This window comes from Myotis myotis, unplaced genomic scaffold (genome assembly GCF_014108235.1).
Source record: "Myotis myotis isolate mMyoMyo1 unplaced genomic scaffold, mMyoMyo1.p scaffold_m19_p_4, whole genome shotgun sequence".
Classification (NCBI taxonomy): domain Eukaryota; kingdom Metazoa; phylum Chordata; class Mammalia; order Chiroptera; family Vespertilionidae; genus Myotis; species Myotis myotis.
In genome coordinates, this window is record NW_023416346.1 from 15,002,990 (window position 1) to 15,147,168 (window position 144,179).

At 40.1% G+C, this 144,179-nt stretch overlaps 1 protein-coding gene and 1 pseudogene across 10 annotated transcripts; both read right to left on the minus strand.

The window, feature by feature from the left end:
- Nucleotides 1–3,499: 3,499 nt before the first annotated feature.
- MTM1 (myotubularin 1) lies at nt 3,500–107,069 on the minus strand. Of its 10 annotated transcripts, none has more exons than XM_036304719.1 (17): nt 107,008–107,028; nt 105,323–105,393; nt 83,062–83,133; nt 80,073–80,145; nt 78,254–78,348; nt 74,819–74,860; nt 63,934–64,044; nt 59,487–59,588; nt 37,486–37,569; nt 35,163–35,312; nt 30,576–30,764; nt 22,965–23,150; nt 21,048–21,254; nt 19,920–20,012; nt 19,225–19,338; nt 13,564–13,740; nt 3,500–5,213 (listed from the first exon to the last, which is right to left on the minus strand). In XM_036304719.1, the coding sequence occupies exons 2-17, from the start codon at nt 105,326–105,328 to the stop codon at nt 5,049–5,051; spliced, it is 1,866 nt and encodes a 621-aa protein (XP_036160612.1). In that variant the 5' UTR covers nt 105,329–105,393; nt 107,008–107,028; the 3' UTR covers nt 3,500–5,048. The 10 variants fall into 10 exon arrangements, with proteins under 10 accessions (XP_036160612.1, XP_036160611.1, XP_036160613.1 ...); XM_036304718.1 differs by having other exon boundaries at nt 3,500–5,216; nt 107,008–107,026; XM_036304724.1 differs by lacking the exon at nt 3,500–5,213 and adding an exon at nt 13,150–13,355.
- On the minus strand, nt 43,812–47,592 carry LOC118653863 (annotated as a pseudogene).
- Nucleotides 107,070–144,179: the final 37,110 nt, after the last annotated feature.

Sequence of the window (144,179 nt, forward strand, 5' to 3'; positions counted from 1 at the left end):
TCATTCATGCATTTCAGTAAATACCTATTATATTCCATGCACCCTGTTGGGCACTACAGCTAAGAATAAGACAGAAATGGTCCCTGCTTTCACACAGCTTATAGTGTAATGCGAAAGAAAAACATTCAACATGTAATTTCAACAAATTATGGCAAATGGAATGATAGGGGACATATAGAGTGCCAGGGGAGCTTAGGACAGTGGAACCAAAGACGGTATTGAGGGCAGGGCCATGGGGGAAGACTTCCATAATTGAGTGACATTTAGGCTGATAGAGTTCTATAGATATTTGTTGAATGAATGACAGCAAGAGGTGGGGCTATTCCTCCTTAGTTTCCTTTTCTCTCTTCATTGTAACATGGCCCCTTATCCTGGGATTTGGAACAAGCCATAGCACTTTCTTTCTCCTTAGTGGTGCTAGCTAAGGTCGGTGTCAAAGTCAGTTTCTCAAAACTGAGCTTGTGTGCCCAGCTGGTGTGGCTCAGTGGTTGAGCATTGACCCATGAACCAGGAGGTCACAGTTCCATTCCCAGTCAAGGGCACATGCCCGGGTTTCAGGCTTGATCACTAGTAGAGGGAGTGCAGGAGGCAGCCGATCAATGATTCTCTCTCATCATTGATGTTTCTATCTTTCTTTCTACCTTCCTCTCTGAAATCAATAAAAAATATATATGTTTAAAAAAAACCTGAATTTGTGCTTCCTTGTAGCTGTCTGAGCTAGAGTCCAGGCCAGTGACTTTTTTTGGGGGGGGTGGGGGGGTGGGGGTGGGGCTTTTAACATACTGTTTTTGGCTTCTGCCCCATGAAATAGCTCTCATATATGTCCCCGAGGGATCTCCTACTGTTCAAATTAAACAGACATTTTTCACTAGCTCTCTCAGGCTAAGCACTTGCTCACTCTTTCTATTACCTCTCATAGTACAACTGTTTGCTTCTACATTTCTTGGACCTTCCTTCTTCTTCTCATTCCAGGTCTCCTTTTCCTCAATCTGCCCCTTAAAATCTGGAGTTGGGGCTCGTCACGTTTCTTCACTCATTTGCATGGGCACTATCATCCACTCCATGGTTTTATACCCAAATTTGTTTTTATCCCTGACTTACTTTGTGAGCTTCAGGTGTTTATCCTCAACCACATCTTGGATGCCTGCACTCTTACATTCAGTATGTCCCAAACTGTCTTCAGCACTGCCCCCATTTGCTCCTCCATTGATATCCCATTTCTGGAAATGATACCACTTGCCAACCAATTACCTTAACCAAAACCTCCTTATCATCTTTGACTTCTTTCTCACCTCTTCCTTCCAACCACTCACCAACTCCTAATTACTATTTTTCAATCTACATCTTTATTCATCTGTACTCCAGGCTGTCTTCCACATCTAGTCATCTAGTCTGGTCTTGAACTGGCCTGTCCCATTTTATCACCCTGCTATGCACCCTCCCGAATGGCTGCCAGAGTGACTCTTATTTTTTCCTATCCCTCATGCCCACAACCCTCCAATGGCTCCTAGGGTACAGAGAAGAAAATATAAGTTCTTTAACATGGCCCCTCTGGAGCTCCATGACTGGTTCCTGCCTACCTCTCAGTCATGTTTCGACCTCCAGAACTGTAGAATACTAAATGTGTTTTAATAAATCACCACTAAGTTTGTGATGATTTCTTACAGCAGAAACAGAAAACTAATATACAAAGCAAATGCCATCTTGTGCCATAAATATTGTATGTGCATACGTGATTAAAATGCATTTCTGAGGTTTGTTTTTGGGGTGTAAGAACCTTCCAGAATGTGCAGCCCATACCCTTGCTGAATAGGTGGACACTGAGGCCCCTCCCAGGCCTCACACTTTCCATCCAAGAAGTAGTTCAGAGCCCAGACAGGAATCTAGGTCTCCACACGTCTCAACCAGGGCTCCTTCTAATGCATTTAAAACTCTTGAAATGAGGTGAACAACTTTCTTTTATAATTTATGTGGAATGCACTGTGAAAAACAATTTTAGAAGCACATACGTATTAAACACTGTAAATGAATAAGTCATGTTCTTGAGAGCTACTAGAAAAATTAACTGTTAGGCCTTCACAGTCATGTGAACCTTCAGCTATCCTACGTGAATACATTATTGCCTTTGCTTTTAAAGGACAAATAATTGAAAATAAGGAATAAACCATATCCAAATCTAAGCCTCATAAGGAAATGAGAATACTTTGTTTTGCTGAGTATACCAATAGATGTTGGTATTTCAGCATCGTGCATTTAGTGATTTTGTGAACCTAAAAAATTCAACTGCAATCTACAACCATGTAAGTTTTTTCTGCAAGTGTGCTAATCCATGTTCTTGTTGGTGGACTGCATGCTGTATACAGTAATTTCCTTTGGGTATCCTCTGCTTTTGCTTTATGGTCACCAATAGCTATGTTCATGAAATTTCAGTCATAGGTATGTAGACTCTAATAAAATTCCTGTATTTTAAGAATGTTCACTTTATATAGTCCTGTTTTTGCCTAATGCCCCAAATGCCACAAGAGCTGTCTGGATGACTAATACCACAAACATGCATTCTGTAGAGAGGGCTGCAGGTAATGAGATACTAGTCAGCTTATTATGAAACTTCTGAGTATTATTCCTTCCAGAAAAGCATAAGGTTAAACTTTGTTTTATCAAAAATAGACCAAAAACTGCTTTGACTATATTAAGAAGAAACTGTTATATTATCAAAAGTATATATGGTTCCAAATTATTTGGAGGGCTGTCCCAAAAAGAGAGATTGTTCTATTTCATTCCAGAAGGCAGAACTAAGGTAGTGGGAAGTTGAGAGAGGGAGAATTCAGTTTAATCCATGTATACATTTTTTTGATGCTGTGGGACTTCTGGCATGTCAGTAACCCCTGGAGAAATGGCCTTCTCAGCTGATAAATAGGGATAATAGAATACCATGTAGTGCATGAGGTTGTAGTGAGGATTAAACATAGCAATGTTCAAGGAAGAACTTCATAAAACATTTCAAATACTCATAGTTTTAAAAAATACTTAATCTTTTAAGAGTCCTATTCAGATTTTAAAATAATGGTTAATTTTAGTTTCCTGCTATAATTATTTAGCATTCTTCAGATGCATATAGATAAACAATGTAATTTCCAATTGGCAGCACAGTTTGAAGAATTTTAAAAATTCTCACCTAAAGAGACATCTGGTATGTCTTATTTCAATCAATGCTATACTCTCCCTTAATATCAATGGCTTTTTTCTCCATCCTGGGTTCTGAAGTCTTGTGGTATGAACTCCACCACGTTTGTGGAAACTGTCCTTGCTTTAAAAAAGACAATTGTGACTAATAAAATCTTCATTGTTAATGCACTTAATGTCCAGTATTGTTGGGATTTGGGGAGAGCCCTACAAGGTTGCTAGTAAGACAAAGAGCATGTGAAGTCGAGCCAGGAAAAGAAGATGACACATGCACACTTAAGACAAATATACAGTTACATCCCAGAAAACAGAATGCTATGTTGAGTTAATATATTTATTACAGCAGGTCTGTAGTCATCATTGCCATGAAAAATGTTTCATGAAATTTCACAAAATCCTTTAAGCTATTAGTATTTAGCTTTTTTTTTCTTTTTATGGAGTGACACTGTTAATTTATGAAATATTTACAGCGTTTACAAAAAGCAAGAGAATGTCTAATAAAATTTCTTATACATACAAAATTTATACATTATACTACTGTTTTTGAGATGTCTTATTTGATAGATCAATTAAACTATGACATAAAATAATTTACAAAGATATATTTAATCTCTCTTATTCATTGAAAACATAACCATATTAGCTATAAATAGTCCTTTACAGATCATTGTAAAACACATTAATTGCTTTCACTCTAGCTTTAACTTTTACAAATATACTTACTAAATGAATTAGTTCAGATATCAAATAGAACTGCATTTGAAATTTCACTTAATACTACAGAAAAAAAACAAACACAAAAACCTGAAAAAGCAAACTGCCAGGTATTCAAGTAAAAATTTGTAGAATCAGTTTTTATGCACGCTTGAGAGGAGGGGCACCCAACATCATTTGAATAGAAATCAATAAACACAATACTTTCAAGAATACGCTCAACAAATGTACATCTGCAGCTTTTATTTTTTTAAAAAAATGATGCTTTAGCAATAGCTCAAACATCCAAGATGGTCAACCCTACGCTTTGGCAGATAAGCTGGTTTGACTAGAGCAACATTTGCGAAAACATTCACCTCAGCAGCATATGACACCCGACATCCTTGCACAGTGCTATCTAAGTGGTTTCCCACAACCTGAAAAGGGGTCAGAATTTTAGGCAAGCTCAAGGAAAAACTTAGAAAATAGAACTGGCAAAGTTTAAAAAAATCAAATCATATTAAACTGGGCCCCATCAGTTTTTTTTAAATATAAAAATATGCTTCTCTTGAAAATTAGGGGAAAACACCTCATATTCCAAAATTTAATCTACACAGCTAGTTCTCCTTAAGTCACCACTTATGATGGTATAAAATTTGGCAATTATTGAAATACCTTGCTTTTGGATAATGCCTCAGAAGCTGAGCTCAATTTGGTTTTGGCAGTAACACACCTTTCACATCTGCATTCGTTTTAGATAATATGAAGCAATGCTTTTAAGCAACCTGAGGAAAATCCATTTCACAAAACGTTTATCCCCTTTAGTTTAAAATAATGTTGTTGCAATTAAGCCCATAAATTACATATTGTATACACAGCACTTCTAAAGAGGCAAATTAAATTTAAGCTTTATTGTTTTCAAAAACTTTTTTTGAAAGGTATCAGAATTTTTCCAAAACCCCATCTGGGCTCCTTTCTTCTGACTGCCGTGTAGACACTGTAGTTTTCTTGTAATATGTAATCTAGAAGGCACATATTCAAGAGTAAAATTATGTTAGTTCAAGTTCTACATGGAGGCAAATATTTTAATCTACTTTGTACAGAGGCCCCAAATGAAAGTCAACTATTTCCTTTATTCAGAGCTCAAACTCAGCATTGGGCAAGGCTCCCTCTCAGAAGTGCGTTTGCACGTGGGGCAGCATCTGTGAAGGGCTGGAAGGTGAAGTCGAGGGATCAGAAAGCTTGGCAGAGTTGGCGAGCTGCAACTCCTCCAGCCGCTTTATGTATTCGTCGCGCAATGCCAGGAGCTCCATGTAACGCTGCTCCACTGGATTTGGCTGCTGGAGAGAAGCACGAGCCTGAGTTACTGCTTTGTGCCCACCACGTCACAAAATTTCACCTGCTCCACACACATCTGCTATAGGTCCTGCTTTTTGAATAAGCCTCTGAGGTTCAACATTTATGCATACTTTCCTTCCATACGGCTTAATTTAAAAATACAGAAAAGTATCAAGAATAATAAAATGCCACCAAGAAATAACTATGTACACATTTCCTCCCACACGCGTCACCATCTTTTTGAAGTTTTCAACCAAGACATAGCTCCTATGTCCTGTGCTGTCCGTCCCCAGGCCTTTTTGCTCCCAGAGGCAACAACTCTTGTCAAGTTGGTAGGTAGAGAATTGTGACACATTTCCTACAAGTGAGTATCCAGAAACAAAATACACTATTCTTTTCTATTTTTTTTGAAAATTCACAACAAAGGTGGTATTCTGTAGTTAGTTATCAATTGACATTTTGACCTGACATTGTATTTCTGAATTGATCCTTGCATTCCACTGAATGAATGAACTAGTTTATCTATCCATTCCCACATGAATGGGTAGCTGGCAATTTTCAGTGCTCCCCACTACTACATGCAATGCTCTACTATCCTTGGACACATCTCTTTGTGCACATGTGCAAATGTTTCTTGAAGGAATTTAACCAGGTATGGAACTGCTGGAGAGGATGGAAGGTATGGTCTCTCTAACTTCACTAGATGCTGCCAAATTGTTCTCTGAGGTGATGATACAAACTTAGGCGCCGCTAGTGAGTTTGGTAGTTCCTGTTGCTCCATATCCTCACTAGAACTTGGGAATAGAAGAGTGTTTGTTTGTCAATTTGAAGAGAGTAACATGGTAGTTTTCTATTGCATTGCTCTGCTCTATTACATTTTTTCACGTGCTATTGCTTATAGTAATAAACGAACGACTGAGAGCAGCAGCTCTGACACCCACTGGCCTTGCTGTGAATCTTGGGTCTACCTCTTACCAGCTGTGTGACTTAACCTTCTGGGATCCTCCACTTCCCATCTGTCAAGAGGGAATAAAAACGACATGGACCTCACAGGGTTGTTGTGAGAGTGAAGGCAGTCAATATAGTCTGCTTTGCTACAACACCAAAAACTTTGATTGATAAACAGTGCATTGCCCTAACCGGTGTGGCTCAGTGGATAGAGCATCGGCCTGTGGGCTGAAGGGTCCCGGGTTCAATTCCGGTCAAGGGCATGTACCTTGGTTGTGGGCACATCCCCAGTGGGAGGTGTGCAGGAGGCAGCTGATCGATGTTTCTCTCTCATCGATGTTTCTAACTCTATCCCTCTCCCTTCCTCTCTGTAAAAAATAAAATATATATTTAAAAAAAAACAGTGCATTGATGTCTGTATAAAGTGCTGGAACAGGATGATTCTCTCCTGCACGTTAATTTTTAAAACTTTTTAACTAAGATATAAATTACACATTAATGTGCACAAATCTTAAAATGTTCAGCTCAACGAATGTTTACATATGTTGGCAATAATATAATCACCACTCAGGCCAACGTATACAATAGAACAGCCCTCAGAAGACACCCTTGCCATAACATTAATGTTTTGAAGTGACCCAGGGCAAGCTTCTGGAAAGCTGAACAATATATGAAGACATTAAGAACAGTGCTGACAGTCTACAGACGTGCCTTCCTTTAGTACTAATGGATTCCAGAGCTGTCCTGCTTTTCAATGATATCTACCAAAGCTATCTGCCAACAAGGAAGCCATGAAGATGAGACACTAATAAAGAAAGGCTACACCTTGGATTAGACTGTCAATGCTGAGGGAAATGGTGTGGATTAGAAGCAGATGCCCTCCAGGACCTGCATCTCAGAGGAGGGAGCATGAAGCCTAGGGTTTAAGATCATGTATTTATTAGTTTCCTGTGGTTGCTGTAACAAATTAACACAAACTTGGTGGCTTAAAGCAGAAACTTATTTTCTCACAGTTCTGCAGAGCAGAAACCTGAAATCAGGGTGTGTTCCCTCTGGAGGATCTAGGGGACAATCCTTCCTTGCCTTTTCCAGTTCTGGTGGTTCTAGGCTTCCTTGGCTTATAGCAGCATCATTCTAATCACTCCTGTTTTCACATGGTGTTCTCCTGTACAGTGGGGCCTTGACTTATGAGTTTCCCAACTAACGAGATTTTCGAAATACGAGCCGTCTCTCAGCCGATTTTTTGCTTTGAGTTGTGAGCTAAAATTCGGGTTAGGAGCCAGCTTCAGATACCCCACCGCTAGTTGGTGCAGCGAACGACACAGTGAATGCCACAACATCAGCCCAGCATCACGTGTCTCACTCGTTCACTTTAAGATTTGACATACGAGTAATTTGAGTTATGAGCTCCGTCACGGAACGAATTAAACTCCTAAGTCAAGGCCCCACTGTATATACATCTATGGCTCAAATCTTTCTCTGCTCTCCCTTCTAAGGATACCTGTCATTGTATGTAGGGCCTACTCTAAATTCATGAGGATCTCATCTTGAGATCCTTAACTCAATTAAACCTGTAAAGACCCTTTGTCCAAATAAGGTCATATTCCCAGGTTCTGAGTGGACATATGTTTTGGGGGTCACTATTCACCCCACTAGAGACTGCCAAGGAGTGATCAATGGAAGCCAAGTGCAAATGCAGCAGACATGTAACTGTGCCCACATTTCTAATGCAATTGTTGCTTTCATTAGAGCTTTGGTTATAAAAGTCCATGGATTTGGACCTAATCCTATTCTTCTTTTAAGCCGTGTTCTTTTTCCTGTGACTGCAGAATGTGAGATTTCTCAGAAATGCATATATGATATTAGAATAGAAATTAGAGGCCCAGTGCATGAATTTGTGCACCAGTTGGGTCCCTCGGCCTGGCCTGCAGGATTGGGCTGAAACCGGCTCTCTGACAACCCCCGAGGGGTCCCGGATTGCAAGAGGGCACAGGCCAGGCTGAAGGATCCCACCGGTGCATGATTGGAACTGGGGTCGGACGCAGGAAGTTGGCCAGCCAGGAAGGGACTGCAGGAGGGCTCCAGGGCATGTCTGGCCTGTCTTGATCAGCAGAACCCCAGCAGCAAGCTAACCTACCAGTCAGAGTGTCTGCCTCCTGGTGGTCAGTGCATTTCATAGCAACTAGTTGACGGGTTGACTGTCTGCTCCCTGGTGGTCAGTGTACATCATAACCGAGCAGTTGAGCAACCTTAGCATATCATCAGCATATTATGCTTTGATTGATTGAACAGATGACCGGACACTTAGCATATTAGGCCTTTATTATATAGGATGTTTGGTAGAGTAAGGGCTGTGCAGTGCCTGTTAATATCCTTTTTTTCTCTTTATTCATTACACCGAGGTCCAGACACTGTTCTAGATGCTCAGGATACATTTGTTTTTTATGATGTTTCTCTCCCAGCAGAGGGAGACAGATAAACAACAAATAACAATGATCCTGTGACTTACATAGAACATCCAAAGGTGATGAATACTGTGGGAAAGAAGTAGGGCAGGGTAAGAGGGATGGAGAACAGGGGGATGCCAGGTACCCTATAGACAGTGTGGTCTGGGGAACTTCACTGAAGTGGCTCCTGGGGGGGAGGGTTAAGGGAGAACAGGGAAGGATGTAGATGGATATGGGAGGACAAGCAAGGAGCCCAGTTTGGCTGAAGCAGAGTGTGTGAGAGTTGTTGGTGAGGAGGTGAGGGGGTTCGAGAAGGAAGGGGTAAGGCAGGGGTCATATAAGGCCTCAGAGGTCACCATAAGGATGTTAGCTTTGACTTGGGGTGAGATAAGCAGCTACCTGGATGGTTTTGAGTAGAAAGGTGGTGGGACCTGGTGTATATTTTACAAGGACCACTTTGGCTGCTGCATTGAGAACAGAATAGAAGCAAGCAAGGGTAGAAATCAGGGAGTCCTGGCCAAGGGCATGGTAGGAACTGGTGAGAAGTGCTCAGAGGCCATACAGATTTTGAAGGCTGGGCCCAGCAGGCTCTCCTGACAGACTGGATGTGGAGTATGAGAGAGAAAGGTATCAAAATGACTAAGGTCTCCGGCCAGAGTGACTAGGATGGAGTTGCTGAGAACTGAAAGGGGAAGATGGAAAAAGGAGCATGTTTGGGGGAACATTAGGAGTTCTGGTTTAGACATATTAAGTGTGATTTGCTAGGGCAGCACCATTTACCATCCAGTCCATTTTTTTCCCTATGCATTATGATACTACCTTCTTACCCTATCAAGTCTCCATTTCCATGTGTTCTGTTTCTGGTTGCTATTCTGTTTCAAATAAGTCTGATACATAGCAGGATAAGCTCTTCCTTGATAATCTCCTTCAAAATTACCTTGGCTATTTTTAAAACTTCCCTGTTTCATATGACTATTATGACTATCAGTTTGTTATTGTACCAGTAAGGACAGTTAGACAAGAAAAAGAAATCAGAGTAAAAAAAATCATTTTTGCTGATGACAAGGTTGTGTAATTACAAAACTTGAGAGAGCAGATGGAAAAAACTATTAGAAATAAAAAGATAATTCAGTTTTATAATTGGAACAAAATATATAGAAGTCATTAGCCTACAGGCAAACACAAATCATTTAGAAGATATAAATAGAAGTGTCCAATTGTGATAGCATACCAAAAGACAAAATAATGAAAAATGAAATTTAAACTCAAGTGACTTTAAATACTACATCTCAACTTTTTACTTGGGAAATGAATTATGAAGTAAAGAGTGTGCCAGCTCAGCATAGAAGAGAAGATAGGCAATCAGCTAGGCATGGAAGTATTTTAGGCTTCAAATGATGTTTATATTAATATTCCTTTTCACTTTTCTATCAGAAATGACTTACACACCCCACAGGTCAGCCTATTAATATCTGGCTGTTCTTGTTCTCATCCTTGAGTTACCACATGCAAAATGTGAACTTGCCCAGTGCAATCCTAGTAGATAGCTACATGAGGTGCAGTGGTTCCCCAAATATAATATGAGGTTTACCAGCAGCTGAAGGATCCCATTTAGGTTTATAATGTGACTAATTTATACTTCTGCTTTCGACATGAGTAATTTCCTTATATTAAATAAAAGTACCAAATTTGCTTATTGATATCTTGTCAAATGTAAGCACTAGTTTTTCCATCAACTCTGCTGAGTTTTTATGTGGTAGCAAGGGTTGGTGGCTTTTGCTTTTAAAAGCACACTAACCCTGCCTTCTTCTAGGCCAGTGGTCGGCAAACTCATTAGTCAACAGAGTCAAATATCAACAGTACAATGATTGAAATTTCTTTTGAGAGCCAAATTTTTTAAACTTAAACTATATAGGTAGGTACACTGTTATTAACTTAATTAGGGTACTCCTAAGGCTTAGGAAGAGCCACACTCAAGGGGCCAAAGAGCCGCATGTGGCTCGCGAACCAAACAGTTCATTATAGGGAGGAGCTATATATGTTTTTGGTTCTGAAAGTACTGAGAGCATACTGTAGTGCTGTGAACACTATAGGTACCCAGGAATCATTTTATTTTTATTTTTTAAATATATTTTTATTGATTTCAGAGAGGAAGGGAGATAGAGAGACAGAAACATCAATGATGAGAGAGAATCATTGATCAGCTGCCTTCTGCATGCCTCACACTAGGGATCAAGTCTGCAACCTGGCATGTGCCCTGACCAGGAATCAAACCATGACTTCCTGGTTCATAGGTTGACACTCAACCACTGAGCTGTGATGACTGGGCCAGGAATCATTTTATACCAACTGGGCCACACTACTGAATAACAAATTAACTTTTAAATGGTGAAGTATATTCTTTTAGGTTTATATTATACTAGAGGCCTATATAGGGGGGAGGTCCCTCAACCTGGCCTGCACCCTCTCCCAATCCGGGACCTCTCAGGGGATGTCTGACAGTTGGACATGCCTCTTGCAATATGGGAACACTGGCTCTTAACCGCTCGCCTGCCTGATCACCCCAATTACTCACCTGCCTGCCTGATTACCCCTAACCACTCTGCCTGACTGCATGATCGCCCCTAATTGCTCACCTGCCTGCCTGATCACCCCTAACCGCCTCTGCCTCGGCCCCCGCTGCCGCGGCTTCATCCAGAAGGACGTCCAGAATGATGTCCAGCAGGTCGTTTGGATGTCTGGTCTAATTAGCATATTATGCTTTTTTTTATGCTTTTATTATTATAGATAATTTTAAAAGTCCTATATGATCAAATTTTAATCTGTTTCTGTATGATATAATGTTCTACATAAAATCATTGGCTTATGTTCCTGGGTGCTCCCACCAGCCTGGGAGCTCCTTGTGTACTTGTATGAAACCACCTCTTCTTACTCTCTGTGTCCCCCCGTGTGCTTGATGCATGGGAACACTCAATATTTGGGGGATGAAAATACAAAGTGTCAAAGCACAGAAAGATATGTGTGGAAAAATCTATATTGAAAGGATAAGTTATTTTCTTTTTTGAGTAAATTTCACAGATTATAATATAGTCCAATTACTGTCTCAGAACAAAACAAAACCTCTACCAAGGAATGCTCAGTGCTATCTAGCCCAGTTCTATTTTGCTAAGCTCTTTGAGAACAAGGGAATAGATACATTACAGCAAGTTATTCGACTGATGCCCCTTCCAACTTCCCTTGTCACACTATTATTATTACCATTACATATTCAGAAATGAATTGCTCGAAATTCCTTGAATTTCAAGAATTTATTTAAGTACAAATGGGTGAGGGAAGATTATATAATCTATACAGAAATTGCCAACATTTTCTAATTACCATTGGTTGAAAAAAAAAGCCACAATAAACACAGAAAAGGCTTAATGTATAGGACAAACAGTGCTCATCTATATAATCTTTTTTAATTAGAAAAGGGACATGTCCTCTGTAACAGCAATTAAAATCCTGGAAAAAGTCCCATTTCCTCTTTACTTGATATTCCACTCAATAGAGCTACTGCTAAATACATGTCCTAAACATGCTTCTCAAATCCCAAACTAAACAAGTGAATGTTCTCCAGCCCTGGAATCTGTCACTTTCCAAAAGATTACACATTTCAACCATTACTAAATTGCAAGAGCCTTTCATGCATGCAGCAGAGACCTTGCAATGAGAGTGCCTGCTTGAACCAGGCATTTCCCCAATGAGGAGAGAGAGCACAGAATGGCGTGCAGCCAGCTGCCTGAGTGGAATAAACAATCTCAGAGACAGACTGCAGCACTGGGTCCCTGCTGTTGCCCAACGATTTCTAGCAGGATTAAAGCTGGCACTTACGCAAGACTGGCCTGTGAGAACAGGTAGTCAACCATCCAAACCGCAGGAAAATGTGCAAACCTTTACAAAGAGCAATCACAAATACTGAATATTTATAGCACTTAGAACAAATCACTAAATGGTGGTACTTCTGAGCTTTTACAAACAGGCTGTATTTTCCTTCTGATTTCTGTTGAAGTCGGGGTGGGAAAATGGAAAGCCTGAGTGTGTCTTTAATAAAATGTGGCATGTTTTCCATTAAAAACCATTGTTTTCACTTTTGAATGATAAATGGCCAATTGAGTGTACTATCCATTGACAGAGCAATTATCTTTATTTTAGAAATAAAGACCCTCAGGAAAAAGCACTCTGATGTTAGTTGACCTAGTACATACTCCTGAACCAGAGAGTAGGAAATGTTTTCTTTCCTATGATGTATAAAAATTTCCAGTGATTAAAGGAAATCTTTGACTATCAAAACTCAGAAAATTTTGCCCTGGCTGGGTAGGTCAGTGGATTAGAGTATTGTCCCGATATGCCAAGGTTGCAGGATTGATCCCTGGTCAAGGCACATACAAGAATCAACCAGTTAATGCATAAATAAGTGGAACAACAAATTGATATTTCTTTCTCTCTCTCTCTCTCTCTCTCTCTCTCTCTCTCTCTCTCTCTCTCTCTCTCCCCCAATAAAAAATAAAATTTAAAAAACCTCAGAAATTTTCCAGAGCTTTAAATCAGTTTACATTTCAGTGAAAAAAATTATTCCCATTGACAAAAGAATGTAAGTTTAACCCCAGTCCAAATAAATGGTTTAGTAAGGAACGGATCCTTCCCTAAATTCTCCAGAGAAAGTGTGGCCCAGTGATACCGATTTCAGATTTCTGGCCTCCAGAACTAGAAGAGAATAAATGTGTTGTTTTAAGCCAAAAAATAAAATAAAAATAAAAACAATTTTTAATAAAAGTTGTGTTTAAAAGCAAGTGTGACTTATTAACCTGATAATTTCTCCTCATAATATTAAAAACAAACACAAAGTAACATTATCAAAGTCCAGAAGTAATCAATTGACATAACTATCTTTTAACAATGTCGGTTCATTTACCTGTTGTTTGATTCTGGGGTTCCATCTAATGTAGTAATTCACCCAAAGTTCCAAATGACGCATACTGGCAACTGGATATAAAACTCGATTGATTTCTTTAGTATAGAAGGGATTTTTGAATGTGTCTTTATTACTGTTTATCAGCGACCATAAAGAAACTGTTCTTTCTGTAACTTTCTATAGAAAAAGAGAAAGTAGAAAGCCTAAGTAAAACACACACAAGCACACAAAACATTTTACAGCCTGTGGCAATACAGCTGAGCACCAACTAGAATCACACATTTACATTATCCCCATAATAGCTCAAAAAGCCTCATGGGCCAGTGAGTGCTCCAAAGCCACTTACTGATATTTGCATAGATAATGGCCTAGCTTGAGAGCAACTATTTCTGCCAGAAGATAAAGGTGCAGGATGCTATCATATTAAATGCAATTCACTGACCTAAGAAGACTATTACTGGCTAGGTAAAACATTTATGAACAGATGGGCAGTATGCTTTTTTTTTTTTTTAATTAAACAGAAAGAAAAATACTCTAAGAACCCACTGACTTTTTTCATTTCTGTATTTGTTAGAACTATGAAATCTTAACCTGTATCCACTTGACAGTAGGCATCTAGATATAAAGTTATTTTAATCAATGACACAAATGTTTAGTTTACATCATGCTAACATTAGGATATTTGGAAAAAACCTGGGTAACTGACTTCACTGAATCTTCACTTTTTAGTCTGGTGTCCATCATCTCATACAGATATTCACATTTTCATTGTATTTTTATTATAGATTTTGACCATAAACCAACGAAAAACCAAAGCTTGGGAAAAATGCAAGCATTAAAATTACCGAAGGCAGAATTTAAAACTCTTACTATTAATCATTCAATAAGAAAGAACCAATAAGCTACAACTGGAAGCTAAAAAGAACAGCTTGAAATAAGAGACTGAAGAAATTTCTTTAACATACATACTAAATTAATGTGAATGATAATAATGCAGTGTAATTTGGCCTTCATTGGAATCCACCTAAAACTTTATCTGTACGTTTCTGATAACACATGCATGTTGCATTGTATTTATTTGCATGCTTGTTTTTGTTTTTAGACATGCACATACATAGCTTAAAAAGCCAAATCATTCAACAAGTTTTGTTATGAAAACACAAAAAAGTAGCCTATTGCCCCTCTTCCTAGAAGCAACAGAGTTTGATTTTTAAAATCAATTGATTTAATTATTTGGTATTTACCTCCAAATCTCTAAATATCATGCTTTTCTTGCTACCTATTGGCTATCCAGTTATAGGCATTAATTATAATACTGACACACTGAGAATGTCTCCCCTCTATATTTCCACATGCATATACTTTACATCCTGCCTCATACTCCCAATATATAGCCAGCTTTGATCACATTGATGTTTAGTGTTTAGATTCCTATGACAAAGCAAGTGCTGTTGCTAAGTAAGCCACATAGTCACTTATTCTGTGATTTCTTTTCCTGCCATTTTTTTTTGTTTTCCCTCTATTTAACAACTGTCTATTCTGTTTGTTTACTTTTCTTGGCAGTCATCATTAATTCAACCCCAAGTTTTTCCTCCAGTCTCAAACTTCTGCCAAGACGCTGCACACCTGGAGCCTCATTTCATCTTCAGAGGAAAGCGGCACTGGGTGCCCCTACACCTTGTATCCAACTGTCATCTTGGATCTCTTCTGTTTTGCCCTGAGGGTCCTTTCTTGACTCTGTCTGTACTAGAGCTCCTGCTTCCTGAATTCCATGCAGTCTTCTTTCTTATTTGCATGGAGCACATATCCCAGTAACTTCCAGATAAAGGGTGTAGTACAGAAGGTAAATCTTTCTTGTTGCCATGCATTTCTAGGAATATCTTTGGTCTACTTTCAGATTTGGTTAACAGTTTGCTGGCTACAGAATTCTAGGTTGAAACCATTCTCTCTTAAATTTCTGAAAGCTGCCCTGGCCAGTGTGGCTCAGTTGGTTGGACATCCTACCGTGCACCAAAAGGTTGCTGGTTTGATTCCTGGTTGGGGCACATGCCTGGGTTGTGGGCTCAATCTCCAGTATGGGGCATGCAGGAGGCAGCCAATCAATGTTCCACTCTCTCATCAATGTTTCTCTTTTTCCCTCTCCCTTTAAAAATCAATAAAAATATTAAAACAAACAAAAAACATTCTGAAGGCAATGCGCCACAGACTGCTAGCTTCTAATACTGCTGTTGAAGAATTCAGTCTTCCTGATTTCTGTTTGTTTTGCAAATAACCTATTTTTTTTTCTCTTTGGAAGCTTATCCTTTCTTTTCTTTAGTCCCCGGTGTTCTGAAACTTCATAAAGATGTGCCTTATTTCAGGTCTATTTTTGTCCACTCTGCTTGGGCACTTAGCAAGCTTCTCAATGTGGAAGCCCATGTATTTCAATTCTGGGAAATATTTTCAAGTTATTTCAGTAATTTCCTGCTCTCTGCTTTCGATATTTTCTCTTTGTAGAAGTCCTATTATTTGGATATTGGAACTCCAGGACTGATCTTCTAGTTTTCTTGTGTCCATTTTCTACCTTTCTCTGCATTCTATTTTCTGGGAGATTTCAACTTAATCTTCCAACTCTTCTGAGTTTTTAATTTCTGTTGATAGTATGTTTTTATTTCAAGTTCTTTTCTGATGTCTAAATGTCCTTTTCCAAATAATATAATATCCTGTTATTATTTCATGGAGATATATATATATATATATATATATATATATATCCCAGTGCACGAAATTTGTGCACTGGGGAGGGAGTGTCCCTCAGCCCAGCCTGAACCCTATCCAATCCAGGACCCCTTGGATTGATGCTTAACTGCTCCCCTGCCAGCCCGAATGCCCCCAACTGCCTTCCTCTGCGGCCCGATCGACCCCAACTGCTCTCCCCTGAAGGCCTGGTTGCCCAAACTGCCCTCCCCTGCCAGCCCAGTGGCCCCTAACTGCCCTCCCTTGCAGGCCTGGTCCCCCCCAACTGCCCTCCCCTGTAGGCCTGGTCGCCCTCAACTGCCCTCCCCTGGCGGCCATCTTGTGATGAAGTGGGGGGCAGCCATCTCATGGTGGCCATCTTATGATGACGTGGGGACAGCCATCTTGTGATGCGAGGGCATTAGGGTCAATTTGCATATTACCTCTTTAATATATATATATATATAACATATATATCTATATACGTTTTTTTTCTTTTTCTCGGGATAGTAAATGCTAGCTTCCTGTCTATGTTTCCCCTTTCCTTACATTGTAGGTAGCTATTTTCTCCACGCTGCTTTCTCTCTGTCTCTTGGTTGTCTGCTATTATGTAAGAGTAGAGGAAAGAAGAGTTGACTAGAATCTCTGAGATCATGAGGCTCGTTAACTTGAGCTTCAATGTGAGGAACCCTAGGTGTTGTTATCTCTTCATGGGCTAGTCAAGTTTCCACAGAGATTCTTTTTTAAAAAAATATATTTCTTTATTGATTTCAGAGAGGAAGAGAGAAGGAGAGAGATAGAAATATCATCAATGATAAGAGAGAATCATTGATCGACTGCCTCCTGCACAACCCCCCACTGAGGATCGAGCTGCAACCTGGGCGTGTGCCCTTGGCCAGAATCGAATCTGGGACCCTTCAGTCTGCAGGCTGACGCTCTATCCACTGAGCCAAGCCAGCTAGGGCAGATCTTTTTTTTTTTTTTAAATTGAGGTGGAGTTCACATACCATAAAAGTCACCATTTGAAAGTTAACAAATGAGTGGCTTTTAGTACATTCACAATGTTGTGCAAACATCACTTCTATCAAGTTCCAAGGTATTTTCATCATCCTAAATGGAAACTCTATACCAGGGGTCCTCAAACTATGGCCCGTGGGACACATGCAAATACAAATATTGTATTTGTTCCCGTTTTGTTTTTTTACTTCAAAATAAGATATATGCAGTGTGCATAGGAATTTGTTCATAGTTTTTTTTAAACTATAGTCCGGCCCTCCAACGGTCTGAGGGACAGTGAACTGGCCCCCTGTTTAAAAAGTTTGAAGACCCCTGCTCTATACCCATTAACCAGTCATTTCCCCCATTCTCCCCTCCCTCCAGCCCCTATCAACTACAGATGTACTTTCTGTCTCTATGAATGTATTATTCTGGATATTTCATATAAACAGAATCATATAACATGTGGCCTTTTTATGTCTGGCTTCTTTAACTCGGCATAACGTTGTCAAGGTTCATCCATGTTGTAGCATGGATCCAAATTTCATTCCCATTTTGGGCTTAATAAGATTCCATTGTGCCCTAGCTGGTATGGCTCAGTGGATAGAGCGCCAGCCTGAGGACTGAAGGGTCCCAGGTTCGATTCCAGTCAAGGGCACATGCCTGGGTTGCGGGCTCAATCCCCAGTAGGGGGTGTGTAGGAGGCAACCAATCAATGATTCTCTCTCATCATTGATGTTTCTATCTCTCTCTCCCTTTCCCTTCCTCTCTGAAATCAATAAAAATGTATTAAAAAAATTCCATTGTGGACATGGACAACAGGGGGATGGGAGCATGAGTGTGCGGGGCAGGGATGGGGGGTGGGGGGGGAGGTTGGGGGTTAATGGGGGGGATGAGGACACATTTGTAATACCTTAATAATAAAAAAAATTCCATTGTGTGTTTATTTATTCATTAGCTGATGGATATTAGGGTTGTTGCCACCTTTTAGCTATTATTAGTTGTGCTACTATGAACATTTGTGTACAAGTTTTTGTTTCAACCCCTATTTTCATTTCTCTTAGGTATATACCTAGGAATGGAATTGCTAGGTCATATGCAAATTCTATATTTAGTTTTCTGAGGGCCCACCAGACTGTTTTCCACAGTTGCTGCACCATTTTATACCTCCACCAGCAATGTCAATCTTTCCAACAGAGAAACTTCTTTCATGCTCCCACCTGGAAAATAAGGATCTGCTGCCATAATGCTGGGAGTCAGTAGCAGAAGTGAGCTGGGGCTCTCACAAGTCAGCTCATCTCCATTCACATCACTGATGACTCTAGTCCTGGCCCAGAGACTCACTCATACCCTCTCACAAAGAAATCTCAGAGCCCTTAGCTCCACAGAGTGGTAGAGGGACCTGGGGAAGCTAACTGTTTATTCTAAACAGATCTTCAGGTTATCTTATTCTTCCTCCTGCAACCTACACACCTGGTACACCTTTGCCCCAGAACCCCTGAGTCATCTGGAGTTCCTGCAATGTAAAATGGGCAGTTCTTGACTTCCCTGATGTTGGTTTGAGATATGGTATTTTCAAACTAAGTTATTTACCACTTATCTAATAGCTTTTCAGCTTCCAAAAGTTTGCTACTATGTATCCTTTCTCATTTTTCTTGCTCTTGTGGGTTTATGCCTTTAAAAAAATTCCCTTTACTGATATTTTCATGGCTTTTTGGTAAGGAGACCTTGCATATCTATAAAGTTATTCCACTCCCTGAGGGCAAAGTCAATGTCTTACCCCTGTAGTAAATACCACATACTCAACAAACCCTGGTTGAACTGAAAACATCCAAGCTTGAGGTAAAAAATAAGAAACTTTGCACTTACTATAAACTAAGTTACCAAATTCTTTGTATTTCATGGCACACTAGACACATGTAACTACAAAGATTAGCATTTTTCACTCACCTGTCTTTCTCTAGCAGATTCACAGTTGTATAAGAAAGTACCAAACCGGCAACTATACAGATGATCCAAAATTGTCATCAAAAATCGTTCATTGAATTCAAAAGCTGTAGGGAACTAGACAAAAACAAGCAAGTAAACAAAGCATGAAAACTCGGATTGACCTTTTATAAAACTGAAAAGAGATTCATAAATTTTACTACACTTTGCTTTCCAGGAAGGGCAGCAGAGGCTGCAATCCGCATATGCCCATTCTCATTTATTGGTGATTTGCAGAGGACTGAAGAGTTTAAATAAGGGTCAAGTAAAGGAATAAAAAGGAAAACAAGCTGATTTTCTGGGTTCTCCTGAGTGTACAGAATATATCGGATGGTTTAATTATTTAAGGTATTATAAGTTATCAGATGGACGGAAAAGATAAATTGGTATTGTCAATTCCATTGTTCCTTCATTAGTAGAGTTAATACAATCAAATATTGAATTTTAAAACTTTATTATGAAAAATCCCAGACATATGAACAGTAGTGAGAATAAAAAAGGGAAATTCATGTATCTATTACCCAGCTTTAACAATTATTCGCACATAGCCAAACTGGTTGCAGCTCTTATTTCTGCTCTGTTTTATTTGGATGCAAATCCCATATATCAAAATATTTAAACATTAAATTGAATGTATTTTTATCCTATATATCCCTTACCTGTTTTGACATTTGCCATACACAATCAATAAACTGGAGAAAAATAGGAGATCGGTCAGCATCCGCGTGATTTTTATCACCATGACCTATTCTCTGAAATAAATTGGTGAAGATGATTTGATGAAGATTAATTTATAGGTACAAAACCAAGAAAGCACATAACTCACAAAATATGGCAATACAACTCAGCGATCTGCTTTCCAAATGCCAAGTCTCTCAGAGAGTTAATAGTATATTTTCCTTGGGAATATAGAAAATAGTATAAGATTTTGAGATAATGAAAATTAAGTATACAAACTTTCATAAAATAGCAATACAAATTGGCAAAGTATCATCATATGTGTTACAACTCTTTCATCCAATTGGAATTTTGTCCAAGTCCTGGGCAGCTGCAGGTAGACTGGATTGGATTATCCTGCAGAATATGTTACCTGTTGCTAAGGGGCCAGTCCTAAAATTTCAGGACTTAAAACCATACACAAAAGGGTGTGATTATTATAATTAAAAGTTAAGTTCTTTCTCTCTTAAAAGCAAGACAAAAACCTAACCATTTACTCATTTTCTAAACAATGATTCTTTTTACTTAAAAATGTTATTCACACTACTTATGAAATTTGGGTGAAAGATAAAAGGTTACATAGCAGTGTTTCTGAATATCATTTGGGGAGCTTGTTGAAAAATGCTTATTCAAAGGGTGTCTAGAAACAAGACCTGGTAATAGGAATTTTAATACCTTCTCTCGGTTTTAAAAATCGAGAGAAAAATAATGACAAAAGCCTTAACTGAAAGTGTAGTATTTCTATAAAATATATTTGACTCTAATAGCTATAATATTAGTTGAAAAAGAATTGTCATCCTATCTTCTTTCTTTTCTGCAATTTCAATTTAAACATTTCCATGCAGACTCTTTCTATTACTTTCAATTGAAACTTAATAGTGCAAATGGATAAACATGTCTCCTAAAGAGACTTTCTAGCCCAAGGCATCACCCATTTTCGAACCTGTAAATATTATTTATTACACTCCTCAGATTTTCTTTTTAAGAGTGAAGATATGATTTAACAACTAGTTTTTAAATGCCAAATGGCAGTGACCTGACATTAAAAAACAGCTTTATTGTTTACTTACAGATGCAAATTTATGTCCAAAACTTATCCATTCTTTTTGTACCAATATTTCAAACCCTTCGATGCTCCGATAGAAGCTGTCCAACATCAGCATGGCCAGGGACGTCAGCTGGGCAGTCCTGTCCCATCCATCACTACAGTGCACAAGCACAGAGCTCCTCCCTGAAGAAACTTTGTCTGCTACTTGAATGGCTCCTGTCAAAATAAGCTGGCAAAGAAACACATGCAAGTCAGTAGGTAGCTGCAAAGTATAGCTTCAATTTGAAATGATAGTTTTAACCCTAGAAAAAGTCCTGTTTTAAAATATTATTAATGTCTAGAAAGAGTCCTAAAAAATAGAAAATGAGGACTATGGGATCTGTGTTCTTCTTCTACAGAAACTGCATTCAAATGCAATTTGGTATTAAAACAAACAAACACACACAAATAGCCAAACTGCATTTCAAACTCCTAATCATATACGCAACTGTATTAGTTGGCTGGGACTGTCATAACAAAGTACCATGAACCGGGGGCTTAAACAACAGACATTATTATCTCCCAGAGGCTGGAATCTAAGATCAAGCTGTTGGCAGGGCCGTGTTCCCTCTGAAGGTTCCAGGGATAAGCTGTTCCAGGCCTGTCTCCTAGCTTCTGTTAGCTCCTTGGCTTGTGGCAGTTTAATTCCAATCTTCAGATGGTGTTCTCCCTGTGCATGTGTCTGTCCAAATCTCTGCTTTTCACAGGAACTTTGGTCTTACTGGATTCGGGGTCCATGCTAATCAATTATAACCACATCTTATCTAATCATATCTGCAATGACCCGAGTTCCAAATAAGGTCACACTCTAAGGTACTAGAGGTCAGGACTTCAACATATGAATTTTGGGGGGAACACAATTAAACTGATAACAATGATCATAGTAGAAAAATCAATGGCCTAATAGGTACAGTCTACACCTTAAAGGCCTGATGCAATGAAAGTCGCCTTTTAACATGTTAATAAACTTATTAACTTATTTTTTAATAAAGTCCATACTTTATTCAAATTTTCTTACTTTTTACCTAATGTCATTTTTGTAATCCAGGATGCCTCATTGCATTTAGCTATCACAAGTAATATTTTTGCAATTTATTTTTGAGGTTGATAAATTAAGAAAAAATGAAAGACAGGTGAGATAAAAATGCAATTCCTATTGAGTTGGAAAATAAAATTTCACTAGAAAACAATCTATCTTAATAATTCACCTAAAGTAGGCATGCAGGGTCAAATTTTTGTGATGTTTTGTATACCTGTGGACTTTGGTGACATAAATAATGTGTGAAGCAAGGTTTTACGATCAAGGAATCTAATTGATTGAATTTTATTATTGAAAGTTGAAACTTAACATGTATGAACAAAATCAATTAAAATATACTCTTTTCATGGAAAAAATTAAGTAGGCTTTTTGCTTGTTTATAATTAGAACTAAATGGCAGCTTCTAAAAGTGTTAGCTCCCTTAGATAGCTTCAAGTATTTTTACTTTTAAAAGAATGGAGGTTTTTGAAGTCTTTATGCAGAGAAAAGATTGAATATAATAAAGCACAAAGTTTATTCTTTAAAATTAGTCAATTTGATATTGGTTTCAATACAAACAATCTCTCTGTAGGCCCAAGGGTCATACTAAGTAGTGGTTAGATAATAAACTGGCTATTTTTAAATAAACCTAAGTGAAAGGCTCAACTACTTATTATTGATGAGATGGAAAATGACATCTCTAAAGATGCTAAAAATATTGGGGAGGTGATGTTGTGAAATCTTTACTTTAGGTAAGCAAATGATAAGGAAATACAAAACTGTCAAATGCAGAACTTCTTTCACTGTTCAATTCTTTTAAATATAAGGATTAAAAATTCTTGTTTCACTAAAAAATCACTAATTTTTTACAAATATACTTGCCTTGATATGTTCTAACCAATGAGTTGACTCCAAACTGGACAACCAGTGAGATTCTTCCACATTGGGATAAACAATGTCTTTGACTTTTTTTAAAGATTCCCGCATAACATGAATGTTATGAATGTCTAAGAAGAAAAGCTCGGTGTTATGATATGCATCATCACTTTCATATCCTCCTCCTGTTGCCTAAGAAACAAGACATACACATAGTCAGTTGTGTTTTCTATTTCTTTTTTTCTAATTTATTTTTTCAATTACAGTTTATATTCAATAATGTTTTATATTAGTTTCAAGTGAACAGCACAATGGTTAGATAATCATATACTTTACAAAGTGTTTCCTTCGATATTTCTAGTACCCACCTGGCACCATACATACTTATTACAATATTATTAACTATACTAGAGGCCCGGTGCACAAAAATTTGTGCACTTGGGGGGGAGGGGAGTCCCTCAGCCCGGCCTGTGCCCTCTCGCAGTCTGGGACCCCTCGGGAGATAATGACCTGCTGGCTTAGGCCTGCTCCAGGCTGGCCTAATCCCTAGGTGCAGCCCCTGGTCGGGCTCAGAGCACGGCCGATTGGGGAATTGGGGCGCCGCCCCCTGTCATGCACAGAGCAGGGCAGATTGGGAGGTTGCGATGCCACCCTCAGTCACGCTCAGAGTAGGGCTGATTGGGGGGTTGGGGCACCATCCCCTGTCACACTCAAGGCAGGGTCGATGGGGAGGTTGCGGCGCCACACCCTGTCACGCACAGAGCAGGGCCAATCAGGGGGTTGGGGCACTGCCCCCTGTCACTCACAGAGCAGGGCCCATCAGGGGGGTTGGGGCTCTGTACCCTGTCACGCACACAGCAGGGCCAATCAGGGGGTTGGGGCGCTGCCACGTGTCACGCACAGAGCAGGGCCCATCAGGGGGTTGGGGCACCACCACTCTCACACTCAGGGCAGGGCCGATGGGGAGGTTATGGCTCTACCCCGTCACACACAGAGCAGGGCCCGTGGGGGGTGGGGTTGGGGCACCGCACCCTGTCACACACAGAGCAGGGCTGATCAGGGGGTTGGGGCACTGCACTCTGTCACACACAGAGCCGCAGGGCGATCAGGGGGTTGGGGAGCTCCCCCCTATCAGGCACAGAGCAGGGCTAATCAGGGGGTTGGGGCACCTTCCCCTGTCACGAACAGAGCAGGGTGGATAGAGAGGTTGTGGCCCCGCCCCCTGTCACACACAGAGCCGCAGGGCAATCAGGGGGTTTGGGCGCTGCCCCCTGTCATGCTGATCCTGGTGCCAGGAGGCCTCTCGGCTCCACTGATCCCGGTGCTGGGAGGCATATTACCCTTTTACTATATAGGATAGAGGCCTGGTGCACGTGTGGGGGCCGGCTGGTTTGCCCTGAAGGGTGTCCTGGATCAGGGTGGGGGTCCCCACTGGGGATGCCTGGCCAGCCTGGGTGAGGGGATTGAAAGGGTGAGACCTCAACCTAGAGGCCCTGATGCCCAGCGCTCCCTGCGGTCGGTCCCGGCGTTCCCCGCGGCGGGCTCCCGCCAGCCCATCCTCGCCCGTCTCCCGGCACCGGTGCTGGGTTGGCCGCCCCCGGTCTAGTTTCCTGCCCGGGAAGGCTGACGGGCCGCGGAGAGGGGGCAGGCCCAGGGCTCTGGGGGAGCAGGGGTGGCCCGAGCCCCCTCCAGCAGGGGAACGGCAACCCCGGGCTCCTGGGTGCTGGGGAGCAGCCTGCGGCCTTCGGGGAAGGACGCCTATCAAGGGGCGAGGAGGCAGGCTGTCGGAGCCGGAGTTGCGGTGCGGGGCCAGGGAGCTCGGGAGGGAGGGAACAGGACAGTTCGCCGGAGGGCTGGTGCGCTTGGCTCCCACCCGCACTTGAGCTAGGAGGCCCTGCATGGCCCTGCGGACGGGGGGACGGTGGGGACCGCCCAGGCTGCAGCCGCCCAGAGCCGCTGGCCCATCCCGGGACGGCCTCCTTTCCCACACGAGCGGAGACCTGCAGACGCACAGCCCCCGCCCTTCCCCGCGTTCTCAATGGAGGGGCGAGGACTGTGCCCTCCATCTTGCCCTGGGTCCTCCATTTTTGGGCAGAACCATGTGCTCGGTGGGGCTTCTTCCCGGAGGCCCAGGCCTCTGCTGGCCACGCCCAGGATTTCTCTGGACTAACCAATGATAATCAAGGGAAGTGCACGCCATCAATATGACTACATCCTGTGTAATGAGACACCGACTCGTGTCTGGCCAATCGGCAGGGCCCACAGTCCCCTCTCTTGCCCTTACTCCACCCCCCTATAAAACCCCTCATCCCATCAGGCTTCACTCTCTCGGCCACTTGGCTTGCCGTTGTGTCGGTGAGTGTGGTGGATGGGGAGCTCGAGCTAGCTTGAAATAAAGGACTCTTTTCTTTTGCATCGGACTGGCTGGCTCCCTGGTGGGCTCTTGGGAACCTTGAAATCTGGGCATAACAGGGATGATCGCTGTTTGCAGCTGGTCACACACCCTTCAGGGTGGGGGTCCCCACTGGGGTGCTTGGCCAGTCTGGGTGAGGGGCTGAGGGCTGTTTTCAGGCTGGGGGTGACTGAAGCTCCCAACCGCTCCTTTTTTTCTTTTTTTTTTTTTATTCTGGGCCAGCTTTAGCTTTGAGGCTTGGCTCCAGCTCTTAGGCCTCCGCTGCTGAAAGTAGGTTTCTGGCCTTTGCTTACAATGTTATGATCCTGCTGGCTGAAGCCCGGTGGACTTTTGTTTAGCTTCTATCTTTGTTACATAGTTGCTTAGAGTTACAGCTCAGAGGCCTGCAGCGGCAGGCGGGGCGGGGAACGTTGGAGTCCTCCATCACCGAAGCAAGCAAGCCTCATGTTAGTTTCAAGCTGCCTGGCTGCCGGCCGCCATCTTGGCTGGCAGTTAATTTGCATATTGCTCTGATTAGCCAATGGGAAGGGTAGCGGTTGTACGCTAATTACCATGTTTCTCTTTTATTAGATAGGAGGATTCCCTACATTATACTTTACATCCCTGTGACTCTATTGTAACTATCAATTTGTGCTTCTTAATCCCTTCACCTTTTTCACACAATCCCTACACCCTCTCTTCCCTCTGGCAACCATCAGTTTGTCCTCTGTGTCTATTAGTCTGTTTCAATTTTGTTTATTTTGTTCTTTAGATTCCACATATAAGTGAAATCATATTATATCTGTCTTTCTCTGACTGACTTACATCAGTTAGCATAATACTCTCTCTATGCCCATCCATGCTGTCGCCAATGGTAAAATTTCATTCTATTTTTATGGCCGAGTAATATTCCACTGTATATATGTACCACAATATTTTTATCCACTCATCTATTGATGGGCAGTTGGGTTACTTCCATATCTTAGTGATTGTAAACAATGCTCAATGAACACTGGAGTGCACATATTCTTTCAAATTAATGTTTTGGGTTTCTTCAGATATATATCCAGAAGTACAATCACTGGGTCATGAGGCAGTTCCATTTTTAATATTTTGGGGACCCTCCATACCGCTTTCCACAGTGTCTGCATTCTCACCAACAGTGCATGAGGGTTCCCTTTTTTCCACATCCTTGCCAACACTTGTTTGTTAATTTATTGATGATAACCATGTTGACAGGTGTGAGGTGACATCACATTGTGATTTTAATTTGCATTTCTCTGATGATTAGTGATGTTGAGCATTTTTTCATGTCTATTGGCCTCTTTGGAGAAGTGTCTATTTAGGTCCTCTGCCCATTTTAAAATAGGATTGTTTTTTTGGTGTTGAGTTGTATGAGTTTTTAAAAAAATAAATTTTGGATATTAATTCCTTATCAGAGTATATCTTTGGCAAATATCTTCTCCCATTCAGTGAGTTGTCTTTTTGTTTTGTTGATGGTTTCATTTGCTGTGCAAACCTTTTTAGTTTCATGTAGTCTCATTTGTTTATTTTTTCTATTGTTTCCCTTTCCCAAGGAGATACATCAGAAAAAATATTGCTACAAGAAATGTCAGCGATTTTGTGTTTTCTATTTCATCAGTAACTCACACAAATATTTGAAAAGTTACCGAGCCTCCAAATCTCAACTGTAAACCTTGCAAGTTACATAAATGACTGACGGGACTCGCCTTCCTATCCAACACTGAGCTCCAACAACATTAGTCACACTTTGAGCTAGAAAAGAGATGGCAGGCTGGCAATTTTGGGAAGACGTGTATTTGTGAGAAAAAAATCACTTTCAAAATCTTCTAGAATTACTAGCTCTTCTTCCAGAACCAGAAAGGCAAGAACAGTTTCTAAATGGCCCTTGTTCTCCATCAGTTTTATAAAAGTACTTTTCAGGGTGAGGCACTGACTTTGTAGTACCACTCACATGAGACACACGGGCTGGGCTGAAGGAAAACAACAGGCTTTGGAGTCAGACAGAACCAGATTGATAGCTCAGCTTCAGCCCTTTCTTGCTGTGTGATCTAGGGAAAGGACCTTAACCTCTCTGAGCCTTCATGTCCTTTCCTGTAGAATACAGGATAATACAACTTAGGTCTCACAGGATTAAAAGAAGCCATACTCAATAACAGCTAACACCAGCCAGTGTTTAATGAGCCCCTATGATGTCCCAGATACTGTGATTCTTGGTTTGCATGATTTTATTTAACTCTTATAGCAATGCTACAAGATAGGTATTACCATTCCCATTTTGCAAATCAGAAGAAATGCTATTTAACTATCCCCAAAGTCACACAGGTAATCAGACTTTAAGTTGTCCGACTTCAATACTTGAACCCTTTCTAGTGCACCATGACTGTCTGTCTGCTATGCAAACACCAAAGACAGAGCACTGCACATAGTGGGCCGTCAGAGCCCAAAAGGTGTCAAGAGGAGTGTTACTATCTACTGCAGCACCTATAAGTATAAACTGCTCGGGCAGTCACTGGTTCACCTTCACAGCATGGTGAAGATGCCCATTTTCCACATGGACGAGAAGAAATGCTATAATTCTGTTTAGAAACTGGGCTGCATTCTCCTTAATGTTTTTAAATGCCATGGAACACGTGGCCTCTGGCTCTTTAAGAAAAAGTTAAATAATTTAGAGACTTGTTGAGAAAACAACGTTCTATAAGCTGAAATGAAAGGATGCTAATTAACACTGTAAAAACATCTGAATGTGTGAACTCACCAGAAAAAAAAAATATTATCGTCAAAGCAACATTATACTAATTTCAGAGTGCCTGTAGGAAGAGGACTGGGAAACGTGCTTGGAAATGAAGAGCAAAAATGAAGGCACCAGAAAAATGTGCCATTGCTACTTCATGTCCCTTTCCTTTTTATTTATAACAACAGAAGGAATTTAAACTTGTAGCCCCGAATAGAAAGGCCAACACATCCTGGATTTCTTCTAGGGTTAGTTAGAGAGACATTCTCCTGCAATAGAAATAAGGCTACTACTTGAACTTCAAACCTGGAGACCTATGTATAAGCTTGATGCCTCGGTCTCCACAGACTCTAGGTAAGAAAGTATATTTTATTTTGACATTAATGTTTGTTTGTTCTTTGCCGAGCCCCCACACGCATAAAAAATATATATACTTCTTACTCATTGCCAAATTTTCTGGCAAAAACAGACATTAATACAGTTCCACTATAATTCACAGTGTGTTGCCGAAAAATTAAAGCAGCTTGACGCTTGATCTTATTCACCCTGGGTTTTGTTTGTTTGCTTGTTTAATTTAAAATGGTGTGATGTTGCTTGTTACATCTGGGGTTGTGAATATCTAAATATCCACAAGAGAGGAATGATTAGGTCCAAATAGAACAGAAGTCAGAAGGGTAAAATCAATTAGTCAGGCACAGATTAAGTTCTTAAAAGTGCAAATTCTCCATCTCTGGTTAGTTTTGAAATATTCTTTTCAGTGTTCTTTTTTTCAACACAAAAAAACAACAACCCAGACTGCCTAGTATGCTGACATACAGGTCCAAGGGCCTGTTGCTATGGATATAGATGACTAGGCGAGAAACACAGCCAAGAGAGGAGGGGGACCTGAGTGTGTTTTTTAAAGAATGATGCAGAGATCTTTAAAGCCTAGGTATTTTTCCTTAAGATTTTCCTTCCTTTCATTCCTAAGGGGGCTAGAAACACAGGCATATTTCCCGAGTGTTAAAAAGGCATTCAATAATTCTACTTCTATAACAATGAGCTTTATATGTATGCGTTTTATACATTTTAATATTTTAAAATATTATTTCTAAATACCTCATTTTAATGCTATATCTGTTTCAGGCTAAATGTATATATTGCATTTTCTACATTTATTCAAGTCTGAATTCCAGGAAAAGAAATATATAAAGTTAAGGATAATATAAGAAGACATTTGTATTTAGACTTTATTTCTGAAATACTTTACTTTTATAATTCATAATTTACTTAATGATTACACTTCCTGATTAGTTTACATATAATTTCAAGATTATATTAATTCCCCAAACAAATACCACCTGTGGTAACGAACAGCTGGTCAAAGAGCATGCAAGGGGCAGAGAGGCCCCCCGGGAGTCAGTGTATAAGATGCACAACCATGTAAGTGGAGCCCCACACACATGCCTTCTCACAGATGCGTGTGCAGACAGATGCCAAAGGCCCACTAAGGAAGCTGCTGCAACTGTCTGAGCTGCTCAGGGACTTGTTTTGCTTTCAGGTTCTTGTTTTGTGCTCTGAATAATTGAAGATGTCAGATAGATGACCTTAGGATAAGCAAATTATTCAAGATGATGAAATTGAAGCCTACAGCTGATGAGAAACAAGAAATCTCAAAGATGGAATGGGGATGAGCAATGCAGGGCAGGCCCACAATGAGCACTTGTGATGGCTCGCAGTAATGGGAGAAGAAAAACAACAAAACAGAAAAGAAAAATCAAATGTAAAAAGCATAGCACAATCTGGGGCCATTTAGTGTCAGGGCAAACAGCCTTACACCTTGCAGCAGCCTCCTGAGAGCTCCGGAAGGCAACACTATGTAGTCACTGATGTTGACAGTGACAATCCCAATCAACTTCAGGGGCACTCGGAATTTTCTGCTTAAGAATGCTATGAAGACAATTGAGACAGATTTCTTTGAAAATAATAACATTGTGTGAGATTATAAACTTCACATACATATATCTACTCATTTCTTGAATTATTTTACATAAATGAGAATATACACTGATGAATATAATGAAGAGACTGTTTTGATAAAGCTACAAATTTAGGATTTTACAATTACAGCTTCCCACAACTCCTCACAGATGCCTCAGCAGCATAGATATTGGGAATAACCATCAACAGCCTAAACAGCTCCAAAGAGATTCTAACTTTTGCCTAAGATTCTGATCAAAACCCAAGTTCATTACAGTTCCAGATTTGCCTAATATACCTAAAGAATGTTTTCATTTGATTGTAATATATTCAACTTTTAAGATACATTTTGTGATTAAAACTTTCTAGCTCAGTGAACTAGTTTTCTTATTTAAACTAAGTTTAACTATTAATTTAATCCCACATGTTGTCGTGATATGGCAAAAACATTCATGTGAAACACCATACACTGTATATAAGATGTTTCTATCATGTCATTAAATGTACTCACCTTATTGGCCACTGCATTGACATTGGGTCTTGCATCATAAATCGTGAGTTTAGAAATTTGTCTGTTAGTCTCCCTGATGACGTCAAGATATTTTTCATCATCTTTATTTCGTTTACCACTCATACCGACGAGAGGCTGACTGCAACGCACAATGACTGTCTTGTTTTCTGGATGAATCCATGACAGCACCTATAGTTAGTACAGAAATTTTGAGCTATTAAAACAAATCTCAAAACAATTAAAACTATAAAAATAAAGCACTAACAATCATGATTAAGTGAATCTGCTTTTGATGAAATGGGATATTTATTCACCTATGATTTCACTGTGTGTGCCCAGAAACACACATTTAACAATGTCTCTATTAAGAGACAATTAGAATAACCAATTACCTTACTAGTCCTTTCTTTTTTTATATATATAAATTTTATTGATTTTTTACAGAGAGGAAGGGAGAGGGACAGAGAGCCAGAAACATCGATGAGAGAGAAACATCGATCAGCTGCCTCCTGCACATCTACTACTGGGGATGTCCCCGCAACCAAGGTACATGCCCTTGACCGGAATCGAACCTGGGACCTTTAAGTCCCCAGGCTGACACTCTACCCACTGAGCCAAACCGGTTACGGCACTAGTCCTTTCTTAATTAGCACCACAGCTAATAGAAGTTACATGCTTGACTAAAAAATGTTAAATCACATAAAGGAAGTAGAAAACTTCTGATATTATTTCAGTTCTGTAGCTTGCACTGAATTTATCATCACAAAGAAACAACTTTAGCAAAAAGTGAGAGGTAAAGGAAATCACCTCTGATATAACATGTTTCCATAATAACAACTCACATCTGCAGGCCATTTTCCCAACAGTCTCAATTCTAGAATAATATGAGGGGTGGAGATAACCCAAGGGAAGCAAAAAAGGTGTCAGGACAGCCAAAAGAGCTTCCGGAGTCTCTACAATGAAGCATGGATACCCAGCTCCTAGGAGAGCTCTTCCAGCCTTCACTCACACTCAGTCTTCTCTAATTTTATACACACACCTAGCACATTTGATACCTGGTTTCCCAGGTCATAGCATAGAACCAAAAGTAACTGCAAAAGGTAGCTAATAATGTAATACACCAAAAGCTATAAAACTGTCCACTTTTAATGGATAAATTGTTTGGTGTATGCCTCAACAAAGCTGTTTAAAAAAACACAAAGGGAGCCAGGAGGTGAGAGTGTTGGGTAACAGCATGGGCACTGGGGGTGGCTCTAACCTGCATACAGAGCTCATAGCCTCTGCTGCTTCCCTTTCCTCATTCATCAAATGGGGAGTAATCTTATCCCATGGTGCTGCTGGGAGGACGAAGAAAGAATGACTGCAGGTAAAGTACTCAGTGCAGTTCAGGGGGCTGCCTGGCTTGAGTTAGCATCTAGAGGCAGGCCAGCAGCCAGTAAAGTCAGATATGGAAAACTATGAAAAGCAGACACAAGAACTAAAGAAACAACAATTTGAGCTCACTTAATACATGGCCAAATACACTGTTATCTTTTGAAGTCACTCACTCCAGGAAAGCAAATGACAAGCATTGATATTCATAAAAACTGATGTGCATAATAATGACAATGGGCTGGTGAGAATGATTATATAATAACATGCATACTCATTCATTGATTTTGTGCCATGCCAGAGACCAGTTAAAAACATCACTGTGGTCCCTTACAGTACAAAGGCTCAGAACTGTGAAGCCCTGGGAAAAAGCACTGGCCTTTACTCAAACTCCATTTTGAAATCTACAACGTAGAGAGGAGACCTACTTCACCTACTTCCTATAGCCTTTTCTTCAAGAGAGATAAAAGACATGAGATCACTTTTATGTATTTATTTATAATTGAATTGAATTTTCAGGTTAATAGAAATATAATTGACATATAATATTGTGTAATGTGTTGATTTGATTTGAGATCACTTTTAAACAGCAAATCACTACAGACACAAGAGATTTATTATTTGAAAATGACCCTCTTCAAGTTTTAAATTTAAATGAGGTCAAATGCAAGAAACTGTTCTGTACCACCAATGCCCTCCTCTCTTTCACCCTTCTCCCTGCTTGGGAGATTTAAGATTAGAATCACCATGCTATGTTAAGAAATGCTACTCTGATGAATTGTTTCACCTCTCACTTTCTTTTTCTTTTGGGATCTCAACTAACTTTAAAAAGGATGCTTGCTATATCCTGGTACAAATAATGCTAATTTTACAATATCAACTACTATGAGTACTTTTAAAGTATATGGTACCATATTGGATTATTCTTCTTAAACTATCTAATAGCCATAAATAATTAAGGATATACTCAAAGATTTAGCCACCAAAAGATGTTTATCATGGCACTGTTTATAATAGCAAAAGATTAATAATTAAGAACCTTGATGACTCATAATAGAAAACCGATTAAATGCATTGTGTTATATCTACATACTAGCTTATGAGTAGATATTTATCAGTGTGGAAACTTATTTCCAGGATAATGTTAGGTAGAAAAAAGTGATTAAGACAAAGATTACAGAATTATTTTATTTTTTTCTAATAAAAATATGCATACATAGAAGGAAGGCTGGAAGGACATATACCAAAATGTTATCTGTGATTCTTATAAGGCATAAGACTCCTTTTTGCTTATCAGTATTTTCTAAAATGTCTAAAATAACATATGTATTACTTATGTTAAAGACTTTCATAACATTAAGATAAACATGTTTGAGGACAAAGGAGTATGTATCCATTAATGGGAACATTAACACATGTGGATTATTTTATTAATCAGTGATATTTTATGTTTTTTTCTAATTTCACTTAAAACAACAAAACTGCTTTCTCATCTATTCTTTTTATATTTTTATATGGGCTTAAAAACTAAATATCAAGTATTAATGACTTCTCATTGAAAGCAAATATGTTTTCTGGGTTACAGTCAAGAGTCAGGGGTTAGAAAGTACATCAGAAAGAGTACATTACCTACGATTAGATATTATTAAGCCTGGTAATCTATAAAGATATAGGGATAATGGACAGCTTAGCCTCAGTTTTGTTAGGAAAAATAAATGCCAATTGGTGGCCATCACAAAGTAAGAAGGACCCATAAAATGGTTCAATAAGCAAAAAGTTAAGCATTCTATTTGCTCTACAGTGGGCTCTCATTCACATAGAATAGTGGAAACTACTGGATTAAGATGGTAGCCTGAGCATAAGGAACTGGGCACAGTTAGTTCATTTCCTTTCCTGCTCCAAATCCCATGAAACATGCACACACACACACACACACACACACACACACACACACACACACACCTTTGTTATAGTAGATGCTCAATAAACATTAACTGAATAAAGGAGTGAATAAAAGCGATTCATGCTACCTTAATCCAGTTCTCCTGTGGACAAGGCACATATTAGCAAGACAGATTGCCAGGGTAAATGTGTAGTTTGTGGCTATGGCACAGAAAAATATGTCCAAATAGAGAACAAGAGTAGTGAACTTGTAACTAACTTCCTTAGCACCGTGTTCTAACAAAATAAGCTAAAAACATACTTTCAAGTACAATATATATCATGAAGATATGAACAGACACTCATAATTAGAGAACCAAGTGAATTTTAAAAGTTGCAATTACGTTGACAGTATACAAACATTTCACACAAATGTCCTTTTAAGGATAAAAATATCTAGACTTGGGATTTAAAGGCAAGGTGACATTAAATCTTAATTTCTTCAACCCTCGTTTTTAAACCAAAACAAAACAATGTACTTATTATGACATGGCCTGAAAATTAACAGAGGGGAAAACATTCTCTAAATTTTTAGTCAATAAAATTTATGTACACAGAATACAGTAAGACTTGTACATACATATTTAAGAAGCAGGGGTGAGGGCATGTGCTGAGGGATGGGAGTGGCCAATGAGGAAAAAAGTAGACATATGTAATACTATATGTAATACTTTAAACAATAAAGAATTAAAATTTATATTTAAGAAGCAAAGGAAACTTTGGGAACTAGGTCCCATGATACCATAAGTATATAGTTTGGGGTAATCTGTACTTGGCTCCAGTTTGCAAATGGTATTAAGGCAACTTGCAAATATGATGAGGATAAGCACGTCCTAATAAAGCTGAGTATACATAAAAGCCTATACTTACATGCTCTATAACATAAGATAGTACCTTGTTTCCAGCATGACTCAGCTGACATTTATCAATACCTTTCATATATCAGGTATTATGCTACTAAGATGAAAACCACAAAGACCCTGTCCTACCGTTTTTTCCGTCCATCTAGCCCTTGGTTTACATATGATAGCAGTATTTGTACCCTCATTTGAATAAGAATTACTTGTGTTCATTCCCCATCCTTTATTGTGAGCTCTTGGAAGGCAGGTGTTGTCTTTCTTATTTTCCCAATTAGCCTGGTGTTCTGCACTCAAAAGGCACTTGACAATTACTTGTTGGACTGAAATCCTAGAGTGTTTCTCTGAGTTACTTAACTATTGTTCTTATGGAATAAAAGGCACTCTGAAAAAACAACATCATTAATTGCATACTCACTGGAATTCGATTTCGGGATCTGAAAGTTGCAACTCTCTTGAGATCTTCATCTGTGGCACGAAATGGAACCACCAAGAGAGGGGGGTAAGTGTCACACAGTTCATAGCACTTATTAATAAAAGTTATTCTCCAGTGGTGATTGGGCAAGCCCTGCAGGAAAAAAGGAAGTCCAAGTAAGTACTGCATGACTTCATCTCTGCATTAGCCTTGGGTTTCCTTTCTTCATTCTAGCAGAATTTGCAAATGCATCTTTGACCACAGTGTAGTGACGGTCTACTGATTTATAATAAGGGAGCCAAATCAATAATCCAGACAACATAAGAACACAAGACAAACACTGGTGGTTTCCATAGTTCTAAACTGTCATTGGTAAATAAAGATTCTCTTGAATTTGAGATCTTCCTTTATTTCATGTCAAACTATTCTTTACTACTAGTACAATAAAGATAAATGCAAGGTCATTCCCCACCCATGTATCCCCCCCCAACCTAGAAAAACTATATCATGTACTCTTACTATGTGTCTAATTGAGGATAGAAAAGAGATCAGGCAACTCCCTCTCCCTACTCAAAACAGAGTAAATGTTTCAGTCTGCTCCAAAGTAGAAAAGAGGCTAAGTATATGAAGAAAGTTGCAGAGGGGAAGGAAATGAAAACCCCTCTTGGGGAGGCTCATTTCGCCACCTCCTAAGAGTTTTTTCAATCAAGTTGTTTGAGATTGGTGATTGCCATATAGGTTGTGTGAGAAATAGAGTAATTTGCAGTCTAAACAGTCTGCACAGAGAGATATGGAAGACACTTCCCACCCTATCATCTACCCATAAAATTTTATCTAGTGTGGACAAGAGCCAGAGGTGGTGGAATATTCTCTCCCCATACTCACAAATACACAAATACACACACAAAAGTAAGCTATGTGGGTGCTTGGTTTGGGGACAGACATTGTACCTTTTCTTTAAGTCTGGTCCTATTGACCACGGACCAAACAGATGAGTCTGATGCTGAGTCCAATTAGAAAGTTATAAGTCCCATCAGAAAGTTATAAGAAAAAAAGATGGAATGAAATGGCAGTCTAGAACAAAATACCTTCAACAGTTCATATACTAGTATGCATGCAATCTTAAAAACAGGAACTGTTTTGTTTCGATCTAGAAGCTTTGACCTTAAAATGTCTTAATATTGTCAATAACACTCTTAAAATAAGACACAAATATTTTAATACATAATGCTACAGAGATCTCCAAACCATGCAAAATGTTTGAATGGTCCTTCTGCCTGAATAACTGCCCCAGAACAAAGGTCATTAAAATGAGAGGTATACACAGACTTTGAAAACAATAGTCTAAAGCTGATTTCTAGAAGCTAGAGCACATACTTCCTCATACATGTGTTCTAGAGATAAACTCCTACACCACCGTTCTTGAGCATTGGATCTGCTTATGACTACACACCACTGATCAAGACTAAATGGAAATCAACCCAGGTCCTTAGTAGTGGAGGTGGTGGCTAGACGGTTCTTCTCAAGTCTAGGGTTCTGCATTTTACTTTACCTTCACTGACTTTGCATATAACACAACTGGGCTTGAATTGATTCTCAAAGGTAATTCAGCAAAATTTCCCAATTATTTTAAGAGCGTTTAGAATGATAATTATGAAAATTTCCATCACAAAACTCCTAGCTGTCCTATAGATTTGGTTATACCAGAGGTCAATTTGTGGCTCTTGTTACATAACATGCATAGGATCTTCTTCACAAACATGCCACAAGAGACCTTTGTCCCTGAACAGCCAACATTATTCCAAGCCTCTTGCCTTTATTACAGCAAATAAATATGCATGTAGGTTATGTTTACATAAGAAAGCAGTAAAGGGAAATTCTAATATACATTCATCAAAGCTTTCTGGGAAAAGAGATTATTATAGGAAAACAGTTCTGATTAATTTGAATCTATAAACCACAATATATATAATTGAACTCTGTCATTAATAGTTAGGCTCCCAAATATACAAATATATAGCGACATCAACTCCTAAATAGGAAGCTATAGAGGTTTGACTAATTTAGACTCCAAATATTTGCTTCATTTCATGAACAATATATAACTGATATTCTTCATGTAAGGGAAGGGAACAGAACTTATCCAGCCAGCCTTCAATGCAGCTTCAATATGGCCATGGAATAAACAGAATACGCTATAATATACCACTGCCATTAAAAACATATTTGGCAAGGATGTTATTGATCCTCAAAGAGCATGCCTGGTGACATATTGTCACCATGCATGATTCGGATTCACTACATGCTACAGTACCTATTGGCTTACCTGCCTTCTGTATTCTTCAACTGGATTATAAACCATCCATCCATCCACGTTAAACTTTTCTTCATTTACAAATGCAAATATTGGCTAGAAAAGGCAAACAAAAAGAATTTAAACTTCAGTGTGAAGAAACAAATAATCTACTGATACTATATCCTTTGATTTTTCACCAGATTTGCTTAGCATAATATCACAGCCAAACCTGAAACTTCCAACAAATAAAAACAGTGAAAAAAATCAGACTAAACTTATACTACCTTTTATCTTCAGTAATCACTTTTGAGACCTCAATTTTTATGGCCATGGGCATCTCTTTTAATTATTATTTTTAAATGATGTTCCACAAAAATCAGATTTTCAGACCAAAAAAATGCCTACTAATTTTAAATAGTATTAGAAATAAATCAGATAAAAGCCACTGAAAGAGTGAAAGGAAATTCAGGAATGATTATTAAAAAGTGCAACCAGCTCAAAAGGGAACAATGACATGTTTATCTATTTTTTAAAAGGCAGGACATTACGAAACTTAATTAACTGTTCTCTGTGAATTTAGAATCAAAGCCCTGATGTCTGTGAAATACCAGGATTCAGATCGCTCATCTCTTCTCTACTTATGCTTTCTTGAGGAGTCCATATTGATGAGTTTCATGGCTTCGAATACCATTCACACCCTAAGTAATTCCTAAATATCTATCACTCTCCAGCCACTACTCTGATTCCCAGACTTAGCTATCCAGGTGCCCACTCTACAACTCCAGACTGCCTAAAAGGCTTCTGGAAGACTTTGGGTTAACATATCCTGCTCCTCCCACAGCCTCCCCATTTCAGCAGATGACAGCTCCATCCTTCTAGTTGATTGAGCCCAAAACCTTGTTAGCCTCATCAACTCATTGTTAACCACCCTGGTTTCAACCTCCACCATTGTCCACATGGATCATTATAATAACCTCCTAACTGATCCCTTGCTTTAATCTTTACTTCTAAAGTCAGAGTAAGAGTTGGCTTTAAGTCTTGCTTGGAGTTAAAGTGGAAGTCCTTCCAATGGCCTATGTGGCTGTCCACCACCTGGCCACATCCCCTGACATGTCTCTGCATTCCCCCTTGCTCACTCCACTCTAGCCACATTGGCCTCCAGTATTGCCCCTATAAAGCACCAGGCATTTACCAACCTCTGGGCCTTTGCGCCTGCTGCTCCAGCTGCCTGAAATCCTTTATCTTCATGGGTTCCCCTACTTTTTTCACATCTCTGTTCAAATGTAACCTTAATCAATGAGACTCTCTGACACCCTGTAGAAAACAAACATGCTACCTCTACAACTGCACCCCTGTTGTTTCCCCCTATCCCTTATGATGATTTGACATATTATATTTAATTGTTTATTTCTTTATTTTTGGACCTCTACTGTTCCCTCCTCTAGACCATGGGTTCCATGAAAGTAGACACTTGTATTCACATCCTGTATCCATAGTAGGCAGAATACATATTTATTGACCAAATGAAATTGTGAAGGCTTATACAGCCCCTGAACAACTATGTTCTCTAAGGGAGCCGAGTCTGGGCACTTTTCCTCCAGGTATCTTCCTTCCCACCCATTTTGTGTTATCAACCTACAACTTTGAATGCAAGCAATCCCTCCCATACATTACAGAGAATTTCTGGAAAAGCATCACTTAGCAGCAACAATTTTCTGTATTTAAGTGGCAAAAGGTTTGAAATGAAAACTAGTTAAGAACATGCTCTCCAGACTGTCTTCTTGAAATTTCCAAAGCACATGGCACCCTCAGCAGGTCTCAACTTGGGCAGTGCTAGGCCTAAGTGCTAAGTATTCTGTGATAGATAGCATGTCAGAAACACATTAGTAATGGCGCTGATCTAGCTAAGCAATTCTTTGAGGCATTACTTAACATTGAATCCACAGCAATACTTAATTATTCAGTACCACTGGGAAAAACAAATGAAAAACAAGAAAAAGGGACTTTTGGTGAAAAGAGCACTAAACTGTATAGTGAACTTCTTTATCAAAAACAGAATCTATAGAACGTATATAAGCATTTACTTTGTGACAACTGAGCACCAGATACTACACTGATCAGGACGTGACACAGGTAAATACTCAATATTGCTGTGTTGTTGACATACTGTGGATGGTAGATGGTTGGAGACATATGGCTATACTGTCACTCACTTCAGAAGAAAACCTAGGATATGCTTTCTTGAAATAAGTTCCTGATCTCAACATGGTTTTGTTAGTTTTTTTGTTTGTTTGTTTTTAGTTATTTGCATCTTCCCATAAAGCTCAAGTGAATACATTGGCCTTTTAAAAACAAAGAATAAAACTGCTAACTCAAAGGTAAGATAAAGCTTTCTCTCTAGAAAAATAATCATGCGTATTAATGCAATCCTTTTTGACCTGTCAGCAGCATTTTCAATGTAAATTTCTATTTCTCAATCACTAATAATAAAGCAATTCCCTTTTTTCTTCAAATATGCTCTTTTATCTTACATCAAAATCACTGGTAAGTGTAATATAAGTTTACCAGACTATTACTATCAGAAGATAAAGGCTATAGATTCCAAACAAAAATTATCTCCACATTTTCTTTAATATGTTTGATTTAAGAGAACTCTGAATACAAGTGATATTTTAAAAATCGTCATTAATATGAGAATGCTACAATGTCCTCATGTTAGCAACATATCAGGTAGCCTTTTTCATGAAATTGTTCTAGAATGACACTTCCCATTCTGAGTGACATCCAGATAGATAGGATGAGTCAAGGAACTGGCATCCTTTACCCCTGAAACATGACTATGAGAACTCTATGATGGAAACAGCTCCTAAGCCAATTCTGATGCTAAGAGTCAGACTTAGACCTCAAATATTTCAGGAAAATTCCATATATTTCTTGTCATTAAATACACAGCAACACATCTAATATTGAAGTGGAGCTTCTGGTGGAAAAGTCCAAGTGCTTAAACCAATATTCTAACCATCCAAATAAATTAACTTACAAATACAAGAAAAACATATTTTTAAAAAGCATTACTTGTTCACATTGTATTTTTCTTTAAAAACTAAGTTGTTCATAAATTACTTGGCTCCACTGAAGCAATCTAAAAGGAGCACAATTTTAAAAAGTTGAACATACCAGAACTTACTTCCCAGGTATTTTAATTTTTACCTTTTCTCTCTTAAAGATTCAGATAAGAGAACAAAGCAGGAATTTTAAAACACAAGCTCTCAAATAGAGTAACAAAAATGTGAATTATTTAAAAAGAAATAAAAACTACTGGCCATTAAAGCAAGAATAACAAATCCCCAAATTCCCTACAAGTGGTAACTTGTTATAAGTCTAATTAAAGTTCCTGTCTGAAAACTGTTAAAACCTAAAAGAATGGATTACATGTCAAGGTTTTTAACTGTGTCTTTTTCTTCCTCTTACAGATAATACATTTGTAAGGCTTTGAGTCTTTTAGTGCTTTATTAGCAGATTGATATTATCCCTAACTAACCTTGGGTGAGTTTGGAGCATTTCTTTGGGAAATCAAAGTCCCATGGACAGAACCGGTTCTAGAAGACTGGTAATGAAGTCCACTCCATGAGCCCAACCAATACCAGTTTCATTTCATGGCCTATTGACAACTCAGAAATGGTACAGTCCCAGCTTTAGCAAAACCTCAGAGCAGAGAAGTGTTTTGCCGAATGTTAGCTTCCAGTTGGTGCTTCAGGAAGGCCTCGTGGCTTTCTTCTAGGGCAGTGATGGCGAACCTTTTGAGCTCAGCGTGTCAGCATTTTGAAAAACCCTAACGTAACTCTGGTGCCATGTTACATATAGAAATTTTTTGATATTTGCAACCATAGTAAAACAAAGATTTATATCTTTGATATTTATTTTATATATTTAAATGCCATTTAACAAAGAAAAATCAACCAAAAAAATGAGTTCGCGTGTTACCTCTGACACGCGTGTCATAGGTTCACCATCACTGTTCTAGGGCCTGGTCCCTCACCTGGGCTCTGCCTCAGGATCACGGGTGGGAGCAGCAGTTTCCTAAGGTGCCAGTCAATGCTTGTGCCCCACCTCATCCCCTCTAAACCAAAATCTCTAGGGGGTGATCGCCCTGACCCTGAAGGATCACATGGAATACAAGGTATTACCGGGGGGGGGGGGGTGTGCTTTACTGTTTTAAAAAAAGTTATTTGAGCCCAGCTGGTGTGGCTCAGTGTTTGAGCATCAACCTATAAACAAGGAGGTCATGGTTCGATTCCCAGTCATGGCACATTGCTTGTATTACAGGCTCGATCCCTAGTGTGGGGCATGCAGGAGGCAGCCAATCAATGATTCTCTCTCATCAGTAATGTTTCTATCCCCTCTTCCCTCTCCCTTCCTCTCTGAAATCAATAAAAATATGTTTTTTAAAATAGTTATTTGAAATAATTATAAATTTACAAGAATTTGAAAAGAAATGTACAGGGAAGTCCTAGGCACCCTTCATGCAACCTCCCCAAAATGAACATCTTACATAACTAGAGCACAATATCTAAATCAGGAAACTGACATCAGAAAACGTATAGTCTCAAGTGCTTACCCCTAGCTTCAAGTGAATGGGTCTTCCTTTATTTGGTTCTATATTAGTATTTGGACATTTAACAAATTCAGATTCCTTCTAGTCAAAAGATACCATGCATGGAGACTTAAAAACAAAACAAAACCACGACAATCATGTGCATTTTTCCCAGTATTAAAAATAGCACAATGTAACATCTGAAAAATGTTAAAGGACAAAGTTGAGATAAATCTCCAATTTCAACCCAAGGATAAAAACAGCTCTGACAAAGAGAATGTAACTTGTCATTTTAATTTAGCTACATTTATCACTGTTGTGTCTTGTGTGTGTGTGTGTGGGGGGGGTCTGAAATAACAACAGATTTTGGCTTTCACTTAATGAGCCATTATTTTAAATAAAGATGTACCAACTTGCTTAAAGCACATCTGGATTTGATTTAGTTTTATTGAGTAGAATCTACATATGATAAGCAATTCATGAGTGCCCTTCATTGAGGAGGGAGGGGCTGTCTGTCACCAAATTAGGATTCCTAGGGCTCATGAAGCCCCCTCCCAGACAGCCTCTTCCCCCAAACACATGTCTCAGAACTGGATGTTTGACAGTCAGATTTACAGAAATTAAATATCATCCCAAAGGGATACAGTTACAGAGGAAAATCATTTTCATAGTACTTAGGGAAATAAATTGATAAGCCTGTAGATTTAACAGTGCTTTCAAATGGAGTTTCCACCATGCAGTGAAATGGTCATCGATGGACATGATTTTTAGGAAGAGCCGACCCTTTTTTCCCCCACAAGGTTTTATTTTCTTTATTTAACAAACACTGAAGTTTAGTATTTAAATCTGCAATTAATGGTGATCCTTTTATGCAGACAGAGTCACTAAAGAGAGGTATGAATCTGGGAAGAAAACTGGAAGAGACTGGGGCAGAGAGGCAGCGGGCCTGGCACCTGATGGGTGGTGTGCACACCTGTGTTTCAGCTGGGGCAAGCAAGCCGAAGTTACCAATTCCTCTTTCTTTTCTTTATTGATTAAGGTATTTTATATGTGTCCTTATCCCCCCCATTACCCTCCCCACCCTCTCACTCATGCCCTCACCCCCCTGGCGTCTGTGTCCATTGGTTAGGCCTATATGCTTGCATATAAGTCCTTTGGTTGATCTCTCCACCTTACCCCCACCCTCCCCTACCTTCCCTCTGAGGTTTGACGGTCTGATCAATGCTTCTCTGTCTCTGGATCTGTTTTTGTTCACCAGTTTATGTTGTTCATTATATTCCATAAATGAGTGAGATCATGTGCTGTTTATCTTTCTCTGACTGGCTTATTTCGCTTAGCATAATGCTCTCCAGTTCCATCCATGCTGTTGCAAATGGTAAGAATTCCTTTTTTTTTTACAGCAGTGTACTATTCTATTATGTAGATGTACCATCGTTTTTTAATCCACTCATCTGCTGATGGGCACTTAGGCTGTTTCCAAATCTTAGCTATGGTGAATTGTACTGCTGGTGGGAATGCAGACTGGTGCAGCCACTGTGGAGAACAGTATGGAGTTTCCTCAAAAAACTAAAAATGGAACTCCCATATGACCCAGTGATCCCACTTCTAGGAATATATCCCAAGAAACTAGAAACACCAATCAGAAAGGATGTATGCACCAATTCCTCTTATTATTGACTTGAACCAACAGTATTTCTTCTGATCCACAGCCCTCATAATAAAATCACATTTTCCAGAAGTATTATTTATAATACATTCAGAATCACTGATTGCTTTTTCTTCATCTTTTTTTCCATGACCGTGTAGGTGTTTCAGTCTCTTGTGTTTTTTCTTTTATGCCCGATAAGGGCTGTTTGAAAACTATTTCATTATCTTCATCATTCATTTCAGCCACTTCAGATTTTCGTTTATCCAAAAATGTTGGAGTACAAACTGGTGTGGGGCAGGGGAGAACAAAAGGGATAGGAGGAGGTGAGGCGGGATGGGACGCTTGGATGCGGATAGTGCGGATGGGGAGGCGGAGGAGGAGGAGGCAGGCGAGGCGGCGGCTTAGGGAGTCATTTCGCTGAACCCTACCTCATGCACGACGTCTACCCTTACTATCCGACCCATAAAACCCACACCCCCCCCCCCTCCCCCCCTCCCCCCCTCCCCTCCCCCCCCCCTCCCCCCCTACACCCTCCCCTCCCCCCTCCCCTCCCCCTCCCCTCCCCTCTCTCCTCCTTTCTTCTTCTTCTTAGGTAAAGCCTGTCTATTTGTGGATTTCTGAAGGTCGGTGTTTGAAGTATTGCTTTTCTCTTTTTTATGTAAAATCAATGAAGGAAAAGCATAATTCCCTTCTTAGCTAGTCTCTTCCTGAGTAATTTTTCTTTCGTTTTTAAATCGCTCCTCCATCCGCAGCTTTTCAAGAGGTGTCCGGTTCTGATTATACCGTCTCACTGCTGGATAAGATGGATTCTTAAACAGAAGATGCCACTCTCTAAAAAGTTCCTTGTGTACTTTCTCAGGTGGCATAAAATGACACTTCAAGAGTCTTTCACCAAAAACGTAGTTGTTCATTGTTTCAGCAACTATCTTGGCAACATCTTCAGATTCAAATCCATGAAGGCATAGCCTCTGCTATTTCCAGTCCTTTTACTTCTGGACAGCCTGAATTTCTTAACAGTGCCAAACTGGGAGAAATATGCTTGGATCCAGGTTTCGTAAAGTGCTGGAGGTAGGTGGCCCACATAAATTATTCCAGGAGTAAGTTGCTTCTGTTTCTTAGTTGCACTCCGGTGGGCCTGAGCCATCTCCTTGTGAAACTTGGCGTCCTCTTGCAGGTTCAGGGACAGGAGCAGCTGGATTGCGCCTGCGAAGACCGCCATGCTGACAGAGTCCGAGCCGCAGAGCTCCAGAGCAGACCCTTTTTATGCAGCAAATAAACAGCAACTCTGAATATCTGGCCTTAAAAATTCAGGGGACCACTCACTAACTACTTCTCTCCTGATTGAATTTTGCAATCTTTGAACAGGAATTTAAATGAGAATTTTTTTCTAATTTGATTTCTGAAATTGAAGACATCTGTCTTTATAGAAAGCTTCAATCTACCATGTAAGGGTGTAGCAAGGTAAAAATTACCTCATTTTCATCTTTTACATTATACTTGAAAAATAAGACTCTCTTTATATAAGGAAAAAAAGCTTTCAGTAAAGTTGAAGGGAAATGCCAAAAATTTTAAGGAAGAATCATAGGAGGTACTAAAACTTAATAAAGATTATATTTCCAAGCAACATCTTCATGCTAGTGATTTCAGCCTATTTCACATGACTTGACTCAGTAAGTTAATTCATATAAGTGCATAAAAAGTAATTATACCCCCAAAACGAACAAAAGTCTCATAGGTCAAACTCAACTAACACATAAATTACCATTTATACTTTGTTTGCATAAATAATTATCCTCGTCCTATTTCTACACTTTCCCTGGGGAAAATGGTTTAATATTCCTGGGTCACTACTACCTTCATACATATATACAGATATTCATTTATTCAGGAAAGGGCCACAAAAGTACATTTGAAATGTCATTTGAAACCATTTTGGAAAAATAGCATTCCTTACCACATATCACAATCATAATCATTTAAGGCTGACATTTCTCAGGGTTTGCCAATGTACCTCTCTCTTTTCACTCTAATTTTCTCTCCAGATAATTCTGGCCACATTTATGAAAATGCCAATGATCTCATCCAGGCCTGCCAAATGGGGCTCTCCCCAAGCCAGAGCTCCACATCTTTGTAGATACCTGCCTCCTACATATCCATATCTACAATTAGTTGTCTCCTAGATGGATATGTGACAGCGTATCCAAAATGGAACTTGCCACCTCTTCCTCTTTTGGTGCTCTCCTTCCATATTCCGCATCTCAACCACTGGCCCCACCATCAACCTGGTTATCAAGGTTGGAATCTTCCCTATAATCCCATTCCCTTCAGTGTTTTCAAATGACTTCAATCAACAAATTCTACTGATCATACCTTCTAGATCTTTCTCAACTCTATTCTCTTCTGTCCCTTTCCATTGCCCCATTTCAAGTCCTAATCATCACACACTTAGGTGACTAACAACCATCTTCAAAAATATTCTCCTGCCCCTTTCTATCCACTCTGCATGCTGCATCCCATGTAATGTTTTTGAAATAGAAATCAAATCATGTCACCTTTCTGCTTAAAACATGGTAATGGCTCCCTACACCTTCAGATAAAAATCAAAATTTCTTGGTGTGGCATTTTAGGTTCTGCAAGTTTTGACCCAGCCTTCCATTCCAGCACCATCTCTTTTTGCTACACCTACATGCACACCAACCCCAGACACCAACCTATATGCAGGTCCAGCCTGTGTCTGGCCTCTTTGCATTTACACATACTGTTTCTGCAGTTTGCTATGTCCATTTTTTTTTTCCTGGCTTATCCTCCTACTCATCTTTCAGAATTTGCCTCCTCCAGGAAGCCTTCCTCAACACCAACCGTACTTTTTGTTCCCCTGACACGCTGTGTGTATGAATCTATGTTGTACACATCTGTCTGCCCATGTCACCTAGGAAAACTGTGTTCCTTGGGGACATGGAGTATCAGCTCCCCAGGCCTACCTAAATATGCAGAGGAATTTATTATGTGACAAAGGTGGTATTTTAAATCAGTGAATTAGTCAATAAATGATATGACAACAGGGTACAAAAGAGTTGGATCCACACCTCACGCAATAACCCCAAGTAAATTCCAAGTTGATCAAACATTTATATTTTAAATAAAATGAAAGTATTAGAGGAATTCTTTGATAACTCTGAGTGAGGAAGACCTTCCTAACTTGGATGTAAAACTCAGAAGCTATAAAAGAAAGTGTTCAGGCAAGAGTTAACCTAGCAGGTCTGAGATTGCTCTCCTTAAGTCCTGCTTGCTGGTTGACCCTTGGCTGGCATCTGCAAACCTGGGTTTTGGGAGAGTTCTCACCATTTCTTAACTGCTAAGAGTGGTTTATGGTACCTGAACTGTATTTTATGCTGAACCCCTGCTTTCTTTCTGAGAGTCTGAATTTTTGGTATGCCCTAGGCAGAGGGTGCCTAGGTGAACAGCCCCCAATGAAAACCCTAGGTACTGAGTGTTGTCACAACTCATTGCTCAGGTAATTAAGTGTATCCTGTGAAATTCCACTGGGAGAGGACTCTGGAAGCTCAGGCCTGGTTCCCCTCAGACTTCACCCCTTGTGACTTTTCCCTTGCTACAATAAATCACACTTGTGAGTATGACTACATGTTGAGTCCTATGAGTTCTCCTAGGAATCACTGAACCTGGGGATTAGGGGACCAACATATGATTTTGGGGGAGTGAACACAAACAGTCTATAACAATACCTATTTATACTTCCTGAATTTTCCATCATAGGCATACATTAGCTATTTTAAAAAATTTAAAGTAAATGCTTATTGAATAAATGCCCTTTATAGACAGAATATTCTTATTGATACATTGGTTGCTGCTGGTTCCCACTCATTCACTCTATTGACATTAGTATATTCATTCAACAAACACTAAGGACTTACTATAAATAAGTTATCACTGGAGAAAATGACGAGTGAGACACAGCCACTGTCTTTAAGGCGTAAGAAATTCTTCAAAGGAGAACGATGAGGATGGAATAACTATTGATCATGTAAGGAGGAAAGTGGTAAATGCCATGAGCAGTATAGATAAAGCCCTCTAGGCTATAGAGAAGGCCAAGTTTACTTCTTACACAGATGTGCCTGGAGTGATATTTATGGCATTTGTGCTACCCTGGAAGGATAAGGTGACTTTGGACATGATAACAATGATGATGATAAAAAGGCATAAATGGGAGCCAGACTCAGACACTATATGTGGCCATCAGCAAACACTTCATTCGCTTCACCAGAGTATAGGAGGGGTAGAAAAAATGGAGACTGTTCAGAGGTGGGGCCACACTGTGAAGGAGACAGAGGTTTGCATTTACACTGACAGTGAGGCAGGAACCACTGATGTTTCAGGGGCAAGGGAATGAGACCATTAGAGCTGCATCCTGGAGAGATTAGTCTGACAGAAGGCCTGTGTGGGGTGGATTAGAGAAGAGATAGAACTGAGATCGGAAAACGAATTAAAGCACTATTCCAACAGCTTAGGAGATGAAAGAGGAAAATCTGAACTAAGTCTGGGGAGGAAGAATTCCCCAGATATTGTTAAGGAAAAGGGAAATCTTCCAAAGACCTTGATTTTGGAGGATGAGGAGCAAGAGGAAGTGGGGAAAGGAGGAGATAGCATCCGAGAAACTGGGACCAGGGGAGTAGGTTTGGGGGAAAGATGAGAGGCTAATTTAATCAAACATTTAGCTGAAGTTATATAGCAGTTAAAGGGAAATGTAAAGTTATGAATTGGAAAGTCATGCTCAGAAAGGCAAAGCTGAAAGACAGGAAAATGAGAAAGATTGCCAAAGGGGTATATAGGACAAGAAGGAGGGGAAGAATGGACTTTTATAGAGAACCCACAGACAGCAGAAGGAAGCAAAGGAATTTAAAAAACTGTGGTACATCTACACAATGGAATACTACACTGCGGAAAAAAAGAAGGAATTCTTACCATTTGCAACAGCATGGATGGAACTGGAGAGCATTGTGGTAAGCGAAATAAGCCAGTCAGGGAAAGAAAAACATCACATGATCTCACTCATTTATGGAATATAATGAACAACATAAACTGGTGAACAAAAACAGATCCAGAGACAGAGAAGCATTGATCAGACCGTCAAACCTCAGAGGGAAGGTAGGGGAGGGTGGGGGTAAGGGGGAGAGATCAACCAAAGGACTTATATGCTAGCATATAGGCCTAACAAATGGACACAGATGCCAGGGGGGTGAGGGCATGAGTGGGGGTTGGGGGGCAATGGGGGATAAGGACACATATGTAATACCTTAATCAATAAAGAAAAAAAATAAATAAAAAAAGAAAAGAAGCTAGAGATGTAGGCGGGCCAGGAGACTCAAGTGTCAGAAGCCACAGGGAGAGGTGTCTAGAAGCATGATGGTCTAGATACCCTGAGACTTCTGCTGAAAACATCTAAAAATGCTGGATAAAACAGAAACCTTTTTAAAAAAATGCACTAATGAGCTGGCTAGGGAGGAATAAATACTCAGAAGCCAAGCACTTACTACAAACAGGAATGTAGAGAGCAAGAGAAGCACATTGGCTTTTACCTTTCAAAAGAGTGGGAGGGCAAAAAGTGAGACAATGCGTTCCGAAGTGAGTGGCTGCTGAGGACTTGTAGGCAGGCAGTAAATGTCCTGCTTCTGAACTTGGATGGCAATGTAGGGGGCGGCGCAGCTGGGACCACTGTTCCAGGAGGTGGGGGAGTGGGGAGAAAAACCGAGCATGTCCAAAGGCTGTGAGGAAAGAGAGATGAAAAGAAGAGGGCCAAGTCTTGGAGGAGGCAGGAAGGGAAGAGATTTTGTAGTATGATTAGACCCTCAATTAGCCAAGATTACTGTTTATTCAAGAAAAAAATGTCCTGGCTATAAAGAAAATAGAGAACTAAGACAAACTTCACTCCCAAGGTTACATCTAGGCTAAAAATCATCTCTCTCTCTCTGTGTGTATGCAATGTTACTTTTTCAATTCCCACCTGAAAATTAAACTATTTACTTTTATCTATTAATTCTGTAATTGGCCTAGAAAGTAAGAACCCACTACATTTCAGTCTGATTTGAAATCTCCAAGCAATTTATAAAAATTTTTCCATTTCTGAACTAAAAAGTGAGGTCACAGGGAAAAGTACCCTGTGTTCTTTATTCTCTATTTGTGGGATCACTTATCTCTCATTCAAATGATCAAAAAAGATGCACTCCCCATAACACACTTTAGAAATTTTTATGTGATTATTTTTACAAGCAAGCACAAGTGGGGTAGATCATGAGAAGACACAAGATAGAAATGGTACAGTACGTAAGCCATACGACAGGGTTTGATGTGGTTTACCAACGCTAGGCCAAAAGAAATAAACAGCAAAGACTGTGAAAACCAAAGGCAGCAGTAATTACCACCTGCAAATGCAGACGGGCCTTAATCTCAAAATGTTGCTGTTTCGAAGATCTGCTATCAACCTCTGCATACACTCAAAAAGCACTATGCCACCAGTCATGGAAGGCTGCTAGTCTCCACAGAATAAACCTTGCAATCCAGTTGCTTCTCTCTAGAAATTAGAGCCAGAGAAGAGTCTTCTCTCCTGTGCCATATGCCAATTCTACTGCTCATACTAAGGTCAAATTTAAACATACACACACACACCAAAATACTTTGCAACTATCTAGTATATGACTGCTCATAGAATAACAACAAGTAGGAAATAGTGTGATGCTAAGAGCTTAATCTAAAATGGCACAGAAAAGTGGGAAGTGCAGAAACACAAACTCAATGAGCCGTGTTACCCTAAAAGCAGTAGGCCTGTGTAGGATCAAAGTGGACATTTAAAAAAATGAAAAACTTTCTGAAGGATTCTGTTTAAAACATACTAGAAGCCCAGTGCACGAAATTCGTGCACTTGGGGGGTCCCTCAGCCCAGCCTGCACCCTCTCACAGTCCAGGAATCTGAGGTCCGGTCAGGGGCAGAATGCAAGCCATTTTATGTGCTTATTTTTTCTACCCTCGGGAATGTCCCTTTTCTGGCTTAGGCCTATTCCCTAGGGAGCGGGCCTGAGCTATCAGTCAGACATCCTTAGCACTACCGTTGAGGCGGGAGAGGCTCCTGCCACCACTGCTGTGCTCACCAGCCGAGACTGCCTCAGGGCTTCTGGCTGAGCGGTGATCCCCTTTTGGGAGCACACTGACCACTAGGGGGCAACTTCTGTGTTGAGTCTTCCCCCTGGTGGTCAGTGTGCATCATAGCAACCAGTCTTTCCACTATTCAGTCAATTTGCATATTAGCCTTTTATTATATAGGATTACTGCTGCCCATGTTTCACATTTGTAGTTAAAATGTTTTCTGGATTTAATACTCTGAAATTTAAGACTTTCAACCAATCCTTTATCAAGGTACAGCCAATGATCCCATATAATAAAAGGCTAATATGCAAATCGACCAAACAGCAGAACGACTGGTTGCTATGATGCACACTGACCACCAGGAGGAAGACGCTCAATGCAGGAGCTGCCCCCTGGTGGTCAGTGCGTTCCCACAGGGGGAGCACCGCTTGGCCAGAAGCCGGGCTCATGGCTGGCAAGCGCAGCGGTAGTGGTGGGAGCCTCTCCTGCCTCCGCAGCAGCGCTAAGGATGTCCCATGGGGAGTGGGTGTAAGCCGTCAGTCGGACATCCCTGAGGGCTCCCAGACTGTGAGAGGGCACAGGCTGGGCTGAGGAACCCCCCAAGTGCACGAATTTTGTGCACTGGGCCTTTAGTTTATTAATAAAAATGCTTATCTTTAGCTATATAGTATCTTTCTTTTGAAGGGCTTGAAGTATCTTACGTATGATCATAATTACTTTATTAATATTCTTGGAAAAAAAGTGTGTTGGGGCCCTGGCCGATGTGGCTCAGTTGGTTGAGCATCATCCCGTGCATTGAAAGGTTGCTGGTCAAGGCACATGCCCAGGTTGCAGGCTTGATCGCTGGTTGGGGGCGTGCAGGAGGCAGCTGATCAATGTTTCACTCTCACATTGATGTTTCTCTCTCTAAAAATCACTTTCAAAAATATTTTTTTAAAAGTGTGTTGGGGTAATTATCTTTTATTCTTTGTACCCTCTGGGGAAATGGTGAGCTAATAACAGAACAGCTGACATTTACTGGACACTTACTGCATGCCAGGTACTGTTGTAAGCACTTTACATTTAATCCTCACAAAAACCCTATGGGGTTGAGACTGTTATTATCTCCATTACAGACGAGGACACTAAAGCACATAAGTATTATGTGACCTTCAACGTCACCAAGTAGGTAAGTGACTGAGCCAGATTCAGACACAGGCTGCTGGACTCCATGGCATGTGTTTGGAACCACACACCAAAAGGACTCTGCAGACAAGTCACCTCATTGGGCTTCTCTCATCAGTAGCTTCTGAGAGCTTGGCAGCCGGGTCTCAGGTTCTATTTCTTCTAGCCCTACACTTCCTTTATGTGAGTCTCTGTCCCATGAGTTCAGTCATAAATTCAAGCCCTGTACCTAAACAAAATTCAAGAAATTCCATGTGTGCCTATAGCTGTAAAGATTGATTTAAGTGACTTTATTAATGCCTAAATTAACTCAAAGTACATTTTATTCTACACATTCTACCATTAGCTAAAACTGCTTTTCAAAATTTCTAGAATATGATTAAGAGCACTTTACACCATGACCCAGACATATATATACACAGATAGCTGACAGAAACATTTCAAGAAACCGTATTTATCCATATTATGTATTATGCTCTTAGTATTTTCTCTTCTATTCCATTTAAAATGCTGGTTTCAATCTAGTAAATTAACTTCATAATTCAATAATAAGTTGGTATTAGCAGTTTTTTTTAAAAAAACTCATCCAATATTTATATTACCTTTGAGTAAAAAATGAGCAAACAATCCTATATAATAAAAGCCTAATATGCAAATAGTCCCCTTGGGCAGTCATTCGACCAGGAGCTCGACCGGGAGACTGGGAGTTCAACCACTTGCTATGATGTGCACTGACCACCAGGGGGCAGCAACCAATCTCCAGTGGCACCCTGGCGGAGGGCTGCGACCTCTCTCCAGCTACCTGGGGGTGGGGGTAATGGGGACAGAGGTGTGCTGAGAATGTGGGGTATCTGCCAAGCTTGCTCTCACTCTACCTGCTACCCTTCCCTGGGACACCAGGGCTCACACGCTGGGGAAGCCCCCCCCAACTCTACCCCCACCCCCACATTCAGATGCCGGGTGCCCGCAAGGAGTCCGCCTCTTCTAGGTGAGTCAGGCCGCAGGCGCTGGGACCGCAGGGGCCAGTCGGGCTCCCCATGGGTTCGCGCAGGAGCCGGTCTGTGAGGTCAGCCAGGAGAGAGCGTGCTGCCTGCCTGGCTTCCGTGCAGTGCCTCTGGTCGGCCCAGAGGCCCACATTGTGCCTCGGCCTGCAGCATCTGGCTGTGCTCATATCATCTACGCATGGGGACTCAGGCAGAGAAGGGTGCATGGGGGGGCCTGGGGCCCCAGGTGCTGCCCAGGGCCCAGAGGTCAGCTTGGATCTGCCCTTCCACACTGGACGCTTGCACTTCGATTGCTGGCCAGGCCTAAGGACCACACCCGTGCACTAATTTTGTGCACCGGGCCTCTAGTAAATCAATAATGGAGAAACTCTGGCATTGAACATACCACCCCAAAAATCAGACTTTTTTATTTTTCTGTAGCACTATCAGGCTCTGTTCCTACATGCCCAATTTCTGCTCCTACCATTAAAAGAAATTACCATAGTATCAGAAGCATTGCCACATTTCTTATCATGCAAATTTACCCAGAACTAGTATTGAGTTACAATGCATCTTAAAAAGCAAAGCCAAAATAAAACAAGAAAATGCATTCTTTAGCTGCAATAGAAAATGTTATCTAAACAATTTTCATGTCTTACTGGATTGACATAATACAAAAACAATCAAGTTAATGGTTTGGGGTCGATTCTGTGTGGCTAAGCTGCTCAAGTTTAATTAAAAGTTTAAATCCCAACATGAATACACTGAGTGGTGAAAATACTAATGGGGCAGGAGGCAAGAGAGAGCCAAAGGAGTGGTTTGAAAGAAAAAAGCCCACTCAGACACTACTCACCCCACGACTGGATTCGGAATCCACCTCTCTTGGCCTCCAGATACTATTGCATACATATAACAGCAAGTTTACTTCTGACTTCAAATGCCAATAAAAGTCACTGAGATAATCAGCTGATTGAACAGTTTCAATGATATCAACAAAGTGATATTTTTTCAAGCAGGGCCTTTTGTATTGTTCAATGCAATCGGGCTTAGATTACGCTTCCAGGAAATCCCTTTTTGGCAAACTCTCGCATTCCCCACGGTGGCAGTTTGGAAACTTTTCTTTCCCTCCTGTCTCAGAGGAACAATTGTCCCTTCTTTCCAAAACTGCCCTACAAACTGGGCTTAATTCCATCCCCCTCTGCATTCCCCAGGATACAGCTCAAGAAAGGATCCCTTCTCTCTCTTGCCTTAAAAAGATGTATCCACAAATATATCCATTCACCTCTCTCAGACTCTAAGGAAAACACCTTCCCTCAATCTGGCTGCTACCATTACTTTTTAGAAAAACATCTACTCTCTCTTTATTTTTATTTATTTTTAAAAAAATTTATTTTTATTTATTTCAGAGGAAGGCAGAGGGAGAGGGAGATAGAAACAAACATCAGTGATGAGAGAGCTGCCTCCTGCATGCATCGATCAGCTGCCTCCTGCATGCCCCACACTGGGGATCAAGCTCGCAACCCAGGCATGTGCCTTGACCAGGAATTGAACCGTGACGTGACCTCCTGGTTCATAAGTTGATGCTCAACCACTGAGCCATACCGGCCGGGCCATACTCTCTCTTTAAACCCCTACAAACTGTCTTCTGTCTCCTCCTCTCAGATCATTTTCCTGGAGTCAAAAAAAAGTTCAACACGTGTATGCTAGGCACTGTACTAGGCACTGGGGATACAAAGGAAGAAAGGTCTCAATCTCAAGCAGTTAAGGAATCCAGTCCCCAAAGAGCCTGTAATCATCAAATCTGAAGGACTCTTCCTGATCCTCTCCTCTCCTTGACCCTCCACAGCATCTCACACCCATGATCATCATCTTAAACTTCTATCTTTGACTCTCTGCAGCTTGTAGGAAGTGAAGGTCAGAAAGGAGCCAGCAAAGTGAATGAGAATGGTTAGAGAGATGAGAGAAGAACCTGCAGGGTGGGGTCTAGATCAGCGGTCACAAACCTTTTGGATCGCACGGACCACCAGTGGTCTGTGGACCACCGGTTGGCGACCACTGGTCTAGATAAAAGTGTTCAGATGCACACACACACACAAACACACACACACACAACCTGTTCTCTAGCATAGATGTCTTCAGACCACCAGTGTCCTGGTTCAGCATTATGGACCTCTTGCTTGGCCCTCTGACTTCCCTTCCTGGTTTCGGGAGCTCTCTTCTCCTATTTATTCTTCATGATGTTGTATTCAGTTCTAATATTTACCTGAAAACCTTCAGTGGTCTCTGCTACTTCCCAAAGCACAAACTCCTTACCTTACCAAGGATCTCCACTGGATGACTTCAGATCTCCCCCTCTTCCCCACACTCCAAACAAACATTACTGGCTACCCTCAAACACTTTGCAACACTTCTAGCTTTTCCTCTGCTACATCAAGAGTCAGGGGATTACTGTGCTTTAAATTCTACTTCTCCCACCATCCTCACCCACTGAAAGTGATAACCATCCTTCAAAGCCCAACCCAAATGCCTATCAATTCCATGCAGTCTTTTTCAATCTGGGTTGGATGTGCTGTCTTCATCCTGAGACTTCTCAATGGACTTCCTCTGCATTTCTCTTATAGCACCAAATGTACACTGTCCTATATTGAGGCCATACATGCTTGTCATATTACTTCTGTCACATCCCTGAATGGTACTAGGTGTCATTCATCCTGTAGTACATTCATCCTCACCTGACATCATTGCTCCCCAACACTACCGAAAACAGTACTTTGAAATGAACTTATTTGTGAAACAGTTACACATGTTGACTTGAATAGCAGGGTCTGATATTCCAAAAGCCATGTCAGTAGATGGTCTGTTTTTATCTGTACTTTTTATTATTTTGGTGTCTAGTCTAACTTTTTTAAAATGACTTTTAGTGGCTAGAACTGAGAAATTAATTTCCAAAAATTTTGAATGAGCAATTCAATTAACATTTTTCTCCAGTTTGTCACTTTATTAACTTCCTAAAGGAAGAAGTAGATTCCTAGAACAAATTTTAAAAAAGGCAAAGTATCAGGACTTGAGAAATCAAACTCTCTGTGAACCACTCCAATAACAGCAACATCCAGAAATCCATCCCATTTGTTTCCCTATAATGGATTTCCCCTTCATTTTCTATTAAACCCAAGATTAATAAAAAAATAATCATTATACAATTCCCATGCAGAAGACATCATGCTGAGATTAGAGAAATAAAAAAGGCTGATCCCTGCCTTGATAAGCTCACAGAATAGCAGGGAGGATGGGCAATTACTACATAATTATTATATAAGGCAAACTGAGATTACGTACTCTGATAGAAGAACCTGCCGAGTTTAACAAGTGAGAGGTGAGATTAACTTCCATCAGGTGAATGCACATGACTTGGAAAAAGGACCTGGGATTGAGCAAGATCGTGGATGGTGGGTTTTAAAGAGACAAGAGGATTGCAGGAGAAGAGGATAGAAAACCAAAGGCTCCAAGTCCAGAAAGTTCTATGTATATCAGAAGAGTATAGCATGGTCCCATGTGGTTGGAGTGTAGGTATAAGCCATGGGAAGTCACTGAGAAGTTTGTTTTGTGGAGAGTTGGACACAGAGTGACATGATCAAAACTGGCAGCATTACCTGGCTGGCGTGGCTCAGTGGTTGAGCATCAGGCTATGAACCAGGAGGCCATGGTTCGATTCCCGGTCAGGGCACATGCCCAGGTTGCAGGCTCGGTCCCCAGTGTGGGGCAGCCAATCAATGATTCTCTATCGATAATCACTGATGTTTCTATCTCTTTCACCCTCTCCCTTCCTCTCTGAAATCAATAATAAAAATATATTTCTTAAAAACTGGCAGCATTGTAGAAGATAAATTGAAAGTAGAACCTAAAAGAAGGAAAGCCCATTGGGAAGCATGACATAAATTAGGAAGCATAAGTAGAAATGGAAAAAAAAATTTGAGAGTTACTAATAAGTAGAACCTATAGGGATTTGGAACTGATGTGGGTATGAGAGGCAAGACAGAGGAAGAATAGAAAAGTTGACTTCAAGTTCTCGAACCTGAACAACTGAAAATCATCCAAACTGAGGCACATGTAGGATCAAAAGCAGGTATGGAAAACTGCAAAGAGCATAGGAAGGTGATGAGCTTGTGATCCTCATGGATTTCCAAATATGCTTGAGAGTTAGGCTTGTTAGATTCACTCAAGGCCAATGTCAGGGCTAGATTTAGAAATCACCCATACAGTATTGGCAGCTTAAGCTATGAGACACTAAATGAAACCATTAAGGCAAAGAAAGTAACATGAGAAGAGGGCTGACAGGGGATCACTGATGAGATTTTTACTTTTAAGGAAAAGACAGAAGCAGTGGGTACTGGGAAGGAGTAGTCAAGATGGTAGAGGAACACAGAAACCAAGACTTACAAGAGGGTGGTCAAAATGGTTGAATGCCTGCGGGAGAGAAAACAGAATTAAGGCTGAAGTGTGGCACTAGATTTGGCCAGTAAAAGGCCATGAGTTCCAAGAAGGTACCTGCAATAAAGCTGGATACTGGAATGGGTTGGAGGAATGAATGAACTGGAAATAAAGACAGACTATTCTTTCCAGAAGACTAAACTGAAGTGAGAGATGGGACAGTAGTTTAGGAAAAGCTGGCCCAATACTTGACATCTGAAGGGGAGTAAACCCTAAAAGAAGTAGAAGATGTCAGAAAAAGGGGGTGAATAATAGAGCAAGATCTTATAGGTGGGCTGGGTTCTCAATTTCTTCAAACTTATGTGAGCCATTCTTTAAATTTCTTATAATTTAGGGCCAGATATGTAAAACCCAGAACACTTTCCCTAACTGAATTTTCATGGATTAGACTTACATTCTCACCTTCATAATAAATTCAAAGATGTGGTCCCATAATATTTTTTATTCTAATAGTTAAAAATACTTAATATTGAAAAATCTTTTAAATCACATATTTAAAAATATAAATAAAAACTGAGAAAAGGTTGAAAATGTATACAACTCTATGATATCACTGCATTTGTTTTAAGCATTACATTTGAATCTATAATCAAAACATGACTCATGATGAGTACTTCATATCCTTCTAGATATCTACAGTCTTTGTATAATTGTCCTTTTTATCAACCATGAATTTCCTTTGACTGAAACAACTGTTGATGAAATCTGGGAAGAGAGAAGCCTTTTTCTCACTAGAAAAAAATCTGAGACATTTATTGTAAATAAATTAATTAACTATAAGCCATAGGAAGAAGAGCTACATTACAAAGTAGCTTTTCTATTTAATGATCTCTTTCATTACATTCAGTCTAGCTGACAACATATTGATCACATATATATGTGTGTAAGTATGTGTGTATCTGCATATTTCATTTTTTAAGAATTATTTCCTTGTTTACCCCTTAGAAGGTGTTTGCCTCCAAGTTTGTTATGCACCAAGCAGAAGAGGAGAGAGGTAAGAATATGCAAGCAAAGAATGACAAAAAAAGAAAAGAAACGGCAAGATCAAGGCAGAATACAAGGATTGTTTTAAGGGCAAGATGCATAGGAAGCTTTATTTCAGGCATGTGGCAAAATAAAGTTAGATTATTCAATTTAGTGAATAGAAAGGTATACACATCCTGAAATTAATGATCAAACCATATTTTAAGGATAGCTTCTATCCTTAGTTCTAGGTATACATATCCTGAATCTTGTTATAGACAAAGTCATAGATTATAAGTAAATACGCACATAAGTCTGTCATGCCAAATATACACTAAATGCTATCAAATGACATTTAAAGTGCCACTCCTTAAAAAAAGTCTGTACTGAACTATTGTCTGTGTCCATGGGGTATGCATATTGTTCTTTAGCTAATCACCTTCTTTATCCAGTCATCCCCATAGGGGGACAACTGCAATTATGTCAACTTTACATTTTTTTAGTTAAAAAAAAAGAGCTGCCTTATTCAGCAACTGCCTGCAGTACCTGTACAATGTATCTGAATTTTAGAAGTGGGTTTGCTTAAATGACATTTAGTCTCAGAGGACTTGTTCCCATTTATAACTGGTGCCACCAAAGCCTGACATGCATCCATTCTTAGCTCCCAAGTTGAAGAAAAAGACCTTTGGGACGTGACTTCACAGTGTGGCACATCACATGGCCATCATGGCCCACTTCACAGCTTCATGCCTGTTACAGAAGGCTGGCCAAGACTCAGAGCATGCTCGAGGGTAGGAGAGCATAAACTGCTCCAGGTCAAGCTCCCAGGCTCACTGGGAGTTCTAATCCACCTGCAGGCCCACAATGCAGTCACCTGGGGTGAACCATCTAGCACAGGCCATCTCCCTCTGGGAATGGTTCAATCATGTTTAAGAAATACCCTCACATACACATCACACAGGGAAGTGCAGCACAGACAGTATATGAAAGAGGAGACACCAAAGAACCTTTCGATGCTGAGAACCCTAGAATTTACCAGACTATGGGACAGAGGAAAGGCGTGTCTTGTGAGGATCTCAAACATATCTCTTCTGCTGTGGCCTTCTTGTTTCAATGCAAACCTCAGGTTTCTCATGTCCTAAGGGGCAAGAAATTTGACATATCAGAGTTCAAATAAAGCCATATTTGTTAGTTAAAAATCTTGTATTCAACTAAGGAGTAGAAGATTCACTTACCAAAAAGGGTAATTTATCTAGATTACAAAGAAAATTACTTTGCTTTGTATGCTATTTTGAAATATCTAGTTTAATAACCCCAGAAAATATTCCCATTGTAATCATGAATGTAAAATCAAAGCAGCTAGTGCTAAAGTGAAGACAGAGCTAAAATTCGTTTTATAAAAAAACACATCAAACCTTGCCTTGCATATCATCTACTGTGTCTGTCTACTTTAACTGGTTTCTGAGATATTTTTAATTATAAAACTGTATTTTATTCATAGAACTTTTCAAATGTATACCTGCTATCAAATATAATCTCAAAATTGTCAAACATGTCATTAAAATACAGAAACTCTTTCCCTCACTCTTTATGTTTTTAAAGTCTTATTTTTAAAAATTAGGAAATGATTGGCATTTTAAACTCTCATACAAGTAATGTGATGCATTTTTACTATAAAATTTTACTTTTATAGAGTTCTATATAACCAAAGAGTTCTATATTGCTCCATATTAGGAGTGACTATACTTCCAGGAACTAAAAATTAATGATCAAACCATATTTTAAGGATAGCTTCTATTACATATCTCTTTAATAAGCAGGAAAACCTTTAAACCAAATTTAAACAGAATAAGCTCCCATAAATATCAATTTATATTATACATCAAAATAACATTCTATCTTATTTTTAAAGCTGCATTTTTTAGGTTGTCTCTTAAATCAATCATGGCACTAAGAATATTCTATTGTATATTGCATGCACTTTCAACCAGAAACAGGCACTATGCTGGACCCTGGGGATACAGATACGCATGAGTGAGACAGATCTAGTCTCTGCCATTTTGGATGTCACCAGTTTCATATTTTTCAAAGTGTTTTTAATTTATTATCTCAAGAGCACTTTTAAAGCTTCATAAGTCTTCAATGTGAAGGACCAGAAAAGGCTTTACCATATATAATCTAAAATATGAAAGACAGCAAAAGAAGTATAAAGAACCAGATTCTAAGACCTCTAATGAATGACCCACAACAGATCATTCTGTATACAGATAGCATCTACTGGGCCTTTCCAGCTCCAGGAATCTGTGCTTTTGTTTTTAAAAACATGTAATTGAATAAAATCCAAAAGCTGATTCACAACATATTCCAAGAAAAGTGCAATATTAGTTGTTGGCTCATGATGCCAAACACTAGTCAAGCAGAAGAAAAAAAAAACCTAATTTCAATAAGATGATATGCTTTTAAAGAGTATGCCATGAAATACAAGTATATCATAAGAAGTCTCAGGGCTCAAAGAGCTGTGAGGAACTTTCTTCCTAACAACCTTGGATCAGATGATAACTGGACAGCATCATTCTCTTAACCACTCAGTGAGAAATTAGACCATTTCTGGATAAATATTTATTCTGATGTATCAGTGATTCCAGCAACTACTTTCAATGTGCCAAGGCAAAAGTGATTCAAGCGACTTATTATTGCCATCTGATGCAGATGTAATTAAAGGACAGGAAGAATTACTACCTCATCTTGCCAACAAGAAAACTGAAGTGGAAAAGGCAAATGACTAACAGAAGGCAGATCACCACATTAGTAAGAGAAATATGGGCATATACTGTTAAGTTCCAGTTGGTCTCCTTTAGAGTCTGCCTCATTACGGAAGCACACCTGGGAAAGAGCCTTGTGGCATAAGAATCTAGTAGTCTGACCCTCAGCCTCTTTAACAACTGGGTCACATGGGGATGCAATAAGCCTCGCTATAATAAATGAGTCGAAGTAAACACATCTTTGTTGTAACAACACTGAAGGGCTGATCTATTGAGGTGTCATTTCTAGAATGTATTTCTAAGGAAATAACACCATCACTGCTGACTTCAAAATAGCACATTGTCATTAAACTGAGTAAATGGGAATGAGTGTGCAAGAAGACAGAAGGCTTTTTGGTGATATGGTTTGGCTTTTTTTTTTTTAAGGCTCCAATTTGTTAGCAGGGGCTATACAACCTGGAGAGCGGTCATAATTCACATATTCAGAGCTATCTTTGCTTCTGTTGCTAAACACCATCCATTGGGACATATATTTACCATGTGAAAGCTGCTACATGCAAACAGAAATCCCCATGTTGAGAGCTGGTAAAACCAAATATGTAGGGGTTATGACTACTTGCTTCGGTAGAGAAACAGTTGTATGATGGTTACTGACTACAGATGTCAGCTGGCCTATGAGAGGCAGGAGGGTGAATTTTTATCCCACTGCTGCAGATCCCCTTTTATAACTTCAGGTCTTACTGCGAAAATGGAACTTGAGTCTTGTGGCATTGGTGTTTCCAGGGAGATAACTGAGTTAAAAGGTTGTGCTATAACATTGTTCTTGGCCATTATCTTTGAGCTTAACTCTAATTCCAAGAAATATAGTGTATGCCCCCCAAAATGTGTACATACTACTTTAACAGCTGATAACTCATTTAATAAATTGATTAATAAACACTGGCTTTATAATCACTCAAAGTATATATAAATACATATATATACACATACATTATATATACATATCCCTGTATATATGTAACACTTGAGAATTATGCCTGGTGAAGTGTTCCCAGCCTTTTGTTCTTACAATAAACAAAGGGTAAGAATGTGCTTTCTCTTATTAATTTTGGGTGATTAATAGTCAATATAAGTTTTTCCTATTGATAAGGCAACAAATAGGATTTGTTAAAAACTCTATTAGAATAAAAGTCATTTCAAAATCATCAAAATAGCAATCCCATTTTCCCTTGAATACTATAATATAACACTCTACTCCTATGGACCCTTTTATGCAAAATACAAAAATTTTCCTTAAAAGTAAATCCCCATATCTCTAGGCCTCAAAGGGTATGTAGCTGGGATCACAGGTAAGGCATTAAGGGAGCTTGGATTAAAACAAAAAAGACAAGGTGGGGAGTGATGAAGAATTTTAGTTCAAGTATAAAAATGCCATAATCCTTTGTTTCTGATAGCCTGTACTAGTCTTCATATTTTATAAATCAGAGACAAAAAACTCTATTGTGTTCATAATCCAAACCAAACTATGGGAGATTGGTTTTAAGGAGCCAGAGTGAATGAGACTAGGAAAAGGAGACTTAGGTTTTCATTCTGGCTCTTCCACCAGCTCCTTAGACAACCCTAGGTAAGTAATTCCACTTAGCAGAGGCCTCATTTCCCCATCCATAAAATAAAGGACTTGGACTGCCCAGGAGTCACTAAACTTCGGCCCAGGTGAGTCTTTGTATGGTCTTCAAGCTAAGAATGCTTTTCATATTTTAAAAGGGTTAAAAAACAAAACACAGAGGTGTACATATGACGGAGATGCTATTGGCCCACAAAGCCTAAAAGTAGGATTTGGGGTAGAACCCAAAGATCAACATTTTTAAAGTGGTTTTTCAGGTTACCCTGATGCATATCTAGGTGTAAGATCCACTGGGGCAGATGATCTCCAAAGCCTTCTAGCTCTTTCTAGGATTGGGCATTCTTCTACAAAGTGTGGTCTTCTGATAATACCTTGAAACAAGTTTCTTGCCAAGAGTTTATTTTGTTCTTTGCAAAGTGATTATCTCACTATATTTGGATCCCAACTTTGCCATTTGCTGGGTAATCTTAGCTAAGTTACAAAACTCTTCTTATCCTTAGGCTCCCCATCTATAAAATGGGGACACCACTATCCATCTCAGAGGTTTGCCCTAAGGATTGAGTGCAAACCACCTAGCATGAGTTTGGAGAGACATGGATGCTCAATAGATGATTACTAATATAACTGATTAAATTTTATTATCATTAAATCTTGGCCACTAACCATGCCAAAACAAAGTGTTAGGCTACTACCTTTCAAAACTATTTATGAAAAAGTTAGAGCGGTTATTAGATGTAAGAACATATCCTGTTAAGAGAGAGCAAAATCTCTTGTATTTCTCCTTCCTTTCACAGTGTGAAGGTATGTAGCTGGTAGCACATAACATGAAGGGACACTAGGAACAGACCTGGACAAAACTAAAAAGTGTGAAATTTTACTTATAAAGTTTCTTCCTACTCAGTCAAGCTAACAAAATGACCAGTTCAAGTCCTCACACTTTGTGGCAACAGCAGGTCACTTTTATAGGACTATTTCCTCAGTTGGTTTTGGAAAGGAAGAACAAAGGTCTCTGATTTTTTTTTAACCCACATTAACTTTTACTTATCATTCAACATCAATGTGCCTTTTTTCACATAAGAAAGTACTGAATCTCTTACTTTACAAGTAATATCTAGACCATAGGAATTTTCTCCTCTACTTGTGGCGCCTCCCATTTTTTCAATTCTTGAGATCACTCCCAAAGGAACATCAAGTATTAGAGCAGAATCCTGTAACGGACAAAAAGATAAAAGTCAATATTTCTGTCAGTATAATTAAAACATCAAAAACAAATTTAAAACAACCACATGGTCTCAGGGCATTTTAACCTTTGCCCTTTTACCATTTTTTTAAATAAATAAAAGTATGATATAGACTACACATGAAAGAGCAAGAATTAAAATAATCAGTTACACAACCAAAATGCATCCCCCAAATGTGCCATTCTGCATTGCCTCCACAATGAAGATTAAAGTCCTAGGTATACAATTCAAGCTCATGATGCTGCTTCCAGCCTGTCTTTGCAGGCTTCTATCCCATGACATTCTGTGCACCAACTAAGTGAACACCTTTACTGTTCTTCATATATTTCATCTACAATCAGGCCTATGTACTTTGTGCATGGTGTTCCCTTTGCCTGGGATGATCTATCTTTCCCAACTACCAAAATTCTTCCGGTGGCTTCAATCTAGGCTCAGCATGCATCACCTCTCAGGAAGTCTTACTTTCTAATTAGATCACATAGTATTGACCACTTCCTCCTCTGAAGTTCTACAACATTTGATTTAGACTGCTGTTACACCACTTGCTTCACTCTATCTTGTTAGCATAAACTTCAATGTCTGTTTTCCCTCACTAGAAAACAAACACCTAGAAGTCGTGCCTATCTTAGGCATGAGTGCATTTCCCAAAGCGGAAGGACCTGAATGTATAGCAATGCTCCTCCATCATTTCTTATCCAATGCTGGCTGCAAAGGTTCCATAAGACTGCTGGCATGATGAAATCATGTTAGCGAAGTCATTCTACAATCCTTGCAATAAGATAACAGCAGCTGCCATATATAGAATTCCTCGTCTGTGCCAGGTACTACAACAGGGGCTTGACATGCATCATCTCATTTTATCCTCACAACCATTCTGGATGTAGGTGAAGTATTCCTGTTCCTGAATGTGCAATCAAGGCTTTAAAAACCTTCAGTAACTTGCTTAGAAAATTTCAACCCTTGGGAAAGGGTTGAGATTCAAGATGAGGTCTCAGAATACCCATCAAAGGAGCCATAAAAATGGTCCTACACTTTGACTCCACAACTGCACTTCTAAGAACTTATATTACAGCTATGGCACACCAAAGGAAAAGCTGTATGCATAAAGATGCTCAAGGGAGCCAGAGGTGAACATCAGGGTCTAGAAAATTACATTTAGTCAACTCAATTGAATTAGCATGCAGCTACTAAAATAATTATGTACATGGAAAAAATAAGTTTAAATAGAAAAAAGCATACAAAATACACTGTGACTACAACAATGTAAAATACACATTCATATGCACAAAGATGGGAAGGGTTACACAATTTTTTAAATCCAATATTTTCTTTAATGCTGTATTAGATGACTTTGATAATAAAAAAATTTAAAGGTGTTTATTAAATTTTTGTTTTTTAAAAGATGTTTTTTTCAGGGGTACAAATAAAAATTAAGTTTTTTTTCTCTTACTTTAAATCATTCTCCTTAAAACACAAAATAAAAATTAAGCATTTCTTCATAAAATATAATGTAGTTCATGAGTATTCCAGAAATTCAAAAAGAGTAAGACTGTGGTGCATCCATGCTATGGAATGCTACTTAGCTACAAATATGAATGTACTATGGATACATGCAACACCTGGAAGAATCTTAAGGGCATCGTGCTGAGTGAATAAAGCCAATCTCTAAAGGTCATATGCTATATAATTCCATTTATAACATTCTTGAGATGACAAAATTGTAGAGACAGAGAGGAGAGAAGTGGTTGTTAGGGGTTGAGGGGAAGTAGAGTGTGGCTATAAAGGGGTAGAATGAGGGAGTTGGTTTATATCTTGACTGTTGATGATAATTACATAAATTTATAACTGGCATTATATGTGACAGAATTGAATGCAAAAATATACAAAAAATGAGGGCATGAAAAACCTGATGTAACTATATTGTGAAAATCAATTTCCTGGTTTCAATAAAGCAGTACAGTTATTGCAGAAGTTGGGTGATGTGTACACAAGACTTCTCTGCACTATTTTTCAAAGTTCTTGAAAGTTCATAATTATGCCAAAATAATAAGTTTAAAAAGTATAAGAATATGGTTATTATGATGTAGAGAAAAGAGCACAAGCTATTAAGTTGGACATAAAATGTTCAAATCTGAGTTTTGACATTTATTAGCTGGATGATTTTAACAAGTTACTGTATCTCTCAGCCACATTTACCTGTAGAGATTATTACTAGTAGAGATAATGGCCATAAATTATCTGGCATAGTGCCTGTCATATGGTAGCTACAAAACAATGGAAGTCATTACTATAGCAAAGAATCCCTTATTATTTGAAAGACATAGCTGTGCTATGCAACTAGAGTGGCTCAGTATGCTCTGGCATGTAGCTATAGGTCTTTCTGTTTGTACCTATAAGGAGGCATTTTTTTTTTTAGCTGTTCATGGGATAAGACATCTCACTACATGACTGAAATCCAAATCCCTAGATAAAAAAGACACTACTCAGTAACCATGTACATACATAGTTGTATATTATAATGTATTTATTTCTCAATACAATCTAGTTATTAAAACATACTATCAGGCAGTCTTTTATTATGCTTAGATTATATTGAGATTTATCAGTGTCTGTTCAACTGTATTCCTAAATACATAGAGTAGACATTAAATAAAAGGCTGATACTCTAATAGCAACACAGAAGCAAGAACACAAAAAAAGGGAGAAGAAAGTGAGATGAGACTTTGCTGTTCTTTGTCCCTGTATTATAGTGGGAATTCTATAGCCCTGATTGCCCTGACCCAACACAAAACAGAAAATGGGACACTGAGACCCTGGCCGGTAAGGCTCAGTTGGTTGGGCATCGTCCTGCACACTGAAAGGTTGCCAGTTTGATTCCAGGTCAGGGCACTTGCCCCGGTTACAGGCTGGATCCCTGGCAGGGATGTGCAGGAGACAACCTATCAATATTTCAATCTCATGTGGATCTCTCTCTCTCTCTCTCTCTCTCTCTCTCTCTCTCTCTCTCCTTTCCTCTCTCTCTAAAAATTCATAAAAATCTGAGGAATCTCAGAGGGAAGGGGAGCAGAGGGAAGAGATTAACCAAAAAACTTATATGCATATATACATTGCTCATAGACACAGACAACAGGTTGGTGAAGGCCTGGAGCAGGGCAGGAACCAGGTGGAAGGAGGCAATGGGGAGAAGATGAGGAGACATCTGTAATACTCTCAACAATAAAGATAAAAAAAGTTTAAAAATCACTTAAAAAATGGGACACTGAGGAAAACCAGTCAGCTCCTGACCAAGAGCACCCACAGTCTAATGAGGCTACATGTCATGTTCTCCCTGAGTGACAGGTTCAAAATCAGATAACCCAGCCGGCCAAACTGGAAGATCCAGGAACAGGAAAACTAGCTTCCCTCTCTAGAAACCTAAGTCGTCACTATCTAAATATCATTAAATATTTAAGGATTCTCAAAGGTTCATTCTAACTCACAATTCTGTGCCTCTGACCTCTGAGTATCTAAAATAGTTAAGCAGTAAATATAACAATCTAAAAAGATGCATTCATTTATTATCTCTCTTTTGAGTATATACTGAGTAACAGAAACTGTACTGTTCCTTAGGGGCCGTGGAGATGAAATAAGATGCAGATATTGCCCTCAGGGAGCTCAAGGCCCAGTCTGGGAGAAAAGACACATGTATCCAAATAGCCACAATGCTAGGATGCATGTGCCAAAAGCCATAAAAAAGATCCAAAGTGGAATGAGAGGTTATAGGAGGGCAAGATGATTTCCTATCAACTGGGTCACATGAAGGTTCTGTGGTAAAAGTGACATTAAGGATGATACTTAAAAAAATAGAATAATATCAGTTGGAGATTACCCTTTCATGAACAGGTAACAATAATATCAGCTACCCATGTGGAAAAACATGGGGATTTTATATTAAAACAACAACAACAACAACAACAACAACACCCCACCACCACCACACACACACACACACACACACACACACACACAGACACACACACACACACAGGCCAGGGCCAGGTTTAAGATAGGGTGGCTGCAGAATTTCCTGGGGAACAGTACTCCAGGGCTTGGATCAAGATGACTGGGTTCCATGGAATGTGTTTTGAGAAGAGAAATTCAGTGACAGAATGATGGTTTATGAAGACTCAACTAGCAGCACTGAGCACTCCATGAATGGGAGTAGAAGGCTAAAATTCTGTATTTCTGTACCTCGAAGTCTCTCAATGGGTATAGAGGACTATACCCATTCCTTGGAATCCTGGAGGCTGTTTTAGTGCCAGTGAGAGGCTATGAGGATCTGAAAATGGAGAGTGACTGAGGTGGAAAGCAAAAGGAGATGAGTCTCTGGGGAAGAATCAAAGATGATTCAGATTTAGACTAAAGAGCCCGGGACAACGATGGTCCTACCAAGACATGTGAAGAAGATAAGAGGAGATTCTGGAGGAAGATTAACATTGTCAAGTTTAGACACACTGGGTTTGAGGTTATGATAAATTATTCAAGAACAGATATCTAGGAAGCAGCTGGAAATACAGAACTGGAAGAGATCCCAAAGGCCCCTCAAAGGAAAAATGTCCAGAACTAAACAAGTGATGTTTTTCTCTCCAAACTCCATCTTCATGTCTCCATGGCTGGCACTCCATCTATTCAGTTACCAAAGCTGGAAACCTAGGAGTCATCCTTATCATCGCCCTTCTCCATTATCCTTAATTCAATCTCTCATCTTTACCTCTTAAATAAATCTCCAATCTATTAATCTCTCTCCAACTTTACCAGAAACTTCTCGACCACTGGAAAAGCCCCAGTGGTCTCTGCAGCTACTATTACTCAGCTTATAATTTTCCCTCCACTCAGCAACCTGGGGGATCTTTTACAAAAGTAAATTTGATGCTATCATTCCTCTGTTTAAACCACTTCTGAAGCTTCTCATTGCTCACCTCTAAACACCCAAACCCTTAGCGGAGTCTACAAGGTCTAGGTCATCTGGCCATCACCAACCTCTCTTGCTCATCTTGCACTGCTCTCCTGGCCCCCAACTCATCCATACTGTCATCTTTTCATGATCTCTTTGGTCTCAGGGCCTCTCATATGCTGTTCTCTCAGCTTATTTTCTCCAATCCAGCTGCTGCCCAGCATCTAGGTAACTCCTATTCGTTCTTCAGATTACGGGTCAAGCATCATTTTTTCAGGACAATTTGTAGGCTCCTTAAACTGTTGTACCCCGTACTATTCCCATGCAACCTTACCACAGCTTGTTATATATTGGTGTGATTATCTAATTAACGTCTGTCAATGCCATCAGAACTAAAGCTTCATGAGGGAGAGACTATGTCTGTTGTGTGCACCACTATTGCCTACCACCTGACACAGCACTTGGCACACAGCAGGCTCTGAAACAGCCAATGAATAAAAAAATGAAAGATCAGGACTAGAGCTATAGAATTGGAAAGCAAATGACAGCTGAGAAAGAAGGTGAGGACAGAACTCTTGGGGAAATTACATAACTCCGGGGAAAGAAAGATGTAGGAAGGGAAAGAAATGAACTGCTATAAAGGCAAGAGACAGAAAGAAGCAGAAGAGCCAAGAATGCACGTAGACAGGAAGGAAGGAGTAATCAACAATACCTATAGCTATAGAGAAGTTAAAAAGTTCAGGACTCAACCAAGGCCACTGGAACTGAGCAGTGAAAGAATAGTTTCAATAGAGAACAGAAGCCAGAACACAAGAAGTGAAGGAGTTAATATATCGGAAGTGGAAGCAGTATGTATGGGCTAATTTTTTTTAAAATATATTTTATTGATTTTTTGCAGAGAGGAAGGGAGATAGAGAGTTAGAAACATCGATGAGAGAGAAACATCGATGAGCTGCCTCCTGCACATCTCCTACTGGGGATGTGCCCGCAACCAAGGTACATACCCTTGACCGGAATCAAACCCGGGACCTTTCAGTCTGCAGGCCGACGCTCTATCCACTGAGCCAAACCGGTTTCGGCGGACTAATTTTTTAAAAGAAGTCTGGCAAAGAAGGGGAAAAAAGAGGACAGTAGTATCAGGGGGCAACAGGGATGCAAGAAAGCATTTTAAAATAAAGAGACTGGAGTAGGACTGTGGGGTGAGGGGAAGGGGAGGAGCCAATGAAAACCAGAAATATAAGACGTAAAGAATAATGGGGCACTAAGGCTCCAGAGAAAGGCTCAAGTAGAGGGATTTGCTTTGGACAAGATGTCTAGGTCCTTCCTCTTAGATAGGAGAGGAGGAAAGGATGTGTGGAAACAGACATCATCAGGTGATGAGAGGGAAATTTATAGATTTGTGAGGATGACTTTTAACTCTTCAACAAAGCAAGAGATGAGGTCAGCTAAAGAACATGGAGAAGGTTTGTCACTGATGTGATGGGGGATCTAACGAGAATTCAATTCCAGATTAAAATAATTACCAAAGCAGTGATGAGACCCTTTTCTGAGGCCTAAAATGCCTGAACTGGTAGTGGAAATAATTAAATCCACAATATAACCTTCAACAGCAGGGCTCAATAGCCCCCAGAGTCTCAAGTTTAGAGAATGGTAAATTGGGATGGTATGGTAACAAAGGACAAGGGACATAAGGTATTAGCAGTAATTGTTTTAAACTGAAAACACCATTATTTTTGCAGCAGCAATATAGGATGATTTAAGACTGAAGTTTAAAAGAATACCTAGCATGTGGATGCTATGTTCCCACTGATGTTCTTACCTACAGATATATTAGGATGTTTTATTATTCTAGTCTTTTTAACATTATTTCACCTCCTTTTAAAAAAAAGAGGTACCAAATCCACTAGACAGAATGACATAAAAAAGAACAATCTTGAAAACTTTCCAATGTATTTTCCTGAAAAGATAAATACTACAGGAATCCTCTTTGTTCATGCTTATAATGACTTGGTTGGGCCTTCCCTCTGGAAAACATATAGGTCTGGCTTTGAAATGCCCACAATGGAAGGTAAACTTTGCCTCCCTTCTGGGTGGTATCCAAGACTTACAGCTAAAATTTCAGCCAATTAGAGAGGTCATGGAACCTAAATGCAGCCACACTTATTAGATGCCCAGCTTTTGGGTGGCATGATAGCTAACACCTGTCCAAAGCTCATTTCAGAACCAGATATTTTTGAGAGAGTCTGATGGACATGCAGGGTATACAGCCATCTCAATTCTCCAAGTTCTGTCTCTGCACTGGTAAAACATCAAAAAGCAAAGTAAACAGATCTATTCTTCTGGTCCACACAGAAATACCTTTACTGAATAAAAATTAATGTGTGTTCTGTCTTTATAGAGGGTCTTGCATGGTGTCTAAGAATCTTTAGGTGATACTCTGCCTGAAGAATTGAATCACTATGTTCCTATCTTTTAGAGGAAATCCTAACAACAAATTTGTCCTTGAATTTGATCCAGGAAGAGGTATTATTTCTGAGTTATCAACTGAAAATGAAACCATATATATACACACACACTAATAAAAGAGAAAGATGCAAATTGACCGTACCTTCACGACAACCACCAGCCAATCAGGAGTGAGTATGCAAATTAGCCCAACAAAGACGGCAGGTTAATTTGCATACACAGGCGCTGAGCGGCTAGGGGTGGGGCAGGACACAGGCATTCCGCACCGCCCCAGCTCCTCCGGGCCTCTGGGCAGCGTGGGAAGGAGGAAAGGTGGCTCTGGGCCTGAAAGAAGGCAGAAAGGTGGCTCCAGGCTGGAGCAAAGGTGGAAAGGTGGCTCTGGCCGAGTGAAGGCGGTGCTGACAGCCAGGGGAAGGAAGGCCCATTATTGCACAAATCTTCGTGCATCAGGCCTCTAGTGTGTGTGTGTGTGTGTGTGTGTGTGTGTGTGTGTATATGTGTGTATATATATATATATATATATATATATATATATATATGAATGACACTTTTCTCATCTTATCAGCAGTCCTAATCCTAGAACCAAATTATACTGCCAAGGGTTGGCAACTACTTATTTGGAAGGCTTAAAAGCTTCCACTCCTTTAGCTTTCTTCACATCCCCTATATTCCATTCTATTTTTTAAAAGAAGTGTGTGGAATGACCAGGAGTGAGAGATACCAACCTTCAGATGGTGATTACCTTTGAAGTAAAGGGAAGATGGGAATTCTTCAGCTAGGTGTTGGATCCACAGATGGTTATGTTATCCTTTATAAACTTTGTTAAATATTTCAAAATAATTTTGCAAAATGTGTGGGGGTGGTGGTGGTGAATGATGTTCTAGGTGGAGAATATGTCCTGAAGGAAAATGCAGAGGGGAGAAAGCATAGGGCTTGTTTAGGGAACAAGCTTGATCCACAGTGTGTGGTGGAGCTGAATGATAACTAGAGCTGGAATATAGAGGGTAGAAGAGAAGGGGTGACAATGAGGCTGTATCCACATTACATGGAGAACAACATCAGATGTTTATTTCAAGAAGGGAAGTCAGATTACAGCATGTATGATGGATTAGAGAGATGAGTTGCGGGGGGGTGAGGGGGGGAGTTGCAGAGGACTGTAAGTACCTGGGCTAAAGAATCGGAAATGAGGAAGGAAAGGAGCCAATGAGAACTTCTGAGCAAAGGAATGATAAGGTTGTGAGAATGTCTTAGGGAGCTAGCAAGAATATAGTAGGAGAAGTTACTGCAATGGCCTGGGAGATAGGTGCTGGTGATAAGACCCTGGACTAGGGTGGGAAAACAGGACTAGAAAGAACTGGGAAAATGTGATGAAGACTGCAGAGGAGAAGGCAGGAGGGGATTAGAGATATGATTCTAGAGTGACTATAAGAAAAGTAACACCATCAAGAAAAACATAATGCCAAAAGAAGGAACTGGGAAGGGAGAAAGAGCTGAAGAATTTTGGTTCGGCCATATATCTGGGCTACCAGGTGGAAAGTCAAGAAATTTCCAGCAAGCAGTAAGAAATGAGAAACTGGGGTCAGAAGAAAGGTCAGCACTAGAAAATAAAGTCAAGGGCTGGGGAGGGAGTGTCTCGGGCAGTGATGGAGAACCTATGACATGCGTGTCAGAGGTGACACGCGAACTCATTATTCTGGTTGATTTTTCTTTGTTAAATGGCATTTAAATATATAAAATAAATATCAAAAATATAAATCTTTGTTTTACTATGGTTGCAAATATAAAAAAAAATTCTATATGTGACACGGCACCAGAGTTAAGTTAGGGTTTTTCAAAATGCTGACACGCCGAGCTCAAAAGGTTCGCCATCACTGGTCTAGGGAATGGGCTGGGTAACCTCTGCTTTACCTGTCAGCTGTTGTCAGATGGGATGAGAGTGTGTGGGAAAAGTCTTGGTAAATTCAAGAGCTTTGTTAACATATGGTGTTATCTGTAGAGAAGTGACTGGAGCCAGGGAGTAGATGAAGCCAAGGGGCAAAGAATGAATAGAGAGAAGTGTACTGAGGATTGGGAGTTGGCAAATCTTCCATGGGGAGGTAGAAAGTGGAGCAAGAGAGACCGATCAGACTCACATCATCACAAAATCTGTTCTGCCTCCTAAAGGACACTCTCCACAGTCTCTGTTCATTCTTTTTTTAAAAAAATATTCTTTATTGATTTCAGAGAGGGAGAGAGAGACAGAAACATCAATGATGACAGATAATCATCAATCAGCTGCCTCCTGCATGCCCCTGCTCAACCACTGAGCCATACTGGTTGGGCTGTACTCATTCTTTATCTTTAACATTTCACACCATGCTCTATTCCTTACTTCTTGAGATTTTTCTCTTCTACTGACTTTCACCAAAGCCTTCTGTCAGATTTTCTACTGCCTCTTCTTTCTCTTCTCCAGTGGTTCTTCTCTCCCCATCATGGAAAAATGTTCATGTCCCCTAGGGTTCTCTCCTCAGCCCACATCTCTTTGAGAGTAATCTTGTGGTTGTACATGATTTTTCCCAATAATGATATGCTAATAACTTTGGGAACCTTAGAGTCATGTTTCCTCCTGCTTCCAAGTTACTTCCACCTGGTTGTTATACTGCTGTAAGTCCACACATTCAGATTTATTTTCCCTGGGGTTTGTCTCCAACACATTCTTTCTCCTATAATGTCCATTTTGATGACTGGGAGCAGTCCCAATCATTCAAGCCAAAAAATCACAGGAATCATTCTCAACTCGAATATTTTCTTCATGTCTCTAATGGCCATGCAAATCCTGAATCTCTCAAGATTGTCCCCTCCTTTTTATTACAACTAGGGCTGTATTAGGCTCTTATTGCTTACCTGGAAAACAAAAATAACTCCCTTCCTCCAGTCTCTCTCTCCCTAATATATCATACATGCTGCAACCTGACTCCTCTTCCTGAAATACACATTTGATATGTCATTCTTTATATAACATGCATATAGCTTCATTGCCTCCCATTCTCCACTCCTCCCTCTACCCCCTATATTCCAGCTCCAATAGATCACTCAGCCATTTCCACTGTATATGGTATTTTTTTCATATTGTTGTACATGTGATATGAAAACTCTCTACCTGATATGTTCCCCCCACTTTCCCTTCTGTCCAGGAAATTGATACCATTCTTCAAGACTTGGTTCAAATATTACCTCCTCTGTAAAGCATTCTATGACTCATCACACAGTTAATCATCCTCTCCCTTGTAACCTCATAGCATTATACAACCACTGCAGACTTCGCCATGTTATACCACAATTACTCATCTCCACATTATTCACCTGGCATGATGTTAGATTCACCACAGGACTCAATGAAAGTTTCTGGAATAAAGATATGAACACATAAATAAGCAAAGAGTCCATTTGTCTTTCTCATCCTCTGTAGCACCTAAATTCAAAGTGTTCCTAGAAGGGAATCTAGAAGCACCCTTCCCATGGTAGTCTACACAGTGGTCAGCAAACTGCGGCTCTTTGGCCCCTCGAGTGTGGCTCTTTCACAAAATACCGACTTGTGCGCATGGGCCACGAAGTTTCAATCGCACTGTATGTGCGCGCCTGTACGTGGTATTCTGTGGAAGAGCCACACCCAAGGGGCCAAAGAGCAGCATGTGGCTCATGAGCCGCAGTTTGCCAACCACTGGACTACCAGATTACAAAGTATTACATGCCTAAAGTGGCCCCTCCTGGAGTCACAAGATCAACACCAAGCCAAATTACTGAGCACCCTCAAGATCAAAAGGTGGCTATGGATCTTTGAGATGTAGTCAAATTATAGTGATGAGGCCTGTTCCCTCCCGGATTCACTCATTGAATCCACTTTTATTGAGCACCTACTGTCTACTGGACACTGTACTAGCTAGGCACAAAGGGCCAAAAGGACTCACCATTACTTACGACCACAGACAAAGCAGCATATAAGTAAATCAGAATTCCTTTATTTAGCACACCCTGATTGAATACCTTCATGTGCCAGTCTCTGTCCTATGTGCTGAGGATAGACAAGCATTCCTGTCCTCAGACAAAGAACAAGATAAAGCAGTGAAATATATAAAATAGGAGATAGTGGCAGGTGCTCAGGAGAAACAAATAAACATGGAAGGGAGAGTGGAAGTTTTGGGATGGGTATTGCAAGTTTAGATAGAGTGGCTAGGGAAGGTTTCCTAACAAGTGTTAACATACAGTTATGAGAAAAAGGGCTCTGGAGACACAAAGAGGGAGTGATAATCTTCACAGGAAATTGAAGAAGGTTTCGGAGAGGACATAATTTTGAGGTGGCTTCTGAAAGGGCATTCAGGTATAGTGAGAACAGCACATGCAAGGGTACAGGGGCATGAGAGGGCTTCTCAGGCTGGGAAAAGGGAAGAAAGAGGCTTTGTGTAGTTTGAGAACAGTATGGGAGATGTGGTAAGAGCCAAGACAAGAGAAGTTAGGAGGATTTTTATGCCATATAAAGGAGAGTGGATTTTATTCTATGGGCAGAAGGGTGCCAACAAAGGTTTTGGAACTGAGAAGTAAGTTGATCAGCCTAGGTCTAAGGAGGATCACTCTAGAGGCATCATGCAGGCCAGAATGGTGGGGGAAGACCATGAAGGAGGGCCACCATGACAATCTAAGGAAATGACTGCTGTGCTTGGATAGCTGACTCGGAGTCAGACTGCACTTCCACTGCAGTGTTTACATACCTGAAACAAACAGGTGTCCACTTCAAAATGCCAGTGAGATGACAGCTCTTTGTCAAACAAAAAATTCATATTTTGCAACAGAATCCACAATTAATGCTGGGTTTTTTTTAATGCTTTTTTTTTTTATAACTTTAAGAAACATTATGATGACTGTTTTTGGGCTTCTATATAACCACGTAAGTGGCTTTCTTTATATGATGTTTTCTGGTATTATCTGCTTGCTTTTATACCGTGACTAAATGTTGTGTCCAATCAGTTAAAATGTTTATGTAAAACTTAGTGGAAGAAGAAAAAGTTAGAAGTCAGTGTCAAATGGGCATTTTATTCACCCATTCAGCACTAACCCCCACCTTCTAGAGTGCCATATGAAAAAAAATAAATAAATACAGCTTGCTGAGTGTTTTCTCAATTATAAAAGGACTATATGCTTCTTCCAAGTGGAAGGGGAAAAAACAAAGCATGCCTAATTCCATCCACTCTCCAAATACCCCAAGTACTAAAACTTTTGGTGTATTTCCTCTGGCTTCTTTTCTGCAGGTAGCTTTTGTTTGTTTTACATCATTAAGAACACACAATATACACAATCTTGTCTTAGCACCAGTTTCAGTAATTTTTCCAGTGCATCGTTAATGACAGCATAAAATGGAATCAGGCATATGTGTGGCTCAAGCCAAAAGTCTCAGAGGTGAAGGCATTATAACACTTGCATTAATTCTAAATTTTTGATGCATCTCCCCTATATTAGCATAAAATATTTTAATCTGTCCCAGTGTGACCTTGGGAGCTGTGCTGAATGACTCTAATCCGTACTTCACAGAAGCCACTTCATACATTCCAAGGTAGCTCTGTCATGTCTCCCTTTGTCTTCTTTTCTTCACATGAAAGATCAACATTTATTTCGATCATTGCTCATATTGCAGCACCTTTACTAGCCTGGTTCCCTTTGTCTGAACCATCCATCTCTAGTTTGTCAATGTCCCTCTTAAAATATGGCATCAGGATTTGAACACAACACTTCAGATGGGACTACCATCTCATTTTGTCTCGCCGTTATTATACTTTTCTTAATTCACCCTATAGGTCTATAAGTTTTTAATCAATCATGTACAATTACTGGGTCAAATAAGAATGGGCCGCTGTTGAAACAAATCTCTTCCATCTTTATTGATACAACTGTAAATGTTATTTATGCTAAAGCGAGATTCCCCCAACAGTCTCACTGTCTCCTGTGTAAAAGCTGCTGTTGGGCTCTCTTCCATGTACCCTGGACCTATTTACTTCCCCTTGGTCCATCTCATCAAAGTAAAGCTGTCCCTTCAGGCCAGCCTGGGCAATGGCGACCCACCACGTCTACTAATAGGTCCTTCTGTGATAATCACAGAGGCTATTCACTCCTTCTTTCTCTTCTGGAGCATATTGTCTCCATCTCATCTTCCCACCAGTGGAACATTACTTAAAATGTTGTGGTAAACATTTCGTGGCTCTAGAATGAAAAGGTAGAGTGGCATTAAGCCACACCATAGCTAGCCTAGTTCTAAACTGCTACCTGATGCTCTGTAATCGAACACTTGAAAAGTTCTACAGAGGTGGGCCTATACAAGGGATTCACATCAGTATCCTCTTCTGTGATGTTTTAAAAATTACAACTGTGCTTGGACCGAAGAGCTACATGTTCTGATGTAATAAATCTAGGACATTGTAGTGTTTTTAAGCTCCACAGGTGAATTTTCTCTGTGCTTCTTCTAAAGAACCACTGTTCTATACCTACCTAACTTCTCCAAACTAGCAAATGGGTACAGTTATTAACCCCTCCCCACTACTATGAGAGACAAAACTTATTTTTAACTCTATTCCTACATATATAGGTGTTAGTGTAAAATAAGCTTTGCATAAGCCAAACATTAAGAGTTGAGAAGCAAATGTATCCCCCATGTTAATCTGAGCCACAGTCAATTTTGCAAGGTAGAAGAGAAACAGTTTAGCATTATCTTTAACAGTTAGGGTCATCTTTACGGTCTTAGATTCTACTTACCGTTTCCAAACTTCTTAAATAAAGACGATAATTTGTGATGTAAACTCTTCCCTTAATGGGGCCATTGAAAGGACATATGTAAATAACTTCTTTGTCTATTAAGATAAAAAAAGTACCCTAAAATAATGGAAATATATACCAAGATATACAACAAATGGCACTAATTTAATATAAACTATTTGGCTAAGAATAACTACAATAAAAATTACTGAAAAGTTTGAAAGCAAGCATTGGCAATGTTTCTACATTACCATGCTTGGTCCAGTGAGGCCGTTAGGGAACGAGTGGGGCCACACGTCACCTCTAGGCACTAGTGGTGCTTCTCTGAGCTTGCCCACCATGTTGTCACTACCTGGGGCAAGGGGATAACAGCTGGAGAGCAGAAGTGAATGAGGATACTGATGCTGCTACTCTCAAGAGGTTATAAAGGTAACTGCTGAGCTATTTCAACCAGAGCGTTGCAATTCTGTAGGACAGTCTCATGGACTAACCACTAGATAGGGTTTGAGGTTTGCCAACCTCTAATTATACAAACATAGTGATGTTTTTAATAAATGAATGTCAGCAGTAGAGATGTTTCAATAGTCTACTCTTTCTCTTTTAATAGTCCAGATGAGAGTTTAGCTAGATACATCTCAAACATTTAAATGATATAAAACAGATGGCCAAGAGAATAGTACAATTTTGGTAGAATCAAAGATAAGAAGAAACTAAATTAGGAGAGTTAATTTATTATAAAAATGTATCTTTCTCTTATCTTTCAAGGATGTCCTTGAATGTGTTAATGGCTTTTAATTTTTTAAAACAAACTTGAAATCCCTTTCTCCTCAGGTGCTAAATGAAAAATACCCGTAAGGCTACCTCATGCTAATTCAGTTACTACACACCAATTAAGGTTTTGGCACTGATACAGAGCACCAAAACTTCATATGTGAAAATCACCAAAAGTAAGCTATCCTCTTTGCTCTTATCCAGAAATTGGAATTCTTGCAAGTCAGTGGACATGAAATAGTTTCTCCTGATGCATGGTTAACTAATTCACAAAGGCATCATATCTATGACCTTATTCTAATTAGCACCATCCATTTAAACTAAACAACCAAGATCTTAATCAATAAAGCAAAAGGTTCCCTGAAACAATGCTAACTATATTATCACCAAATATATGGGAATCTGAGAGGGAGTCGACCCTAATGTAAAATGTGAAAGCCTACAATATCAGCCCTTGGCTTAGAAGCTGTCAGATGTGTCTGTATTCTTAAACCAGAATAATCTGGTTCTTCCACAGTAGATACCTTCCTCTTAATATAAATTTATCATGAAAAAAATAAGTCAACGATAAAATTATGACATCAATATTACTAACTTCAGTTATCTGGCAAATGAAAGCTATTTTAAACCATTATGGTTTCCTATATTTCAAAGAAGAGAATACTGAGATTTTAAGCCTTTAACTTGATCATTTTAAAGCATATCATAAACTAGAAAACCTTAATATCATTTTGTCCTTATAACCGCAAGCCATGAGAGCTTATCACTCCAATAAGTAACTTTCAAGAGATAACCCACATTTTCCCCCCAAAATAATTACGTCTTTGATACAGAGAAAAGTATATCATTATCCTGGAGAGCACAAAGCTCTTGAAAGAACTCTTTGATCAAGAAACTAATGCACAGAGTTCTCTCCATATTAAGACTTTTAAACAAAGCTAGCTTATTTGTCTAAATTTGACTTCCAAGAGCATGAGGAATAGAAGTCACCTGATCCTGCTGGACCTCTCACCAATTTATGCAAATCCTAACTTCACAGGATCCTTACCAGTAATGCGAATTTCTCCTGGAAGTCGAGGAACAGCCTCACTGAGATCCCGATTGACTCCATCCCTAGAAGTCTGTAAATGAAACAGTGGCATCAGAAGTAATCACATTACACTTGCACAGGTTTTCAAGCAACCTGAAAAACAACTGACCAGAAATATACTTTATAAAGGAAAAAAAAATCAGAGAAATACTTATCATTATAGAATACTGGAACAGAAAATTTAAACTAAAACATACCCTTAACATTCATTAGCAGTGATAACTTTTAGTCTGCAAATAATATTAGCATGCTTTTAACTAATATTAATTTTAAACACCCCTTCCAAGCACTTCACCATTAACAGCATGAAGAAAAATGACAAAAAGTAAATATTAAATGTCTTCTATAGATACATGTATACTGTGACAGTTTTCTTTCCCTATTAAATATTTAGTCATTTATCTTTTTTGTTAAGAGTAGAAATGAAAACTTCTTTCAATGGGGCCTTACCTGAGCCACAGTAATCACACTCTTCTTACAATGCCAGAAAATAACCTTTATTACATATTGGGTTTCTTATTTTACTAAGATCCTTCCTCACTTAGGTAACTTGATAAGAGGAAAGGGATCTGTCATTGGACTTTGGAGCTGACAAGAGGCTTAGGTACCATCTACACAAATACTTGCCATGTCTCTAGGCCTCCTGGCTTCAGAGTTATTTCCAGACCTGTGCCTTATTCAATGGCCACAGCAGCTCCCTCAGGGAGGCAAGTAGTAACCACTGAAACCCAGAGGGAAGTTCTAAGTGTAATGTGATATAATTGGCCATTGTGACCCAGATGCCTGGTTAGGTGTCTCTCAATCTATTCAACTGCCATAGTGGATTCATAGCAATGATGGGCTGGCTATGTCCACTTTAGGGCATATGAGGCACATCATTAAAATCTGTTTGAGCAAAAGGTTTTTTTCAGCATTACTTTTCATTCATTTTTTTCTAGTTGTTTTCCAAAATGTCACACTGTAATCATTTCATGTGTGAAGTTAGTTAATACTTCCCTCAAAGGGGTTTTGTGAATGTATTAAGTGAAACGAAATTCATAAGCACACTTTTGTGAATTATCAAGGGCTATGTAAAGTATTAACAAATGAGAGAAATGCGAATTGTGTATTTAGGTAATATATAAGCTATCAAAGAGGGGTGCTTTCCTGAATTTTTAATGGTTATATCTTTTTTATTCAGGCACAAAATAAAAATTCTTAGCCAATTTTCAGTATGTTTTAGTGCTTGCAAGCTAAGCATTTTTAACTAGGAGGACAAGACAAGTTGTCCCCAGCCAGGAATGCCTTCCTCAATAAGGAGCAAAATCACACACCTTATATAAATTAGACTGGAAATAAATTACCATCATCCTTTAACACCACCTCTCACTAACTAAAAACAAGGATAATGAGCAAATTTAATATTCAGTATGCCTTTGAAATACCACAGTTCTGGGTCAGAAGAAAGCATAACTCAAGCACAAAATAAGGAAAACAAATGTTTGATTAACACAGGATAACATGAAATTAGCATAGGATATACTTTATTTTAATGTTTTACCTTATTGGAGTTATTTTTTTAAAAATATATTTTTATTGATTTCATAGAGGAAGGGACAGGGAGAGAGAGAGAGATAGAAACATCAATGATGAGAATCATTGCTCGGCTGCCTCCTGCACGCCCCCTACTGGGGATTGAGCTGGTAATCCGGAATTGAACCTGGGACCCTTTAGTCCCCAGGTTGATGCTCCATCCACTGAGCCAAACCAGCTAGGACTACTTTTGTGTTTAGAACTGATTCTTTACTAAACACAAACATTACATTACTAAAATACAATAAAAATTTATGTAATCTTGGTGAGTAAAGGGTCCTTATAAACATGATACCAAAAGCAGAAAATATAAAATAAAAGCTTGGTAGATGTGTTTACATAAAAACTTTAAACCTGTGACTTTCAAAATAAAAATAAAATATTATAATATACTTAGACAAAATGTTGTAAATATAATTAAAAGATTGACAATAAACTAGGTGAAAAAGGTGAAGGGGAATAAGATGTACAAACTTCCAGTTATAAAATAAGTCAGCCAAAGAGATCTAGTGTACAGTTCAGGGAATATAGTCAACAAAAACAAAAAATAAAAATTAGGACAAAGACTTGTAATGTATATTATAAAGAGTTGGTTATAATATATAAAGAACACTTATAAATCAATAGAAAAAGTCCCCCAAACATTCCAAAGGCAATTAGGCAAAGCACGTGAACAGTCACTTCACAAAATAAATACAAATAAACAAAAAGCACATTTTCTTATTTTTTAAAAGACCAACCTCGTTAGTAATCAGGGAAATACAAATTAAAAGACATCAGTTTGCTCCCTTCTGATTGCATCCCCCTACATGGCTATTAGGAGTGTAAATTAACCTTTGCGGTGGATAATCAAGAATATGTATCAAAAGCCTTAAAGGGCCATGAATAAAGCTTATTTTAAATTGATCCCTTACTTCCAATTTACGTTCCAAAATCTTCCTCTAGTTATATAAATTTTCTCCTCAATACTTTAAACCATTTTCTGTTAATGTTGTATTTATTTCAGTCATGCAACTATTTTATCATCATAATTAGAAAATAATGCCAATATTCAGGAGGGTTTTCCAATATCTCTTTCAGAAAACTTTCAGGGGAGAGGGACTGCCTATAACACAAATGTAATATTCACAACACAGAGAATCTAAAAAATGAAGTTACATGAAAGGATTTACAAACTAAACTCAAATAAAACATATAAGGTAGCCTGTTTTTTTCTAGAACAAGGTGGGATAATAAATAAAACCACATGTACTGAAGTATTTACATTATGTGAACGAATAATGTAATTAATAATTCAATAAATTTAAAATGACTGCCTAATATGAAAAGAGAAATGCAGAGAAAGAGATGGGATAAATCTGAAAACACGACTTACCCTCTTAATAGACTCATTTTCCAAGGAGCGTGAATTATATTTAGAAGTTGGTGCAGAAGCCATACTGGAACTCTACCAAGAAAGACAACATTCAATATCAATGGAATTGTATGCAATTTCAGACATATGTAACAAATGTTGGGGGTCCATCTGGGTCATGGCTGTATCCTGCTATTTAAATATTGTAATTGAGAACCAACAGTACTACACTTTACAGTCCCTATTTCCATTGTAGTCTCCAGTGGGAATGACACACACAAAAAACTAAGCACAGTACCAGTCAAGGACAGAGCTCTGGGAAAGGTGCAGGGCACTATGGAAGAACAGGAAAGGGCAGCTAGCTATGTATGCATGCGGGAGCCCAGAGGAAGATAGCACACATATTCCTGGATTTTTTTATTCATTGCACTCATAGTCATCTAAAAGAATTTAATGTTTAGCAACTGTGCAGCAGGCCTCAAATTTCCACATTTCTTAATTTTTAAAGATTACTTAGAGGCAGCAGAGCAATAAAAAGGGTAGACAATTGAACTCACAGTATTTCCCCCTTTAAGAATTCTATTTTTGTCTTAACTGGTTGCTCAGTGGTTAGAGTATTGGCCCAAGGATTATAGGTTTGTGGGTTAGATTCTGGTCAAGGGCATGTACCTCGGTTGCAGGTTCAGTCCCCAGCATCGGTTGGGGCCAAGTGCGGGAGGCAACCAATCGATGTGTTTCTCTCACATCAATGTTTTTTTCTCTGTCTCTCCCCATCCTTCCACTCTCTTTAAAAATCAATGGGAAAAAATATCCTCAGGCGAGGATTAACAACAACAACAACAACAAAAGAATTCTATTTTCTTCAAATTAAGGCAATTTAAAGTGGCATGAATTTGATAGAAATCAAATTAGTAAGATTTGATTTAATCAGTATTTTCTAAGGAAAGCATACATTTACTTAATTTAAATAATGAATATTCATCACAAGTCAGACATAAATGAAAGCATCATGTCAGAACATATACAACGTTATAATGCAAGATTTACACTTGTGAAGATTATCACAACAGGAATCTAAGTAATGTTTCAGTTATTTTATTAATCAAAGTTAGTGACAGAGAAGTACACTGAAGCTACAGGGAGGTACACAGCATTCAGTTCAACAAACTGACTGTTGTTATTTGTGGGATCTTTTCCCCAGGCTCATTAAATGAGTAACTACTTACTAACAAAATGCAGCATGGAGAATATCAACACACCTTAGCACAAAAACTAGTGATCTGATAGCTTTTCGGTGCCAATCACTGTCATTAAGTAAGGCCCAAGAGAGATGACAAGATGCAGATAAGCGTAACCATGGGAATGAAGAGGCAGAGAAATGGTCAGGTGAGGACAATCTTATAAGATTAGGACTATCAGCCCCCCATCCTCAGAATTGAGCTCTCTAAGGCAAGGCTGGGGGTCCATCTGGGTCATGGCTGTATCCTGGCACACAGTTGATACTCATAACTATTTAGTGAATGTGCAAAACACACAATAATTGTGAAACATCATGATGGGGTTAGATGGTATATTGGTTCACCAAATCCCTGAACACTGAAACTAGGGAACTACTGCTGAGACATAAAAATGAACAATTAGGGCAAAGTACAACACTTCTTTATAAAAAGGGATACTAAACTTCAAAAACCTGAAACTCATACTAAGATGTGGCACAACCTAAAATTAGAAATAACTTTTTAAAAAGATTAATGAATAACTCTAAAATGAATTAAATTCTGACAGAATATCCTTGAAAAGCTTCTCTAACCTTAAATTCAAATCCAAGCAAAATAACCCTTTATTCTGAGATAGGAGAATGAATGAGATGGACTAGATAGAGCAAGTCAGATATTTTTGCCCTAAAACTATTCTATTGACTAAATAAGATTATATATTTAGGGAATTTCCTTCAGTAACAGATACAAAATTACTTTTTAGTAATCAAATACTATAATATTTAAATCATTTAAAAAGTCAATGTTTTCGCTGAAACCGGTTTGGCTCTGTGGATAGAGCGTCGGCTTGCGGACTGAAAGGTCCCAGGTTCGATTCCGGTCAAGGGCATGTACCTGGGTTGCGGGCACATCCCCAGTGGGAGATGTGCAGGAGGCAGCTGATCGATGTTTCTCTCTCATCGATGTTTCTAACTCTCTATCTCTCTCCTTTCCTCTCTGTAAAAAAATCAATAAAATATATTTAAAAAAAAAAGTCAATGTTTTCAAACAAAAGTTAAATTATTACTATCAAGTCAACAGAAGAAATTAAAAATGTTGGGTTATGTAGTCAATTCAGTCTTCACCTTCCTGTTCCTGTTTATAAACCATAAAAGATTAATCTTCCTATTTTCAATACTCACTTAAATTTTTCAACTTAAAATGAACTAAATATAATAGAGGAAAGTCCACATTTCCCCCTTATTTTTAACTACCTTATTGACACATAACTCAAATATTGTACAACTCACCCTCTTCAAGTGTACAATTTAATGGCTTTTAGTAATGGCTCTTCAAGAGTACAATTTAATGGTTTAACCGCAGTAAACCTTAGAACATTGTCCTCACCCCAAAGGAGAAATCCCGTACCATTATTAGTCACTCATCACTCCCCATTCTCCCAGTCCCGAAGCTATCACGAATTTGTTCTCTCTACAGATTTGCCCATCCTGGACATTTTATATAAATGAATTCATATAATATGCAGTCTTTATGTCTAAAGCGCTCATTTTAGAGTTATATTAACTGCTACTAAAAGTTAGACCAAGTACAAATCTGAGAAATCCAAGGGCCCAGGTAAGTGGGTCAGTTTTGAGATGAGGTTCGCTATAAAAGCTCATCAGTGAACCTCTTTTTGTTGAATGGTTCCAATTATTCCTGAAATACACAGAAGCTGGAACAGTATGATGCTGGAAAGCATAGATGTTGGAGCTGACTCAATTCAAATTCTGACTCTGCATCTCAGTATTTGACCTTGGGAAGGTTATTTAACTTCTCTGGCCTTAGGTTTTAGAACAGTGCCTGGTATATTTGTTAAACAAATTATTATCATTTTTTTCAATTACGAAAGGGTAATTATTGAATGCTGACACCATAATCTATTCTACAAATTAGTCCTGACCCTATAAATACTAGGAAGAAAGTTAATGACTATCAGGATAATGCATTGCTGGTAGTGACCTAGCTATAAAGCTTCTCTTTAAAAAGTACATGAAAATAATGTCTCATTAGGACCAGGGAAAGCAGTATAGTGCTGTGGAAAATGTACTAGATGGACGAGCACAGGCCCTAGGCTTTCTTGAACTTATCAAGCATGGAAAGTTCATCTATACTTTCATCTATAAAATATCTACATTGGTCTAAACACAGTTCAATAATAATTAGAAACTATAGTGAAGTTTACAAAAGTCAGCTACCCTTTGGGTTATAGAGTATTTTGCTCAAAGCCTCTAAAGCTCGTTTTAATCCTTTTTGTTCAAAAAACATTTGAATTGAGGTTACCTTGGCTTTAAAGTGAAAATCGAAACGTAAGTCTATATATATATATATATATATATATATATATATATATATATATATATATGCTAATTACAAGATTCTAACCAAAGGTAGACAGACTTCTATCATTTTTGACCCTGAAAAACAACTTTTGTTATGATTTAAGCCCAAACCTCCCTATTATGGAGATGAGCAGGAGAGCCTAGAGAGTGTGTGACAAGGCCCTGGCATGAGTTAGTGGCAAGGCTAGCTCTAGCCTAGGTCTCTTGACCAACACTGCAATGTCCTTTCCACCCAGAGAAAAGAGCTTCCAAATGGTCTCTATTTTTAAAAGAAGACAACAACAACATGTTAGATGTGACTGGTCCCAAGTTCAGCAGAAAAGGAGTTTTAGACTAAGAATCATAGTTAAGAAAATAACTCATTTAAGCAAGAAATCTTTGGGGCTGCCAACTCCCTTCAAATAAAGGCGGCATTATATAATAAATCAAAACTTTAAGTCACAACATGGCCTTAATTGTGTTTCTCCTTAAATTCAAGACAAATAACCTCAGTGGTCTCATGGTATTCCCTTGTCTGTCTCCCCCAGTTTCCCACCCTCCTCTCTACCACCTCTCTCTCTGTCTTTGTCTTCTCTCTGCCCCTCTCCAGATCTTCTTCCTACCACTTACCAACTTTCAGATATCTGTTGTTATCCTCTACCTCAACCAATCAGAATACAAACCCCCACCAGAATACAAGTTCCCACCAGATGGGGATTCTGGGCTGTTTTATTTATTGCTCCATTTACAACACCTGTAACAGTGACTGGCTGACACCCAGTAGGTACTTGATAGGCATTTGTTAAATGAATGTATGAACTGGGCAATAACTGCTATTTGCCCAATGTTTCATTTAAGGCAGAAATTCATGCAAGCTTAAAAAATGGTAGAACAAATCTTTGCCTAATCAAGGCATGATGGCCCTGGGCAGCAGAATGGCAGCATTAACTTATGCCTCCTTGAGGCAATAGCACTAAAAAGAACTTGAATACTACCATACTACTTCCTAAGAAATAGACATTTCAAATTAAGGCACCCAAACCTCTTCCATCATGCCCTTCTTCCAGACTAAGAAACTATTCTACTCTCCACTGAATATGAAAAATAGGACTCAACAAAACACCTGCAGCAGACATAAGTATAAACACGTTCAAACAAATGAGGACCATTTTTACCCTCTTGTAAAAATCTAAAAGCAGTAGAACCAGAAAATAAGTTTGACTTCTACTTCACAGAGCCTTTGCAAGCAAAATCTAAACTCCAATGGGAGCTCTAGTTTACATGGTCGCCTGATCAATGGGCCTAAATTAGTGGTTTTACTGAACTTTCCATGTAACAACAGAGACAAAAGGCATGCAGGTCTTCTTTTGTTTTTTTTTTGTTTTGTTTGTTTTTTAATCAGTGTGCTTTCTTACCCTGTGTTCACATTTAAATGAAGTTTAAGAATGGTCTTTCTCTGGAGCAGGGGTCGCCAACTGGTGGTTCATGGACCACTGGTGGTCTGTGAGATCCAAAAGGTTGGCGACCGCTGCTCTGGAGGGTCCCTTGAAAGCTAGAGAAACTCTACCCAGTCTGAAAATGAACTTCTAAAGCCTACCAGCAAGTGAGAAGTTATGCATAAGTAGCCTCTGAGTTGAGAATTCCAGGTCTTCCCAAAGGAGCTCTCTTTACTTGGAAGTCTGTTTTGAAAACAAATGCCAAATACATAGGGAAGCCCCAATGCTCCCTTTCTTATAAAACAACTTTCTGTTGCTAGCCTAAAACAAAAATCATAAATATTATTAACCTAAACACAATTTCAAAAAATAATCGATATAATGTCCTAACTCCAGTATAAAGGAGAAATAAAAGGATACTGAAGTATAATGAAATAACTTATTTTACAACACATTACACTAAAAACAAAAACACCCTCTCCCATTTCCAATGTGGCTTCTAAAGGGAGTATTACCTCTCCCCTATGAGAACTAATAGCAGGAAGTTCTGTACCTGGAGTGCCAGGAAACACAGGATTTAATAAATCAACTTATTCTGACTTTTGCATTAAAGTTGCTCTGACTGTAGGACACCTAGGAGGCAAGAAAATGAAAAAGATGCCTTGAGATGTCTTCAACCAAACCACTCTCAGCATAAAAGAGAAATGTTCACATCCCAACCATTTTGAGACTAGTACACTATCAATTCAACTTCTACATTAGCCCAACCCACATGAAAACAAATGATGGTTTGCAAAATTAGAAATTTACTTCATTTCTATACATTTTCCTTTGAACAGGGATTGGTAAACTTTTTCTGTAAAAGGGCACATCTACACTAATAAAAGAGAAACATGCAAATTGGTGTCACTCCGCTACACCCACCAGCCAATCAGAGTGACTATGCAAATTAACCCAACAAAGATGGCGGTTAATTTGTATACACAAGTGGCTCCAACCAGAGTGAAGACTGAAGACTGAAGAGGCTTGGCTTCTCTGCTGCAGCCGGAGAGGAGAAGCCTAGCATTGAGGCTTGGCTTCTCTGCTGCGGCCAGACCAAAGGCCTGGGTCCTGGGTGCCGGAGGAAAACCGGTGCCGGCAGCCAGGGGAAGGAAGGCCTATTGCGCGAATCTTCATGCAATGGGCTTCTAGTCCTATATAATAAAAGGCTAATATGCAAATTGACTGAACAGCAGAACAACTGATTGCTATGATGTGCACTGACCACCAAGGGGCAGACGCTCAATGCAGGAGCTGCCCTCTGGTGGTCAATGTGCTCCCACAGTGGGAGCGCCGCTCAACCAGAAGCCGTGAGCCCAGCAGCGGTGGCAGGAACACCGCGAGTGCAGCAGCGGTGGTGGGAACATCTCATGCCCCTGTGGCAGCACCAAGGATGTCCAACTGACAGCTTCAGCCCACTCCCCATCAGTGGGACATCCCCCAAGGGCTCCCAGACTACAAGAGGGCACAGGCCGGGCTGAGGGAACCCCCTGAGTGCATGAATTTCATACACTGGGCCTCTAGTAGTAAATATTTTAGGTTTTGTGAGCCATAAAGACTCTATTGCAGCTATTGAACACTGTTGTAGCATGAAAGCGGCCATAGGTGATGCAGAAATGATAGAATGTGGCTGTAAGCCAGTAAGACTTTATTTACAAAAACAAGCTGTCACCCTCCACCTTAAACTATTAAAATACATTATTTCAAAGTGAAATTCCCTCAGCCAAAGCAAATAATAATTGTTATTAACCCCACCATTCACAGCCATACCTTATAAAAATGCACTATGACCAGCTGTAAAACTGTGCCATGTAGTTGACAAAAGAAGGGGTTTCTGTATTTAGACCAGTTTATGTTTCAAATACCAACTTTGTCACCTGAGTAATAATAATAATAGTCATGTAACCCTGGATAAACTGCAGTTCCCTATCTGTGAAATGGACATGATACTACCTACCGCATGAAGCTGTGATGAGGAACATGCAAAATGCTGGCAGAGCAGATGGCAAAACAGAGGCACAGGCCCCTTCCCCTTACAGGAGATGTTTAGATAAAATCTAAGTCATTCCACAAACTGGCACTAATATATTTGGCTGGATTCTTCATAAAATACATGATGTCTAACACTGCCTAACCATTCTGCATATACATTTTCTAAGATGATCCATATAATTTTGGCAAGGCTCTGAACAGCCTTAAAGCAGTTTATCCTCAAAGCATGCCTATTTCCATTAAAAAAGTATATACTCAAGTCCTAGCCCAGGGAAACTTTCCATGGGATCCCTAACATGGAGACCTTGCCTCATTACCTTCTATTCTAACCCAGGAATCTAGAAATACACTAGAGGCTTCTTAGAGTAAATCTAACTGTATTTATTCTAAAACATACCCTCCTGTCAAAGTAAACTGCTTATTATCCAAGTAGATAATTGCAAAACATATACATCAGAGCTTCTTGATTTGTCTTAGTGACATCAAACCTCAGGGCTAAAAGGGGTTTGATGATTCTTCTTTGGAAATTATGAAATATTAAATAGTATATCATTTAGAAACTCACTCTGAATTATTTTAATACTAATTATTCATTTTAAAGATCACAATATGCTTACTTTTACTTCTTTATATGTTGTAAAGACCACTGGCTAAAAACAACACAATTCAGACCCAGTGGAGAACGTATTTTGAATCATTTTTCCCCATGGATGGTGATGGATTTGAGCTGATCCATTCACTCTATTACTTGGTCCCCTCAGAACAAATGGCATATCTTCAAGACAGCTGAATGGCTTTAGAGGCATAAGCAGTGGCTACGGAACAGAGTAACTTTAGAATGCTTCATAAATTGAAGTTGGTATGCTAAATAAACTATTAGAAAAGTCAACCACCATCAGGTTAACTTTTTTAAATAAAAAGGCTACCTAGCAATGATATTATATACATTTAAACAGGTCTTTAAATTTGCCAATGGATTTTGTAACCATCAGATACCTGCCAGTAAACAGTTTTAAAATAGAAACAAGATCAAGTTCCCCATCCACCTGCCAATTCCCAAATTTATGAACCCAGCTGATCTGCTCCATGACAAAAGTATATTTTGTTTAACTATTTCCCCCTGTTAGACACTGTTCCCAAAAAATACAATTTACAAGTAAAAAGTACCTTAAACAAAAGTTAATTGTAAATGTTGATGATAAGAGTAAACATATGCAAACAGTCATAGCTGTAATAGTAATGAAGGTGCCAGTTCAAAACATCTCCTTACTTTCTAAGGACCTTCTCGGACTGAGCATTACTGACAAAGATTCCTCCAGCTGGAATTAGTGGTAGAGGGGGAGGAACAGAAGGGAACTAAAGAGCGGATGTGCAGTTTTTAGAAAAATAAAAAGAAGAGAAAAGGCTGGAGATGATAACCTGCCATTCGGACCAATTCCTCCAGGCACTTTCACTGTGGGGGAGAAGCAGGGTTTTGTTGGCATAGGCTCCTTATTTTTCTGCTTCAAGACACAGGAAGATTTTCCTGACACACACACAAACACACACCTCACTTTTCTGTACATTGTACAAATTTCTAATATTTCACTTGTCATGCTATACTCTGTGTATCCATTGATGTTTTGGGTCTTTGTTATATGTGAGCTTCCTAAGGGCAAGGGCTGTTTCACACTGTGGTACCAGCACAGAGCAGTTTGAGCGCTCAGTCAATTAATAAATGAATACAGGATCACCCTCATAAACTTTCATGACTTTGGAGACATCAATCTTTAGCCATTAAAGATTCTCCAGCCTCCCTCTCTAGGGCTGATTTTTTGTGTTTACAACTACTTTGCATATCTGTATAACTTTTCCACATATGTAGTATATATCCCTAAATATTATGTTGAGTTTGAACTTTTATATATAACTGGAATTGTTACACATTCTTCTGCCCCTTGCATTGTTGTGAGAGCCATAAATGTGAATGTGTGGAGTTGTGCTCCACTCATTTTCCCTGCTGCATAGTAGTCCATTGTTCACACTTTGTTAGCCATGCTCTTCTCAGTGGTTATTTGAACTGGTTCCAGGTTTTGCTGTTACAAACAGTGCTGTTATGAACAATCTTGTAAATGTCTCCTACTTCCAGCACACACGTGAGAACTGCAATGGGTTTTTGTGCTAGATTTTCCAGTAGCTTTTTCTGATCTTGGAGTAAGTGTGTGTGTGTGTGTGTGTGTGTGTGTGTGTGTGTGTGTGCACGCGCGCACACGTGCATTTACATCCATTAGCCATCTTCTCAATATAACGAGATGGCTAATGGATGAAAATGTAGGCACATCAACCATTTGAGATGAAATGAAAAATAAAAGCCAGGGTTGTCAACACTCTAATTCAAGCAGCAAGGGGCAGGGGCGGGGGGAGGCAAAAGAATGGATGGGCACTGTCTGAGTTTCCTAAAGCTACTGTAATAAAGTGCCACAAACTGAAAGCTTACAAAATAAATTTATTCTCTCCCAGTTCTAAAGGCTACAAGCCTGAAATCAGGGTGTCAGCAGGGCCATGCTCCCCGTCAGGCTTAAGGGCAGGGTCCTTCCTGTCTCTTCCAGCTTTTGGTGGTTGCAACCGCAGCATTTCTATCTCTGTGTCGGTCATCACATGGCCTTCTTCTCTGTTTGTCTCTGCATATTGTTCTCCTCTAAGGACACCGGTCATATTGGATTAAGGGTCCATCCTCCTCCAGTATGACCTTAACTAGTTATATCTGCAATGACCTTATTTCCAAATAAGGTCATATTCCAAGGTACTGGGGCATAGGTCTATCAACATATCTTTCTGGGGGACACAATCCAATTCATAACAGAGATAAGAGGTTGGCTACAGAAATTAACAATCTACAAAATGATCATGTGGTTACATTCAGAACAATTTAGTTTGTCAATCCATCTATAAGCATTCACTAAATATCTATTAAATTAACCAGCACTGATATATTAATACCACTTCTTAGAAGAAATAATGAAATGATACCAGGCCAATCATTACTGAGATACTCCTCAATCAGCATGAATAATTGTTTAATCTTTTTTCCAAAGAGGTAAAAAAAAATCAGTTAATAACTATATATTGGGCAACTACTCTGGACCACAATAGGAAATTCTTAAAAAAATGAGTCAGATCTTCAAGGAGCTAGTAACTGAGTTGGGGAGATAAATAAATGTAAGACAAATTAAGTAGTGATAAAGACAATGAATAGATATAAATTAAATAATAATAAATACAGGTGATACTATACAACTAAGACAAAATAGAATATCTGGTCATCAATGATTATGGCTTCCATTTATTAATCCTTTATGATGTGCCAGGTAGTGTTTTAAGCACAGATGAACTCATTCAATGCCCCCAACAACCTCATAAGGCAACTACTATTATTACCTTCATATGAAAACACACAACCCCAAGGAACAGGAAGGTTAAAAAACATGTCCACTAAGAACTACCAATGTTAGAATTCAAACACAATCAGTCTGTCACTCTTACCCACTAATTCTCTAATAGATGACCAAGTTAAAAATGGGGATTTAATGCCTTCTGCTTACACAACTGAATAAAAAAACTTTTTAGGATTTCCATCTCTATGTAACAAAATCAGATAGTCATAAAGAAGTCTAGTCTTCATTTTAAAGATAAGTAAACAAATAGTTTACTTTCCCAAAAAAATCCAGGCACTAAACCAGTACATTCTTCTGGTTTGTCCACTGCAATATTACTTTGTATCACAGAAGAGTTTTTTCAAGCTATATTTTTAAAGGAGGAAAATTTTTATTACTAATAAACAAAAATAGAATAAATTCCCCATGAGGCACAACTATGCTATAATGAGATCTTTGTTAAAATGCCCATCAGCATATATGTAGCTAGATGAGTTATTCTTCAAAGTAGTCCCTTTAGATGGTGTGCACTTATTCCAGCAACACTGTCAACTATTCCCAGTATTCTTCCAATTCTTTTTTTGAAACTGCCTTTAGAGTTTTTAAAACATTAAAATATGTTTTTATTGATTTTAGAGAGGGAGGGAGAGAACGAGGGAGAGAGAGAGAAAAAAAACATATATGTGAGAGAGAAACATTATTTGGTTGCATCCCGCAGGCACCATGGTCAGGACCGAACTCGCAACCTGGTCATGTACTCTGATGAGGAATCAAACCAGGAACCTTTCGGTGCACAGGACAATGCTCAACCAACTGAGACACACCAGCAAGGGCTGCCTTTACAGTTTAAAGCCAAATAAAACATCTTCTTGTGAATTTTACCATATCTCAATTAATTTAAAACACAATGCTTACAACAACATGAATGCTCACTCTCTCTAATAGGTGGGCCCCCAAATTATTTCAGCCTAGAGCCAAAAACCAAGGCCTCACTCAAAGACTTGACACCATTGAGGACTTTTTAAAAAAGTGCCATGATCTCTTAAGGCACTTCTAAAGAAGAGTTCAAAAAATGGGCTGGATAATTTTGATTTGGAGCTTCCTGTTTCTTCTCTGCATGGGCTAGAAGTAAAAAGCAGAAAGTGAGATTTTTTTAAAAATGTTGCATAGGGTCTCCCAATTATTGAAAATGCTAAGCTTGATATATCTTAATTAGTCACAATTTACAAGAGCAGGTTGACCTTGAAGGTTCACAGAGATCAGCACCAGGACTAGAAGCCTGCCCAAGAGGCAGTTTGCCACAGTAGTTAGAGGAGTGTCCAAAAGCAATCTCTAAAGACTGGCTTCATTAGAAGCCTTGGAGATTCAGAAAGAGAAAGACTTGCAGTGACCCAGAGTATGGACAATGTTTATCTTCCTGCTTGGGGCAGTTACCTATTTTTCTAGCCATACATACAAGTGGCCACCCACCCCTGCTATAGAAGAAGGTGAAAGAAATGTGCGCGCGCGTGTGCGCGCGCACACACACACACACACACACACACACACTTCTAGAACTTGGCACTGTTCACAGGGAGGAAGTTTTCATAGATGTGGAAGAAATAATCTAAAAGTCAGAAATAAAAAAGCAAGGAGATAAAGAGGAACCAAAACCAGTGTCAAAAGAATGGCAAAGAAAGGGAAGATGAAGAAATTCCAGTACTATTACTATAACTGTGACACATATAAATCTAACACAGATAATTTCCATGGCTTCTGAAGGAGCATTATATGCTGCTCCACAGAAGAATAAAAATAATTCCCACACAGGCCAGTGTTGCACAGTAGTTAGAGTGTCTGCCTGTGCACCTAAGGATCAAATGTTTGATTCCAGGTCAAGAGCACATACCTGGGTTGCAGGTTGGATCCCGGGTGTGGGAGGCAACCAATCGATGTGTCTCTCTCATATCAATGTTTCTCTTTTTCTCTCCCTCCCCCTCCATTCCTCTCCTCTCCCTCCCTTCCTCCCTCTCGCTCTTAAAAAAAAAAAAAAAAAAAGCAAAGGAAAAAGTATTCTCGGGTGAGGATTGAAAAACAAAAAAAGAATTCCCAAGGTATATTATCTTCCTGAAGATGGTATCTGAGACATACATAATTCTACAAACATAATTCAACATCTAATCATAATAAAAATAAACTCTCAGTAAACTAGGAATAGTCAAGGGAACCTATGTAAAACCTATAGCTAACATCATTCTTAATGGTGAAAGATGGAATACTTTCCCACTAAGTGTGGGAACAGTGCATTCAATATCTTTCAGAGATCTTAGCAAGTTTAATAAGGCAAGAAAAAGAAATAAAAGGCATAACATATTGGAAGGAAGAAGTAAAATTGTATTTGTAAATGACATGATCATGTATGTCAAAAAAATCCTAAAAATATTACAGAAAACTATTAGAACTACTAAAATTAGTAAGGTTACATGATACCCAAGGTCAACATAAAAATTGTATTTGTATTGTTAGCAATAAACAAACAGGAATTAAAGTATAAAATGGGGTCTGTTTGCCACTATAGAGCGAAACATATGAGCTAAAACTGCAAAGTTTTAGAGCAGTGGTCAGCAAACTCATTAGTCAACAGAGCCAAATATCAACAGTACAACGATTGGAATTTCTTTTGAGAGCCAAATTTTTTAAACTTAAACTATATAGGTAGATACACTGTTATTAACTTAATTAGGGTACTCCTAAGGCTTAGGAAGAGCCACACTCAAGGGGCCAAAGAGCTGCATGTGGCTCGCGAGCCGCAGTTTGCCGACCACGGTCCTAGATGGAGACATAGGAGAAAATCTTTGGGAACTTAAGTTAGGCAAAGATTTCTAAGAGCACAAAAAGCACAAACCATAGCAGGAAAAATGATAAACTGGATTTTTTTAAAAGAATAGTTTATTGAATTTTAGAGAGAGAGGAAGAGAAACACCCACGTGAGAGAGCAACATCCATTGGCTGCCTCCTGCACAGCCCCCGCTGGGGATCAAGCCTGCAACCTAGACATGTGACCTGACCCAGAATTGAACCAGCAACCCTTTGGTACATGGGACGATGTCCAGCAAACTGAGCCACACTAGCCAGGGCTAAACTGGATTTTTATCGAAATGAAAAACCTTTGCTCTTTCAATGGCACAGTTAAGAAAATGAAAGGATAAATCACAGTTTGGGAAGAAAGTACTTGCAAATCACATATCTGATAAAGGTCTGTATGGTCTGTATCCAAAATGTATGAAGACGTCTTATAACTTAATAATAAAACAATCCAATAAGAAACAGGCAAAATATTTAAGCACACACTTTACCAAAGATATATGAATGGCCAATAAGATATACATGAAGAAAAAAAAAAGATATACATGAAGACACACTCATCATCGTTAGTCATAGGAATATGCACATTAAAACCACAATGTGCTACCATTACACACCCACTGAAATGGCTGCAATTTAACAAGACAGATAATAAAAAGTATCGGTGAGGACATGTGCCACGCAGAACTCTCAGACTTTGCCAGTAGAAATGCAAAATGGCACTTTGGAAAATAGGTTGACAGTTTCTTGTAAAGTTAAATATACACTAAATATATGGCCCAGCAATGAAACATTTAAGTCCACATAAAAGACCTGTAAGCAAATGTTGATAGCACTCTATTCATAATGGCAAACACACACACACACACACACACACACACACACACAAAACAAACAAACAAACAAACAAAAAAAACAAAAAAAACCCCAAAAAACAAAAAACAACCCAGAATCAACTCAAATGTTCATCGACATGGACAAATTATGTTACAGTATATTACAGCCACACTTCAGAATACTACTCAGAAACAGAGTCACCAACTGCTTATACATGAGACAATGTGGTGGATGAGTACAAAAAACATTCTGCTAAATAAAAAACAACCACAAGATACTATATAAATCTACCCTCAACACATCTCAAATAACTACTAGTATTCAGACCACATTATTTGACCTTAATACAGTTAAATTAGAAATCAGTTTTAAAAATACCTAGAGCTCTAGCTGGTGTTGCTCAGTTGGTTAGAGTGCTGTCCCATGCACAGAAGGGTCTCGAGTTCAATTCCCAGTAAAGGTACATACCCAGGTTGTACCTTCGATCCCCAGTCAGGGAACAAAGGGGAGGCAACCAATTGATGTTTCTATCACATTGATGTCTCTCTATCTCTTCCCTCCCTCCCTTTTTTCCTCTCCCTCTCCCTTCCTCTCTAGAATAAATGAAAAACATATCCTCGGGTAAGGATTAAAAAAATACTAATAATAAATAAAAATACCTAGAAAATATATTTGTAAATTTAAAAATAGACTTCTAAGCAACTCACAGGTGAATGAAATAATCACAATGAAAATTAGAATATACATATACTATAATTAAATAATAAACATACTATGTTTTAAAATATCAAAACAGCAGAATAAATCCAAACAGAAGGAAGAAGAAAACAGAGATTTCCAGAATGTATTTTAAGTGAAAAAAGCAAGAAGCTGATTAGTGTATGTAGTATGCTTTTTTGGTGTAAGAAAAGGAGGGAATACAACTGTGTGTGTATGTGAGTGTGTACATGCTTACTCAAATTTTCAAAAGAAGAAACATAAAAGAATAAATTTAAAATTAATGATATAGTGTCTGGACAGTGTGGCTCAGTGATCAAGCATAAACCTATAAACCAGGAGGTCACAGTTCTATTCCCAGTCAGGGCACATGCCCAGGTTGCAGGCTCGATCCCCAATCAGGAGCGTGCAGGAGGCAGCCAATCAATGATTCTCATCACTGATGTTTCTATCTCTCTTTTTCTCTCCCTTTCTCTCTGAAATCAATCAAAATATATATTTTTAAAAATCACAAAAAACTAATGATATTGATTGAGGAGGGTGGGGGTAGACAGCATGCTTGGCAGGAGACAGGTATGAAAGTAAAGCTTCCCAGAATATACCTTGATATAAATTTGACTTTAAAATCATATGAAGTTGTTACTCACTAAAAATTAATCAAAATAATGAGAATAAAATTATGCTCATTCATTTCTGCTTGCTGACAAACCTCATACTACATAACCACAACTGAAAAAAGCCCTTAGTAAGACTAATCAAGAAAAAAGAGAGAAAGCATAAATAAATAATATTAATATTTAAGAATGAAAAACAGACAAAACTACAGATATGGCAGATATTAACTGGTAGTTTAAAATCTTCCCATACCAAAACACTAGGCCCAGGTGGCTCTAGGGACATGTTTTTACCAAACACTCAATCCAATCTTATACAAACTTCTAGAGACCAGAAAAAAGGGAATTTAGTACTCTCAACCCACTTTACAAGGTTAGCAAAATGATACTAAACTAGATAGAGACAGCACAGAAAGGAAAATTAAAGCCAAATCTCACTCACAAAGACAGATATAAAAATCCTGAAGAAAATGCTACCAATCAAATACAGCAGTAAGAAACACATTGTGTTCACGTGAGCAATACAAATCTGACTAATGCAGCAAAGTTATATTAGAAAATCCCTTTTAATAACTCACACATTAACAGGTTTAAATTGGGGAGGGAAATGTATCTCCATAAAGGCAGAAAAAGAGGGCTGATAAAACTCAACATCTATTTATGCAAAAAAAAAGTGTACACCAGAATTTTGCCTACACAAAACCTAAAGTAAATATAATACTTTCTGGTGAAATATGGAAAACATTGCACCCTCTCAAATACAGATCTTGGGCCCACCCCGAACCTACAGAATCAGACACTTCACCCTGGCTGACAGTGAACTTGTCATTTGGGCCACACCCTTAGGTGATGCTGATGATCTGGCTGCTCAAAGTCAAAGTGGGAGTCAAAGCAGCACAAGGGAAGGGTTCTCCAACAGTTGAAGACCCACTGACAACAAATCTGCATTTCAACCTGAAGTCCAGGTGATTAGCAGGGCAGTCAGCTTGGGGATATGAATGCTCCTATCATAGCTGCTCCACAGCAGCACGCCAGAATCACCCAAGCAGTTTAAAATGCAGATGTCTGATCTCCCCCATATCAAATAAATCTGAAGGTCTGTTGGGGGAGCCTGGTCAGCAGGTTGTTAAAGCTCTCTAGGTCAGCGGTTCTCAACCTGTGGGTCGAGACCCCTTTGGGGGTCGAATGACCCTTTCACAGGGGTTGCCTAAGACCATCCTGTATATCAGATATTTACATTATGATTCATAACAGTAGCAACATTACAGTTATGAAGTAGCAACGAAAATAATTTTATGGTTGGGTCAGAACATGAGGAACGGTATTTAAAGGGCCAGAAGGTTGAGAACCACTGCTCCAGGTGATGCTAAAGAATAGTCAGCATGGCAAACCACTAGGTTTTCCATCCTGGCCCTCTCCAAAGAGCCTGAGAAGAAGGAATTCTTCAAGTTCTTTGAAGATGCCCCCAAGAAAGATACTTGCATTTCACATGTATATCAATGGTGACTTCTTAAACTGGCTTACCAAACTGAAATGGAGAAAAGAATTCTCTGGTACTTAGTGGAGATGCTGTGAGGAGTCAAATTAGATATATGTCATAGCACTGGGCAAAGGGCTTGGCCCAGATTACACCAAACACCAACACGAGGTTTCACACAGGTGGCAGTGGCCTTGACAGCGAATCTGCTAACATTACCTGCACATTAAGGTCAAAATTATCTCTCACCCGGCCGGTGTGGCTCAGTGGTTGGATCTTAACCTATGAACCAGGAGGTCACGGTTCGAATCCGGATCAGGGCACATGCCTGGGTTGTCGGCTTGATCCCCAGTGTGGGGCATGCAGGAGGCAGCCAATCAATGATTCTCTCTCATCACTGATGTTTCTCTCTCTCTCTCCCTCTCTCTTCCTCTCTGAAATCAATAAAAATATTTTTTTAAATGTATCTCTCCAAACTGTGCTGTCCAACACTGGAGCCACCAGGCAATGTAGCTCTGAAAACGTGAAATATGGCTAGTCCAAATTGAAGGGTGCAGTAAATGGAAAGTACATACCAGAATTCTACAACTTAGTACAGAAGAAGGGGAAGACATCTCACTAATTATTATACTGATTACATGATGAAATGATATTTTGGATATACTGGGTTAAATCAAAATCTATTATAAAAATTTATTTCATCTGTTTCTTTACTTTTTTAATGTAGCTACTAGGAAAACTGACTACACGTCACATGAATTATCTTTCTAGTGGGCAGTGCAGTCGATGGGTCAGTGGGGAAGCCAGGATATGAATTGCTACTTATCCTAGCTTCTCAAACTTTCATTTGCATACAGATCACTTGGGTGGGGGTCTTATTAAAATGCAGATTCTAGTTGTGCAGGTCTGGCAGGGAGCTAAGATTCTACATGTCCCCTAAACTCATGGGAGCTGAGGAGGAGCAGGGCCATCCAGGTGCTATTTATCAACAAGGAAAAACTGTTTGGTGTTAAGAAGTGATGGGAACTTCTAGAAGAATGATCACACCAATTCAGAGTTGATAATAGCAAGTAAAGGAAATGGCCAGCAGGGTTACACTCAGCCTCAACTTTCAAAAATCAGTTATTATGTCTTGCAGGGAGGATTACAAAGAGGTGAGGGTCAACTCCAATTGCCTTCTACCTGTGAGGGCTGTAGGGATTGGAACTTGCTCTCAGATGGGAACCACTGATATGTACAAGGAACAATTCTGGACTAGGAAGTTTGAAATGGAATCTTGACTGGTGTTTCTTATATCCTGCCTACCACATAACCAGTGTCAAGAGCAACACCCTTCTGGGGTCTCACTGAAACCAAGTGTAAGTCTTCCTTCTTATTATGACCCACAAATAGTACTGACATGTCATGGCCAGAGGTCATTGCTGTGCAGGGTTATTTCTTATTTCAGTAAAACAGCTCAGGTCAATTGCAACCCTCTTGGAATGAACCTTGAGAGCAGTCCCAGTTCTCCTCAGTCCTTATGTAAATCATCTTGGGAATATAAAGGAACTTAAAGTTCAGACAAGGACATTATAAGCACAACTACCTGAGGCTAAGAATTCCCTTCAGGACCCACCTCTGCCTCCAGAGCTCCCACGCAGGGTAAAAAAGGACACCATGATCCGTTCCACTGCAAGAGGCTCTGGGAAACAAACTGTTTCCTTCTCACAAAAATCTCAAGGATGTGATAGCAACATATAACAATGACTACAAACTAAAGAAAGGGCATTGCTGTGTTGTCAAGGTCTGCAGGCAAGGGAATCCAAGCTGGAGGAGTTACAAACAAGTTGCTTTCTCTTTACTTTCAATTATTACCCTTTAACTTCCCTTACCCCTGCACACCCCCATACCAGCAAGCAAAACCCCCCAAAACGAACCTAACTGAAAACTGTTCATGACAATAGTCCAAAAATTCAGAAGCTGGGAAGAAAATGGTGGGAAAGCAATATGTGAGACCTCTCTCTCAGCACTGGACTTAAAGAACTTTCTTATTCATTTGCTAATTGACCATGGAAAGAAAGGCTAAGCATGAGCTCTGCTGTTTCACGTTGCAGTTGCAGTCAGGGATATAAGCCACAGACAACTGAATTTCTTGAAATGAACTCATCCAAACAATTCTAAACTTTGCCCCCCTTGCCCAGTTGAAGTCAAAGAATGTTTAGTAAATGTCTACTGCATGAAGAAGGCTACATTAGGTTTAACCTGCCCAGAACAACGTCTCCAACCTCAGCCATCTTAATTACAAGTTTGGAAATGGAAAAAAGCTAATACTGAAATACAAAGGTGTTACATATTAAAACGAAGAGTTGAGGAACATGATACTAAACTAATGTAAGTACATGAAATTTTCAAGAGCTACTTAATGGAGTAATTTCAAGATACTGAGAATCAAATTCAAGTAACAAACAAAGGAGTACTCAGCACCTGTCCTGTTTGAATAAGGCAGTGAGGACCTGGGGAGCAACTGGGTCACTGGATTTCTTCTTGTCCCAACACTAAGAGGCCATCAGCCAGTTTAGTATGGGTGGAGGAACCTGGCAGTGTCTCAAGCTGCATTGAGGATCTAAGGTAAGACACTGCAGAAAAAGGCAGGGGCTATTCTGTGATGGAGAGATTGCCTTGCTATCTATCGCCCTATGATTGTTGGTTTTACAGTACTATCATTTTAGTAATAAAGAAAACGGAAACTTGGGAGGTGTACCAATGGCTTCAGATCCATTTGAGAGAGTCAGATAAAACACTTGCATATCTCAATGCTGACAGAAGAGGGAGAGTGAGGCAGAGGCCACATCTTTAGCTATGGGGGAGATGAGCTAAGAACAGGAAGGACGCTGCCCTCTAACACAAGTTCTCCCAATAATGATGGCTTATATAACACACAACTGCAATAACAATAATGCCACCGTGTCTTTAAAGGTTGTTGCTGCACATTTGACTCTCTGAATAGCTCTGGGAATTTGGTAGGGCAGGTTTTCTTAGATCTATATTACAAATGGAAGAGACACCAGCAGTGAGGTAAAATGACTTGTCCCGTGTCATAGAGTTAAGAGGTGCAACTGGGACTTGAACTTGTCTTATGGAGTTCAAACTCAAGAAGATTTCTACCACGTTACATGACACAAGGCTCTTTCCCACTACTTGTTCCTCAGGTAGAATCAGAATGAAGGCAGTAGTGCAGGATGCCAATTTTCTAAAGAAATGCTTGCCACATTCTTAAAAACAAAAAGATGAGATTGTCTTGGCATTCTTGTGAAAAAATACATTGTAAACATTTAACATGAAAATCCATCCTCCAATTACATAATGGCAGGGGTCCTCAAACTCTTTAAACAGGGGGCCAGTTCACTGTCCCTCAGACCATTGGAGGGCCAGACTATAGTTTTTAAAAAAAAACTATGAACAAATTCCTATGCACACTGGACATATCTTATTTTGAAGTAAAAAAACAAAATGGGAACAAATACAATATTTGTATTTGCATGTGGCCCGCGGGCCGTAGTTTGAGAACCCCTGCATACTGGCAACTGGATCTCCAGTTGACTAACTCCAACTGGGTCTCCTGGTTCCTTCTCGCTTTCAAAGCAGAGGGATTTAAAGGATTCTCTTGTTCTATTCTTATTTGTAACAACAAACAAAATATGAACTCAAGTTATTTGAATCTAGACAGTAAAGGGAACTTACACTGCAAGAACTCTGATCACTGCTGCCAACATCACATGAAACTAAATGCTCTATTCAATAATGAAATGAAGAAAAATGTCTAGAAAATCAGGCTTACTAGATTTCCAAAACTTTATTAAAACATGTCTGAAATCCTTTTATTTTATTTAAAAGAAAAAAATGGAGTTCCATGTAGTTCAAGTCAAAAGAAAGGGGTTCCATGTAGTTCAACTTTTCTTGAGAGCCTATTCTAAACATTTAACATAGAGCATCACTCAGTCCTATCCAACTTCCCTTTGAGGAAGTTACAATTTTTATTTTCATTTTACAGATAAGGAAACTGAGGTACAGAGGTAAGTAGCTCCCCTAAATTCACACAGATAATACTAGAGCCTGGATTTAAATCCAGAGTCAATAGCTTATAGGCAAATGACAACCCCTGTCACCCCATCTGCCAGAAAGGAAAAATGAACTGAGAAACTAGAAAATAAAGAAAGCAGAACTTCAAAGAGGTCAGAAGCAGGGACAGGGATTACTAAAGAATAATGAAAACAACCACTTATTCTTTTATACAATTAAAAAAAAAACTTTAGAAATAACAAGAAACGCTAGCCTTTGAAATCCTTTGGCCACCAGTTCAAAATGTCGCCTAGTAAGCCTTGAAAAGGCTCTGCTTTTCTCATTTTGGAGCCTTCAATAAGAGCAAGAACCACATGTTCTTTTGGTGGTTTTTAAAGTAACTACATTTTGTTAATCCTCCTTTTATTTTGGAACAAAGATTACTAGAGTAGTTTATGTAACTTTTATCATTTTTCAGAACCTGTACAAATGAAAACGTTTGTTTTGAAGCCACTGAACATATAGAACATGAGAGAACTGAAAAGGTATTAACTAAGCAGATGAACTTTTTTTTTTTTTTTTGTCAGATGAACTTTCAGAATAAGCTATCATTAATGCCAGTTTACTGGCATTCTTGTTCTTAAGAAGCTGAGTGCTTCTTCACTCTAGAGCTACAGGCATACCTTGTGTTGTACTTCACTTTATTGCACCTCACAGATGTGTTTTTAACAAATTGAAGGCAAAACCAAAACCCTCCACAAGCAAAAAGATGACCACTCACTTTACTGTGGTGGTCTGGAACTGAACCTGCAATTTCTCCAAGGTATGCCTGTAATTTCAAAATGAATTTTTCTTTACAAACCACACAATATGAAGATTGACAAGAACCTACATTTCAGATAGTAGGTTCCCAGTACAAACCAGTGTGCAGGAAGAGAAATCAACAACCGACACTGACCTCAACAGTGTCTTCTGTAGCGAGAGTGAGGTAACCACTGATACAGCAAGGGACTTGAAAACTACCTCTCTAGGTGTTTAAAACCACTTAATGTTTGCATGTAAGGGGGAAAATTCAATTAAAAATGAGGCTGTGGTGCACTTATCATCCAAAAGGGAATGTCTGGAGAAATGATGGATTCCACAGAATCTGAGTCAGACAGATTTACTTTTCAATTTATTTACTGTAATGGAGTAGTATGTCTGTTTCAAAATTTATGCACTGTAATTAGTCGATGTATTTACAGTAATTTATTTATTATAATTAGTCTAAAACTATCAACTCAAAGTAATGTCCAACTCACTCTCATTCATGCCAGCCTGTTGTCATCATAGAGTTCCAAAGCTCTATTTTTCTTCATATTGTTCATCTCCACTGGAAAATATAGCATTGTTTATTTTTTATTGTCTACTTCCCTACATATTAGTTCTGTAAGGCAGGGACTTCATCAGTGGTACTGTCTGCTGTCTTCCCAGTGTGTAGGACATTGTGAACAGACCACAGGCCTTCTGGGTTGAATGAATGAATGAAACAACTGACAACTTGATAAATGTGTTAAAATTTTAAGGTAAGGAGACCAATTATTTAATAACCACACCAAAATCTGAAGACTCCAATGAATGTTCTCCACTTTCAAACATGTCAGGAGCTTGCTATACCCTGCCCAGCACCAATGGTTTGAACCTAATCAATGGTGTGGAATCTCTCAAGGATAGATTTGGTTTGTGAAATAGCCAAAAGTCACTCAGAGTCAAATCTAGTAAATAAGTTAATTGTGCCCAAAATATATGTTGGATGAAAACAACATGTGTCTATAAATTAACAAGCTTGTCTCATTTGGCTGGTAATCTGGTTTAGAAGGAAATTCAAAACAGTTTGAGCTACAACAAAATCGCTGGCTCAGTCTCAAACTCTAAGGTGGATAGTTTACAAGGAACAAAAACTGAGCCATGATTTAAAAAAAAAGTACCTAGGCTAGCCAGCCGCCAAGATATCCCCCAGAGACCCGACTTATATTAGCTTTGCCATTAAGTTGTCTGGCAGCCTGTGTCACATTAGTTATCCTCTCTGAGCTTCAGTTTCCCCATCCAGGAAATAAATGAAGTATATGAACTTCAAGGTCCCAGTCAATTCTAAAATGCCATCATTCTATTGTGAAGGTTTAGTAGTTCTGTTTTAAAACCAGTTACAATCCACTTCACCTCATCCTTCGTATGCGTATAAAAGGCGTATAGTATTTTTTGCAGCCGATCATTTCATCTTTGCTTAGGCAAATACTAAAATTAGTTTTCACTTCCTGAGTGCAGCAAAAGACAGTTAAGGGAGGTAACCCGGCAAACAGCGCTTGCTGGTGCCTGTGCATACTTCCGACTGCGTTTCAGGGAACTAACCTTTCCCTTTCAGATCTTCCTTTAACTGTTGCAAAAACAGACAAACCTCCCATTTGTGACAGAAACAAACACTGGCAAAGAGCGCAGAACCAGGACTCACGGCAAATGACCAGCTGTGGCCGCTCCACAGAACCCACGGGGGATGAGGCGGGCACCCACCCCGCGCGCAGAGCCGCGGTGAGGACCAGCAGAGGCGCGTCGCCAGGGAGACAGGGCGGCCGCCTGGCCCACTCGCCGCCCCAGGACCGGGAAGTAAAGTCCAGGCAGCGGCCACGACGCCCCAACCCCCATCCCCCGGCCCTCCGGCCCTCCGGCCCGGATTCCAGACCCGACCTTCGCGCGCCATGGGCCTGAGACCTTGGACGAGGAGAACCTGGAAGCCGGAGGCACCTGCCTGCTGCTCTCTGGCCTCAGCCCTGGCCGGCGGGAACAGCCAGGCATTTGGGCAAATCCACCCACCCCCCGGGCGCTGCGAGACACCTCGGGACCTGCCGTCCTGGGGAGTCTCAACTTCCTCTTCTTGGTCCCCCACCCCACCACATCACGGGTCCCCGCAACAGCCAGCTGGGAGACAGGCCAGCCGCAAGCGTTCACCCACCTTGGGATCCGGGCGCCACCGCCGTTGCCAGGCTGCTGGGCTCCCGGGCCCCGCTCCGCCCCCTTCAGGTCCTCCCCCTGCGGGCTCCCCGCCCTTGGCCACCGCCCTCCGCCATTTTCTGCGCGCCAGTTGGCGAGGATGCATCACGTGACAGGGGCGGGGTGGACGGAGGGCTCCAGGAAGCCTACAGAGCCTCTCCCAGGGGCGGGGCTCTTCGCCCAGGAGGCTGCTGGGAAACCCTCTTTGAAGGGTCTGGCGAGAGGAGGCTACTGGGAGTTGTAGTTTAAAATAGGGTGCTGGGAATGGGCTGGCCAAGATACTGGAGGCAACCCTTGGAGTAGGATCCAAGCAGAGGCTCCTGGGAAGCGTAGTCCCAGGACTCCTGTTTTTCTCCAAAAAGGGGAAACCCAGATGGAAAACTTCCCTAGATAAAACTTTAGCGGAGGTCACTAAATTTAGCTATTATTGGGTACATAAGGTTGGCTACGTGAAGTTGAGATACTAAAAGGGAAAAAAGAAGTTTCACTTTCTCTCGTGCAGAATCTGCAATTCACAAACACAGCTCAAAGTTGAGGCATTCTTCATCCAATGATAGCACCTTTGCAAGAACTCTCTTGAGACTTAGTGACAAAGTTCCTTCTACTTTTTGAGGTTTGGAGCAGGCAAACATTAATAGAGTAAAAAGAAAGAAAAAGAAAAAAAAGGAGGAAGACCGCTTCCAGAAGGGAATTCAGTGTGCAATTTAAAACACACACACACACAAAACAAAAACAAAAAACACATACTTGGACTCATAGACTATGTGAAATATTCTTTGTGATGCATGACAATTATACATAAGCAGTTCAGGTAAATGTTGGTTAATAGAAGTACTTTAACATGACCTTTTCCCTCTCATATTTCCCCCTCAGCATCTAAAAGCAAATGTTTTACATACCAGTATATATGTGTATAACCCTATATCATTATATATACACATAAACACATATTAATTCTGTTGAAGAGTTCAGACTTCTCAGATGAGTAACAAGCCCTTCAGATTCCAACCCCATCTACTCTTCAAGACTTTTGCGAATTCACCTCTTCTCTCTCTCTATTCATCTCAAGTTTTGGTCTAGGCACAGGAACTTCTTTCTATTTTCTGGATGTACCAAGTTATTTCCTCCCTCCAGCCTTTTATACTCATTCCTTTCTCCTGGATTCATCAAACTTCTAGAAAGGTGGCAGAATAACACTTGCTCCTGAGCCAGGTAGAATTAAAAGCTCTCCCCAGAGCCCTCCTCATAGCACCAGTGTCATCATTTGCTTGTTTGCCTGCCAACTCCCCTCCCAGAACTGCTTTAATCACATTCACTTCATACTGGATTTGAACGAGTGCTCAGTAAATGCTTCTTGAGTGTATGTATTTATGCCAGAGAGGCTTCCTGGTGTGCTACTGAATAACTGGATTCCCAAATCTCTGAATCTTGGAGCAGAGGGAGAGAGGAAAATGGATGGGTGGAGGCACTGTGTTCAAGGATGAGGCTGAAACCCTTTGCTCCATTAGGGGAAAGCAGAGGCACTCCTCATCTCAAGGCTGTAGTTACTGGGAAAAATTTCTCCAGCACCTCTAATCTGGGTCCAGCCCTAGCTCTAGAGCAGTGGTTCTCAACCTTCTGGTCCTTTAAATACCGTTCCTCATGTTGTGACCCAACCATAAAATTATTTTCGTTGCTACTTCATAACTGTAATGTTACTACTGTTATGAATTGTAATGTAAATATCTGATATGCAGGATGGTCTTAGGCGACCCCTGTGAAAGGGTCGTTTGACTGCCAAAGGGGTTGCGACCCACAGGTTGAGAACCGCTGCTCTAGAGGGAGACAACCCAAGCAGAAAGGGCTGGTAGAAGAGACCAGTTTCTGGCCTGTGAAATGGAGATAGTGACTCCTGCCATGCCTGCCTCACAATGTGTGTGTGGGGATCAAGTAAGGAAGAGAGAAAAGTACTTTGAAAACTGTAAAGGCTGAGGGCCACAGAGTTTTCACCTTCCCTTGGCCAAGTTGCTATGTTCTGGGCCAAGTTTCACCCTCCCTCAGGCCATGTGTTTGGGGTTCTTCAGCCTTCCCTGTATAACACACACACACACACACACACACACACACACACACACACACACACTTGCACAAACACACCAATGCAGGAGACCTGTGGAGAGATGGCCAGCCTCCTGGACAATAGGGAGGAGGAGCAATAGATGTGACATAGGGCTGCTTCTTTGATAATCTTTCTGGGTGGGACATTTTTCACCTATTTCCCTAGAGTCCTCCTGCTTTTGCTAAGGCACAGGCTGGAGGTGTCTCATCCTCTAGGGCTCTATCAATTTCTCCTAAGTTGGGGGAAGTGGAACAGGTAGAATTAGTAGGGGTCTATACCCTTGACCTGGCCAGGTTCACCCATTACCCCCGCTCCCAGCCTTCTGGGTGAGAAACAGGCCCGAGAAAGGAAATGGACTGTTTCCTGCTTCTCTCCCTTAGCACACTCACCACATGGGCCCTGCTGCTGGTGCATTTACCTCTCAGTCTTCACACCTGCCAGGCTAGGGATTGCCACCACCTGGTTTTACCAGGTTCACCTTCCTCCACTGGTGGAGGAAGGTGGAAGAAAGTGAAGGGCAGCCTTACAGAGGAAGAAGAAAGTTGAAGAAAGAGATTGTCAGAAATGAAAACTTTAAATGTAGCCGAGACACTGTGCTCTGGCAGAAAGCACTTGGAATCAGAAACCTGGATGCCTTGGGAAAATTAGTTCACCTCTCTGATCATTAGCTGCTTACTCTGAAAAAAAAAAAAAAGGGTAGTCAAATATCACCTCTCAGGGTTGCTGTGTCCTAGGACAGCAAGGACAGAGGTGAGTGTAGCGTATAGAATGACAAGACAGCAGCGTTGCCAAGCTGCCAGGCTGGTTGATGAGCAGGGTAATAGCCCCTGGGTATTGGCACGAAGGCCTCTGGGCTCAAATCCTAGTTCTCGCATTTGTTAGGTATGTGACTTTGGGCAGGTAGTCCCTCACCTATGAACTAAGAATATTGGTATCTACTTCATAATCTTCTTGTGAAAAATAAACACATGAATGCTGAGCACTAACTTCTGCTTCTAGAACCACAAGAAGAGGGAAGACTCTGCCTCCCTCTTACTACCCTGCCCTTTATTTGCAAAGTAGCCTCAGCAGAAGGGTTCAACCACATTGGAAAATAGGTTGGCAGTGATTTATAAAGTTCAATGTACATATGGCCCAGCAATACCACCCCAGGTATTTATCCAAGAGATATGGAAACATGTTCATAAAAACAGTTGTATTCAAATAATTATAGAAGCCTTTTCAAAATAGTAGTCAAAAAGGTAAATAAGTCAAATGCCCATCAACCAGTAAATGGCTCAATGGTGATCTGTCCACACAGTGCAATGCTACTCAGCAATAAAAAGGAAGAACCAATTATACATGCTATGTTATGAAAGAATCTCAAAAGTATTATGCTAAGTAAAATAAACAATACACAAAATATTACATCCTATATGACTCTATTTATATTACATTTGGGAAAAGGCAAAACTATAGTGATAGAAAGCCGATTTGTGGTTGGCTGGAGTCAGAGGTGTGGTAAGCAGATTGACTGCAGAGAGGCAAAGAGAAGTTTTAGGGCTGACGAAAATGTTCTAAGCTCTGATTATGATGGTGATTACATGATTATACAATTATCCAAACTCATTAAACTTTAATCATAAAATGAATGAATTTCATTGTAGATAAATTATATTTTGATAAAGCTGAGGTTTAAAGGCAGGAGGGGTATCTTCACTTAAGGTTCCTGAGGCTGCCTACAATTGTCAATCTGTTTTAGTTTAGTTGGTGGGGTAGTTATTTGTTTTTTAAGTCTTGCTCATACCATTTATTTTTTAATTTTATTTTTCAATTACAATTTATATTCACTATTATTTTGTATTAGTTCCAGATGTATAGCATAGTAGCTAGCAATTATATACACTACAAAGTGGTTCCCCGATATTTCAATCACCCACCTGGCACAGTATGTAGTTATTATAAAATTATTGACTTTATTCCCTATGCTATACTCTACATTCCAAAAACCATTTTGTGAGTACCAATTTGTTGTTTCCAATTCTTTCACCTTTTTCACGCAGCCCTCCAAACCCTTTCCCTTCTGACAACCATCAGTCTGTTCTCTGCATCGATGAGTCTGTTTCTATTTTATTATTTATTTATTTATTATAAAATTTATTTTTTTAAATTACAGTTTACATTCAATATTATTTTGTATTGGTTTTAAATGTATAGCATAGTGGTTAGACAATCATATACTTTACAAGTGTTCCCCCTGATATTTCCAGTACCCACCTGGCACCATACAATGTTATTGACTATATTCCCTATGCTGTATTTTACATCCCCATGACTATTTTGTAACTACCAACCTGAACTTCTCAATCCCTTCACTTTTTTCACCCATCCCTCATTCCCTATGGCAACCATCAGTCTGTTCTCTGTATCTATGAGTCTGTTTCTGTTTTGTTTGTTTGTTTACATTGTTCTTTAGATTCCACATGCAAGTGAAGTCATATGGTATTTGTCTTTCTGTATCTGACTTAGACTTATTACCCTTAGCATAATACTCTCTAGGTTCATCCATGATGTAGCAAATGGAAAGATTTCATTCTTTTTTATGGTCAAGTAATATTCCATTGTATATATGTACCACTACATTTTTATCCATTTGTCTATTGATGGGCAATATCTTGACTATTATAAACAACACTGCAATGAACACAGGGGTGCATATATCCTTTTGAATTAGCATTTTCGGTTTCTTTGTATATATACCCAGAAGCGACATTGCTGGGTAATAGGCAGTTCCATTTTTTTTTTTTTTAAGGCAAGGATTTTCTTTTCTTTTCTTTTTTTAAAAATATATTTTATTGATTTTTTTTTTTTTTTTTTTTTTTTTTTTTTTTTTTTTACAGAGGAAGGGAGAGGGCTAGAGGGTCAGAAACACTAATGAGAAAGAAACATCAATTCAGCTGCCTCCTGCACACTCCCTACTGAGGATGTGCCCACAACCAAGGTCCATGCCCTTGTCCAAAATCGAACCCAGGACCCTTCAGTCCGCAGGCCGACACTCTATCCACTGAGCCAAACCAGTCAGGGCGGCAGTTCCATTTTTAATTTTTTGAGGAATCTCCATACTATTTTCCATAGTGGCCACACCAATTTGCATTCCCACCAACAGTGCACTAGGTGTCCCTTTTCTCTACATTCTGAAAACACTTGTTTGTTGTTTTGTTTTATTTTATTTTATTAATATATTTTATTGGTTTTTTACAGAGAGGAAGGGATAGGGATAGAGAGTCAGAAACATTGATGAGAAAGAAACATCGATCAGCTGCCTCCTGCACACTCCCCACTGGGGATGTGCCCGCAACCAAGGTACATGCCCTTGACCGGAATCGACCCGGGACCCTTGAGTCCGCAGGCCAACGCTCTATCCACTGAGCCAAACCGGTTAGGGGAGTTTTATTGATGATAACCATTCTGACAGGTATGTGGTGATATCTCAGTTGGTTTTAATTTGCTTGTCTCTGATGATTAATGATGTTAAGAATATTTTCATGTCTATTGGCCATATTTATGTCCTCTTTGGATAAGTGTATATTCAGGTCCTTTACTATTTTTTAAATTGGGTTGTTTGTGCTTTTTTTTTTGGTGTTGAGGAATGTGAATTATTTATAAATTTTGGATATTAATCCCTCATGGTGTGTATCATTAGTGAATAATATGTTCTTCCATTCAGTAGGATGTCCTTTTGTTTTGTTGATGTTTTCTTTTATGGTGCAGAACTTTTTAGTTTGATGTAGTCCCATTTGTTTATTTTCTCTTTTGTTTCCCTTGCCTGAGGCAATATATCAAAAATATTGCTAAGAGGAATGTCAGAGAGTTTACTGCCCATGTTTTCTTCCAAGAGTTTTATGGTTTCGAGTGCGGCATTTAAGTTTTTAATCAAACATTTTGAATTTATTCTTAAATGTGGTGTAAAAAAAAATTGGTCTAGTTCATTTTTTTTGCATGTATCTGTCAAATTCTCCCAACACCATTTACTGAAGAGACCGTCTTTACTCCGTTGTATGCTCTTGCCTCCTTTGTCATATATTGATTGACCATTCAGGAGTGTTTTTTTTTTTCTGGGCTCTCTATTCTGTTCCATTGATATTTATGTCTGTTTTTATGCCAGTACTATGCTGTTTTTGATTATTATAGCCTTGTAGTATGTTTGATATCAGGTAGTGTGATTCCTTCAACTTTGTTCTTCTTTCTCAAGATTGTTGCTGGTATTAGGGTCTTTTGTGTTTCCCTATAGATTTTTTGATTATTTGCTCTAGTTCTCTGAAAAATACCATTGATTTTTATAGGAATTTTGTTGAGTCTATAGATTGCTTTGGGTAGTGTGGTCATTGTAATGATGATAATTCTTTTCCTATTTATGAAGCACGGTATATGCTTTCATGTATTTGTTTTTGTTTTTAACTTTTTATTGAATCGATTGAGGTTAATAAAATTATATAGGTTTCAGGTATACAATTCTATAATATATCATCTGAATATTGTATTGTGTATTCACCACCCCAAGTCAAGTTTCCTTCCATCACCATTTACCTCCCCCCCCCCGACCTTTGACCTCTTCTACTTCGCCTCAAGTCCCTTTCCCTCTGGTAATCACCACACTATTGTCTGTGTCTATGAGGTTTATTCTATCTTTTTTTGCTTAATTCCTTCACCTTTATTAAATATATATATTATTGATTTATTAAATATGTATTTTTTTATTGATTTCAGAGAGGAAGGGAGAGGGAGAGAGAGATAGAAACATCAATGATGAAAGAGAATCATTGATTGGCTGCCGCCTGCATGCTCCACACTGGGATCCCTGCAACCCAGGCATGTTCCCTGACAGGGACTCAAACTGTGACCTCCTGGTTCATAGGTCGATGCTCAAACACTAAGCCATGCTGACTGCCCTCCTCTGCCTTTTTAACCCAGGCCTGAAATCCCCCTATCCACTGGCAGTTCTCAGTCTGTTCTTTATCTATAAACATGTTTCTATTTTGTTTGTTAATTTTGTTCATTAGATTTCACATATGAGTGAAATCATATGGTATTTGTTTTTCTTTGACTGGCATATTTCACTTAGCATAGTGCTCTTCAGGTCCATCCATGTTATTGCAGAGTAAGATTTCCTTCTTTTTTACAGCAGAGTTGTATTCCATTGTGTAAATATACCACAGCATTTTTATCCACTTGAATTATTTCAAAAAAATAAAAATGGAACTACCTTATGACCCAGTAATTCCACTTCTGATAATATATCCAAAGAAACCTGAAACACTAATTCAAAAGAATATATGTACCTCTATGTCATTGTAGCATTATTTACAATAGCCAAGATTTGGAAGCAGTACAAGTTCCCATTTATTTGTGTCTTCTTCAATTTCTTTTTCTGTGTCTTATAATTTTCTGAATACAGGCTTTTTTACCTCCTCAGTTAAATTTATACGTAGGTATTTTATTTTTTGAGGCAATTGTAAATGGAATTGTTTTTGTAGTTTCCAATGGTTCATTATCTATATATATAAAAGCCTAAGGGACTGGTTGACCAAACAACCAAATGACAGGTCAACCAGTTGCTATGACACACACTGACCACCAGGAGGCAGATGCTCAATGCAGGTGCTGCCCCCTGATGGCCAGTGCACTCTCACAGTGGGAGCGCTGCTCAGCTGACCAACAGGTGCCAGATGCAAAGCTCACGGCTGGTGAGCGCTATTACAGCAGCATGAGTCTCTCCCGCCTCTGGGGCAGTGCTACAAAGTGGTGGCACTGCTGCAGGGCCTGGATGAATGGGAGCAGCTGGCGGCATTGGACTGCCAGTTTCAGCCGATCCCCGCAGGCCATGCTGAAGGACCCCACCAGTGCATGAATCCGTGCACTGGATCTCTAGTTGATATACAAAAACGCAACCAATTTCTGAATATTTATTTTGTACTGTGTTACTTTACTAAATTCATTTGTCAGTTCTAGTAGTTTGTTGGTGGAATCTTTGGGATTCTCTATATATGGCATCATGTCATCTGCAAATAATGAGTTTTACTTCTTCCTTTCTAATTTGTATGCCTTTTGTTGCTTTTTCTTATCTGACTATTGTGGCTATGACTTTCAGTACTATGTTGAGTAAGAGTGGTGAAAGCAGACATCCCTCTCTTGTTCCTGATCTTAAGGGAAACACTTTTAGTTTTTTTTCCCTATTGAGTATGATGTTAGCTATGGATTTGTCATATATGGCTTTTATTATGTTGAGCTATGTTCCCTCTATTCACATTTTGCTGAGAGTTTTTATCATAAATGGGTGCTGGATTTTGTCAAATGCTTTTTCTACACCTGTTAATATGATCATATAATTTGTATCCTTCATTTTGTTTATGTGATGTATCACGTTAATTTATTTGCAGATTTGGGTTGGCTGTTTTTAAGAGACCCAGAGCCTTGAAGGGGTGTGTGAAGCTTGCCCTACATATAACAAGGGTGTGCTACAAGGCAAGAACATGGGTGAGGCTAGGGGAAAGCCACTACCAGGAAATGATGGTAGCCTAGGCCTTTGGATGCAGAACTGATAGTGCTTACCTGGATGGAGAAGCCCGGAGAACTGAGTCTGGACCGACAGAGCATGACACTCGTAAACTCCAGGAACTAGAAGGTTCCTCCTCTGCCTTCTCTCTGGGAACTGCCAGTGACCTCTGGGAAAACACATGGTGGGACTCCAGAACACCATGGGGGGCCACCTGCGTTCTGGGTTAACATGCAGACAAGACTGCTATTGCTTCTTGCTAGTGATTCCCTTCCACTTTCTCATAGAACTCAGTAACTCAGTGTTGAGCTGGAGCCTCTTCAGAGAGGACCCGCTGGTCAGCAGGATCTGTTTTCCCAGGTGTTGGGTGGAAGTTTGATCCAAGTAATGGGACATGAAAACACACACAGAGAAACCCAGCTTTTTTTCTTTTTCTTTTTTCTTTTTTTGTCCCAGGGCTGTTTGGACACAAGGGGCAGACATTCAGAGATTATTGTTATGACATCAAATTTTTTCCAAGGGCCAGCACTGTTTGTCTCCCTCATTGTTAGGCAAATACAGAATGTTCAGGGATGGCTTTGAGGTTTAGTCCACAAACAGCATGATGAGAAAACTGCCCTATGCCCCAGTTAGATCACAAATCAAACCCAAATACTCAGAAGAAAGGCCAAATCACAAGATATCTTCTCTCTGCCCCTAATTATGAGTTTTATTTTTAAAAAATCTTCATTTCTTACATTAAAAAGGTTTTGAGGAAATAAGCCCATGAGGAACTGTTTCATGATACATTCAAGTGTGTTTTATTCAAAACAGATTTTTAAAAAGAGCTTTATCTTTTTATTTAAATGGTTGACCTGATTCATTTTGATGTGAAGAGTATGCTACTTCTCAAACACTGAACGATTTGGAGACTCAAGAGTAAAATTGAAAGAGAATATAATGAGAAAGGCAGATATGAATAAGGAAAAACCTAAGTGTCAGCAAATGTTTGCTGAACCTGAGTTAAACTTTATTATTTAAGATTACTCAATCTTAAAGAATAAAATATTTAGGAATAAACTTAACCAAGGAGGTGACAGACTTGCACACTGAAAACTACAAAACGTTGTTGACAAAAATTAAAGACAAATAAATGAAAAGACCTCCTGGGCTCATGGATTCAAAGATGTACTATTGTTAAGATTTTAATACTACCTAAAGCAATCTATAGACTTAATGCAATCTCTATCAAAATTCCAATGACATTTGTTTTCAGAAATAGAAAAATCCATTCTAAAATTCATATGGAATTTCAAGGGACCCTAATTAGCCAAAAAATCTTGAAACAATAGAACAAAGTTGTAGGTCTGAAACTTACCGATTTAAAAACATATTGTGAAGCTACAGTAATCAAAACAGTGTGGTACTTGCATAAAGAGAGGCATATAGACCTAGAAATAGAATACAAAGCCCAGAAATAAACCCTCACATATAGGGTCAAATTATTTTTGACAAAGGTGCCAAGACCATTCAGTAGTGAAAGGACAATTTTATCAACAAACGGTGCTGAGAAAAGTGGATATCCACATGCAAAGTAATGAAATTGTATCTTTACCTTACATGATATATAAAAATTTACTCAAAATAGATCAGAGGCCTAAATGTAAGAGCTAAAATTATAAAATACTGAGAAGAAAACAGGGCAAAGTTTTCTTGACATTGTATTTAGCAATGTTTCTTGGATATGACACCAAAAATCCAGGCAACTAAAGTAAAAATAGGTCAATTAGACTATATTAAAATTAAAAACTTTTGTGCATCAAAGGACACAATCAACAGAGTGAAAAGTCAATCTGTGGAATGGGAGAAAACATTTGCAAATCACATATCTGATGAAGTATTAATATCCAGAATGTATAAAAAACTCCTATAACTCAACAGCAAAAAATCAAATAACCCAATAAAAAAAATTTGCAAAGGACTTGAATTAAAATTTTTCCAAAAAAGACATACAAATGGTCAATAAACACATTAAAACCTTCTCAGGATCACTAATCATTAGAGAAATACAAATAAAAATCACAATGAGATACTACTTCACACTTGTTAGGATTTCTACTATAAAAACCAAAATGAAACAACAAAAACTTAAAAATAACCAGTGTTGGCAAGGGTGTGGAGAAATTGGTACCCTCATGCACTATTGGTGGGAATGTAATGTGGTGCAGTCACTATGAAAAATAGTATGGTGACTTCTCAAAAAAATTAAACATATAATTACTATATGATCCAGTAATTCCACTTCTGGATATATACCAAAAGAACTGAAGACAGGGTTACAAAGACATATTTTGGACACCCATATTCATAGCAACATTATTCACAGTGGCAAAAAGGTGGAAGCAACTCAAATGTTCATCAACTGATGAATGGACAAGCAAAAAGTGGTCCATCCATAAAATGGAATGTTCTTTAGCCTTAAAAAGAAAGCAAATTCTGACACATGCTACAACATGGATGAACCTTGAGGACATAACACTGAGTCAAATAAGCCAGTCACAAAGGGACAAGTATTGTATGATTCCATTTATATGAGGTACTTAGAGTAACCAAATTCATAGACACAGAGTGTTGAATGGCAATTACCAGGGACTCAGGGGAGGGGAACGGGAAGTAATTGTTTAATGGGGGCAGAGTTTCAGTTTTGCAAGATGAAAGGAGTTTTAGAGATTGGTTGCACAACAATGTTAATGTACTTAACACTACTGAACTCTACACTTAATAATAGTTAAGATAGTAAATTTAATGTTATGTGTATTTTACTGCATTGAGCATCTCTGATATTCTAGACACAGTAGTGGGTGCTAAAATGGACAGAGAAGATTAAGACAGAACCAAGACAGGCAAGAGATGATAGCTTTAAAGGGAGGACAAGCACTTAAACAAATACCTATCATATTATTTCATTCAAATTGTGTGCTAGAACACAAACATGGTCCCCACCACCACTGGTTGAGAGCAAGTAATGGATTGCAGTAATGGATGCAAACTCTCCTAAATAGCTCATTATAGCCAGGCTACAGAACATGATGGGAGGGGAGTCCAGGCTGCTATGAGAGTAGTGGCCAGGGCCCTGGGCCAGTCAGGATATAAGGAGGTCATCTCTGAGAAAGGCACATTTGAGCTGACATGATGTATCAATGAACACTGTGGGCTGAAGATGTATAAACTGCTCTGTGAACCCAGATGATAAACTGATGAAATCTTGGCCAAAGTGGGCTATGTTTCTTAGAAGCAGTAATGTGTAGGTTTTGACCAATGAATAGAACTTTACCAGGTAGAAAAGGAGAGGAGGACCACTTGAAGCTTGAGTTAGCACAGACAAATGTTTGGGTGACCACAGAATATACTGTTCAAACTAGGACACCTTTGAAAAAGGGCACTATTGATTATTATGCTGGAAAAACAGGCATAAATTGGGACTGTCCCTGGTAAACCCATATGGATGATTCCCTCTAGCCAAAGCATATGATGGAAAGTGCATGGGGAGCATTTAGGGAATAGAGTACTTAGACTGCAGGTTTGGGGGTGGAGAGAGGTGTTGGAAGAGAAGGTGAACGTATTAATTTGCTAAGCCAACTATAACAAATTACAAGTCTGATATCAAGCTGTTGGCAGGGCCATATCCCCTCTGAAGGTGCTAGGCAAGGATTTACTAGTATTCCAGGCCTTCTAACTTCTGGTAGCTGCTTGGCTTGTGGCAGCATCATTCCAACCTTCACATGGCATTCTCCCTATGTACATCTGTCTCTGTGTTCAAATGTCTCCTTTTTATGAGGACACCAGTCATTTTAGATTAGGAACCACTCTAAATGCCTCATCCTAACCTAATCATCTCAAAGTATCTATTTCCAAATAAGGTCTCATTCATAGGTACTGGGTGCTGTGACTTCAACATCTTTTGGGAGGACATAATCCAATTCTTGACAGTGAGGCAGAAGATGGTGACAGTTGTGAAAGAATGTCACACTAAAGAGTCTAGACATTCTTCAAGATCAGGAGGAATTACTATCAGCTTACCAATTTAGTCTAATTAAAGATGGATAGTGCTTTTGTGGCTTTTTCTCCTCCTCACAGTTACAAAAATACCTTTTTTTTTTTGTATTGTACTTTCCTTTGGAAATCAAAGAAAGCAAAACATGCATCCTGAAAACAATGAGATCCTTTAATAGAAAGGTTATTTCTTCACTCTCAAACCATTTTCACCTCCCGGGCTTGCAAGATAACAATTGAGCTCTCTATTAGAATACACAGTGTAGGCTGACTCTCAGTAAATGCTAGTAGGGTAGAACAAAAATCTATTTAATTTTATGGACAGAATTTGGGGGGGTGGTTGTTAATGCCTTGGTGTTGTGTGTGATGTATCACTAGCATTTAAAACTCTCATTCACCTTTGATTCCTTACTTACAACAGGAATTTCCACATGGCTCCTGGTGCCCCAGGAAGTACCTTGGGGACTGCCGAGAGAGTTGGCAGAGCCAACCAGAAGGACTCAATGTGGATTGCTTTTACACTTGTCAGATTTATCTGAGAATGCCTTGCACTCTTTCGTTAAAAGCTGGGAAATTCCTTTGTGCTCATGACCCCCTTCTTTCAGTTGGAAAGCAAGTCTGTTTGGCCATTGGATGGATTTCACTATATTCATCTAGAAAGTATTTATTATGCATCTACTATACACCGGCACTGTTCTGGAGACTGGCATGCAGCAGTGGATGGGTGTGTTCCTGTGGTTATACCTTCAGAGGGGATTTTTGTGATAATGGAAGCCACTTTGAACCACATTTTTCTCAATCAGCAACATCACCATATATAATCCTATATAATAAAAGGCTAATGTGAAAATCAACCAAATGGTGGAACAACCAATTGCTATGATGTGCACTGACCATCAGGGGGCAGATGCACAATGCAGGAGCTGCCCCTTGGTGGTCAGTGCACTCCCACAGGGGGAGCACCACTCAACTAGAAGCCCTAAGCCAAGCTCACAGCTGGCGAGCACAGAAGCTGTGGCAGGAGCCTCTCCAGCCTCTGCGGCAGCATTAAGGATGTCCAACTGGGCCCGCTCTCTGGGGGGAGCGAGCCTAATCCATCAGTCAGACATCCCCTGAGGACTCCTTGACTGCAAGAGAGTGCAGGTGGGCTGAGGGGACCCCCCCCCCCAGTGCATGAATTTCATGCACTGGGCCTCTAGTATCTAATAAAGACCAATTCTGATATGCCCACATTGGCACAAAATTCAGTTAGGAGCATGTAGTGGGTTAAATGGTGTCTTCCTCAAATTCATGTCCACCCAGAACCACAGAATGTGACCTTATTTGGAAATAAGTTCTTAGCAGATGTAATTAGTCAAGAATATCGAGCTAAAATCATCCTGCAATCATGCAATGACTGGTGTTTTTATAAGAATGGGAGAGGACATAGAGAAACACAGAAAGAAGAAAGCACTGTAAGAAGGAGCCAGAGATTGGAATGATATAGTCACAGGCAAGGAATGCCTGAGGCTACCAGAAGCTGGAAGAAACGAGGAAGGATCCTCCTCTAGAACCTTCAGAGAGAGTACAGACTTGCTGTCACCTTGATTTTGAACTTCTACCCTCTAGAACTGAGGGTAAATTTCTGTTTTGAGCCACCCAGTTTATTATACTTTGCTCTAGAGTCTAGAAGCTCTAGAAAGGCCTTCTGTCAAGACTTTCTATACCTTTTATGTAGCCTCCTCTCAGAAGAGGAAGGACAAAGCACAGCAGTTTCCACACACTTCATGACATATTTTAGCCATTAGGCCTGCTGGCTGCTTTCTCACTTCCTCATCCTTTTTCTCACCTATATAGCAAGGGCTGGCCGTGAGTGCTGGGGTACTTCAGTTCCAGGACACCACTGGGAGACGTCTATACAAGGGGATGGGGCAACTCTGGGTCATTTCTGCTCCCCTCACCTCATTTCTCAAGGCAAACATGCCTTCCACACAGTGATCCTGCAGTAGCTCTGGCCCTTCTGCATACCTCAGCCTAACGAACCCAGACTGGCAACGCAACATTGGTGACAAAATTTAACCATAGCAGTCCCACGCTCCTCTTTCACCACTGCATGCCATCTGTTCTGTACTCTATTTCACAGTGTCCAACAGCCCATCAGGAAAGGGAGTGCAGTTAAGCTCATACCAGGCAGGTCTGAGTTTTTCTAATTGTGGGAGCTGTTGTTGGGAAATTCCTTTTGAGAAATCTGGCTCAATAAAATGTGAGACCTAAACATATATCCTCATATGGTAGCTTATTAAATCCTCACAGCTGCCCTGCAAAGTCAGGATGATTACTATACCCATTTTAGAGATGAGAAAACAAGTCCAGAGAGGTTTGGGGACTTTCCTAACATCACATGGCTCTTAAGTGGCACCCAGGGGTATTCAGGTCTGGGGCCTACATGTTGGCTCTTTGCCCAGTACAATCTCATTTTCAGCTGTGCTTTGTGAAGGGTAAGATTCAGCAGCAGCCACACTGCCAACCTCCATTGAGCTGCTGCCATTATTTGTTTATTTGTTGTTGTTATTTTAACATTTGCCTCTAAGACTGGTAGGCTGCTTCCCAAGGCTTCCAACTCCTATAGTAAATTTATGGAAGCTAAAAAGAAGGCATTGCCTCAAGCATCCTTGGGGGCTGCCTGTTTTAGGGAAGATCTAGGCCTTTAAAATAATTTCTCCCAAATGCCTCTAACTTGTAAAAAAGCAAACACAGTCCTTGCTAGTTTGATATTTCTTCCTGTTTACAGTGGTTAGCATTTTTATTTTAGGCCAAATTAGGTTCTAGTTTTATGTGAACTGTGTACACTTTGTGTGGCCTGGGCCTTGAATAACCCAATAACCCATATTCAGAGACCACTGACCCCCACTGACAAATTCCCCAATACCTTTTTTTTTCCATTTTCAGTAATTCTCCAGGTTTAGATAGCTGCTAGGCCAGGTATGTAGTGGTCATAGCTATGCTTCTCTGATGTTAGACCCTCAGTTAGGAAGTCCCAAAATGGGAAACACGCAGGCAGCTGTCTTTGAGATGTGGAATCTCAGTCTGCTCTGACACCGCAAGGGGGAAGCTCAGAAGGAAATTGTGCCAGGTTTTCCGAAGGTAGGCTCAAAGAGAAGGAGGGGAAGAGACACAAGGTCTGAATGAATATGACCCAGGGGCAGGGGGTTAGGGTGTCAAGTGGGATGGCTTCTGACATCCTTTTCAGGCACTGCTGCAGTTCCTGGGGGCCATGCCTGCACCCTGAGAGGGAGCCCTGAGTTGCTGTCATACTCTCCTCCTGGACTGAACACTAAACCCACTATAGTGCTGCCCCTTCTGGCTCTCGCTCTCTTTTGTCGCTAAGCACAGTGGGAAGCAAACAGGCAGCCTGCACCTTCCCACATTGAGGCAATTAATGAATTCCACAGCATCTTGGGGTTCTTAGGGCATGGTGCCTGGTATGGAGGTCCAGGTCTCTTTTAGAAACCATCTCCTGGTAGCCTTTAGCCTTCATGTTTTTATTCCTTGGTTGGGACTCTTCCTATCTCCTCTATTCCTCTACTCCTCCTCTGGAGGTTGCTTCTCTATCACACAGATTTGAGGGAATGATAGGCTGGACAACAATCGCCACTTGCTTCAGGGCTTCAGGACACTGGGAGACATTTTTTATTTTTATTTTTAAAAATACATTTTTATTGATTTCAGAGAGGAAGGGAGAGGGAAAGAGAGAAAACTCAATGATGAGAGAGAATCATCATTCAGCTGCCTGCTGCATGCCCCCTACTGGGGATCAAGCCTGAAACCCAGGCAACTACCCTGAGCGGGAATCAAACCCTGACCTCCTGGTTCATGGATCTACATTTAACCACTGAGCAACACCAGCCAGGCTGGGGAGACATTTTTATCTTAGGGGAACACCACCCTTAGGAATCTAGTTAATAGGGCCTCCACTCTTCCCTGATCAGGTCCCTTTGAGACATTACCACACGTCACTTATATAGAATGATTTTTCACATTTGTTTGTTTGCTTATCTGTAATTCAAATGTAACTGCGTATCCTGCATTTAATCTGACACCCGCATTGGGAAGCCCAATGATTCACACCCCCCCCAAACTGATGTTGGCACAGGGCAGCAAGTTAGGCTTCCAGCCTGCACTGGAGAATGAAAGGACTGTGGTGTGTGCAAACAGATTGAGCTTTCCCACCCTTCTCAGTAAATGGCTCTGCTGTCACTCTCTGCAGAAAGTCTGGCCTGTTCATCATGCTCTGTGCCCATAGAATCATGCCTTGGGCATAATACTTACTGGCTTCTAGTATAATTATGGGTTTTTCATGTCTTATTCTCCACTGGGCTTTGAGCTTCTTGAGGGCTGGGGCTCATTAATCTTGGCTCTTGTCCTCAACTCTTGTCCCCGTCATAAGATGCCCACAGAATTTGGGACCCAGGGTGGGGAGACCTTAAAGGAACACAAACATGGATAAATAAGCCAATGCCTCTGATTGCACCAAAATCAAAGGGGTTGACTAGTGAAAGTTAAGGCCTAACATGTCCTGCTTTATTCAATAGAACATGTTGTGTTCATGTTTCCTGCACACCTCCATTAACATTTCAGAGGTGCCTGGTAGCCATCTCCCAGGGAAGAATGAATCCACAGTGACTACCTCTAGGGAAGTGAGAGTCAGAGCGCTCTGAAGTGCCAGAGGGCATCAGGAGGGAGTTTAACTCCCTTAGCTGAGGAACCCACACACCTGGGAAAGGAGACAGGGCTCACTGGGGTGGGAAGCCACCAGTGACTGGCAGGGCTAGGGGAAGTGGAGCGGAGGGGAGAGATAGAACTGGGCTAGGTCCTGAGAGGCAGACCAGGGGCTGCTGAGAGTCTGCAGAGAAGGTAGTGGTGTTGGGCAGCCGCAGGCTGGCTTTCCTGGCCATTTGAGTTGGGAAAGGGAATGCCGGGTGGCTTCATGTCAGCTCTGGCAGCCTGATAGTGGGGATTAGTGAGAACCGGCTAGGTGGCCACTCTGTGGCCAGCTTGGGTAGGCAGCAAGCACGTGACACTCCTGGCCAATGGAGAGGCTGCGAGGTGCTAGGTCAAGGGAACTGGTGGCTTGGAGCTCGGTGCACCATAGGAACTGGCCGAGGCCACAGAGGCCACCAGCCCTCGGGTGCCGGTGACCGGGTGTGGGGCCTAGGAGAAGCACCACGGCCTGTTCCGCCGCTCGGCCCCTGGGCGCCTGCCACAGCCGGAGGATTGAGCTTTCCGTTGGTCACTGTGTGGGTGGGAGCCGGACAGGAGTGATTGCCAGGAACTGGGGTGGGACTCCCCCTGGAGCCAAGTCCAGAGGGAACAGGATACTCCCTGTGCAGTTGGAATAGGGAGAGGCTGGCCTGCCCGGGGAGCTCTGGGATGGAGGCCTGCCTGCTCTCCCTCTGGGATGGCCCCTGATGGCCACAAGGGCCAAAGCTCACCCTCTTCCTGTGCCAGGTGCAAATTCTGAGAAAGCTCCTGCCCTGTCCCACATATCTGGAGCCTGAAAGAGTGGCAGAAGACATACCCAAACCCTAGAGGATGATTGGTGAGGGAGCCCCACTGATTTTCACTACCAACAAGGGCTGGACCATTCACCCATACCTAACATGGGACTTCACACCTAGTAGGTGCTACAAGAGTGTTCATTGCTGAGGAAACGAATAAATGAATGAAACCTGGTAATTGTTGCTAAGGCTGAGGATTGACCTATTGGGGGATGCCTCCTGACTGTGAGTGTCTCCATCTGAGGAGCTGCGACAATTCTCCAGTGCTGTGTGCCTCTTAAAACAGGACCATGGAAGAGGACACTGTTGTTCTCTGATGCCAGAGGGCTACTAAGCTCAAGCCAATAACTACAGTGCCCACTTTGGGGGGACATCATAAGTCTAAGCAATATTACAAAACAAAGCTCCTTCTTTTCCTGATGTCCACTCTTTTCAGCATCACTGTCCTCTAGCAGGGCTGTGGGACTCTCCACTTGGATAGCCTGTCTTGGGTCCCGAAGTCCATACCTCCACATCTTAGAGGTCCTCCAGTTTTTCCAAGCCATCTTCATGTGCCCCCTCCTTTAAGAAGACTCCTACCTCCTTCCATTAAATACAACAGACCTCTCCCCCATCCTTGATGTCCCCTGTACATTGTGCTGTGGTTCCACTTCTGGAAACATACTGTCTCCTGGAGTTTAAGAAACCTGGGTTGAAATATTGGCACCTCCACTTTCTAGCTTATATCTTTGAGCCACTTTACCTGCATCTATAAAACAGGATGATCAGAATAGCACTAGCATTGTTATGAGCACAATGACTCAAAGCATCTGGCACAGAAGTGGTTCTTGGGGAATGGCAGTCTTTGGGCTCCTGCAGGGTAGAGTTGCATCTTCTTTACTCTAATGACTTGGAGATAGCCCGTGTGAGTAAGCACTCCAGGAAAAAGTGTTGATTGAGCTGTCACTGCACTGCCTGGCTTGGCCAGGAGTGGTTCCCAAACCGAGAAGGGCTGAACTTGCAGGTTGTTGCTGGTGTTGGAGAAAGGAAGCAGGGTCTAGCCAGTCTGGGGTTAGTAGTTCAAAAAACACTGGCCACCAAAACCTACTGCTTTTAGAATTGGGCATCCAGAGGGATCAACTCCCTTCAGCTACCTACACAGCCCAGCATGAACAGGAATTGGCATGCTTGGCTGTCTCCCTCTTTTAGTGTCATTCACAAGATGGCTGCCTCTGGAGGTCTGGCTCCACGGGGCTGGAGCTCGGGCAGGCTTTATCCCCTGCTGCAGTTTGCCTAGTGACCCAGATTTGTGGCCAGGCGCCTGTCTAACTTCCACCTGGTTTGGGCTGGAGCAAGGGCTTCCAGTTTTAGCAAATAAAAATACAGGATGACCACTTAAATTTAAATGTCAGATATACAACAAACACTTTGTAGTATAAGAATGTTACATGAAATCTTTAGGACATACTTACCTATGCAATTATTTGTTGTTTATCTGAAAATCCCATGTAACTGGACTCCCTGGCAATTCTAGCTGGAGCTTGTCCCGCTGCTGGGGATTGGAAGGGAATCAACCTTGGGGGTGGAGTGGGAGGGAACTGCTCCCACCGAAGGCACTTTGAATTGATGTCAGAACAATGGCATGGGTTGTTCTGTTTTTCTTTGCATAGAAAAAAAGCATTCCATGTCACTCAAAAGAAAACAGAACGGTGAATTTCAGCTCTCTGCCTTGCTCTATTGATGTTGACCCGGAACATGTCTAGATTCTGAAAGGGACATTGACTGTTAGACAAGTGGCTCTTTCATTTTCCCCTGCAACACTTCTTTTAATGGTTGGTGCCCACTACCCTGGCTCCCATTTGGAATACACTCAAGATGGGATGCGTAGTGGCCATTTGTCTCTCTGGGCTGCTCAGATGCTTCAATTACAAAGACCACTTAGTCAAGTTGCCTGAGCCACAGACTAAGGTACAGATATTACATATAAAAAAGAAGAATAATTTAATTTCCCCAGTAACTCTGAAGTGTTGGGCTATTTATTTATTTTTAATCCACACCCAAGGATATGTTTTCATTGATGTTTAGAGAGAGAGGAAGGGAGAAAAAGAGAAACATCAATTGATTGTCTCCCATACATGCCCCAACCAGGAGTCCTGACAGGGATGGAACACACAATTTAGGTACGTTCCCTGATTGGGAATAAAATCTGCAACCTTTGGATGTATGGGATGATGGTCCAACCAACTGAGCCACCTAGCCAGGGCAGGGCCCTTTATTTTATTTTTATTTTTATTTTATTTTATTTTATTTTATTTTATTTTATTTATTTGATTTTAAATATCTGTTTTTTATGAGAGAGAGAGAGAGAGAGAGAGAGAGAGAGAGAGAGAGAGAGAGAGAGAAATATTGACATGAGAGAGAAACATCGATCAGTTGCCTCCTGCACGCCCTCTACTGGGAATCAATCCCAAAACCTGGGCATGTGCCCTGACCAGAAATCAAATCAGGGACATTTTGGTGCACAGGAAGACACCCCACCAACTGGGTCATTTGGCCAAGGCAGGGTTCTTTATTTTATACAACCTCTAATCCTCACAACCCTGAGCGTCCATGTTATTATTCCCATTTCACAGATGGGGAAACTGAGGTGCACACAGGGCAAACATTTTGTGTGGGCTCATGTAGCAAGTAAGTGGTGAGGCTGTAGTTCAGACTTTGCTTTCTCTGAATCCAGTGCCTGAACAACTCTTCCTCATTATCATCTTTTGCCTGCCAGCTTTATCAATCCCTGCTCAAGACCTCAGTTTTTCCATTTGTTAAATTAGGGGGGATAGACAGGTTATCTCTGAGATCTCTTCAATGATTCTCTTTTCATAGAGATCATCAAAAACATGAGCTCACTCACTGTTATCATCTATGTGGTTGTTGCAGGCACTGAGACTTCTTTGATATTATTCTTAGCCCCACAACAAAATGACTGACCAACATTTATATTGCAAAGCTTTGCCAGCAACTAGTGGGCTGCCAGTTTTGCATAGCATGGGCCTGGTGGATATAAATACACATTGAAAGTAAGGGCTCACAGTATTTTCTGTGCAGGCTGCCTGCTGATGCACAAAACCCTTGGTCTTCAGGCCTGAGTAGGAATGGGACAGTAGGATTAGCTAAGTGCCCCAAACACATGTAACCTGGTTGTAAGTTATGAAGCATGGACTTGGCCTCTCTACCTGGGTTCCATGCTCCCCTAGACATCACGAGAACACAGGAAAGCATAAATCTGAAAGACTTGTTCTGCCCTTCCTTTCCAGACCTGCTCCAATGCAGAAAGTGGCCAAGACTCTTCGTAGATGACACCTAGTACCTGCTCATCAGCAACTCAACAGTGCCATGACTAAAGCTGGCTTGGGCCAGGCTGAGGACCAGGAGGTGTTGCACGATCTGAGTGAAAGCAGCATCTTGGTTTCAGGTGTTCATAGTTCCCTCTTATCCTTCTTTCTCTGGATAACTCTTGCCTCTTATTCAAGGCCTAGTTCATAAATCCTCTCCTCATGGGTTTTTCCCTGTCCTACCTGCTCACCCAGACAGTCAGCGCCCTCCTGTGGGTGCCCACGATACTCAGTGTCTATTACACTTGGAGTGCTGATTTCACTGTCTCTCAGTGGAGTGCTCTCTTTCCCACTGGACTGTGAAGATGGAATCCAAGTCTTTTTCACCTTCTCACTCTGAAGTGGTCTTCTTCCAGCTCTTTGCGTGGTGGGCTCATTACTTTCAAGTCTCAGTTTAAATGTCACCCCCTCAAAGAGGCATTTATTGACTTCCCTGGCTAAAACCCACTGAAACTGGTTATTCTCTTTCAGTATCTACATAGCACTGATCATTGCTGAAATCAAGTCATATATATACTTTTCTTTTAGATGAAATTCACATAATATAAAATTAACCATTTTAAAGTGTGCAATTCATTGGGACTTATTATTTACAATGTTGTGCAACAATAAAGTTCATCTAGTTCTAAAAGATTTTAATTATTTCTAAGGAAACCTTGTACCCATTAGCAGTTTCCTGATTCCTCCCCACTGAAACCACTAATCTTCTTTCTGTTTGTATGGATTTGTCTATTCTGGACACTACATATAAGTTGAATAATATAATGTGTGGCCTTTTGTGACTGGTTTATTTCACTTTGCATAATATTTTCAAGGTTCATCCAAGCTGTAGAATGGATCAGTGCTTCATTCCTTTGTATGGCTAAATAATATTCCATTGTATGGGTAGACTACATTTTGTTTGCCCATTCATCAGTTGATGGACATTCAGGTTGTTTTCAGCTTTTAGCTATTGTGAATAATGCAGCTATGAACATTGCTGCACAAGTTTTTGAGTGAACATCTGTTTTCAATTATATTAGGGATATACCTTGAGCGGAATTGCAGGATCAAGAAATGACACAATGAAGAACTGCCAAACTGTTTTCTAAAGTGGCTGCATTCTTTCACATAACTAACAGAAATGCACAAAGGTTCCATTTTTCCATATTCTTGCCAACACTTATTTTGGTCATTTTGATTATAGCCATCCTAGTGGGTGTCAACTACAATCTAGTTGTGGTATTTGTTTTTTATTTCTTCTTGTCCTTCCCTCCCAAAAGTGGGCTTCGTGAGGCCAAGGGGTGATACTTACTCCATCTTTCTTTTTTTTTTTTTTTTGCTATATCCAGCACCTACCCCTGGCACATAGTGAGTTCTCAACCTGTGGAGGTTGAGGAAATGCATGAGTGAATTTGTTCTTATTGAATCCTGAGCTCACAGCCAAGGACCTGGCACAGAGAAGGCCTGGGATACTAAGGCTGTGTTGCACTTCTTAACCCAGTGGCCCTGGCATGTGGTGTGGACCCTGGGGAAAGAGGCTTTCAGGACCACCCAAAGGGCCAGACCCAAGCAGCTGTCCTGCCTCAGTGGGACTTGGAGTAATGAAACAGGACCTGGAGTGGGGCTCAGCCCATGACAAGGACCATATGCTACAAGTGGGGGTATTGAGAGAGGTGAGCAAGCAAGGCTGAGGAACCCCCTGAGCATTGGCTCACAAGCCAATGGCTCCTCTGCAGGCTTCTCTGTAACTTCTCCTGTAGCAACCCCTTGGAAAGTTCCTTCCAGCCTTGCCTCCCATCTCATGTTACTCCTTTGAGATTTGGAGACCAAGTTTTGGGTTAATGACCTGGGAGACTGAGCCTCTTCAGGTGCAGCTCCTGGTAATTGTCCCACGGTTGCAACCACAGGGGTGGGGGCTCGTCCCACTGCCTGGTGGGGAAAGGAGATGGCTTAGGGGAAGATGGTGGTGCTGGGTTTTCTTCTATCTTGCATGGCTTGACTCTCCTGTACTCTAGAATGGGGCCTGGTGAAGCTTGCAGGCTGCAGATCATGGGTGGCTTGGGCCCCACACAACCCACAGATACTAAGGCTTTTCTCTCTGACACAGCAACATTCACAGGTATCCCATGGATTTTACCAAAGGAAGCCCTTGGGAAAAACTTTGGTTGTTTCTCTAAAAATTAAGCAGAGTTTCCATGTAACCCAGCAATTCCACTCCTAGATCTATACCAGGGGTGGGCAAACTTTTTGACTCGAGGGCCACAATGAGTTCTTAAACTGGACCGGAGGGCCGGAACAAAAGCATGGATGGAATGTTTGTGTGAACTAATATAAATTCAAAGTAAACATCATTACATAAAAGGGTACGGTCTTTTTTTTTTTTTTTTTTAGTTTTATTCATTTCAAACGGGCCGGATCTGGCCCGCGGGCCGTAGTTTGCCCACGGCTGATCTATACCCAAAATAATTGAAAACAGATCTTCAAAGAAAAACTTGCACACAGATGTTCATAGCATCATTATTCACAAAAGCCAAAAGATGCAAACAACCCAAATGTCCAGGGGGTTCCAACCCATTCATCAATGGATGAATGACTAAAATGTGATATTGCCATACAATGGCATATTATTCAACTATAAAAAAGAATCAAGTATTGAATCATTGTTGTATAACTGAAACTAATATAATGTTATATGTCAATTATATCTAAATTAAAAAAGAATAAAGTACTGATATATACTAGCACATGGATAAACCTTGAAAGCATTACTGTAAGTGGAAGAAATCAGATACAAAAGTCCACATATTGTATGATTCCATTTATATGAAATATTTAGAACAGGCAAATAAACAGAGACAGAAAGCAGACTACCAGCTGCCAGGGGCTGGGGGTGAGATGGGAACTAATGGCTTAATGGGCACATGGTTTTCTTTTGGTGCAATGGAAATGTTTTGAAAATAGGCGGAGATGTTGGTTGCACAGCATTGTGAATATACTAAATGCTACTGAATTGTCCACTTTAAATTGTTCATTTTCATGTTACATGAATTTCACCTCTATTATTTTTTTTAAAGCTGCTTTCCCTACCTAATGCCCTGTTAGGCCTCAGGATTGATAGTCCTCAGGGTTCAGTTTCAGGCAAATACAAGAAAATGGTAGGTAGCTTCATGCCAGAAAGCATTGGGCATTGGCCTAAGTACCCACATAGTGCATAGGAGGAGAACCCACTGCTCTGTTCCTATAACTTCCCTTGGTATTTTCATTCTTTAGAGAAGTAACCAAATCAATACCTACTGTTAGTACCCTTGTGAGTCAGTGTCCAGAAAATACATGATTGGAGACTCCTATAGCTTTTCACATTCAGATATCACCCACTCCCCCTCCTCCCAGGAGATTTCTGAGACTGGCACATAGCCAAAATGTAGAAAGGCTCACACTCAATTTGGCAATAGAAAACAGCAAAATACAGCTTCTTCTGGGAAATGGACATAGCAACTGCAGAGAGCAATCTCTGCCGCAGGCCCATGGCATGTAGAATAGTCCAGGAGAATGACCTTGACTAGTACACAAGTATTCAGATGAATGGTGCTACTTAGCTAAGCCCTCTTTCTGAAGTGTAGGGAAGACCTCAAAAATAGAAATTAGGTTTTCAGGGACCATCCTCCCTTCCCAGGGAAGTTCCCAGGGCATTCAGATGCTACAGGCCTCAAAAGACCACCTTAATAAGGAGTCAGACCCTAGCTAAGTCCTTAGGTCAGCTCTGAGCTGAAATCTCCCAAAGCCAACAGGGGCCCTCTCAGCTCAGGTCTGTTTTGAATCAGGAACCCTGGCCTTGAATTCAGTTTCAAAGCACATAGGGACTAATTCAGACATTAATTAACATAGCTTTTAATCATACCTCCTGATGCCAGGGAGATCTTGCTAAAGCATACATCTCAACATGTCTATTCCTAGCTTAAAACTCTCCTAGGCCTCCCTATTGCCTTTGGGATCAAATGAAAGCTCTGTAGCTTGCATCTCAGAATATTTGTAGATCCTAGGTTTAGCCCACTGGCTCTAGCTTCATCTCTAGCCACCTGCCTGACTCTCTTCCCCAACTCCTCCCTTTTAACACCTCCCCAAATAGGAGCTTGGTAGAGTTCTAACCAGAGCTTGCAGACCTGGAGTGGAGGAGCAGGATTTGGGCCTTGACAAGCCAGGTTCTTGAGTCTGGAGGGGTCAGGGAGGCATGAGACTTCTGAGAGAGGCTACCAGCCATACAGAGACATGGCCTGGATCCCAGGATAATAGGCTCAGTGACTGAAGTCAGAGCAGTTGTGCTCCAAGTCTGCCTTGAGTTACCTTGGGTGGGCTGGGTACTGGCCTCTTAGCTTTTGCTTTACTGAATCTTAGAGTTGCCACTCAGGCCCTATAACACTGCTAATAACTCAGCACTGTGGAACCCTCCCCCGACCACGGTTTCTTGGCCTTTGTCCATGGTCTCAGCTTGCAATGTCCTTACGCCCACTTTTAAAATTTTAAACAATAAGGAAAGTTATTAACTCATAACAGGAAGTCCAACGATAGGGCAGGCCCCACAGTATCATCAAGCACTCAGAATTTTTTTTCTGACTCTCTTTGTTATTCATCCAAAGGCCTATTCCCCTTGTGGCCCATATATGGCTGCCTATAACAATTTCGGCTGCTGATTTCTTGTCATCACTGGGCAAGAGAGCCTATAGAGATCTTGATGGGCCTGCTTAGTTCACAGGATCACCCCTGGATCTGTGACGGTCATGAAAGGAAATACCATGTGCCTTTTGGCTCAAACCTAGGTTCCTGCTTTGCATTCTGAAATGTAGAACTGTGTGTGTTACTAAGCCCTGTCCCACACACCAAGGCCAAGTCAGGCGGACCCTTCTCAGGGCTCCCCCAGCCTCTATGCCTCCTTTGTCTTAGCACTGCTGCCACTGTGTGTTCATTGAGGTTTTTTGTTATTGTTTGTTTGTTTGTTTGTTTTTTACTTTCAGCACCAGGAAAGTGGGGGTAGGGAAATGTGTTGGGTGCTCTGTGGCCCTAGCGTCTGTTCTAGAAAAGCTGCTTTGCATTATTTGGTGAATGAAAAAGAATGAGCAACTGAATGGTTTGGTGGGTGCAAAGCTTGAGCCGTGTGAGCATAGGATGGGATAGGATGGAGCGTAGCAGGTGGGGAAGGCCATTACAACAGGCATGTTTCAGTATGTAGAGGCCAGAGTCAACAAGAATATGCCTGTGTGTGAGCAGCTCCAAGTCCCCAGTGCTCTCTTCCCATGTATAAGCCCTGAGCTATAGCCACAGGAAGACTCAGAGGCTGGCCTAGTATGGCTCCTTTAAGCAGCTGGACCTACACCAGGTCTGACCCATCCTCCATCCCTCCTCCTGACCTTTCCTAGCCACTGAATTCCCTTCTCTTTCATTTGCTGTCCTTATCTCAACCTGTGGATTTGATACACACTAATGCCTTCTGTTTGGTTACTTTTTTCCCCACTTTAAAAAACAATTATTATTGAGGGTATTACAGATGTCCCTCTTTTTCCCCCTCATTGCCTTCCTCCACCCGGTTCCCACCCTGCCCCAGGCCTTTGCCACCCTATTGTCTGTGTCTATAGGTAATACATATAAGATCTTTGTTTAATCTCTTCCCTCCCCCCACCCCTTTCCCTCTGAGAATCATCAGTCTGTTGCATTTCCATGCCTCTGATTTTATTTTATTCACCAGTTTCTTCTGTTCATTACATTTCTTATTTGTTTATTTTGATTATTAGATTCAATTGTTGATAGGTATATATTTGTTGCCATTTTGTTGTTCATATTTTTTATCTTTTTGTTTTTTTTTCTTCTTCCTCTTCTTAAAGAATACCCTTCAACATGTCATATAATACTGGTTTGGTGATGATGAACTCCTTTAGCTTTTTCTTGTCTGTGAAGCTCTTTATCTGACCTTCAATTCTAAATGAGAGCTTTGCTGGGTAAAGTAATCTTGGTTGTAGGTCCTTGCTATTCATCACTTTGAATATTTCTTGCCACTCCCTTCTGCCTGCATAGTTTCTGCTGAGAAATCAGCTGACAGTCATATGAGCATTCCCTTGTAGGTAACTAACTGCTTTTCTCTTGTTGCTTTTAAGATACTCTCTTTGTCTGTAGCCCTTGGCATTTTAATTATGATGTGTCTTGGAGTGGTCCTTTTTGGGTTCCTCTTGTTTGGGACTCTCTGTGCTTCCTAGACTTGTAAGTCTATTTCTTTCACCAGGTAGAGGAAGTTTTCTGTCATTATTTCTTCAAATAGGTTTTCAATATCTTGATCTCTCTCTTCTTCAGTCACCCCCATAATGAGAATGTTGGTATGCTTGAAGTTGTCCCAGAGGCTCCTTACACTATCTTCATATTTGGATTTTTTTTTCTTTTTGCTCTTCTGGTTGGGTGTTTTATGCTTCCTCATATTTCAAATCATTGATTTGATTCTCAAAGTCATCTACTCTACTCTTGAATCTCTGTATATTATTCTTTATTTCAGTCAGTGATTCTTAATTTCTGACTGGTCCTTTTCCTTTTTTTTTATATTCTTACTAAGATCCTTGAAAATCTCACTAAGTCCCTTGGAGGTTTCTAGAAGATTCTTGAGTAACCTTATAATGGTGGTTTTGAACTTTATATCCAGTAGTTTGCTTTCTTCCATTTCTTTTATTTGTGACATGTTTCTTTGTCTCTGCATTTTGGCTGCTTCCCTGTGTTTGTTTCTATGTGTTGGTAGAGCTGCTATGTCTCCTTGAATTGGTAGAGTGGCCTTGTATAGTAGGTCTTCTATAGGACCCAGTGGCTCAGCCTACTCAGTCACCTGAGCTAAGCCCTCTGGGTTCACCCCTTTGTGGGCTGTGAGCACAGTCTTGTAGTTGAGACTTGATTACTGTTGGTGTCACTGGGAGTAATTGACCTCCAGGCCAATTGGCTGTGAGAACCAGCTGTGACTACAGTGGGAGAGCTGCAGGAGACACTCTTATGTTGTAGGACTTGCTTCAGTGGGGCTTTGCTGTTCACTGAATCTGCCCCTTGAGTGTGTAGCTTATGGATGTGAACAGTTGTAATCTGGTAGGGTCTGACACTGACCATTGGGTACACTGGCTCTTGGGTCATTAGGGAGGTGCAAAGTCAGCCACTGCCTGGGGCCACCCAGCAGAGCTACAGAGAGATTGGCAGGTTCCTCCTCTTTGTATGGGGTTTGGAAATGTCCAAACTAGGCCCAGCTATGAAGCAAGGCAGACTGGTGCTGTTGCTGGGTCTTAGGCTTTTTATTGATAAGTTTGGGGCTCCCTGGCCCATTTTCAGCTTGTTTGATTTTAGCCTGAGCAATGACAGCTTGGGTGGGGTTGTTAATTGGATGAGGTGGGGTCTTAGGGAATCACCAGGGTGGAGCAAACAGTAATGGCTGCCAGTCAGGGATATTGGCTATAATTTTCTTTCTTTGTTGTATCTTTATCTGGTTTTGGAATTAGGATAATGCTGGCCTCATAAAATGAGCTTGGGAATTTTCTCTCTCTTGATATTTTTGGAATAGTTTGAGAAGGATAGGTTTTAGTTTTTCTTTGAATGTTTGTTAAAATTCACCTGTGAAGCCATCCAGTCCAGTATTTTATTTGTTGAGAGTTATTTGATTACTGTTTAAACTTCACTAGCTGTAATCTGTCTATTCAGATTCTCTAATTCTTCTTGACTCAGTTTTGGAGAATTGTATGTTTCTAGGAATTTATCCATTTCATCCTGACAGTCCAATTTGTTGGCATATACTTGTTCATAATATTTTCTTATATTTTTTTGTATTTCTTTGGTGTCACTTCTCCTCTTTAAATTCTGATTTTATTTATTGGGTCTTCTCTCTTTGTTTCTGATGAGGCTGGTTAAAAATTTGTCAGTCTTGCTTTTCTTTTCAAAGAACCAAGATTTGCTTTCCCATCTGATAGCCACAGCCCTGGAAATGCAGTGTTACTTTAGACCAGCGGTTCTCAACCTGTGGGTCGCGCCTCCTTTGGCAGTTGAATAACCCTTTCACAGGGGTAGCCTAAGACCATCCTGCATATCAGATATTTACATTACGATTCATAACAGTAGCAACATTACAGTTATGAAGTAACAACGAACATAATTTTATGGTTGGGTCACAACATAAGGAACTGTATTTAAAGGGCCAGAAGGTTGAGAACCACTGCTTTAGACCATGATGTTTAGATACCAGTTGTTCCCTCCCTGGGAGTCTTCAACACACTCTGTTTTCCAAATGGCTGTGAGTAGAATATGATTGTGCCTATATTCTGCTCGGCCTTGGGATGTAACCATAAACTTACAAAGAGGAATTATGACGCCACTCTGGTATTTGTAATAGGTCTTTAATGGGATTCTTCTTGGAAGCTGGGAGCTGAACACATGTGTATATGAAACCTTATTGAGGTAATCAGACACTAATGCTTCAGTATAAATGGTGTATGAGGAGCAAACATGGACTGAAGCCAAATTCCTAAAAACAACAACAACAACAGCAACACACCCTGGAATCTTCCTAGGAGATGAGAAATGGTTCCTTGGTGGACATGTTAAGTAAAATTTGAAAATATAACATAACTAGGGGCCCAGTGCATGAATTCGTGCACCTTGAAAGGAACTTTGGTCCATAAGGCTGCAGTGGGCACAGGGGTGGGTCTCGGCCCATCCTCCGTGCCCCCACTCAGCACCTCCTGCCTTGGCCTCCATCTGTGAGCAGCCACACTTCTGCCACCCACCACTCCCATGCGCTGACGGTGCTGGCCCACTCACACCCATCGACTGCGTGGAGTGATTGGGGCTGGCACCAGCAGTGGGTGCAAGCAGGGCTGGGTCCATCAGTGGGTGAGTGGCGGCTGATGCCCCAATTGCCCCTCAGGAGCAGGGGGAGGTGGAGAAGCTCTGAGGGGTAATAAGGGCTGGCAGCTCCTGCTGGCACCTGCTGATAGCACCGAGATATCAGGGCCAGCACTGGGCATGGGTGAGAGTGGCAGGTGGGACCGCAGTGCAGGAGAGCAAAAACTTTTCAGTAACCGCTTGAGGCTCACCCCAATGACAGCGAGCTGCGTCCCGCCTTGGTCTGGCAATCTTGCTCACCTGCACCCCCATCCCGCTGCAATCGATGCCCACCATGTTCTGTGCTCTGCCACATGCTACTGATGCCCATCATGATCTGCACGTGCCCCCTGGTGGTCGGCGCACATCATAGTGACTGGCTGTTTGGTTGTTCAGTTGTTCTGCCATTCAGTCTATTTGGATATTAAGGTTCTATATATATATATATATATATATATATATATATATATATATATATACACATACATATACCACCCTCCCACCGTCTCTTGTCTGTTATCTGTCCCACAAGAAAGTCCTGGCTTTCAGGGAGCCTAATGACACTTGTGCAGGTGTTTAGGCAAGTTCAGTCAGATGTAGGGTAGCAGGGACACACAGGTTAAAATTTTACCATGCATCCAAAGGGAGGAGAATATTCTCAGCTTACTGACATTATAGATGGTATAGCAAAGGGAAGTGCAGAAAGGCGCTACTGAGTGAAGAAGACGAAGCCTCCCTGCTGAGATTTACATGACCCTCTTACAATTAGATGTGGTTCTGTATTTTAAGGCATCTGTCCCATAGCAGGAATTAAAAATTCAGAGTCTTTTATGGCAAATCTGACCACAGGACGTACTCCAAACAATGAAGACGGTTGTTGTAATAATGGTTGCTTTACGATGAGCTCCTACACTGTAATGGTGAGTGGAAGGGACTTCAGTTCCTGTCCATATCTTCTCTTGCTCTTGTTTCTGGACACAGAGTAACCTAAATTGCAAGTTCACTTGTAGTTAGGAAGGGCCACATGACAACACTTTGCCACTGAGGCATGAGCAGAAGCATTGTTTGTCACATCCAATCATTTGATAGGCAGCATGCCAGTACCATGCTCTCTCCCTCAGTTCATCAGAAAATATGGTGATTCTGTGTTGAGATGGGGGAACTACAAATGAAAGCAGCTTGGATCCCTGGGTTACTTAGAACAGAGGGCCCCTGCCAAACCGCATCAGAATTTATTTCTATTGTACTAATCCCATTATTAGTTTTATGTAGATATTTTATAGTATAAAAATTACTATATATTGCATATATTACATATTACGTATGTCACATATATTGTTTTGCAAAAAATTTGAAAAACACAAATAAATCATAATTTCTCCCTTTTCAAAATACCTCCTAAATGTGAGAGGATTAAGAAATGGTGGCACAGTAAGTAGATGCTTCACAGACATGCTCCCAGGAACAAATTGGTATTACAACTAAAATATAGAAAAACTTCCTGAATAATAAACAGAAAAACCACAGGAGAGAACCCTGACACCCGAGGACTGAAAGTGGAGACTGCATAGAGACTGGTAGGAGGGGTGGAGGCGTGAAAGGGCTAGCTGGGTGCCCACAGACAGAAACTGAAGTCCTGGGGAGATATCTCAGGTGTAGGGGGTTTCCACTGAGAACTCTGGGGTATAATCCCCAAGCTAGGCCCCCCAAAAAAGAGCACCAAAACTGAGGAGGGTATCCACATAACATCTAGCTGTGAAAAGCAGTGGAGCGCTGTCTGCAAGAGAGTAACAGCTGAAAATTCAGGCACCCTCTAAAAGGGCCAACACACAAAATTCCCTGTGGAGCCACCCACCCTGTGCTCTGGCAGAGGGAGGGTGAAGTGGACTGGGGCTGGAAGGGCAGAACCCAGGACTGGGACTCGGGGAATAGAACTCAGAAGGCAGACATCCCAAATATCCTGGGCTGAGTCATTCCCTCAGGCAGCAGAGGACATCTTTCCCACATACACATTTGCCTTGACTGGGAGGAAGAGAGTTGACATACCCTACTGGAAAACACCTTGCCCTGAGGCCACTTAAGAGACTAAAAATAAAAATTAGCCTCCAGGCAGTAGCAACTTCCTATGCTGTTGAAAAAAACTCTCGCCACACCTGAGGATGATTGCCTGGGGGGCAAATCAAGTCAGAATCCTATCAGTCTATAGGCAGAGGCAGTCTCTGGGGTCTTTGAGTCTTTGCCTGATCTAATTAGTCAGAAACATCCTTTAACACTGTCCTGCACTAGAGATTGAGAGATGTAGCGGATCTACCTAATACATAGTCACAAACCCAAACAGACAACGAAAATGAGGAGACAAAGAAACAATCCCAAAATGAAAGAACAAGAGAATTCTCCAGAAGAAGCGATAAATGAAGCAGAGATAAGAAATTCATCTGAAACAGAGTTCAGAGTAATGATGGTAAAGATGCTCAACAGCATGAAAAAAGATATAGTAACTATGAAAAAAGAACAGTCTGAGATAAAGAATGACATAACACAAATAAAGAACACATTGGAAGGAATACACAGCAGATTAGGGGAAGCTGAGGATCAAATCAGTGAATTAGAAGACAGAGTTGAAAATATCACTCAATCAGAAAACCAAAAAGAAAAAACAAATAAAAAAACAGGAGGACAGCTTAAGGGAGCTGTGAGGCAATGTGAAATGTAACAATATTAGAATAGCAGGTGTGCCAGAAGAGGCAGAGAGGGAGGAAGGCATAGGGAAGGCGTTCAAAGAAATAATGGCAGAAAACTTCCTTCACCTGGTAAAGGAAAAAGTCACACAAGTTAGGAGGCACAGAGAACCCCAAACAAGAAGAACCCAAACAGACCCATGCCCAGACACATCATAATTGAAATACCAAAAATTAAAGACAAGGAGAGAATCATAAAGGCAGCAAGAGAAAAGAAAACTGTTACCTACAAAGGAGTGCCCATAAGGCTGACACCTGATTTCTCATCAGAAACTCTAAGGCCAGAAGGGAATGGCATGAAGTGTTCAAGGTAATGGAAAGCAAGGATCTGAGACCAAGATTATCATGTCCAGCAAGGCCATCATTCAATATAGATGGTTAAATAAAGAGCTTCCCAGACAAAAAAAAGGGGGGGGGGAGGCTAAAGGAGTACATCACCACCAAGCCAGCATTATAAGAAATGCTAAAGAGATTGCTATAACGAGAAGAAGAAACAGAGAGAGAAACCTAGCCATATAGAAATATAATGGCAATAAATAAGTACCTATCAGTAATAACCCTAAATGTAAATGGACTAAATGCTCCAATCAAAAAGTGTAGAGTAGCAGAAGGGATACAAGAAGATGACCCAAGTATATGTTGTCTACAAGAGACCCACCTCAAAACAAAAGACACACACAGGATGAGAGTGAAAGGATGAAAACAAATTTTCCATGCAAATAAAAAATAATAAAAAAATAAGCTGGAGTAGCAATACTCATATCTGACAAAATAGACTTTAAATTGAAGGTCATCACAAGAGACAACAAAGGTCACTACATAATACTAAAGGGACTGATCCAACAAGAGGATATAACCCTAGTATACATATATGCATTCAACATAGGAGCACCTAAATATATATAAAAAAAACTTCTAGAGGACTTTAACTGAGAGATTAACAACAATACAATAGGGGACTTTAACACCCCTCTGACTGCACTGGATAGATCTTCCAGACAAAAACTTAACAAGGAAACAGAGACTCTAAAGAACACACTGGATCAGATGGATTTAATAGACATTTATAGAACATTTCACCCCAATGCACCAGAATATACATTTTTCTCAAGTGCTTATGGATCATTCACAACGAAAGACTACATGTTAGGACACAAAAAAAGCCTCTAAAAGTTCAAGAAGGTTGAAATCATATTGAGCATCTTCTCAGATCACAATGCAGTGAAATTAGAAATCAATTACAGTAAAAACATCCCAAAACATCCAAACACATGAAGACCAAATAGCATGTTATTAAACAATGAATGGGTTACCAACAAGATCAAGAAAGAAATTTTTAAAAAAAACCTTCTGGAAACAAATGAAAATGAACACACAACAACCCAAAATCTCTGGGACACAGCAAAAGCAGTCCTGAGAGGGAAGTTCATAGCACTACAAGCATACCTCAAATAACAAGAAAAATCAGCAATAAATTATTTAACCTTACAACTTAAAGAACTAGAAAGAGAACAACAAGAAAAGCCCAGAGTAAGTAGAAAGAAGGAAATAATAAAGATTAGAGCAGAAATAAATAGCATGGAGAATAAAAAAATACAAAAAATAAATGAAACCAAGAGCTGGTTCCTTGAAAGGATAAACAAAATTGATAAACCATTAGCCAGACTCATCAAGAAACAAAGAGAGAGGATCTAAATAAATAAAATCAAAAACAAAAGTGGAGGAGTAACCACTGATACCACCGAAATACAAAGGATTGTAAGAAAATACTGTGAACAATTATATGCAACAAAATGGATAATGTGGATGAAATAGACAAATTCCTAGAAAAATGCAATCTCCCAAAAGTGATTCAGGAAGAATTAAAAAAACTGAGTAGGCCAATAACAACTGATGAAATAGAAGCACTAATCTAAAAACTCCCACCAAACAAAAGTACAGGTCCGGACAGCTTCACAGAGGAGTTTTATCAAACATTCAAAGAAGAACTAACACCTATACTCCTCAAACTATGTCAGAGAATCCAAGAGGAACACTTTCAAACTCTTTTTATGAGGCCAACATTATCCTTATTCCAAAACCAGATAAAAACACTACAAATTAAGATAATTACAGACCAATATCCCTGATGAACATAGATGCTAAAAACCTCAACAAAATATTAGCAAATCATATCTAGCAACATATTAAAAAGATCATACACCATGATCAACTGGGATTTATCCCAGGGATGCAAGGCTGGTACAATATTCAAAATCAATAAATGTGATACATCACATAAACAAATTGAAAGATAAAAATCACATAATCATATCAATAGAAACAGAAAAGGCATTCAACAAAATCCAACAACCATATTTAATAAAAACTCTCAGCAGAGTGGGAATAGTGGGAGCATATCTCAACATGATAAAGACCATATATGACAAACCTACAGCCAACATCATACTCAATGAGCAAAAGCTAAAACCATTTCTCCTGAGAACAGGAACAAGACAGGGATGCCCACTTTCACCACTCCTGGTTGACATAGTATTGGAAGTGCTAGCCTTAGTGATCAGAAAAGAAGAAGAAATAAAAGGCGTCCAAATTGGAAAAGAAGTAAAACTGTCATTATTTGTAAATGACATGATATTGTACATAGAAAACCATAGACTCCTTCAAAAAACTACTAAAACTAATAAATGAATTCAGCAATGCTGCAGGATACAAAATTAACACTCAGAAGTGCCGGGAGCCGGTCCATCCTTGCTGTTTCAAGGGACAACAAAGTTGGAGGGATAACAATACCAGATATCAAGCCATATTACAAAGTCACTGCTTTCAAAACTGCCTGGTAATGGCACAAGAACAGACATATAGACCAATGGAACAGAGCAGAGAACCCAGAAATCAACCGAAGCCATTATGCTCAATTAATATTTGACAAAGGAGGCAAGAGTATACAATGAAGTCAAGATACTCTCTTCAATAAATGGTGTGGGAAAATTTGACAGATTCATGCAAAAAAATGAAACTAGACCACCAACTTACACCATACACAAAAATAAACTCAAAATGGATAAAGGACCTAAACGTAAGATGGGAAACCATAAAAATTTTAGAAGGATCCACAGGCAGCAAAATATTGGACATATGTCTTAGCAATATCTTTACTGATACAGCTTCTAAGGCAATGGAAACTAAGGAGAAAATAAACAAATGGGACTACATCAAAATAAAAAGTGTCTGCACAGCAAAAGAAGCCATCAACAAAACAACAAGAAAGCCACTGCATGGGAGAACATATTTGCCAATATTATCTCTGATAAGGGTTTAATCTCCAACATTTACAGGGAACTCATACAACTTAACAAAAGGAAGATAAAAAAATCCAGTCAAAAAATGGGCAAAGGACCTAGTAGACACTTTTCAATAGAGGACCTACAGAAGGCCAAGAGACATATGAAAACATGCTCAAAACCACTAATCATCCGAGAGATGCAATTCAAAATGACAATGAGATACCATCTCACACCTGTCAGAATGGCTATAATAAACAAATGACAAGTGCTGGCGAGTATGTGGAGAAAAAGGAACCTTGTGCACTGCTGGTGGGAATGAAGAATGGTGCAGCCACTGTGAAAAATAGTATGGAGTTTCCTCAAAAATTAAAAATGGAGATCCCATTTGACCCAGTAATCCCACTTCCAGGGAAATATCCCAAGAAATCAGAAGCACCAATCAGAAAGGATATATGCACCCCTATGTTCACAGCAGCACAATTTACAATAGCTAAGATTTGGAAACAGCCTAAGTGCCTATCAGCAGATGAGCGGATTAAAAAACTGTGGTACATCTATACAATGGAATACTATGCTGCTGTAGAGAGGAAGGAACTCTTGCCTTTTGTAATGGAAGGGAGGGAGCTGGAGAGCATTATGTTGAGTGAAATAAACCAGTCGGAGAAAGATAAATATCACACGAT

Bases quoted from the DNA above. Each gene is read 5' to 3' on its own strand.
- MTM1 (XM_036304718.1), bottom strand. The intron at 37,570-59,486 runs GTAAATTCTAGG...TGCCTTTTCTAG, and splicing joins TTCCTCTGTCCCATAGTCTG to CCAATATTTGCATTTGTAAA. The intron at 35,313-37,485 runs GTAAGCCAATAG...TTTTTCCTGCAG, and splicing joins TTGAAGAATACAGAAGGCAG to GGCTTGCCCAATCACCACTG.